Below are 144,179 nucleotides of genomic sequence, written 5' to 3'. Positions count from 1 at the left end.
TTTTGATAGAAATTTTGAGTGTCCACCACCCTGAAGAAACTCTGGCAGGACAGAGCAAAACTTAATTGGAGCAAGAGTGGATCTAAATGGTGAAGAGGATAGAATGTAGACTATGTGTTGTTAAATATATCTCCTAGCCTAGTTCCCGACATATACATGCTAGTCAATTTATATTTGTCAAATATTAATAACCTGCTTTCTAAAGGCAGAACTGTGTAAAGGATTTTTTCAGGAGGCAGCTATTTTAAGTTCCTGGAGGTCAGAGGCAGCTGTGTCTTTTCTTCTTTGTACCCTCTTGGCCATGTGTGTTCCATAGTCATTTTCCAAGACACCCAGAGGTAAATTGTTAGTGCCACAACAGAAATTAGATCTCCTTTCCCAGATTCCCATGGAATAATCCATAATGTATAAAGTGGGGGGATGCTCTCCATTTATCATTATTTATTGGAATTTCTGATAGAAAGAGAAAAGAATGCTTAGAAAGGTGAGTGTACTAGGAATTCAATGCAATAGACCCTAGAGACCAGCCGTAACAACCGCTGACTTAGATGACTGAGAACATGCATTGGAGCAGACAGACCCAGCTCACAGGGAGCTGATGTGATAAGGGTCCTGCAGGTGTTGCACTCACTGCAAATCTGCAATAACAATAATCAAAACAGCAGGAATTCCTCCCAGAACCTATAGCCAAAGTAAACAGAGAGATAGCATGTCTGAGTTTCCTTCCAGAGTGACAAAGACAAAGCCACCTGACCTGTTAAAAGGTACTTCATGTTGGATGACTCCTTTTCATTTGTCTAGCATTGATTTTACTACCTCATATATGCCTTATATCAGTCCTATGAGAGAAATATTATTATGATTACATACAGATGGGGAACTCAGGTACCTCAGCCAAGAAACCAACTTGGCCTTGGGTCACCCAAATAGTGAGTGGTGGGCCCACCTTCCAATCACAGGAATCTCTAAAGCTTGTACTCTTAAGCCCCTTGTTATACTGCCCTCAGGAGACCGGCTGGAAGAATAGGAGCAAAAGTCTCCTAAGTTGGATGTTATGGTGGGCTGCCCGTATTCCCCTGCAAGACACAGACACTCCTTCTCCCAGCTGCTGGGAATGTTGGCTGCTACTAATTCACAGCTGAGTCCTGCCTCCAAAATTTTCCTCCAAAGAAGAGAGCTGTGTAGCCCCATAACACACTACCTTCTCAGAGAGAGCTTGGATCTTGTCCTGGTAGACGTGCAGTTACAAAGCCCCAGGGTACTGCCTCAATTTGAGATACCATCCCCGTTTCAGAGATTCTCATGGAATTCTCATGAAGCCTCTGCTGTAATGCCATCTGAGTTCAACTTTACTCTTTGCATGTTTTTCTCCTGCATTCCCTAACTGGTGCTGTGCCCAAGACCATGTCCCAAAACCCTCTTAGGGACTCAACCTAAGACAGATGGATGGGGAGTGGTCCTTGGAAGCAGAACCTAAAATGATATGTTGAGTCACCCGTCGGCAGGCTGGCAATGAGTGGAGCTGCTGCTGAATAAGAGAATAAGATCGAGCTTTATACTACTTACAGAAGATACTGCTGTAATTACAACAGATTCCTTTTCTTTAAAATTTGTACTGTCTATTTTCTTCCATACTTTCACTTTTGGCCATTCTGTATGTTTGTATTCTTTAAATGTCCCTTATAAGCAGAATACAGTGGATTTATTTCTTCATCCAGTTTGACAGTCTTTGTTTTTATTAAAGTATTTGTCACATTTGAATCTAATACCATTACTGGTATGTAGTGGTTCATAGCTACCATCTAACTATCCTTATTCTGTTTTGTTCTGTATTTGTTTTTCTCTTTTACCTTCTTTTGGATTAACTGTTTCTAATTTATTTGTTTCTCCTAATAGGTGTGGTTTATATATTCTTTTATCTTTATTGTGCTAGTGAACTGTTATCTGTGATCACAGCTTGACTACTTGATTTACTAAAGACTTAGTTATGTGTTTTACCCTGTTTTTTAACCATTTCCCCAATAATGAATATTTTTTATGCTATTGTATTGGTGTGTTTCTAAATATATTTACAGCCTCATAAGCCATTACTATTATTGCTTAAAAGACAGTATTCATTTACGTTTACCTGATGTTTATCCTTTCTGATATACTTCATCCTTCTTTACCTCCAACATTCCATCTGTCATCATTTTCCTTTTGTCTGATAATTTCCCTTCATAATTTCCTGTACTGTAGGTTTATTACTGATTAATTTTCCATTTGTGTTTCTATTAAAATGTTTTTGTCTTCCCTTCTGAAGAATATTTCTACTGAGTACAGTATTCTGTGTTGGTAATTATTTTCTTGCACTTTGAAGATATTATTCCCTTGTCTTCTGCAAAGTCCATTGTCAGTTCATTGTCGTTCTTTGAAGTGACACAACTTTTTCTCTGGTTTCTCCTAAGATTTTATTTTTGTCTTTGTTTTCAATTGCTTTACTATGTGGGATTTTCTTTGTACTGATCCTGTTTGATGGTTGTACACATTAGTATCTGTGGTTTGATATCTTCTATTAATTTTGGAAAAATTTTAGCCATATCTCCTCCAAGATTTCTTCTGCGCCATCCTCTCTATTCTCTCCTCCAAGGACTCCAGTTGCAGACATTTTAACTGCATGTCATATTCATCATATGTTCTTTTCCATCCTTTTGTGTCAGTTACTTCAGTTTGGATATTTTTTCTGACCTATCTTCCAGTTCACTATTTTTTTTTCACAGTTGCATTCAGTCTCCTGTTTTTAACTAGTTTATGTTATTTTTACCCTTACTCCTAAGGGTAAAATTTTCAACTGAAAGCCTAGTTAGTTTACTGGTATACTTCCTGTTGCCCCAATTCCTGTGTTTGTCCTGCCAATGCTGTGAGACTGCTAGAGAAGCTCTGCATAGCCAGACATTAAATACTTAATTTTATTAATTTGTTTGTTTATTATGTTAAATATATTTCATTAAAAGTTACTAATTATTTTTATTTATTTTAGTTTTTAGTTTTAAGTTTACATTCAATTCTTTTTATAATCTCTACTTCTTTAGTTAAAAATGTCAACTTGTAATTGAATGTCAAATATGTTATCACAGTAATTTTAAAGATTGTGCTTCTGCTATCTTTAATATCTGTATCTCTTTTGGATATGTTCAGTTTTTTTCTTCATTTTTCATCAGCTATTTTACTTTTATGTTTCATTATTTCTTATTGAGTCTTGAAAATTATATGTAGAAATATCTAGGGGTCATTTGAAAATATAACTTATTTCTTCATCCAAATGTATTTGCTCTGCTTCTGCCAGGAATAAGTCTAAAAAACCTATCTCCTTAATCCAATCGTGAATGGAAATTATTTGAAGCTGGGGTCAGGCCTTGCAAGAGCTAGTTTATTTACTAGTTGGTTTACTGGTATACTTCCTGTTGCCCCAGTTCCAGTGTTTGTCCTGCCAATGCTGTGAGACTGTTAGAGAAGCTCTGCATAGCCTCCCAGCCTCTCAGTTACTGCTTTCAAATTGACAAGTGCATTGAGGGGAAAAGGAAAGACCAAATGTCTGACACACACCTTCCTGTTCTTCCCTTCTCTTCTTGTCTCAGTCTTGCAAGTGCTCTTTACCAAGGTAGTCCCGCAATGCCCTCGACCAGAGTTTTTGGTTCATAATTTTACAACTCTTTTGTTTGTTTTACAACTCTGTTTAATTGTTCTTCAGTTGTCCAAAGAAGCTAGATCACAATTTCTGGACACAGAATGCTATCAAATAGCATATTGCTAAAAGATAAAGAAAAAAATTGTTTGGAAGCCCCAAAATAGCAGAAAGTGTTGTCTAAGAAGACCTGAATATGTTAAGTAGGAGATAGAAAGTTAAGAAAATCACCTAAAGAGGAAGAAAAGTTTACGAGATGCAAATGAGAGTTCCTAAAAGACAAATATAAAATATTCAACCTATACATGACAGGAATTCCAAGATAAGATGAACAGAAGAAAAGGAACAGTTAAAAAGCTAAAAGCTAATCAAGAAAAGCTCTTATTCACTGAAACAAACAAACAAACAAACAAACCCTGAATCTGCAAATCAAAGATTAAAAAGTTCAGAGTCCTAGGAATAATTAATGACAAAAATATATATTTAGATGTATTCTGATGAAATTCTGAACTTAAGAGTCTGGAAAAAAAGAAAAACCTTATATGCACAAAGAGAGAAAATGTAGTTTTTTTGTAAATGGAATGGAAAGAAAGATTATTTCATGAAGTTATTACTCATTGTTTTCTTACATAAAAGACATCAAATTTTAGGTTCATTTGCATCTCTACAGTAACTAAAGCCTATATTTTTAAATTGGCTTCAAAATACATCGAAAGCTTCTTCCAATTGATACCTCTGCTTGGTATCAATTTAGTGGTTGTGGTTGAGGAGAGCTATCATCTTCTTTGTTGTCAAGTTCATTGTGGGAAACTTAGGGATAATGTCTTCATCTACCACAATCTATGATGATTTAACATTGTTCTCAATTTCCTTATCATGCTTTGTACTTTCTGTTCATGATTGTGCATCACAGATCCAGGTTCCAAACAAAGATTTTTTTTTTTTAATTTTTTTAATTTTTAAAAGGTGAATGAGGACACTTAAGTAAGACAAAGGAGGACATGCAAAATAATAAAAGGTAACAATTGAGGATATTTGTGAAAAGGGACCTCACTTTGGTTGGAAATGGCATGAAGCAAAATCATATGTTTATAAAGGAACATTGAATAAAGCACAATTTCAGCACAAATTTGAATTGATTCGACTGATAGAGCTGAGTTATGGTTGGTTGGTAATTAATTAAAGTCAGAAAAAGAAGCAATGTTCTATAAAGTGGTAAATTTTATTTAAAAAAAAACAGCTATATGGACTCCCACAGACTTAGTAAACTATCACACACCCCTGCTCCGCTGTCTGACAGGCTTGCAAAAACCATGGGGGTGAATGACATGAGCATATGTTTTTAACACCATGGCAGACCCCACCTTGATTCATCCACATAGTAACATAATACCACTTGTTTCTTGGAGTACGTAAAGTACAAAATTTTCCTTATACTCTGCATATTTTCTTTTTTCTAGGTAATCTATCTCTCTCTTTCTCTTTCTCTCTCTCACACATACACACTGCACACAGAAGATACACACAGAACTGGAATTCTGCTGATTCCCTTATAAATATATATGACAACAAAGAGTTAACAATATTTTCCCAAGTCTTCAGATAAACAGCATTCCAGTAAAACGAACCATCCTTTACTGGCTAAGATAAACGTAGGCAAGGAATACTCCAGAAGTATGTAATCCCAGTTCAGGAAATCTTGTTCTCAATAATTTTTGTTTAAAAGGCTAGGAAATAATGCTAAAAATAAAGGCTAAAGGAGAAGATGATTGAAACATCATTGTGTAGGTTGAAGAACTTAATCATTAAGAACAACAATGCTGGGGCTTCCCTGGTGGCGCAGTGGTTGAGAATCTGCCTGCCAATGCAGGGGACACGGGTTCGAGCCCCGGTCTAGGAAGATCCCACATGCCGCGGAGCAACTGGGCCCGTGAGCCACAATTACTGAGCCTGCGCGTCTGGAGCCTGTGCCCCGCAACAAGAGAGGCCGCGATAGTGAGAGGCCCGCGCACCGCGATGAAGAGTGGCCCCCGCTGGCCGCAACTAGAGAAAGCCCTCGCACAGAAACGAAGACCCAACACGGCCAAAAATAAATAAATAAAAAATAAAGGAATTCCTTTAAAAAAAAAAAAAGAACAACAATGCTGGAATGAAACTGCTTACGTTTGCATTTCAGCTTTGCAGTGAACATTCATTTTTGACATTGATCAATAGAGCGAAAGACCTTCCAATGTGGTATAAAAAGTCAAAAATAACCACTAGTACAATAAAAATAGAATGCAGACTTCCCAATTCACCAGAGGGGAAAACAAGCCAACACACTGAATCCAAATAGGAATCCGGGAAAGAAAAAAGAGAAACTGGCAAGTCTGAAGAACGCAAAAAGCATGTAAGAAGTAAAGCAGAATGAAGTTTTTTCCTCATCCTCCTCCCAACTCCTTCCACCTTCCATTCCTGATTCCTAGAAAATGCCAACTCCCTTCCTGCTTCTTGTTACATATCTCAGCAAGGAGAAAAGTCGACATTTGGTACTGCATCTAAAACTAGAGGTAGAAACCAGGGTGCTCTTAACACAATAGTGCACAGGACATATGCACTGTAATATGTCTGAGTAATAAGTCTCATTGCTTTGCAACTTCCCCTCCACGGAATCCAAAATGCAGCCACCTCCACACAATCCCAACCCTATCAAAAGTAGAAGCAGATGGGAATGAGGAACAATTCCCCTGAGGCTGAGAAGAAAATCGGGCTGGTGGTAGTTGGGAGGTGTGAAGAGAAAGCAGAGATCAGAAGAAGCAGAGGTTTTAAATTTCCTAGCAACTGTGAGAGGGGAAGCCTCACAAGGCAGCTCAAGACTTGAACCTGAAAAGTTGGATGCAAGAGATAAATAGGACCGAGAAGCCACCCCTAAATTCTACTGGGCTCTGTGTGGGCTGGAGTGTTGGCCTCAAGACAGAAGTGCATTTTTGTGCATTTTTGTGCATTTTTGCATTTTTGCACTACTCTTTGCACTCCTCTGAATCCTGTAAGCGTTTGGTCAGCTAAGAGTAAGGGTATTTAAATTCCACCCCTCCTGGCTACTGGTAAAGGCAAAAAAAATCTCAAAATTAAACAAAGGTAAGATTTTCCTGATAAATCAGGTGGGATCTTTGTGAAGAATATCTTCTTTCACTTACCTATAGGCCTCTGAAGAGAGTTTGCCTTCCTGGTAAATATGCACCCCCAATATTAGCACGTAGTACGTTCCCTGACCACTTATTCAAATGTTCAACAATTTGTTATTCAACTACACTGAGGAGGGAGTCTTCCAGTTACCAGGGAAACCAGCTTAGAGAATCCAGCTGTCTGGGGTGTTAAATGGTCTGCTATCCATCTTGAGACTCTCCTTTGGGTCAGCTTGACCTGTAGTAAATTCCTGATATTTCTTTTCTGTGTCAGTGGCAAATCCTTCACCATCAGAAGGCAGAAATAAACATGACGCCTATGCCTTGATATCTTAGTTTTCTCCACTTTCAATGCACTTCACGATGGCAGGGCAACCAATAGAAAATGTTTCTTGTATGTGATGTTGTCTATGACCCTAACAGTAAGTCTCTCCACAGAAAGCAACATGAATCACAGCTTTCAGTCCTAGGCGCAGCTACAGCTTGCTCTAGAGTTGTCAAATCAAATGTTTTTGTTTTTTTTTTTAACATCTTTATTGGAATATAATTGCTTTACAATGTTGTGTTAGTTTCTGCTGTATAACAAAGTGCATCAGCTATACGTATACATATATCCTCATATCTCTTCCCTCTTGTGTCTCCCTCCCACCCTCCCTATCCCACCTGTCTAGGTGGGCACAAAGCACTGAGCTGATCTCCCTGTGCTATGCAGCTGCTTCCTACTAGCTATCTATTTTACATTTGGTAGTGTATATATGTCAGTACTACTCTCTCACTTCGTTCCAGCTTACCATTCCCCCTCTCTGGGTCCTCAAGTCCATTCTTTACGTCTGTGTCTTTATTCCTGTCCTGCCCCTAGGTTCATCAGAACCATTTTTTTGGGGATTCCATATATATGTGTTAGCATACAGTATTTGTTTTTCTTTTTCTGACTTACTTCACTCTGTATGACAGACTCTAGGTCCATCCACCTTACTATAAATAACTCAATTTCGTTTCTTTTTATGGCTTAGTAGTATTCCATTGTATATATGTGCCACATCTTCTTTATCCATTCATCTGTGGATGGACACTTAGGTTGCTTCCATGTCCTGGCTATTGTAAATAGTGCTGCAATGAACATTGTGGTACGTGACTCTTTTTGAATTATGGTTTTCTCAGGGTATATGCCCATCAGTGGGATTGCTGGGTCATATGGTAGTCCTATTTTTAGTTCTTTAAGGAACCTCCATACTGTTCTCCATAGTGCCTGTATAAAATTACATTCCCACCAACAGTGCAAGAGGGTTCCCTTTTCTCCACACCCTCTCCAGCATTTATTGTTTGTAGATTTTTTGATGATGACCATTCTGAATGGTGTGAGGTGATACCTCATTGTAGTTTTGATTTGCATTTCTCTAATGATTAGTGATGTTAAGCATCCTTTCATGTGTTTGTTGGCAATCTGTATGTCTTCTTTGGAGAAATGTCTATTTAGGTCTTCTGCCCGTTTTTGGATTGGGTTGTTTGTTTTTTTGATATTGAGCTGCATGAGCTGCTTGTATACTTTGGAGATTAATCCTTTGTCACTTGCTTCATTTGCAAATATTTTCTCCCATTCTGATGGCTGTCCTATCATCCTCTTGATGGTTTCCTTTGCTGTGCAAAAGCTTTTAACTTTCATTAGGTCCCATTTGTTTATTTTTGTTTTGATTTCCATTTCTCTAGGAGGTGGGATGACAAAGATCTTGCTGTGATTTATGTCATAGAATGTTTTGCCTATGCTTTCTTCTAAGAGTTTTATAGTGTCTGACCTTATATTTAGGTCTTTAATCCATTTTGAGTTCATTTTTGTGTATGGTGTTAGGAAGTGTTCTAATTACATTCTTTTACATGTAGCTGTCCAGTTTTCTGAGCACCACTTATTGAAGAGGCTGTCTTTTCTCCATTGTATATTCTTGCCTCCTTTATCAAATATAAGGTGACCATAGGTATGTGGGTTTATCTCTGGGCTTTCTATCTTGTTCGATTGATCTATATTTCTCTTTTTGTGCCAGTACCATACTGTCTTGATTACTGTAGCTTTGTAGTATGGTCTGAAGGCAGGGAGCCTGATTCCTCCAGCTTCATTTTTCTTTCTCAGGTTTGCTTTGGCTATTCAGGGTCTTTGGTGTTTCCATACAAATTGTAAAACTTTTTGTTCTAGTTCTATGAAAAATGCCACTGGTAGTTTGATAAGGATTGCACTGAATCTATAGATTGCTTTGGGTAGTATAGTCATTACCACAATATTGATTTTTCCAATCCAAGAACATGATATATCTCTCCATCTGTTTGTATCATCTTTAATTTCTTTCATCAGTGTCTCATAGTTTTCTGCATACAGGTCTTTTGTCTCCTTAGGTAGGTTTATTCCTAGGTATTTTGTTCTTTTTGTTGCAGTGGTAAATGGAAGTGTTTCCTTAATTTCTCTTTTAGATTTTTCATCATTAGTGTATAGGAATGCAAGAGATTTCTGTGCATTAATTTTGTATCCCACAACTTTACCAGATTCATTGATTAGCTCTAGTAGGTTTCTGATAGCATCTTTAGGATTCTCTATGTATAGTATCATGTCATCTGCAAACAGTGACAGTTTTACTTCTTCTTTTCTGATTTGGATTCCTTTTATTTCTTTTTCTTCTCTGATTGCTGTGGTTAAAACTTATAAAACTATATTGAAAAATAGCGGTGAGAGTGGGCAACCTTGTCTTGTTCCTGATGTTAGATGAAATAGTTTCAGTTTTTCACCATTGAGAATGATGTTGGCTGTGGGTTTGTCATATATGGCCTTTATTATGTTGAGTTAGGTTCCCTCTATGCCCACTTTCTGGAGAGTTTTTATCACAAATGGGTGTTGAATCTTGTCAAAAGCTTTTTCTGCATCTACTGAGATTATCATATGGTTTTTATCCTTCAGTTTGTTAATATGGTGTATCACATTGATTGATTTGCATATATTGAAGAATCCTTGCATTCCTGGGAAAAACCCCACTTGATCATGGTGTATGATCCTTTTAATGTTCTGTTGGATTCTGTTTACTAGTAATTTGTTGAAGATTTTTGCATCTATGTTCATCAGTGATATTGGCCTGTAGTTTTCTTTCTTTGTGACATCTTTGTCTGGTTTTAATATCAGGGTGATGGTGGCCTTGTAGAATGAGTTTGGGAGTGTTCCTCCCTCTGCTATATTTTGGAAGAGTTTGAGAAGGATAGGTGTTAGCTCTTCTCTAAATGTTTGATAGAATTCACCTATGAAGCCATCTGGTCCTGGGCTTTTGTTTGTTGGAAGATTTTTAATCACAGTTTCAATTTCAGTGCTTGTGATTGGTCTGTTCATATTTTCTATTTCTTCCTGGCTCAGTCTCAGAAGGTTGTGCTTTTCTAAGAATTTGTCCATTTCTTCCAGGTTGTCCATTTTATTGGCATATAGTTGCTTGTAGTACTCTCTCATGATACTTTGTATTTCTGCAGTGTCACTTACTTCTCCTTTTTCATTTCTAATTCTGTTGAGTTGAGTCTTCTCCCTTTTTTTCTTGATGAGTCTGGCTAATGTTTTATCAATTTTGTTTATCTTCTCAAAGAACCAGCTTTTAGTTTTATTGATCTTTGCTATTGTTTCCTTCATTTATTTTTCATTTATTTCTGATCTAATCTTTATGATTTCTTTACTTCTGCTAACTTTGGGGGTTTTTTTGTTCTTGCTTCTCCAATTGCTTTAGGTGTAACTTTAAGTTTTTTATTTGTAAGTTAAGTTTCTTGAGGTAGGATTGTATTGCTATAAACTTCCCTCTTAGAATGGCTTTTGCTGCATCCCATAGGTTTTGGGTCATCGTGTTTTCATTGTCATTTGTTTCTAGGTATTTTTTGATTTCCTCTTTGATTTCTTCAGTGGTCTCTTGGTTATTTATTATCATATTGTTTAGCCTCTATGGGTTTGTATTTTTTACAGTTTTTTTCCCCTCTAACTGATATCTAGCCTCATAGTGTTCTGGTGGGAAAAGATATTTGATACAATTTCAATTTTCTTAAATTTACTGAGGCTTGATTTGTGACCCAAGATATGATCTATCCTGGAGAATGTTCCATGTGCACTTGAGAAGAAAGTGTATTCTGTTGTTTTGGGATGGAATGTCCTATAAATATCAGTTAAGTCCATCTGGTCTAATGTGTCATTTAAAGCTTGTGTTTCCTTATTTATTTTCATTTTGGATGATCTGACCATTGGTGAAAGTGGGGTGTTAAAGTTCCCTACTATGATTGTATTACTGTCAATTTCCCCTTTTATGACTGTTAGCATTTGCCTTATGTATTGAGGTGCTCCTATGTTGGATGCATAAATATTTACAATTGTCATATCTTCTTCTTGGATTGATCCCTTGATCATTATGTAGTGTCCTTCTTTGTCTCTTGTAATAGTCTCTATTTTAAAGTCTGTTTTTTCTGATATGAGAATTGCTACTCCAGCTTTCTTTTGATTTCCATTTGCATGAAATATCTTTTTCCATCCCCTCAGTTTCACTCTGTATGTGTCCCTAGGTCTGAAATGGTTCTCTTGTAGACAGCATATATACAGGTCTTGTTTTTGTATCCATTCAGCCAGTCTCTATCTTTTGGTTGGAGCATTTAATCCATTTACATTTTAGGTAATTATCAATATATATGTTCCTGGTACCATTTTCTTAATTGTTTTGTGTTTGGTTTTGTAGGTCTTTTCCTTCTCTTGTGTTTCCTGCCTAGAGAAGTTCCTTTAGCATTTGTTGTAAAGCTGGTTTGGTGGTGCTGAATTCTCTTAAATTTACTTGTCTGTAAAGGTTTTTATTTCTCCATCTAATCTAAATGAGATCCTTGCTGGGTAGAGTAATCTTGGTTGTAGGTTTTTTCCCTTTCATCACTTTAAATATGCCCTGCCACTCCCTTCTGGCTTGCAGAGTTTCTGCTGAAAGATCAGCTGTTAACCTTATGGGGATTCCCTTGTATGTTATTTGTTGATTTTCCCTTGCTGCTTTTAATATTTTTTCTTTGTATTTAATTTTTGATAGTTTGATTAATATATGTCTTGGTGTGTTCCTCCTTGGATTTATCCTGTATAGGATTTTCTACACTTCCTGGACTTGATTAACTATTTCCTTTCCTATGTTAGGGATGTTTTCAACTATAATCTCTTCAAATGTTTTCAGACCCTTTCTTTTTCTATTCTTCTTCTAAGACCCCTATAATTTGAATGTTGGTGTTTTGAATATTGTCCCAAAGGTCTCTGAGACTGTCCTCAATTCTTTTCACTCTTTTTCCTTTGTTCTGCTCTGCAGTAGTTATTTCCACTATTTTATCTTCCAGGTCACTTATCCGTTCTTCTGCCTCAGTTATTCTGCTACTGATTCCTTCTAGAGAATTTTTAATTTCATTACTGTGTTGTTCATCATTGTTTGTTTGCTCTTTAGTTCTTCTAGGTCCTTGTTAAACGTTTCTTGTATTTTCTCCATTCTACTTCCAAGATTTTAGATCATCTTTACTATCATTACTCTGAATTCTTTTTCAGGTAGACTGCCTATTTCCTCTTCATCTGTTTGGTCTGGTGGGTTTTTACCTTGCTCTTTCATCTGCTGCATTTTTCTCTCTCTTCTCATTTTGTTCAAGTTACTGTGTTTGGGGTCTCCTTTTCACAGGCTGCAGGTTCATAGTTCCCGTTGTTTTTGGTGTCTGCCTCCAGTGGTTGAGGTTGCTTCAGTGGCTTGTGTAGGCTTCCTGGTGGAGGGGACTGGTGCCTGTGTTCTGGTGGGTGGAACTGGATCTTGTCTTTCTGGTGGGCAGGCCACATCCAGTGGTGCATTTTGGGGTGTCTGTGACCTTATTATGACTTTAGGCAGCCTCTCTGCTAATGGGTGGGGTTGTGTTCCTGTCTTGCTAGTTGTTTGGCATGGGGTGTCCAGCACTGGAGCTTGGTGGCCGTTGGGTGGAGCTGGGTCTTAGTGTTGATACAGAGATCTCTTGGAGAGCTCTCGCCAACTGATATTACATGGGAGTGGGAGGTCTCTGGTGGTCCAATGTCCTGGACTCAGCTCTCCCACCTCAGAGGCTCAGGCCTGACACCCAGCCAGAGCACCACAATCCTGTCAGCCACACGGCACTCTTGTTTACAACAGATCCAGGATACTGACTGATTTGGTAGGAATTCTCACCTTCTGCTGTCGTCTGTCAGGTGTCCCAGCATCTCTTACTGCAACAGCTTTGGGGCAAGTAGTGTCCGCCAGTAAAGTTGCATCCTATCCTCATCCCAGCTGTTGGGTAGGAAGAAATTTCCCTCTACCCGTCTGGGTTCTTCTGGCTGGTCAAAATGTCTGAAATTCTCACCTTAAATACCATCTTCTACTAAAGACCCAAATGTTTTGTGAATCTATATTAGTTTTTAAAATCTATTCATCATGACTTGATATTTGGTATTCTTGTTTGGATCCTGAAATAGAAAAAGGACATTTAATAGAAAAGTTGGTAAAATCCAAACAAAGGCTAGAATTCAGTTAAGGTGAAGTACCATTAGTGATTTGACAAATGTACCATGGTAATATAAAGTATAAGATTTAGGGGAAACTGGGTGTAGGGTGTATAGGAACTCTCTGCATTATCTTTGTATTTCATTCTTCTGTAAATCTAAAATGATTCCCAATTAAAAATTTATGTTTTAAAAATCTCTTTACTGACCGAGTAACATTGCCTCCAAGAAGTAGGCAGTTGAAGCCCTGGATAGCAATTGGAGAAAACAGCTAAAATAAACACCTGCATTGTATACACCTAAAGTCTCTGCAGAAAAGAGCAGCTAGCAGCAGTGGCACCTCTTCTGAGGAAGATCAAGACTAAGTCTGAACTTAAATCTTATGTCAACATTTTATGGTATTCTGTTTTTAAGCAAATTAACTTTCTTCTAGTAATAGAGACTGTGGCAATTTTTTTATGTTCAAATATTCTTAAGGAGCAAAATCAACACAATAGTCCAGAGGGATAGAACCTATTCACCAGACCTCTATTCATGAATGAGATCTCTAACAGTCATTTAACATTTCACTCCCACTAACAGGACTCTCAGTCATGGCCAATACAACAAGAAAACCAAATCTATTTATAAAATGATAAATGTAAGTGGATTAAATTCCCTCATTCAATCACAAAAAAAAATGCTTAATTTGAGACCAAAAACAATGACAAACTAAATATATTTTATAAAGAAAAAAATACACAGAGGGATTTCTAGATGAAAATGGCATAATGAGTTCATACTTTGAAAACTCTCTCTGTTCCAGAGATATTTAAATGACAGAAGACTAATATTAAAAGAGAACACCAAACACTTAACAGTTAAACATCATGATGGACTAGAAATGGACAGGTAATAAAAATGGCCAGTGGGAACTGAATCCACAGAATGGCTGGGCTTCGGGGCCTGAAGTTGACAGTGGGAATAAAGGAAACTATAAGAGTTCCACATAAAAGCAGTGCCACACTCACTTTTTGAAACCAGAGTCTAGGTTTTGGCTGCACTGAGTCCTGAAGAAAACTTTAAAAATAATAAATAATAAAAACATAAAACAAACAAAAAGTCTTGTAGAATGCTGCCTGCGATTATAGTCCAAATTAGGGATGCAGAGGACTTAAAAGAGCATCTTGACAAGTATCTAAGGCCAACAATCTTCCTCTCTCCTACCATTCTGACTCTGTATTCAGTATTCCCAACACCATCACAGGAAACCAGCATTAAAAACACTATAAGACCTGGTTCTGGATTAGGGACAAATAGGATGAGTGAGGGCAGCAGCAAAACCACTCCTCAGATATGGGTAAAAAAGCAAGTAAGAGATAAAATCTCCCACTGAAAATGAGCATACCCTACCCCCCAAAATTGTCTTTAAAATATGTGTGATGGGCAGAATTCTAAGATTACCCTAAAGATTCCCATCCCCTGATGTACATACCCTGTGTAATTCCCTCCCCTTGATTGCCAGAAGAACCTGAGAATATTATGAATGGCACTCTAGTGATTAGGTCACATTATATGGCAAAGGTGAAGGGATTTTGTAGATGGAGTTAAGGTCCCTAATCAGCTGATTTTGAGATACCCAAAAGTAAGATTATCCTAGATGCTCCTGACCTAATTATGTGAGCTCTGTAAAAGAAGTCAGAGATGCTTTCTCCTATTGGCCTTGAGGAAGCAAGCCACCATGTGTTCTACAGCTGCAAGGAAATAAATTATGCCAACAACTGCTTGAGCTTGAGAAAAGATTCTAAGCCTCAGATGAGCCCTCATCTGGTACCCTGATCATAAGACTCATCTAATTTGTGCCTGGACTTCTGAAACATGGGAAGTGTGACAATAAATAAATGCTGTTTTAAGCCACTAAGTCTGTGGTGATTTGTCACACAGCAATAAAATACTAAGATAAATTCCAATGCCAGAAAAGGCAACCAACAAAATCAATAACTGGTACAGGAATTCACTCCAGATGAAATCCATCTCATTTTTAAAAATCTAACAAAAACTTTAAAATAAATATGTTGCAAACATCCAATGAGCTAAACAGAGGTATCACTTCAATTTTTTAAAAAAAGAAAATAAAAAGAATGAGAAGTAAACAGAAACAAAATAAAGACACGTAAATTTTAAAATTAACATGTTGGAGATATAAAACATAGCGATTGGAATGGGAAATGCAATAGAGGGGATAAACTTTATAGTGTAGAGAAATTGAGAAATAATAGGTAGGAAGACAGCATTAAGAAACTCACTAGAATGCAGAGCAGAATCAAGGAAATTTATAAAAACATGAAAGAAACCAAGATGAAAAATTATTTGTGAGTTTATAATGGAAGGTTATACTCAAAAGTCTAAAACAGTATTAATATATGGTAAGGAATATTTAACACGTAATTAAAGCATAATGAGGTCCTTGTAGTCAAGAGAAACATGAAATAATGAATCAATGTAGATGGGATTCTAACTAATATAAACATTAATCATAAACTGTAAGAATAACACATTTCTTGCAATCTGGCAGACTAACCAGAAAAAAATTCCAAATACAAAACACCTAGAAATGATGAATAAAATTTAAAGTATGAGCTCATTAGTGGCCTCCAGACAATGAGGATAAGATGCCAGACTCTGGCTTAGAATAGAGGAAGGAATATAGAGACTTAGGGAGATAATATTGGAATAAAACTGTCACATGCCTCTGCTTAGCTGCCTCCAGAAATTCCTCTTGGTAGGACCCAAAGGACACCTCCTTCACCAAGGTATTAAGAAATGCATTGGTGAGGGGAAGACCAACGTTCTCAAAAGCTTTATGGTGGCTGTTCTCTATAGGCTAGAGATGATGGTGGCAGATGCCATCATAAAATCGGGCTCCCTGCTTTCATTTCCAGATGGATAGAAACCAGGTGGCACTGTTGAATCATTAGACACTTGCTGGGTGCAATTACCATAATAAACCAATGGCGTGGGGCAGTAATCAAAGTCTTTTAACCTAAAATGATCTCTGGTGGTAGCTAATTGAGTACGAAAATCCCTAGGAATAAAATAGATGGGCAGCCATTAAAATACTGCTTGACATGTAAAAATGAAAACAAATTTTAGGCCTAGTGACAGGGACTTGTGAGTCACTGTATTGGGGATAAAAGACCACTTGTCTCGTTCTGAAACTTCAACCAGTTCTTGGACCCAGAGTCCCTTGATTAGAGGAAGACCTTGCCCATGCCATAAATGTTCACTAAAACCCTTCCTCTAAGCCTTCCCCTGAGGGACATGTGGCCATGTACCAGGGTGATTGTGCACTGTGTACTCAGACATTCAGAGGTTAACAGAACTCAGACATTCAGAGGTTAACAGATAGTACTCTGAACTGATGCTCACCCCCAGAGACCTGAAATGCCACCCCAGTCAGGCAGTCAGCGGACCTTGTGGAGGTAAGGGGATAGATGAAGTCTTGGCCTGAATCCATCTCATAGTTGATACACTGGGACTGCAGACCCATTTTGTAGTTATTTTCCTCCAAGGCTGGGGGCATCTGCACACTGGTTCTGTAACCCACAGTGTGTAAAGGCCATTATGGTAAGAAGCCCCTTTACCTTGCCCCCATCATTGAAAGCAAAACTGTATCACTGGGTATCACAGAAATTAGTGCCACCATCAAAGACATGAAAGATGCAGAGGTGATGATTCCTATCATGTCCTCTTTTTACTCCCCTATTTAGCTAGTGCAAAAGCCAGATATATGCTCAGGGATACCTATGTATTATAAAATTAATCAGCTTGTAGAACCTACCGCAGCTGCTATTCCCAATGTGGTATCATCCCTGGAGCACATCATCGCAGCCCTTGGCACCTTTTAGGCAGTCACTGACTCAGCAAACATTTATTTTCTATACCAGGTAATAGAGAAAACTAGAAGTGATTCACCCTCGCTCTTTTATCTCAGGGCTGTGTCAGCTCTTGGCTCTCAGTCTCCTTACAGTCTAGAGGGACCTTGATTGTCTTGACATTCCACAGAGCGTCACACTGGTTCATTAGGTTGATGGCAATATGCTGATTAGACCTGGTGATCGGGAAGTAGGAAAAGTAGATGCTTTTAAAAGGCACATGCCTGCCAGAGAGAGGTGACATAAAACTCATGAAAGTTCAGAGACTGGCCACATAGATAAGTTGTTAGAGGAGCCGTAGTCTGTGGCAGGTGAGGATAACCTCTGTAAAGTGAGAAAAGTTGGCTGTACTTGGCACTCCCACTGCAAAGAAAGAGGCGTAGTGCTTGGTACAACTTTTTATATTTTAGAGAGAATGAATACCATATTTGGATGTGCTGCCCCAATCCAATTACGAGGTAATGTATAAAGCTGCCAGTTTGAAGTGGGTTCCAGAGTAAGAGAAGCCTCAATGTTGGGCACAAGCTGTGGTGCAAGTGGTCCTGCCGTTTAGGCTTTATGACCCAGCAGATTCAATGATACCTAAAGTGTCTCTGGCTGACAGAGGCTCAGCAGAAGAATCACAGCACAGATCTTAGGATTTGGAAGTAAGGACATGCTGTCTTCCTCCAACAACTATCCTTCATTTGAAAAGCAGGTCTCGGCTTTTAACTGGGTCCAGCAGAGACACAGACATTATGTGACTCTGTGACCAGGACTGTCCATCATGAAATGTGACATTTGTTGTGTCAAATTATGGAGTGGGACACGTGCAGCAGCGTTCTACTCTTAAACTAAAGTGGTACACCCAAGACCAGGCTCAAGATGGTGCAGACAGCACAAGTGAATCACATGAGCTGGTAAAACAGACGCCAGGGCGCCTCTATTACTGCCTTTACGTCTCCCCCTCACCAACACCTATGAATTCATAAGCAGTGCCTTACGACTGGTTCATAGAGGAGGAAAAAGCACAGGCTTTTTTCAGAGGTAAGTCTACAAGGTTATTATGTCCCCAGCCAAGAAGAAGAGATCACTGCTTTATTACAGTCCCACTTAGGGGTGTCCCTAAATGACAGTAGGGGAGGGAAATTCTCCCACTGAGCAAAACTTCAGGCAATAATTTGTGCTCCACTTTTTGTAGAAGGAGAGGTAGATGGGTACAAATCTAAACTAATCTTTCGTTAATGGCTACTGGGTTGCCCAGCTAGTGAGGGATCTTGAGAAATGTGAAGATTGATGACAACACGAACTGAAGGAAAGGTACATGGATGGACGTGGTGGCCATGAACATGCCTTGCTCAGCTCCCCAGCTCCACAGAGCATAACTGACTGATGGCTTGAGCTCTTGCTCTTCTGGATTCACCACCACAGTCCTGCCCAGGCCACACTTCCCAAATGCTACACTAAGCCGGTGACTTTGCACAATGGCTTATGCATGCAGACCCATACCTGCAGACACAGGACCTTTTAAATGAAGTACTTTGGTTCAAGAACTCCCCATCAGCCTGGGCAAACTTTTCTGGAATTGCACTGCGGTCTGATACACTTTATACACATTGCCCCTTCCTTCTTACTCTCTTTCAGAAGTGTCAGCGTTGCATTTCCCCACTGCCTTTGCATTTCCCTTCCTTTTTTTCTTCACAGGTATTTCCCCAATAAATCTATTGCATATTGTGGGGGGCTGTATTTTAATATTTTAATATCCAAAAATATCAGGTCATAATCCTGAAATCTGTAAATGTACCTTATTTCGAAAAAGGTGTCTTTACAGCTGTGGTTAGTTGAGGATTTTGAGATGAGGAGAGTATCCTGGATTACCCAGGAGGGCCCTAAGTGCTATCACAAATGCCCTTATAAGAGAGAGGCCAAGAAAGATCTGACATAAACACAAGCAGAGGGAAAGCAACAGCAAGAGAGAGATTTGAAGCTGCTGGTAATGGAAGGTGTGCCAGCAGCCAGTGGCAGCTGGAAGAAGCTGGGGACAGATTCTCCCCCAGAGCCTCCAGAGGAAGTGTGGTTCTGCCAACAGTTTGACTTCAACCCAGGGAAACTGATTTTGGAACTTCTGGCCTCCAGAACTGCAGAAGAATAGACATGTGTTGTTTGAAACTACTCAATTTACAGTAATTTGTTAGAGCAGCCATAGAAAATTAATACATATGTCTAATTCTGTCTCGGTGCGAGCTACTAACTAATACAAATGGTACCACCCATAGTCCAAGAAAAGAGTCAATGAGTTTTGGGGGTGAGTTCAGTCACTGCCCAGCAGGCTAAGACGATGCCATACTGAGTGGTATATGGGGCATGGACAGTCCCTGGCCCAAAGCAGCCCAATTGCTAATGGTCACCCCAGATGACCTGGAAGGCATTTGGAAGATCAAGAGGAACAATACCTACAAAGACAGCAGAGATGGTTGGTTACTGATAAATTGTATTGCTTACCAGAAAGGAATCATAAGAAACTGAACGTTGCTAAAAAGCAGTTAAGGGCTAAGTGAGAGAACCATTGGCCTCTTTAATAGCTTACAAAGTGGAAAAGAAGACACAGCTGAGCAGCAAGTTGCAGCTCTGAAAGTTAAAGGTGCAGAGCTCCACAGATGATTCAATAGTCAAGGAAAGTCTGTGGTGGAAAACCAGGGGACCCTGATGCAGAGGTCCCTGTGCTGGAAGATGTAACAGAGGCTTCTTCCATGTAAAGCAACAGGTGCCCCTCTCGGAAGCTGCCCTCACTTCCTCTCCTGGTTGCCAGCCTGATGACTAGGGTTAAGTCCAAGCATAACTTGCACAGGGACAAGCCGGGCACAGCAAAGGAGGAAGGAGGCTAAACACCCGAGGGGCAGCAACACCAACGGGAGCCAGGAGAGTGCATCTGGCCTTGGACTGAGAGGGCCCTTAACCAAAGGGCCGGAATATAAGACTGGATAAAGTAGGATAGATTGATTTGGAGCACTTTCGCAGGGAATGAGATCTAACAACCTGGCAGGAACCTCAGGGAGTGGGTGCATTTGTTACCAGAATGGCTCCTGGAAGTCTGAGAAAGTGATGGCCCACGCTAACAGATGGTAAAGAATACAGGGGCTGAGAGAAGTGGTGTGCTGGAATAAATGTAAGGCTAGAATACTCATCAGAGGATTATGTTCCACTGGAAGAATGGGACATCAAGTAAAGAACTATTCAGCAAGGCCATGAGGAATGCACTGGTCTGGGCACCAGCATCCCTAGGCAGTTCTGTGGTGGACTTCTTTGCAGGGCAGGGCTGACTGGGAGAGGTGGCCACAGAGCTGGGTTTGTTACTATCTGTGGGGATGAGAGTCCAGGAGGTGGGGCTTAGCAGCAGATGCCAGGAGGCCACAATTACCTGGACAGCTGGCAAGGCCAGAGAGGCAGCCCAGGGGCTTTGACCGGCTGGCAGTTGTTAATAGAGCTTCACCCCTCTAGAGGTAAGATAGAAATAGCTCATGCAGCTCAATATCAAAAAAACAAACAATCCAATCCAAAAATGGGCAGAAGACCTAAATATACATTTCTCCAAGGAAGATATACAGATTGCCAACAAAGACATGAAAGGATACTCAACATCACTAATCATTAGAGAAATGCAAATCAAAACTACAATGAGGTATCACCTCACACCGGTCAGAATGGCCATCATCAAAAAATCTACAAACAATAAATGCTGGAGAGGGTGTGGAGAAAAGGGAACCCTCTTGCACTGTTGGTGGGAATGTAAACTGATACAGCCCACTATGGAGAACAGTATGGAAGTTCCTTAAAAAACTAAAAATAGAACTACCATATGACCCAGCAATCCCACTACTGGGCATATCTCCTGAGAAAACCATAATTCAAAAAGAGTCATGTACCACAGTGTTCATTGCAGCACTATTTACAATAGCCAGGACATGGAAGCAACCTAAGTGTTCATCGACAGATGAATGGATAAAGATGTGGCACATATATACAATGGAATATTAGTCATAAAAAGAAATGAAATTGAGTTATTCATAGTGAGGTAGATGGACTTAGAGTCTGTCATACAGAGTGAAGTAAGTCAGAAAGAGAAAAACAAATACTGTATGCTAACACATATATATGGAACACCCCCCCCCCAAAAATGGTTCTGATGAACCTAGAGGCAGGACAGGAATAAAGATGCAGACATAGAGAATGGACCTGAGGACATGGGGAGGGAGAAGGGTAAGCTGGGACGAAGTGAGAGAGTAGCATTGCCATACATACACTACCAAATGTAAAATAGATAGCTAGTGGGAAGCAGCTGCACAGCACAGGGAGATCAGCTCAGTGCTTTGTGACCACCTAGAGGGGTGGGTTAGAGAGGGTGGGAGGGAGAAGCAAGAAGGAGGGGATATGGGGATATATGTATACATATAGCTGATTCACTTTGTTATACAGCAGAAACTGGCACAACATTGTAAAGCGATTATACTCCAACAAAGATGTTAAAAATATATATATATAACTGTATTTTAATCTTGTTATTGCTTCAGTACACAGGAATTGTGTAAAGCATTACAGCAGATTATGTTTAAATTGGGTGTGCTGAAGATTAGGAAAAAGATAGTGGTTATTTTTCCTAAATAAAATACCTTTCTTCTCCTCCACAGAAACCCTTTTTTTTTTTTAAGAATAACACAATTTAATTCCAGGGTAAGGGAAGACTGTCTTAGAAAATACAGGAGCCATAAATGAAGCAGTAGAAGACTCCAACTACATAAAAAGATAGTTATTTTTATTGTAACAGCACCACAAAGAAAGTCAAAAACAAATGATCGATATGATCCAGCAATTCCACTCCTGGGCATATACCCAGGCAAAATTATAACTCAAAAAGATACATGCCCTGGTGGCCCAGTGGTTAAGAATCTGCCTGCCAATGCAGGGGACATGGGTTCAAGCCCTGGTCCAGGAAGATCCCACATGCTGCGGAGCAGCTAAGCCCGTGCACCACAACTACTGAGCCTGCGCTCTAGGCCCGTGTGCCACAACTACTGAGCCTGTGCGCCTAGAGCCCATGCTCTGCACCACAGTGAGAAGCCCATGCACCGCAACAAAGAGCAGCCCCCGCTCACCGCAACTAGAGAAAGCCCGCGTGCAGCAACAAAGACCCAACGCAGCCAAAAAAAAAAAAAAAAGATACATGCACCCCTATGTTCATAGCAGCACTATTCACAATAGCCAAGACATGGAAGCATCCTAAATGTCCATCGGCAGGTGGATGGATACAGAAGATGTGGTATATATACATACAATGGAATATTACTCAGCCATTAAAAAGAGTGAAATAATGCCATTTGCAGCAACATGGATGGACCTAGAGATCATGAAGTAAGTCAGAGAAAGACAAGTACCATATGATATCACAAATGTGGAATCTAATATGACACAAGTGAACTTATCTACAAAACAGAAAGAGACTCACAGTCATAGAGAACAGACTTGTGTTGCCAAGGGGGAAGGGGGTAGGAGATGGATGAATTGGGAGTCTGCGATTAGCAGGTGCAAACTATGATACAGAGAATGGATAAACAACAAGGTCCTACTGTATAGCACAGGGAACTGTATTCAATATCTTGTAACAAACCATAATGGAAAAGAATGTGGAAAAGAATATATATATGTATAACAGAGTCACTTTGCTGTACAGCAGAAATTAACACAACATTGTATACCAACTATACTTCAATAAAATAATACTTTTAAGGAAAAAAAAAAAAGATAGACATGCAGCCAACGATGGTGCTACTTAACCTCTACAATCAGGTAAAAAGGCAAGAACAGAAGGGCAGGAGGGTGAGTGTGGTCTCTCTAATAAAAAGTCACAGTCTTACTCACTCCCCAAATCTGCGCCAGTTTTCAGATCCAGAAAACATTAACTGAAGAGATGGGCTAGATCAGTCCCACTTTAAAGAAACTGAGGCATGGGCAAGATAAACATCTTGCCCAAGATCACACAGCTAGTGTGTCAAGGAATAAGCCCAGGAAAATAAATTTGCAAACTTCTGATAAAATGTTAATATGTGAAGGAATCAATAAAGTAGATGAATAGTCACAAAAATATGCAAAGGAATGCAAGTGACAAATACATGGAAAAATATAGTAATCGAAGGAACATAAAACAGTGTGCTATTGTATTAAACTTGATTAATAAATATTTTAAATTATAATATGCTGAGCTAAAATTCAGGAGTATATAAACTAGCACATTATTTCTGGAGGTAATTTTCAGTATATTTATAAAACACCTAAATTTGGGGAATCTTTTGACCCATAAATTATACACTTAAGAATTTATTATACATAAATCATCAGATACTTGCATAAGAGTTTATTTACAAAGACAATAATTGAGCGTAAAATATAACAGGAAAATTAGAAAAAATACCCTAATGTTAAAAAAAAGATTGGTAAAAACATGATATCATCATATAATGGAATAACATAAAGCCATTAAAATCATAATATTGAATAATATTCAAAGCCATAAAAATGTTCACAAAACATTGTTAGGTGGGAAATGGTGAATTTAAAAGAATTTTTATATTGGTGTGCAGGAGTTTTTATCCAAAGAATAAATGAAACTTTAGTAGAGATTCATATAATTGGGGGTAGCTAGATCTCAGAGATCAATACCCTCATTTTCTGATGAATCTACTGAAACCCAGAAAAGTTAATATTTTAAAGTAGATACAAAAGAAATAGACTGAGAGCAATTTTGCATCCAAAAAAATTGTGTGTGTGTGTCTATGAAAGAATTATGAGTTCGTGCCAAATGTCACTGGTGCTTATCTACCTGTGGTGCAAGTATGGGTAAATAATTATTTCATATATTAAGTTTTCTCTATATCCATTACTTTTGCAATGAACACGTAGGAAAAACCAAGAAACGTTACTTTTTAAAATTTGTTCAAAGAATTAACATGTGGTTAAAAGCCCTCTGTTCCACATGCTTCTCAAGATTTGCCTGTACATAGCTGACAGTTCTCAGGTGGCACTCATTAGCATTCACACAAATCCTTTAAGGATCAAAATTACCTTCATCTGGATGCAATCTAATTTTTTTTTAAGATCTGAAACAATAATCCCATTGCATGAGTACGGGACTAGATTATATGTACACTGATGAGTACGTGAGTAAGTCTGAATATTGGAATCAATAAAACAGAATAGCATTCATGTGGCATACTTAGCTTTATATCTAATCATTATTTTACTGCTCAATAAATAAACCTAAGTTAAAATTAGGTCACAAAAGTACTATAATTAGTATAATTTGTACTCTAGTTAGTATAAATTTTGATCCTTATGTTGTACCTATTATGAGCACAGATTTCCAGTTTTCCCCAGTGGCATTTACTGTTTAGTTCTCTTCACCATCATCATCAGTAAAATTGCCCTCACACTGACACTGTGCTGATACATTAGATAAAACAGGACCTGGAGTTCCAGCGCCACTGACTGCACCTCACACCCTAGCACTGATGTTGTATATGCTCAGATCCATCAGTGCTCTCCCAGACCCATTACCACAATCAGAAGTCTTTGCCTACCTAATAACTGGACCACCCCGACATATCCAGGATCTCCGGGCAACAGAGGGCTAAGGCCCTAGGAACTTAGGAGAATGAGGCCATGGTTTATCCAGAGTGTTATTTCAACCAATACAGGCAGATGTGGGTGGTGGGAGAAGGTCAAATGAGTAATGGCTCTGCATCTCTGGCACTTGAGAATTTAAGAACTGAGACCTCAGAAAAGATAGACTTGCAGTAAAGAACATGGAAGACAGAGGCTAGCCCAGGGAACTTACTTCTAATCTAAGGCATTCTAAAAGACTACAGTGGTTTTACCTTCAGGGTCAGTCTTAAGGCCAATTTAATTCAGAGATAAAGAGGGCACTTGCCAAAAAATATTTCTAACCATTCATGCCTAAAATTATTTTACATGCACAAAGAAAGTCTTTATTCCCCAATGAGAGAAACACAGTAAAATACTAATACCAGGAAGAGTTCATCTGAAGATTAAGTGGATATTGTATACAGATTAAGAAAATTCTAAGGCTGGAACTGAGAGATCAATTACAGCAATGTTTTCATTTTATGATGAGCCCACTGAAACCCAGAAAGCTATATTACACAGCGTATAAGTAGATTGTGTGATAATTTTCTAAATCCCAAAACACTAGAACCAGAAGTAAGCTTGAAACTTTAAAGAGATTTTTCTAGGGCAAAAATAATAAATGTAAATTTTCTGTACTGATATGCTAATTTAATTGAACCTGTAACCCTGCAAATGTCATTGAAAAACAAGGGTTTAGATAACTATAAAATGATAGACCCCCCAGTAGATTATTAGGGAAATTTGGTGCTATTTGAGATTGATATTATGATGTATTCTAAAGACCTCTGGACAAGAGTTAAAAGATGTGGGTTCTCTTCCTATTCCACTAACCCACTGTTATGGTCCTTGACAAACAAGATAATGGACCTTTTAGGAGCTCCTCCAGTCCCTTGAGTGTAAGATAGACGGCTTGATCTGCAAAGCCAAATTCCACACAATTCTATAAAAATCACATTTTCAGTAAATTTCTTGAGGGCTCAGTCTACAAATACTTCATTGTCTACGCCTTTGATCTTACCCACTAAGAACATCTTATGATTCTTACATAAACAACAACAACAAAAAACCAGATCATTCAATCAATAGATCAATACTATTACCTTTATCAAAATTGTCTGAGATCTCATATAGCAGACTCTAAAATGATGCATACTGTAAATCTCTGATACCAACTTAGTAAATACTATAGTGATAAAATTCTAATAAAAAATGATGAAATGTCCCACAAGAAAGAGACAGCAGCAAAGATACAATAACCACTTATCCCCACGAATGATGAGCTTATAAATTACAGACCTGGCCTGGTAATGCCTATGAAAATTTTCATAACTAAAGATTAAAAATCAAGATTTTTAAAAAATTCCTTTTGTAATTATAATCGACCAGAAAGGCTTCTAATCAACACTGACTTCAAGCAAGATTCTGCATGCTGGCTCTTTAAATACCTAGTCAATCAAAACATTTTTTTAATAAATCACAACTTCTGCTTAAATTTTATAATCATATCAGGACTTATAAGATGAGTTTTAATTCTTCCCTTGAACCTCCATGACAAAATTCTTTAAAAATGGTTTTCAGAGACTTGACATTGCCAAATTTGCACTGTCCCTTCCTCACCCTCTCTCTAACAGTCAAGGAGGCTCATAGTAAACTGGGTGGTGCCATGCATATTAGACCGATACCTCCCGCTCCAGAAACAAGGACACACAAACGGTAGCCTCTGACCCACAGGTTAAGCTGGGCCTAATATGAAAGAAATTTTTTCTAAGAATATTGGAAAGAAAAATGTCTAATCTTATACCAGTTATTCAAAGAGTAAGCATTATTCATTAAAATACTTAACTATCTGGAAAAAATAATAACTGAAGTATTCCTAAAGGTTTTTTTTTTTTTTTTAAATGAATCATTTTAAGTTTAAAGAAAGTGAATGGAATTCTCTCTTTCTTGTTAATTTATCCGGCAATATTAGAGTCTCAAGAGCATTGATTTCCATCAAACACCTGTTCTTCCTGAAAGCTGGTACATTCCCACACATTTATCAAGAAATTGTTCCAGTTTCTCAGCTTTCCTCATTTACAGTTTCAGGGCAAGATCCTGACAGCGGTTTCTGCACATAAGTCTACCTGACTTCAGAGGGAGTCCTGCACACAACTCGGCAGTGCAAAATGACCCCAGCTTAGCAGACCATGCCCCTCTTACATAATTTATAGTTTCCAGTTCCCAACTTTTTATTTCCTAAATCAGTTGCTCAGCTCTTTTGAGATTTCTCCCTATATTCTCTAATATTTTAAAACATAAAGTTCAAAAATGATTTTTAGTTTAATATTGATTTAATATATCTTTAATACACAGTCATTATGGCCTCAGGTGCCTAGAAGTTCCAACCACTTACTGGCACTGACTTTCCAAAAGAAAAATTATAAATTATAATAGTCTCAAGATTAATTCAGTTTATCGCAATAGAATTAATAAGAGCAAGTAGTTGTATACTTTTATTCTGTTGCCGACAGGAGTAAGTATGATTTGTTCTTTTCACAGGAATTTGTCATTTGGGAGGAGTGCTGCTTCAAGTAACAAAATATGCGAATTAAAGTGGCTTGAACATTAAGGATAGTTTAGTAATTCACTCATCAAGACTTTTTGAAGTAGAAGTTTTAGAGTTGGTTACTTTAGCTGCTCAAAAATATCAGGACTCCGGTTGGCTTCCCTGCTACTTTGTTGGCTCTCCCCTCATGGTCACAAAATGACTGCAGCACCTGCAAGCCTCTTGCTCTCAGACTACACCTCCCAAGGCATGAAAGAAGAGTGTGGGCTTCAGTTTATGGTTTATTCCCTGGAGGTAGGGGGCATGAGTGGAACTCCACCTTTATCTGCTCACATTTCAATCACATCCCTGAAGAAAATCAGGATTTTGTTTGCAATGAAGTGGAGTTGGTAGTGTCTACAGCTGGAACTCCTTGCTCACCCACAACAGAAGCCATGTTTATCAGGTATTTTGTGTGACTACTCTTGGGGTCGTCACATATGTCCAGAAAGTTCCCAACAAATATGCACAGTATGTATGTGTAGGGCGGTGATGCCCAGGCCCTCAACATCCTTTTGCTCCAATCAAGAACCCCATTTTTAAATAAGGCACCATAGTCAGATATATTGAGATGACTTATGGAATACCTCAAAAACGGCTTGTTATCTTCACTTTATCATTAAACCTACCACTAGTACGTATTTTACTTAACTATGCATCCACTCACATGAACGCCAATGGTATAGACTTTGAAAAATATTCAATATGCTTGCAGTGAGTGCCTTTTATGGTATGTGAATGATACCTTAATAAAGCTGTACCACCACCACCCCCTCCAATAAAAGGTAATGGAGCTTCTGCATTGGTGCTCTCTCTCGGAATATTTGCCCTTGGAACCAGCTATGATGTTGTGAGGAAAACCCAGGACTGATGTAAAGGGTACATATAGATGTTCCAACCAAAACCCCACTAGACCCTCAGCTGACAGCTAGCATCACCTGCCAGACAGGAGAGTGAACAAGCTTCTAGATGATTCCAGCTTCCACTGAGGCTCCAGATATCATGGAGCAGAGACAAGTCATCCCTCTTGTGCCCTATCTGAATTGCTGACCCACAGAAACCATGAGAGATAATAAGTGATGATTGTTGCTTTAGGCCACATAGTTTTGAAGTCATTTGTTACACCAATAGATAACTGACACTAATGAAATCACAACACAGATTTAAAATGAAATGTAAAATGAAAAGGTCTCTGGAGTAGTAAGTATACAATTGGGGAATGAACTTACTTCTCACAATAAATCCACGAAAATTCAGGGAGTCAAGAAGGGCTTACGGCTGTGATACGCTGAATGGGTGGGCACGAGCTACAGTCAATAAACTAAGTGACTTTGTTAGAGAGAATGGGAAGGTAGCCATGGGTGTAGACTGGTTAGACAAATCTCCCAGTTTGGGAGCCCCACTCTGTCACAGTTAGCTATGTAGCCTTGGACAAGAAACCTCTATGAGTCTGTTTTCTTATATGAAAACTAGGTGTTTGGGAAGATTAAACGAGATGATGCATATTAAATACTTAGCCTACGGCCTGACCCGGAGTCAAAACAAAAAGGATCTAAAATACAGGAATGGAAGAAGAAAGTTGACTATTATTCTTCCATTTCAGTTATGCATGTTTGCAGTCTGAGAAGCTCATCAGTAAGCCAGCAGGTTAATAAGCAGCTTCAAGCAGCCGTGGCCTGCTACTGATGACCAGAGAGCACATCAGGAATCGGATTCATCTGATATGGACATCTTCGGTTGCACTTCCCTGAATGACTTGAGATGTAAACAAAAAGGGAGGTTGACCTCTGGTAAGAAACAAGCACGCGTTTGGAACTGTGCATTCTCACTGTGTCATTCTGCTACTTTAAGGGCATCAGCAAAGAATGCCATCTGAGGACACTTATAAAATAAAGAACATCTTTCTAAGATTTAATGTAGAGTCTTATCTGTATCTTACCTGTCTTGCTGTCCCTAGCGCCTTATGTGATTCCTAGATCACAAGAGGCACGCAATAAATGTATGCTGAGCTGAATTTAAGTACCAGGTCAGAAAGTAGTCTCAGAACCTTCAGAAGAATACTCTACAGACCATTGAGGATAAAGAAGTGATGTTTCTCCCCTAAGCCCAATAAAGCCACACTATACCTGCTGCTGTACTTTTCTCACTCCCTCCGGGCCTTTTCCAGCTAAGACTACACAGCTTAGCAATGGTAAATAAGTACAAAATCTCTGCAGCACGATGGTCGAGTTCAAATCCTAGCTCTACCACTTTTCTATCTGTGTTACCTTGGGCCAGGTCACTTACCCTCTCTGCGCCTTAGTACTTCATTTGCAAATGGAGAATAGCAGTGCCTACCTGTTAGGGTTATTGTGAGGAATAAATCCATAAGCATTTGTAAAGTAAATAGATTGAAGCAATCACATGAGAAGCAGCCAATAAATGACAGTTGTAATGACAGGCATCCAATCTGTTATTGTCCAAGGCATGCAGCCCAGGCAAGGTCCTAATTCCCCTCCCCTTTGCCAAACTGGTTGAGAAGCCACACAGATGTGACAACAGAGAATGTTCTTTGCACTCACACAATCTGAGAAGGATGACTGGAGAGGATTTTCTTTCCACCAGAGGTCTAGCCAGTGTGGATGCTGAATCACACTGACGGTCCTTGGAAAGCCCAGCTGTGAACAAAAACACAGTCTTGTTTTATTTTGTGAGCATTTTCCTGCCAGTTTGGTTTTGATTAATGCCAAATACGTCCTGAATATTCAACAAGCCCTTGATTTTTTGTCAGCAAATTATTCTGTCTTACCATCTTCCCCCAAATCATCACTAGCCACACTGAGGAACACCTCATTTTATGTATTTTTAAATAATGTATTATAAAGGCTTGAAATGCTGCCACCTAGAGACAAGTATTTCATAAAATTTACGAAGGCAGTGATGGTGAAAGACCACTAAAATAGAACTTGGACATGCATTCTAAGTATTATTTTAAAATTCTATAAAGTAAATTGGTTATTTACCTACTTTGTGTAAAATAAATAGGATCAAACAAAAAAAGGGAAAGTAATTCAAAGGAGAAATAAATAGCATCCTTCATACTTAATATTTTTAAGCCAGTTTTCTATCACAGGCAATGTGCTAGAATAATCCTTCACTCAGAACACAATAGGAATGAACAGGAGTGAGAACATCTTGCTTTTTAGCCTACCACCCATGCCTAGGGGTCGAAGTACCACCTGCTGTACCCTGATAAACCATATACTTCCTCAGGAAAGCACAGACCAGATGGTGTATGCATGGGGTAGTTCCTAGAGCCTTAGCATCTCTCTCGTGTCTCTCTCTGTGCACACACCTTTGGGTAAACTACTTTTAGTGTTCAAGGGTTGACATTACAAATGTCATGAGGATCAGAAATTTTTTAATTTGTTATTTCCATCCCACAAGAAAGAATGTTTACTAATACTATCCATTATACAAAGAGGAAAAACTCCAACCATAAATATATCAAAGTTTTCTACATTTTCCATTACTATGTGACCAGCGCCTCCTGTCCAGCCTTCAAATCTCTCTTGCTGACGTGTCGCTTTTGGAAACTATTAATGTTTTTGATTCTTGTTAAGCGAACTTTATTTTTTCATTGTTTTCACCATTAATCCTTCCCTATATTCTGGTCCACTTTGTATTCATCTACAAACTCCAGAAGTAGAATCATTCCATATGTGCGATTGCCCCACCTACAATGAGAATAGAATAAAATAGTCATGGAAATATCAGAGATATTTTTAGGTCATTTGGTAGAAAAGTGTTACATTTAGGAAAAATATTTTAAAAATTTAACTCTCAAGCAATATTTTAGCTACAGTCCAACATGTAGTTGGAAATCTGAAAGGGATGAAAGTCCGCATGCCTATCATTAGACTCTGGCAACCCAGTTTCCCAATTATCCCCAAGAAGTGGTATGATCACTACAGCTCCCCCCATTTAGTGGCTGAACTCTCATATAGTATATAGTGCATTCAGAGATGAGATAAAAACTTGGATCTCTATGTTCACAACACGATATGATTTGATTATATGTGTCAAAATTCAACCACAAAAAATTATAGATTTCAATTAGGAACAGGCATCACAGTAAGATAATACTGTATCACATTTGTTCTGGAAGGCTGGATCAAGAACAAGAAAAACATAGGTGATGAAAACTTTCTCTATTTTTTTCTCCCTATATTATCATGGTTTTGCTCTGCTACAGTCAAACTCGGGACTATTCCATTCTTTTGAAGAAAATGCAAATCAGGTTCTAGTTTTGCAAACTCCATACTGAATTGAGTATTTGAAGCAATTTTATGGTATCTTTTATGTAGTGCTGTTGAATGCCTTTTGTTAATATTCTACTTCAAATAGGTAGACAATATATATGAGGAAAGGATTCATAAGCTATGTGAAGTTGCAAAAAAGGGAAAATATAAGGAAGCACAGCAATGTATTCCTGAGATCAAACACCCAGACACACACACACACACACACACACACACACACAAATGTAAGTGAAAATAATCAGAAATAGAGAGTCATGGCAAAGTAGGACATCTCTAAACCATTGAGAGATGCAGATAAAAGTCAACATGTGAATACTTGCTTACTCACCCCTCACATTTATAAGTGGAAAGCTTCCATTTCATAGAAATTAAAATTTATTCATGTGAAATCTCAGAACAAGAAGAGGATGGAGGACAGAATAAAACTTTTTCCATCTCTGAATGGCTACTCTCTCCACTCTCCTTAAAAGTTAGTTGAGAATTAGAATTTATCTATGGTGGGAATGGCCTGGCCAAAGGATATGTCCAGATTCTAATAAGCAGGATACTTTTTGCAGGAGAATTTTCCCTAATTTCTTTTAATGGTTCTTCTAAAGCTATATTGTATTTAAGAGCAGAAAATAGTTCAAAAGCTATACCTTAAAAATTACTAAACTTTGTTTGCATATAAAATTACCTTGACGCATACAATGATTCATTCGTTTAAAGGTCAGTAATTCTGACCATCTACGAGGTATCCAAACTGTATTCGATTTGTAGAATTCTGGATAATATTGAATGATCTCTTCATTCCCCAAATCCTAATAACTCATGTGATTCAAAACAATATATAAATGCTAAAAATGAAAAGAAATCAGATTTCAATGGTTTCCTAGCATTTTCATCCATAACGGTACAATAAATCATATCCAGCCTAATGATTACCAAATTTTTCCATAAAATGATCTAACATGTAGTGTCATTTTATCATCAAATTGCAAAGTCCTATCCATACTGCTCCCAGGACCTCCTTTGATAGAGCTTCCTTGAAATACCAGGGAGACGTAAGCAAGGCCGAGCAGAATTCACAGGAAATTTCATTGACTAAGATGGCCACTAGCATCATGGGAGCAGATGATACAATATCACAAGAAAAGCTCAAAAGAAAAAATTTTTCTCTAAAGTTTTTTTTACATTAACATATCTTCTCAAATTCTCTCCCAGTTTAGCCCCTAATCCCACTTCCAGCATTTCATAATAAATAAAGCCATTATCAAGAAAAGTCAAAGAAAACAGTTTTAGATATTTTTTTGAGTTCCTTCTGATGTGCTTATCTGGCGGTGTACCATATCGCCAATTAGCTCTATAAAGTTTCCAGATTCATGCAGGTGTTCTAGATATTTTGGTACCTGAGTTTCATAAATCTTTCACAGCAAATAAATAAACATAAAAATGTACCCCCACTTTATCACAAAGAAGGTTGAAATGAGCCCAAAGTCAAAATGAAATGCAGAATGAAAGACTTTATGAGGCATTATTAATTCACTTTTATTAACAAAAAATTAAGTTTTTATAGATAGCTTCTATCCCCCATGAACAAAGGAGAGCTAATAAAGACACACCAATGACATACTTTTAAATTCTGAGCCCCTTCTCCTAGGGACCCAGTGCAGTTCATCCAAAATGAGTTCTAGGCTACTAGAAGCTACAACTATACAATTACTGACAGTTCATAACTAAGGTCACATAAATTTTCTTGACCGAAAATTCACAGATACTCAACAATGTGTAATATTCTCCTTGAAACAGTTCCATAATTAATAATATTAGCATTTCTTTATCTGCTTTTTAAAGGTAGCCTATAGTAAACGTACTTATTCTTTTCTCACATATAACTTTGCCTTATTCAAATCCTTCTCTGACTATACTAAAGGCAAAATAAGAGGAATCTTCTCCTCTCCAATCCTCGCAACTCTTCAGGATCAGATTAGTTTTCATGAACTATGTCTGCCATGTTATTTTTCTCCTCAACCACATCCGGTGGCTTCCTGGTAAAAGCTGAAGCAACCTAACCTGCCTTCCGTGCCTTCCATAGGTTTTACCCAACCTGCCTTTCCTCTCTTAGACCCTGGTGCATGGCCACTCAAAGCCTCCCTTCTACATGGGCTTGTCTGTCCTTTGTTTTCAAGCACAATGTGTTGATTCACTATGGCACAGCATTGTTCCCCAATTCTCTTCACTTGGAATGAGTTCTCATCCTTTTCTCTACCAGTCCGAACCCTACCCATGATTTCAGGTTCAGGGAAAGTCATACGTTCTCTCTGAAGTTCTCCCTAATCAGCCCATCTCACAGTTGTCTATACTTCCTAGGGACTTGTATTGCATTTATTGTCTTTGCTCACCAGTTAATATTTATCATATTCCTTGTATTTTTAATTAACTACTTGAATATTTATATATCTCTCCACACATATTTGACTTTAATAAGGATAGAGACACTCTTTTAATATTGCTTTTGAGTTTAATTGTTCTTCCCCAGTGTACTGCACATAGCAGGTGTTCAACGAATTCTTAATTCATTCAAAATAAACTCAAAGAGCAGCACAAGGGATTCATGCTATGTATAAAGCATTTCTTTCCAGAGAAACCTGCTAAGCATTGCTCCAAGTTGCCAAGAGGAATATTATCCCCTGGGTGTCATTAAAAATAGGTACACACTATTTTGTACTGGATGATATAAAGGAAGGGAATAACTCAAGAAAGAAATAACCAGGGGTGTATTGGCCCCAGTTCTCCTGTTTCATTATTCTTTAGCTATTTCAGTGCCTTCCAGGCTGTAAACACCCAAAAGAAAGATAATTTAGTACCTGGATGTGTGCTTTCATTTTCAGTGTGCAGGGAATGAAGTAAACCAGTAACAATAGTGAGTTCTACTTGTAGTTCTAAAGTTAGGCCTGACAAGTGAAAGTTCTAACATATACAACACAGCAATATCACATTATATCAGATAGTTTTCACGCTATACACCTTCTACTGAGCAATGGTAGGTAGCACCTACTACCAGTGCCTTTCTCTCTTTCATCCTTTTAATTCCATCTCTACTGTCATCAATTCTGCCTTTTGATTGGTCTGCTAGGCCATTTAAATTTAATGCAATTATTGATATGGTTGATTGAAGTATACCACCTTACTTGGTTTCTATTTTTTTTTGCTTCTCTGTTCCTCCTTTCCTGCCTTTCTTGGGAGGAAGGAGGGGTTAATCAAATAATTTTTAGTATTTTATTTTAATTTGTATATTGACTTTTTAGCTAGACCTATCTATTTGTATTATTTGGTTGTGGTTATCCTAGGGATTAATTTATCACAGTCTACTTAGACTTAATAGTGTGTTAATTAATGTAAAATTAGGAATCTTGTAGGTATAAAATTCCATTTAACTGTCTCTTATTTTTGTGCTATTTTTTATTATATTCAGCTTGTATTATAAATGTTTTACAAACCTCAGTCAGTTATCTTGTAAAGGAAATAAAGGAAGAAAAAAGTCATCTTTTATATTTATGTATATATTTGCCATTCCCTGTCCTCTTCTTCCTTATAGTAGATTCAGTTTTCATCAGGTGTTATTTCCCTCTGGCCTAAAGGACATTCTTTAGTATTTCTTGAAAGCACAGGCCTGATGATAACTAATCCTCTCAGCTTTCATTTACCTGAAAACATCTATATTTTGCCCTCATTTCTGAAGAATATTTTCACTGAATATAGAATCATAGATTGGTGGTTCTATTGTTTTTAATTTCAATACTTTAAAGATGCCATTCTATTGTCTTCAGTCCTCCAATGTTTCTGCTGAGAAGGCAGCTACCATTCAGATCATTGTTCTTGTATATATAAAGTGTCTTATTTCTCTGACCACTTCCAAAATTTAAACTTATGTTTGCTTTCCAAAACTTTGACTATGATGTGCCTAAAGTGTGGTTCTCTTTATATTTATCCTGTTTAGAGTATTCTGAGCTTCCTGGATCTGTAAATTGATGTTTTTCACTTAATTTGGGCCATTATTTCTTCAAACTTGTTTCTTCCCCATTCTATGTCTTCTCTTTTTCTGGAATTCAAATTAGACATATATTAGATCAATGGATGTTATCCCAGAGGCCACTGAAGCTGTGCTATTTTTTCCCAGTCTTTGTTTTCCTTCTATTCTTCAGATTGGATAATTTTTATTGTCTTGTCCTCTAGTTACTGACTTTCTTCTGCTTCATCCAATTTCCTGTTAAGCCAGCTCAGTGATTTTTTTTCATTTCAGAAACTGTACTTTTCAATTCTAAAATTTCTTGTTTTGTATAGATTTTCTTTCTTTACTGAGATTTCTCATCTCTTCACTCTTTATAACCATCATTTCCCTTAGGTCATTTAAAATGTTTATAAAATCAAGTTTAAAGTCGTTGTATGCTAATTTTCACATCTGATTCATTTGCTTTCCCCCACCTCCTTTATTGTAAGTCACATTCTTCTGCTTCTTTGCACATCTAGAATTTTTTATTTTATATCAGGCATTGTGTTCCAGTGTAGAAATGCTATAATCTATTCTCTTCCCCAGAAGACCATTGATTTTTCTTGTGGAAGTGAGTTAAATTACTAGATGATCACCTAGAACTTGTGGAGGCTTGGTGTTAGGCTTTGATAGGGTAGGGAGGTGCAAAACCCTGGGGGTTCACCAAACTCCCTAATTTGAAAGAACTCAAACTCCAAACTCTGTCTTTTCTGCTTTGAGAAGAATCTAACATCTCTATTCACTTTTTCATCCTTTCAGCTACTACTTTCTAGTGGATTTCTTGGAGTCTCCCCCATGATTGCATAGTCCAGAAGTCACCCAAGTATTTGAAGAGAATTCTTCATATTTTTGTGTCTCCTTCTCTAGGAATTCCTCCTTTACAGTGTGTCCTCCTAAATTTTCTGTCACTCTGGCATCCTTGAACACCAACCTTTCATTTCTCAAGCCAATAAGATTCTGGCTTTCTGCTTAAGTCTAGATGTTCTATATTATGCAGTGATTTGTGTAAAAAAAAGGGAGGTCATATAAATGTGAATCTCATCTGTGCATATGGGTGTCTTCTTTTAAGGGCTAAATCCTCTCTAAGTTCTGTCTGTTTCTGGTTACTACAATGCCTTCAAATTATATACACACAAACATACACACACATATGTATTACAATTGTTATCTGTGGAAAGGTCAGTCCAGTTATCTGCAATAACTGAGATTACTCTTCTAACACCCTTGTATGGCTTCTCATTACACCTAGAATTGTACCCAGAATTCCAAATGTGACCTTTAATAACTTACGTAATCTGTCCCTGTCTGCTTCTTTCATGCCATCTTACCTGCTCTCTTATTTGCTCATTAGGTTTTGGTCGCACCTGAAATCCTTGAACTTAGCAAACAACATACCTGCTCGGGGATTTCAGACATGATTTTCCCACTACTAGATCAGTGTCTCTCTTACTCCTTATATGGATAATCGCACTTAACCTTCAAGTTTTCACCCACGTGTCACTGCCATAAAGACAGTAGAGCTGATTCCATAAATTATGTTAGTTGAGTACTACATTATGAAGGATGAAAGCCTAGTACCTTTCTCCTTATTGGCTTAGAGAAAACTGGCAATCCAGATTCAATCCACCACCGCTACCACTACCACCATACCTTAAAAGCAGAGGATCGCAGGATTCCTTTCTTGGGTGACCATGCCTAGGGTAAAGACCTAACAGATCCCTCATCACTAGCACTCCACTGTAAAACTGCCCAGTTGGATCACGCTACAGAGAAGCCCACCGGTTGATAGTCCAACCTACACATATGCAGAGAGAGCTTCCTGTCAGTTTTAGTGTCTCACTCTGAAATGTGAGTAGTCAGTCAGGGACGACCAGACTGTTGAGGAAAAATCCAGGATAAAGGGCAGAGAACAAGACAATCTGCAAAAAGGAACGTGCAGAAACCAGAAATGCTAGAGAAAAACCAGCGACTGTCATACAGAGTGAAGTAAGTCAGAAAGAGAAAAACAAATATCGTATATTAACACATATATGTGGAATCTGAAAAAATTGGTATAGACAATCTTATCTACAAAGCAGAAATAGAGCCACAGTTGTAGAGAACAAACGTATGGATACCAAAGGGGAAGGGGGGTGGGATGAATTGGGAGATTGGGATTGACATATATACACTACTATGTATAATACAGATAACTAATGAGAACCTGTTGTATAGCACAGGGAACTCTACTCAATGCTCTGTGGTGACGTAAATGGGAAGGAAATCCAAAAAAGAGGGGACATATGTATATGTATAGCTGATTCGCTTTGTTGTACAGTAGAAATTAACACAACATTGTAAAGCATCTATACTCCAATAAAAGTTACCAGAATTTAAAAAAATTTTTTTAAAACCTCTCATTAATGTCCTCAGAACTAAGCTTTGCTTCTGTAACAGAATATAATAGGAAATTTCAACTGAGGCACAAAGATGAGGTGAACACTGGATACTAAAATGAGTTAAGGGATAATATCCAGTAGAACTTAAGTGTGTCAAAGTGGTGTGGTCGAGAATTAGATACTAATTATTCTAAAACTCACATGGAGAGGATTAATGGGTTATCGGTGGGGTTGGAAAGAGAATTTGGGGAGAGAGTTGCTGAGATGCTGTGAACCTAGGGGAAGACAGAGGATCTTCAATAGAAGCACCTAGAGGGCTTGATGTGTGCCCAGAGTTAGGGGAACCCAAAGGACTGATGACTGACTCCTGCCCAGGGACTCTGAAGGGCAAGAGGAGGAAAGGTGCTACTGCTTTACAGTTTGCTTTCATAAGGATGCATGTCTATTTCCTGTGGGCAGATGTGGCCACAGATGAAAAGGAACAAGCTTGGGAGTTGTCATAGATCCTGTCCAAAACTGTCATCTAATAGGGGAAACAGGCCTCAGCAGATGAGAAATTGGAGGTAGACAGTTACACTCCTGGTGGCTGACTGCTTTATTCAAGGGTGTGACTGCTTGAATAGAGTACATTATTCTAAGCCAAGAGAGAGTCATACCAAGGAGCTTGGTCTCTAAAGAATTCACTAAACTGTTCATGAGGGGGGAAAAAATCCAGCATTAAATCACTTCTAGGCCCACATGAAGTCATCTTTGGATAGAACTAGTAGTGAAATGATTGCCCAGTTGTACAAAGAATACAGCCAAGGTGTTGGTGGAATTCATGTTGATACGAATACATGCCATTCTTCCTTTTTATATAAGTTTCTCCAAAGGATAATTAAAGTTACTTTATTAGAAAGGATAGGAGACCAAACATTCATATTGCATTTCCTATATTCCAGGTACTTTCTATAAACTCCATATTAATTCATTTGGCCTTCTCAACAACCTTATTAAAAAGATGATGTTATTATCACCATTTTACAAATGAAGAATCTGAAGCCCAGGAAGGTTAAGTATTACTAAAGTCACATAGCTGCTAAGTGGCATAGCCAGGGTTTAAGAACCTTAGTCTGGCTCCATAGCCTGTGCTCTTAATCAATATATTTTACAGTTAGCTCTCTCATTCTAGATGAATAGATTATTTTCTGCACATTCCTGATTATAACACACACTAATAACACTATTCTGACATATTTTCAACTTGACTTTAAGATAGTAAACTCAGCCACTTAAGAGAGTAAATTTCTATTGTTTTCAGTTGTCTTTATATTCATTATCTTTCTTAGAAATGAAGAAAAAGAAATCTACACTACTCAAGGACTACTGCTATCATGGGAATAGCCTCTGGGTTTCAGAATCACCAGCTCCCTTATGTTGAATTAAACCAATAAGTAGATTGCTAGTTTGATTAAAAGGTTCTTGGTAGAGACAAAATGTAGGTCAATGCATCGTAATTTAGAGTTAAGTTTGATAAGGGCTGTGTTTTAAACATGTTAGACACATTAAAAATAAGCCTGGCTTAAGAATCTAATAAAAGGATATCAATTTTCTGCTTGGAGGTCAGTATTTTGAATATGGTTGAGTTTGTTTTTAATCCAAGTAGTTGCCAATATTCTCAGTTATAAACTTCACAGTTTAGGTCATTCAAGACAGAGTTGACAGACCTCAGGGAAAAAAAGGTGAAATATTTTCCGTTTCAATTCTCTCTAAAAAGCGACACTGTTAGCATCACAACTGAGTTTTTTTCAGGTCTCTCAGGATATATCACACATCTGGTTCACTGGAAAGATCTAGATTCCCTGATAACCCTAATTAATTTTCACTCATTCATTCAACAAATATTTCTTACACTGCTCCTGTGTGGTAGGCATATGCTGGGCACTGGAAATCCAAAATTGAATAAGATAAATAGTCTCTATCCTCATGGAGCTTGATAGTGAATTTCTCACAGTTATCTAGATTTACATATTCCATACACCATTTGTAGGTTGAAAAAGTAGATAATCAGGCACGTAGGAATGCTACACAAAATACAGTAAGTAGCCTCTGGATGAGGACCCGAGGGGATTTCCTATAAAATAAAGCATATGGGCTTTATGACGTGAAGTTTAAACATCGGGCTGCTTATTTTTCTTTCTCTTCAGATGCTCTATTTTTATGGTATCCTGCTATCATCTTGTAAGAAGCAGTCAGTTTGTCACATTTATAAACAAAAATTTTACTTCCTTTAACCGTATTTTCAGTGAGTGTGCTTCTGTTGACTTTTGGTTACCCGCCACTAGGTGCTTCCTTTTCCTAAGGCAGAAGCTGAAGCAGGGCACAGACGACTGAAGCAGCATGTTGTCGAGGGATTAGCATGTAACAATTGGGTGGTTTGGAAATAGCAGCTTCCTTGAGCTTCCTAGCTTGAGTCAAAATAACGAGTCCAAGAGATTTGGGGTGAGAAGTTTCTTGGCCCTGATAATACTTTAGTCAGGCTTAAAATATACCTCATTCTAATTAATTCTCACTGTCCTTCAAAACAAACATCACAATATCATTAAATAGCAAAAAGAAAATATTGGCAACCAATGAAATCCTTAGTACCAAAACTGAATGTAGCAACTAAGCTAAACAAGGCTCTGTATTACCTAATGTTCTTCATAAACTCCCCCTGAGGGGTGCTAAGCAGTTAGCAGCCTCCAGAGAAGACTTGCTTGCCAAAGAGTGGTGTGAGATGCCAAGAGCACTGGAATCACATCAACTCCTTGCTTCCTTTGACTCTGGGCACTTCCCAAACTGAACTCTCTCACCACACCATTATTGCAGATGCTCCTCTTCTTATAATCTCTGGATTTCACAATTTTTTAAAACTGTGTCAGACCTTGTTTACTTTTTCAACTCATTTTATCTTTTACTGTTTCAGATTCCCCCTCATGTCTCCTTATTTTCTGTTATTTCAGGATCTCCTGAACCAAAGTATTTTTTTTTTTTTTTCATGTGGGCTGCTGGGAATGAAGTCAGCAAGGATGTCTCATCCATACTTAATTTTCTCCATAGCAGGTACTATAGTGCAGCAGCAATTTTGGACAGAAATATGGTAGGGCTTTTGTTGCAGCTGCCATACTAGTTACTGGAAGATCAATAAATGATTAGAACACCTAACACAATGAATGCTTCCAGTGGGGTTGAAATGAAGATACTGGAAACCACTTAAAATTCATACACGCACTTATTCTTTGGCTCTCAAGATTTCAAACTTAACATGCATAGTACCTAACCACTTCCTGAATACATTGTTTGAAAGAGGTTTAAGACCGATTTTTTTTTTCCTTATGTTTTGCTAAACATATTTAGAGAAAGAGAAAAAAACAATTTAAATTTATTGGCAATCAATTTAATCAGGTAAGAAGTAAAGAAATTCAATTATAGTTCATTTGTCCAGTATTTGTCCATGTAAGAAAATTTTCTTGATAGCTTATGTTTACTCTTTCTAGCATAAACACTTTTAAATTTATAATCATTTCACCTTCAACCAACGATTTCAAACTTCCTATACACAATTTCCTTCTTTCTTAAAATCTGAACATTGAATAGAATTTAATCTTTTTCTTGATGCAAGAATTCTCGTTACTCATTTGCCCTTGCTCTAAATGTGCCTTCAGTTGTAATTGTGGTTTTTACAGCTTCTCCACGTTTCCATGGCTGACAGAAAATGCCACAACCTCACAAAATGAATATAGTTCAAATTTCCATGTCCACACTCAGGCTGTCAACACTGGTCAGCAGCCTTACTCTTTTTCTTGTTCATCTCTCTTTCAGGCAGAATCTAAACTTTTACCTATGTCCACAAGCTTCCAATTCCACTACCCACTTTCACCTCCTTCATCTTCCTATTACTTGAGAAAATTGAACCATGAATCTGTCAAGGACTAGTCCATTCCTAACTCAACATTTTAACATCAGCTTCCCTTCCTCAGGGGATGAATGGGCCCTCTCCCTTCAGCCTCTGCTCTCCATCTCTCTTCGGGTGTACTGGCAGGATTTCCATCAAGTACTTCCCCTGACTCTTCCATCTTAAATCTGTTTTTCCTCTTGACCTAGAAATATATTTAGTCTATTCCATCTTAAAAAAAAGAAAACAGGGCTTCCCTGGTGGCGCAGTGGTTGAGAGTCTGCCTGCCAATGCAGGGGACACGGGTTCGAGCCCTGGTCTGGGAAGATCCCACATGCCACGGAGCAGCTAGGCCCGTGAGCCACAACTACTGAGCCTGCGCGTCTGGAGCCTGTGCTCCGCAACAAGAGAGGCCGCGATAGTGAGAGGCCCGCGCACCGCGATGAAGAGTGGCCCCTGCTTGCCACAACTAGAGAAGGCCCTAGCACAGAAACGAAGACCCAACACAACCAAAAATAAATAATAAATAAACAAAGTAAACAATGTGTTTAAAAAAAATACATTAAAAAAAAAAAGAAAACAAAACAAAGCAAAACAAAAACTCCCATCGATGCTGTACCATGTTTCAAACTCCACTGTTGTTCATACTGACTCTCATTCATGATGACTTGTTTCTTGAGCATTTTATAATTTTGAATTTTGAGCTCAGTTAATCTAAGTCTATGGAAATAATGAGGGAATCTGAGTTAAGTCCAGATCTTTCTAGAGAGTAATTTTATTTGCTTCTGTCAGATACCCATGGCCACATTATTTTAATTTCTAGAATTGGGATCATATAAATCCAACTACTGATTCCACTTGAAGTCATGGTTATATTTAGGAATTCTTAAGAAACAAATTCTTTTTGCCCTACCTAGAGCCAGAGCCAAGGACAAACAAGTGACCTTGGCATGTATCTTTGTTGGTAGGAAGACATTATTTTCCTAGCTTGTCTTTTCACTGAGCAAATATCCCTTTGAAGGAACTGGCTATAGGAATCACTTAGCATAGGTACAAGGTATTGGGCCATGAAAACACAAGTCTCTTTGAATCAGAAAATACCTGCATGCAGCACAAACCTGGTATTGGCTTACCATGCCAGATTCCTGCTTTTTCTTTATTTTTGAACAATGAGGAGTGCCCTTGTGAGCTTTAAAAAGCTATTGCATTATAACCAGCACATGTGGAGTAGGTGATCTAGCCCTCCATATTGCTGAAGTGAAAATCCCCAGGTTTTTCTAGCAATAAAGATGGGAGTTCTGTCTGTCAAGGTAATATCAGACTGAATCATTGTAATTAAGGGGAGCTCCAAAATACCAAGTTTTATATATCTACAGAACAAAACAAGTGCATTATAACTTATTTGCTGGTAGAAAGCAAAAAATTAGTCCAAGTTTCCTCACCTTTTTATTAACAGAACAGGTAAAAATAAACATCTACATTGCACAGCTAACCATGGAAATTATATTTAACATAATTTCCATTTCAAAAAGGTGGAGAAAATTAAGCCTTAGAAATTTAAGCAAACTGCCTAAGGTCACACAACAATTAATGGTTGAATCTAGTATTTAAATCCAGAACTCCCTTTTTTAAAAAACCACAGTAAACAACCGGATTCTACCCTCCAAGAACTTCTAATAATGTAATTATTGAGTAGACACTACAAAATAACTATCTTTAGAATAAAAATAAAAGATGTATAAAAGGAATCTAAGACATACCAAAGGAAGGAGACTTTGTAGAAAAGGACAGAATATTTTTTAAAGAATAAAATCGAACTTATAAGTGAAAAACCTAGAAATTGCTTATGATTTTCATTTCCAGTAATTGTGACCAAAGTAAATCAGGTCAACCTTCATGCTAATAACTATTAAAGCTGGTAAAAACAAAATTTTTTTTTATTAAATCTACTTGATTCCATTTGAGGATGAAAGAGGCAGGGATTAATTAAAAGAGCAAGATCTAGGGGATGAAATAAAAAAAAGAAGAGCTCTGTATTTGGGGCCACTTTTCCTTTATGTACATGCTCATACCGGAAGAGACATCTGGGAGAATCAGGAACTTAGCAGGATTTTGAACAGATCATTGTGCGAAGGGAACAAAAATTGGAGTTCACTGCCTGCCTAAGACAGGGGTAGTGATAAACACCTCAGACATTGGTTTGGAACCACAAAGAAATATACCCTACAAATGAGGGTCTATCATAAAAAGACAGGCTTTTTATAAGAACTGAAGCCCAGATAAGAATCACCTCAAACTTTTATTAAATTAAAATGATCTGGAATTTCTAGCTATCTACCAGAAGAAAATATAAATCCTCTCTGGTGGGAAAATAACACCATATACCCCTAAATTATCTCTATTACTTTATGTTAAATGTGATGTTTACTTTAAAAAATAAACAAGGTACAGGGAAACCAGACAATATGATCACAACCAAGGGAAAAATAGATAATAGAAACAATCAGAGAATCCAAATAATAGAGTTATTAGAAATAGATTTGAATATTTTCAAGGCAGTAAAATATAAGATTTAAAACACTGGCAGACAACTAAAAATTGTACAAAAGATAGAATCAAATGAAAATTCTAAATCTGAAAAAGTATAATGACCCAATATTAATAACTCAATATATAGGTTCATAGTAAATTAGTCATAGATGTAAAAAGGATAAGTCACCTGGAACATAGGTCAGAAAATAATGTACAGAATAAGGTACAGATAAACAAAAGGAAGGAAAAATAGAGAAAATTACACAGGAGATTCATAGGGGATGCTGAGAAAAGTTTGAACAGATGTATAATTGCCAGCTCAGAAGAGTGAAAAATATGGCTGAAAAATAGTTGAAGGGAGTATGGCTATGGAATTTTCAAAGCTGGCAAAAGAGATCAAGCCACAGATTCAGGTAGCATTAGGAAAACTAGAAGAGATAAATACAAAGAAAGGTACAGGTAGGCACATCATAGTGAAATCAATGAAAAAGGAAGAAAAATAACAAAATCATAAAATCAGTTATAGGCAAGGCAAAGAGACTAGCTTGATGGGATCCATAATAAGACTCATCATTGCCTTTCCAATAAAAGTAATGGAAGCCAGAGACAATGAATTGTATTTTCAAGTGCCAAAAGAAAATAACTGTTAACCTAAAATTCTATAATCAGTGAAAATGTCTTTGAGGCATTAGGATCTTCACTGACTAAAACAAGAGAATCTGTTGTGAGTAGACCCACTGATGCTGTTAAATAGATTCCACTAATGGAAATAGGAAAGGAATAATGGTTACCTCTAGGTAGGAAGAAGATCATAGTGATTGGGACTGGGCATGAGAGGCTTCTGGGTGCTGGTAAATTTTATTTATTGACCTAGGTGGTGGTTACAGGTATGTTTACTTTGTAATGATTCATTGAGATTTATCCTTATGATCTGTGCATTTTATGCAGGTAAGTTAAACAGAGAGGATTAATGAACTCAGTGTAGATTTGAATAAACTACCAAAAGAGCAGCATAAGGAAATAAAGAGAAGGGTACAATGAAGGAGAAGTTTAGAGACACAGAGGCTAGAACATCCAGGTGAAGTTACAAAAGAAGAGAATTGAGAGATGAGAGAAGTCAGAAGCCTCTCTATCGTGCTGCAAGAAAATAACTGTCAACCTAGAATTGTAGACCATGATAACTTAGCCACCAAATACGAGAGAAATAAAGACATTTGTATTCCTTCATTCACACATTGTTTTTCAACAACTGTTATTGAGCACTTACACTGCCTAGATACAGAGACATAGTATTAATGAAGACAATAAAGCTCCCACTCTCAGAGTTCTGAGATCAGAATTCTGAAATGAAGCTCATGGGGCAAAAATAAGGGTGTCAGCCGGTGTGGTTCCTTCTAAATTCTCCAGGGGAATCTGTTTCTTGCCCCTCTGGCTTTTAGAGTCTACCAGCATTGATTGGCTTATGGCCACATCACTCCCTTGCTCAGCCATCACATTGCTTTCTCTCTGACTCCTACTGTGTCCCTTTTCTATGGACCCTTGTGATTCTATCAGGCCCACCCAGATAATCAAGAATAGACTCCCCATCTCAATATCCTTAACTTAATCACACCTGCCAAGTCCTTTTTGTCATATATGGTAACACTCACAGGTTCTGACAATTAGGATGTGAACATATTCAGGGGGTCACTGTTCAGCCTACCACAATATGTATGCATTTTATTGGATTTTACTTCAGAGTAAAATTGTTGAGGAATGAGATGTTTATTACATTCAGTGTTTGTGGACAATGCCAAACAGTGTTTTTAAATTGTTACTTCCACCGGCAGTGTTTCACATACTCATGAACACTTGATAATGTCAATCTTCTTAGTTTTAGCTATTCTGGTGGGTCTATATTGTTATTTCATTATTTTAGTTTTCACTACATTTATTTTTCATATACATTTCCCTAATAAGTAATGAGGTTGAGCACATTTCATGTTTAATGGTCATTTAGATATTCTCTTTTTTGAAGTGTCTATTAAGTCTTTTGCTCACGTTCCAATTGCGTTGTAATATTTTCCTTATTGATTTGTAGAAGTTCTTTATATTTTTGCATACAAATCCTTTTCAGACATATACATTGAAAATACATTCTCCTAGTCTGTGTCGTGCTTTTTCATGGTATCTTTTGATGAAAGTTCTTAATTTTAATGTATTTTGATTTGTCACTTTTTTCCCTTGTGGTTAAGACCTTGGGGGGTAATGTATAAAGAATTTGCCTATTTCAAAGACGTGTAACCATTATTTGATGTTTTCTCTTACAAACCAACATGTTTAAAGGATTTCTCTGGCTGCTATGTAGTCTTAGATAAGATGTAACGATTACGAGATTGCTAGTATAAACTCCATTACTCAAAGATATCGGTGCCAAAGTCTCAGTAATTCTCCCAAATTTACTTTGTGGACTCAGTGACTGCTGAAATTCTCGCTACCACGTCCACATTACAGACATTAAAATGCAGGAAGAGGCAAGAGAAACGTGTTCTTCCCAAATTTATCAGCTTCAAAGAGCTTCTCCCAAAGCTTCCCCCAAGACAGCTCTGGCATCTCCTCACCCCCTTCATTTGCAATAAATGTGAGGAATAGAAATTTTTTAATCTAGTTACTTTGTCACTCTAATATAGTTAGGATATAATCTTTAACAAAAGAGGAGAGAACGGATCTTTGGGAAATAATTAGCAATATTTACTGAGAGGGGAAGAGTAGAAGCAGGAAAGAAAAGGTTAAACCTTGGACTAATTTGGAGAAATAAAAATAGTGGAATAGAGTTTAAAAATCATATAGGTGGAAAAATTAGAGTTTTCTAAGGTCCTTATATTATTCAAGAGGAGAGCAGATAAAGGTTGTTAGAGCAAAAATAAGGGAGAAACTTACTTTGCCAGGGATGAAAAAGAAGGGAAAGTGTATTTCAGAAAGGTAAACTGTCATGTGCAAATACGCAGAGCCCTGCAGGAATCCTGCAGGTTTTGAGAAAGCTAACAATTTGGCATTTGCCTGGAACCCAGCCTTCCTGAAGGGTGCTGAGGAAGATTAGGCTGCAGCTGGGGCAAGCATTTGGGGATAGATTGTGTAGGGTTATTTCAGGAGATTTTTACGAGTCTATACTTCATTTCTTTGACCAATGAAGAGCCATTAAATGTTTTAAAAAGCTCAAGTGGCATGACAAACTATGCTTTTAATACAATTATGTTTTAAATATAAATATGTTGTAGAAATGTAAACTGAAATCAACAAAACAGTTCAGTAACTATTGTAAAAATCAAGTATAAGGTGACAATTTAATACTTCACCTTAAGACACTGTGCTATGTATATCTGTTTAGTACAAAAATAAATGACTTTGTCCCTGGACTCAGGTAATTTATAAGACAGGTTGCTGGTGGTTGTAGAGAGAATTGAAAGGAAGTGAAAGATATCAGAGATCAGAGGCAAAGAACTTTCCGGGTTCATGAAGTGCCAGAAAATGCTTCTAGTGGTTGGTTTTCCTGCACCTGCATTCCCCCACCCCAATACCCACGCACATACAGTGTCCCTTTCCATTGTTTGGCTTGTGTGTTGTTGAATAAATGTCACCAGGAAGAGAAAACACTTTTGGGTTTAGAATATTATTTCATGCTGTATGTTTAAACTAGAGCATTTCTTATTTGTTCAAGATGGCAGCATATTGAATTTCTGAAAGCCCATAAATAACTAATAATACTTTACAGACTTCTAAACATGTTTCTTTTTCATATTGTTTTTCTCTACCAAATTACCCAAAAGAAAGCTATCATAGACAGAATTAAAATGTGTGAAGCCCCCATATGGTTATTGTGGCTTTTCATGGTATAGCTATAGTGTTGAATCTCAGTTCTGCCTCTAGCGTTAGAATCAGTTTCAAGTAGAACTACTGAATCTTTTTCTCTCCCGTATCCCTATCTATTCTAGTGTGTTTCGTTTGCTTGAAAGATGAACGTCTCATATTGCAAGGAGCACAGATGTGCCTCTCTTTCTCAGCTATAATGATGAAAAGCTCCAATAAGCAATTATTTCGTGAATGGGTTTCACAGAATGCCAACTCATGCTGCAGAACTAATTCATCCTTCTGTTAACAACAAACATTCACCCAAATGTTCCCCCACCTGCCACAATATGTATGATAACAAATACAAGATTTTAGAAAAACAACGTATTTACCAAGTTCTAAAGCAGTGTTCAATCATAGTAATATTATGGATTTTTATGGGGAAAAATCATTAGATTTTAACATATTGCAGTATATCACAATCTAGAACATTGTACTGTTAACAGTATTTCAAAGAAGCAATCTTGTTACGAAAGTTCTTTCAACTTCAGGAAAAGCAGTTGGAAATTTCTAGCGTAACTTATAAAACATACACACCTTGAGGAGTTGGGTATTTCATTACTGACCCTTTGTTTCCTCTCTGGTGTTTTATTTATAACTGAAGACTTGAAGAAGCAAATTAAGAAGCTTTACTGTTGGTATTAAAAGGTTTTTTTTGAAAGGAAACATCAACACTTTCCATAATATTTGGGGTTCAGTCTAAACTCTGGGTTTTCCACCTAATAAGCAAATCAGAAAAGTTCTTGAGGCTCATTATTTACCAAATGGACAGTCTCTAATTACTTCAACTACTGCATCACCACCACCTCCAAGATAATCAGTGTATAACCGTCCTTACGTTTGTATCTCAGGTCTAAAAGGAAGAAATGTTCCCTCTGATCTCCAGCTTAGTCCCTCTTTGGTTTCCTGTGGCTGCTGTAACAAATCACCACAAACTTGAACAACAGAAGTCTATTCTCTCCCTGACTCTTCCAGCTTCTGGGAGCTCCAGGTGTCCCCAGGCTGCAGGCTGCATCACTTTACGTTCTGCTCTTCTGTGTGTCTGTCTTGAAATTCTCTCTGCCCGTCTCTCACAAGGATACATGTGATTATGTTTAGGGCCTACCCAGGGAATCCAAGATAAACGTCTCCTCTCAAGAGCCTTAACTTTATCACATCTTTCGTCATATAATGTTCACAGATTCCAGGGAATTGACACGGATATCTTTTTCAACCGACCACACCGTCTACCTGTGGTTTTATCCCATACTTTCCTGCCTCTGCTGAGATTTTCCCCCTCTGATTCCCACCCTTCCCCTTGCCTCCTCCTCCCTCCCCCTCGTATCTTTGATTCCTTGCCTTCCATGGTTTCTTCCCTTCATCATATAATCTCAACGTATTAGTCTTTTAGGGATGCCATAACAAAGTACCACAGATTGGGTGACTTAAATAACAGAAATTTATTTTCTCACGATTCTGGAAGCTAAAAGTCTAAGATCAAGGTGTTGTTAGGATCGATTTTTTTGAGACCTCTCTCCTTGGCTTATAGATGGCCATCTTCTCTCTCTCCTCACATGGTCTTCACTCTGTATATTTGTCTCCTAATTTCCTCTCCTTATAAGGACGCCAGTCATATTGGATTAAGGACCACCCTAATGACTTCATTCTAATGTAATAACCTCTTTAAAGACCCTGTCTCCAAATACAGTCGTATTCCAAGGTGCTGGGAGTTAGGACTTCAACCTATAAATTTGGGGAGAGCAAGATTCAGCCCATAGCACAAACCATTCTTTCCCATTCTGGAAAACAACAACAATGGCAACAACAAAAACTTCCCTTCTAAAGAACCATTCCCTCAAAGTTCCATCTGTATCAGACATTTACTTCCCATCAAATACCCGGTGCTCCTCCACATTTCTTGGCCCTCTTGCTGTAAGTCAGAGCCTTGGGACTAATTTTCAGTAGGCAGTATGCAGTTCTAATGGACCAGTAGGGGCTTGTACTATGAAAATGTGAATATAAAAAGGAAAAGTAATTTCCTTTTAGAGTCACAGTCTCATAAGACTGGCAACAAATGGATTATAATGTTCGTTTCACAAAAAGCGTTTTCTGTGATATTCTCAGTTGCATTTTGTTCTCATGCTGTCAGCATTCATCAATAGATGCTATAAGAAATAGCTTTATGAAGTCCATTATGACATTTCTGTAGGAAAATTATTTAGTACATCTCCAAAAACCTTTGCTTCCCCAGAGAAGCCCTTTTTACCTTTGTCAATGATAATCTTGTAATTAACATATTTGTTTGTTTGGTTTTGGTTTTTTGTTTTTTGTTTTGCTTAAAGTCATATTTGGGATACAAGTTATACAATTAGAATGTAAGCTCAATGAGGGTAACAACTTGGGCTGTCTTAGTCATTCACTCATCCCCTATGCCTAATACCGGTGCTCAATAAGCATTTTTTAAATAAATGAACGAGCAGCTTTAAAGGGTTATATGGCCTGACTATCTGCATTGTCATTTTTTTCTCCAGATCTTGACTTTCTACTTTTACTTGTATTTCCCTACATCTGATTATTTTTTATTTATCCTTATTGAAATAATTATTTCTGTATCAATAATTTTGGAGTGTACTTTCTCTAAATTATGAATGCACATACTGCAAAAGTTATGAAAATATCTTCAATAAACATTTAATTGAATGAATTATCTCAGTTGATCTATATTGTTTCCACAGGCTTGATACTTTTTGAATGGTAAAAATGACAGGGACAGCCCTACCAAGAGATTTTCTGCACTCATTTTACATCAAGTCAGCAGTCATCACAGAATGTGTTAAGGCAACAGATCTGAAAATATAAGTCAAGAACCTCTGGTGTCCCCAGAATTTTTCGGGGGCGGGGGGGCAGTCTGTGAGGTCAAAACTATTTTCAAAAAAATACTAAGACATTATTTGTCTTTTTTGCACTTATTTTATCATGAGTGTATGGTGAAGTTTTCCAGAGACTGCATAATGTGTGATAGCATAACAAATTGAATTAAGAAGCTAGCTACCTTCTATTTAGCCTGTTAAAAAGAAACCAAAATGGAGGGCACAGTTTGAATATACCTGTAGGCCAAACACAGATAGTCATGTAACCAAAATTTAAAGATGTCTCAATTTCCCTATAACGCTGACTCTGACCTTAAACAAAACTTAAGCTTTCCTCATATCAGCATCACCTCATAGTTTCCTAGCCAATCAAGTGAACATATACACAAACAAGTCAGATAATAAAATGCTATTACCCTAAAAAGAATGTAACTTTCTAGTTACTGATCACTATAAGAAACAATGTACTTCCTCATTCATGCTTTATAAATTTTATTTATAAACTTTTATTTACAAATTTTATAAAGTTTATTTAAATTTTATGAACTGAGCTATAACTGCTGAAAGCCAACATTTTACCACTCTTAGTTTTGAAGTCTCCCTGTTCATGAATAATTTGTTTCTCGATCAATAAAATATTTATATCAAGTAAAGTTCTCTGAATTTTCTTTTGGCAAGCCAAATGTTAAAAAGATTTACAAAAACATGAAACAATGCCACTCTTCTCACTAATTTTTTTGATCTAGAAGACCAGATAATTTTACCACAAATATGTATGTTAACAGGCATATACTGCAGTCATTTTCAATAATTATTTTATTTCTGTTTTAATTTTTAACATGGTAAATATTGTTATATAGAACCCACATACAAAGCTCTTTGGGAGATCCTCAAAGTGTTTAAGACCACAAAATTTTCCTGAGACTAAAAAGTGAGAACCTCTAGGTTATTAGAAGGAGCTCCTTCCTCTATGTAGTAGGAAAACAAAACCAAAAACAAATGTTTTCTCTTTCATCCTCCTTTGGGCAGCTAGTCCCAAGGAACACCTATGATGTCACAATTGGCACCATCTTAGAACACACACACACACACACACACACACACACACACGCTCAATAGAATGAGAAGAATCTGACTGATGGCTACACAGATAGACAATATACAGATCTAGAGATGTAGCCCCAAAGTTTGTTTTCTCTTTTCACTTGCATCTGACATTTACTCCAAGTCCAAACCAGAATTACCTTCCCTCAGTTCCCAGCTCCTGAGAAATTAGGATCTCTATCTGATTTTCCTAGCACAATTCCCCAATCAGAGAGATTTCTGACATACTCAATCGGTGACCCTTACATTTCTGATGCCACTGCCCACAGATCTTTTTACATGAGGTTATTTCTCAGAAGTATGGCCTTGCTCTGGAATGACAAATATATTTCATAGCAAGTGCCAACTCTGATATATTGTCAGCGGTTGGCTGGAACATTGTTTGAGAAGAAATCTGAGGCATTTCCAGGCTTAGCAAGACAAATGCCATCATTGATTAGTGGTCTGCCCTGGGTGCTAGAAGGAAGTGTTAGCTTGTGTGCTGTGTATTTGCTGACCCTATAAAATTGATTAGAATCACTGTTGTCAAGCAAATGTAGAGCAAGACAATAAATGTTTAGTCCATGTAAAAATTATGCAGAAATATAGTTACTATGGTAAGTAATAACAGATATCAGCAATATCTCCCTCATAAACAAACTCGATCTGCTTAAAATATAAGCATATATTTTAAGATTCAGAGAAACAAATTCAATTAAAAGAGCATAAGAATTGCCTTAAAGGTTTGCATTCACATAGCCTGTATATCTATATATCTGAAGACATTTTTACCTTTCACATGAACTAGGATAGATGCCAATTACCCTTGATTTTGGCACTTTAGGAGCTTGGCCAGAACTTACTTTCAGAAACAATCTCCTCGGAATGGAATTTAGGAAGGTGAATTTTAGGGATGCCAGCTGTGGCTCTTGACAACTTCCAGATGTTGTCACTGCTGCCACTATAGTGTGGCATCTGCTGCAAGTCCTATTTCTTTACAACATGTCATCTTCTTGGTGTAATTAATAATTAACGCATGGAGAAAGAAGAAGAGAAGGAAGAAATTGAGAGAGGAGAAGAAGCAAGAGAGAAAGAAGAAAGAAAACAGAGAAAGACAAATACTGTATGGTGTCACTTATATGTGGAACCTAAAAAACAAAAAAAAAATTTTTTAACTCATAGATACAGATACCAAACAGATCAGTAGTTGCCAGAGGTGAAGTGTTGGGAGTGGGTGAAATGGGTGAAAGTGGTCAAAAGAAGAAAAAAAAAGAAGGAGGAGAAGGAGAAGAAGGAAAGGAGGAGAAGAAGAATGACACAGTTGTTCCTGGAGTTTGAGCCAGTCTAACTTTTCCCTTGCTTGACAGGAAGCACAGATACTATGTATTTCTTTAAAATGTGTTCCTATGACTATTAACTCTACCTACCACTGCCTTAGCACTGATACAAGCTGGCAATATATCCCTTTAAATCATACTTTGTTGGTGAAACAGAAGAATTTACAGCTCCTTTGAGAGCAAAGCCCAAGCACTGACAAGAGAACTAATTTGTTCCTTTGCGAATTTGCCTTTTTGTCATTTTGCCTGGGAGTTACACTGTGGAGAAGTGTACGCTGGAAAGAAAGTGATGCCTGGAGCTAATAAATCTGGCTCTAAATACAGTATTGTGAAGGAATTGGGGGAAAAAAGCAAAACCAGAAAAGAGTAATATAGTATTTGTTCCCTTGGAAACAAAAGAATACTTAGTGCTTTTGGAATAAATATATATATTTGCAGCACAATTTTCACAGAAGTGTGGCTCTAAAATGAAATTCTGCCAATATAATCACAAATGACACTAGTGAGGCATAAATAGGGGGCATAAATATACAGAGAATTTTATAGTTTACAAAATATTGACATGCATTTGACTCCATAAGTCAGACTACAAAGATTATGTACCAAAGATAAAGTGATGGGAACCAGAATCGATGCTGGTTATTGCTTTACTGATGAAGGCAAAAGGTCAGAATGAGCAGAAACTTGCTCCCTCACCTCTCAACAAAACCTACAAATAACAAAAGGGAGTTTAAAACCTCATTTTGGAATAATAAGGAAAAGAAAAATATACGAAAGCATGACATATTCTAAGATAAATCATTAAATAAATGGCTTTGCAGGACTTAAATTTTAAAAAATGATGATCAGTAGAAAACAGTACGAGTTCCTTAAGAGTAAATCTGGAAAAATTTACTCCTTCTAAGATTAATAAACTTGAATTATGAAATTCTATAAACAAAGTGGCATTCCATGATCTTCCCCTTAAACAAAAGAAGTATGGCATTTAAGGCAATCATACCCAAAGGCATATGTTAACTCTCTTTTATAAAATAAATGAACCACACTGTTAGATGTTCCTAAAGTCCCCTCTGACTCTAAAATTTTAGAATCTAGGGTCCTATTGTATGAGTGTCACCAGTCATCACAGGTATATGTCCTTGATTCTCTCTTAATCAATTTTTTTATTAAGTTGAATAAAGACTTAATCATATTTATCAAATTTATAGATGACAAGTGATGGCAGAAATAACAATGTTGAATGACACAGATAATTGTTGAAATAGCCTTAACCATTTAGAACAATTTGTTCTTCTTGGTATCCCCAGGGCATACTACAAAGCCTGGCATATAGTAGACCTCAAACACTATTTGTTGAAAGAATTAATGAATGAATGGGTCAAAAATAACAAGGCGAAAGTTATCAAATAAAATTAATTTGTTCAGGTACAGAATAGACTAAACCTGGTTTGACAGCAATTTAGATGAATACCAGTCAGATACAGTTCATTACCAGCTCAATTTAAGCCAAGAGTCCAATTAACAGAAGTATAATATCTAGGGAAATTAATCTCACTGTCATCACTCTAGTCAGACTATGTGTAAAATACTAAATTCCTTCTGGGCATCACTTTCTAAAGTTGACATTGGCAAACTAGAATTTAACAAGAGAGGGTAGCCAGGATATTCAGAAGTCTGGAAATCTCGTCATGAGATATAATTGAAGTATCTGAGATGTTTAACTTGGAAAAAGAAAACAGGAGGAACATGCTTTGAATATCTGGAGAGTTGTCATGGGAAAGATATATTAGAGTCATCCTGTGAATCACCCAAGGAAAGAATATGGAAGCTACAGAAAAACAGATCTTGCTTTAGTATAAGGAAGGAATTTCTAACAGATCTGTCCCAAACTGAATTACTCTACCCTGCAAAGAAGGGAACACTTCATCACTTCAAATGTTCAAGCAAAAAGTACATAATCTACCAGAGACTCACAAATTATTACCGTGGATGGATATTAGCATGGATGATCTGAAGAGCCTTTCCTGCCCTGATATCCTCTGATTCTGTGACCCCTGAGTGATTTGCTGCCTACCTCTTCAACATTATCACAATCTCTCTTTTCATTGACTTATCTTCTTTTCATTTAATATCTGATAAGTTCTCTTTGTTCTTTCTCCCATCATTCTCATTTGCTTATGAAGTAGTCCTACAATCTGACTTCGATTGCAAGCACTGAAGGGAAAAAAAGTGGCCTCTGAAAAGTCACAACCTCTTTACCTTAAAAGCCAACAGGGTTGCATTTATTTACATTCCCTTTGATCATGCAGAGGTATTGTTAACTGTTCGATCCCCTATGCCTTCTCGCTTCCCTTATTTCTATCTCTTCAATTTCATCTTCTTGCTTACTGACCTTTTCTCTCTTCTTCCACCCATGAATCACAGTAGTTTCCTAAGGCATTGATGCTTTCTATGTACAAGATTATACTGCCATTTTTGATGATGAGGTTAAGGTAACTGTTATATCCCTAACTACAATAAGATAATGTCAGCTATGTAATTAACACTGTCTATGTCTTTGTAATTTCTCTACAACAACAAATAATGAATACTGACTTGCTTGAAAGTACCCGTTTTGCAGTTGTTTAGCTTTATTTTGCTGGTTAAGTTGGAGAAAGTTTATCTTGGAGGAATTTTACAGGATCACAGCTCATATCAAATCAGTGAAACCATCAATCCACATTACAGATATTAGAATATTTCATTAGCCTTTGAAATTAAGATGACTCTAAGGATGGTGTCACAATCATGTACCTAGTGTAGCTGAGAAAACCTTGAATCCTTCCCACATAATGTACACGTCAAAATCCGACTTAAGTTTGTAGACACAAATTGTTAGAAAATATTCTAGAAAATTGAAGCTCTATGTTTCAAGTCTACACAAAGATTGTTCTTAAAAGGAATCTCTCATCTCTTATTCAGTAGCCACTAGTGCCTACCCTTATTCTATCAGGTAATGTATCAGATGTTGGCTAACACTGAAATAGTCCCTATTCAAATTTTTATACCCCATTCAAAATAACTGAAACTGTAGTTGGGATATATGGTTGCTAGGTGGAGGTGGTTGCTTTGAGTCTCATGAGCTCAGAGTCTGAACAAATCTGTGCCCTTATCAAAGGTCTAAACCAGAGCTGTCCAACAGAACTTTTGGTGAAGATAAAATTGGTTTTCTATACTGTCCCATAAGATAGCCATGAGCCACATGTGGCTATTGAGTGGCTTTTGTGACTAAAGAACTGACATTAAATGATACATATATTTTTAAGACTTTATTTTTTAGAGTAGTTTTAGCTTCACAGCAAAACTGTGAGGAAGGTGCAGAAAGTTCCCATATACCCCGTTCCCCCACATACGTACAGCCTCTCCATTATCAACATCCCCCACCAGAGGGGTACATTTGTTACAACTGATACACTTACATTAACACGTCAGAATCACCCAAAGTCCATAGTTACATAATGGCTCACTCTTGGTGTTGTACATTCTACTGATGTGAACAAATGTATAATGACAAGTATCCATCATTATAGTATCATACAGAGCATTCTCACTGCCCTAAAAAGCCTCTGTGTTTCACCTATTCATCCCTCTTCCCTCCCCAAACACTGGTAACCACTGATCTTTTTACTGCCTTCATAGTTTTGCTTTTTCCATAATGTCATGTAGTTGGAATCATACAGTATGTAAACTTGTCAGATTGACTTCTTTCACTTAGTAATATGCGTTTGTTTTCTCCATGTCTTTTCATGACTTGATAACTCATTTCATTTTGGTGCTGAATAATATTCCATTGTCTGGATTTACCACAGTTCATTTATCCATTCACCCTTTGAAAGAAATCTTAGTTGCTTCCAAGTTTGGGCAATTATGAATAAAGATGCTATAAACATCTGTCTGCAGGTTTTATGTGGACATAATTTTTCAGCTCCTTTGGGTAAATACCAAGGAGTGTGATTGCTGAATCATGTTAAGAGTATGTTTAGTTTTGTAAGAAAGTGACAAACTGTCTCCAAGACAGCTGTACCAATTTGCATTCCCATCAAGGAATGAGGATTCCTGTTGCTCCACATCCTAGCCAGCATTTGGTGTTGTCAGCATTCCAGATTTTGGCCATACTGATAGGTGTGTAGTGGTATCTTGCTGTTTAAATTTACATTTCTTTGATGACATATGATATGAAGCAACTTTTCATATGCTGCTTTGCCATCTGTATATCTACTTTGGTGAGGTGTCTGTTAAGGTCTTTGGCCCATTTTTCTACCTGCTTGTTTATTTTCTTATTGTTGAATGTTAAGACTTCTTTCTATCTTTTGGAAAATAGTCTTTTATCATATGTGTCTTTTGCAAATATTTACTCCCATCCTGTGGCTTGCCTTCTGTTTTCTTGACATGGACTTTTGCAGAGCAGTTTTTAATTTTAATGAAGTCCAGCTTATCAATTATTTATTTTATGCATTGTGCCTTTGGTGTTTTATGTAAAAAGTTATTGACATGACAGAAGTCATCTAAATTGTCTCCTGTTATCTCCTAGGAGTTTTATAGTTGCATTCTACATTTAGGTCTGTGATCCATTTTCAGTTAATTTTTATGAAGAGTGTAAGGTCTATGTCTAGATTCCTTTTTTTTGCATGTGAATGTCTAGTTGTTCCAGTACTATTTGTTGAAAAGACTATATTTGCTCCATTGTATTACATTTTGTTCCTTTGTGGAAGATTAGCTGACTATACTTACGTCGGTTTATTTCTGGGATCTCTATTCTGTTTCATTGATCTGTTTGTCTATTCTTTCACCAATACCACACTGTCTTGATTACTGTAGCTTTGTAATAAGTCTTAAATTCAGGTAGTGTCAGTCCTTCAAATTTGTTCTTCTCCTTCAATACCATGTTGACTATTCTGGGTCTTTTGACTCTCCATATAAACTTCAGAAACAGCTTGTTGATACCCACAAGGTTACTTGCTGGGATTTTGATTGGGATTGCATTGCATCTATAGATCAAGTTGGGAAGAATTGACATCTTGATGATATTGAGTGTTCCTATCCATGAATATGGACTATCTCTCCCTTTATTTAGTTCTTCTTTGATTTCATTCATTAGAGTTTGTAGTTTTCCTCACGTAGATCTTATACATATTTTGTTAGATTTATACCTAAGTATTTCATTTGGGCGCTTGCTAATGAAAACGATATTGTGTTTTCAATTTCAAGTTCCACTTGTTCATTGCTGGTATAATCTTAATTTTAATTAACTTAAATTTAAATAGCTTCATCTGTCTGGTGGCTATCCTTTTAGTCAGCACAAGCCGTCTCTACAAAGTACAATCATGAATTCTTCCTTTTTTAGGAATTATTCCCTTTTTAGGAATAAATGTAAATGTTACTACTGTACCAAAATGTAGTGCTGCACCAAAACATTTACACTGACTTACTCATTTAACATTTATGGAATATACCAGGCACTATGTACCAGTTGTCAGCCTAAATGCTAAAGAGCATTTAGGAGCTCACTGAAGAGCTCAGACTACTGAGAGATGTAGTGAGTAAAAATTACAGTATAATTTTGCTTGCTGCTAGAGACATCTGAATAGAGAATTGTGGGGACACAGCATATGAAACAATTGCAGGAATTTAAAAAGTTTCATTGAAGAGTTTTACTTAAGCTGGGACATCATGGAAGAATAAGTTAAAAAATAAATGTGGGTAGAGGAGAGTGAAGAAGAGGACATGCATTCCAGAAAAGACATGAAGTCCTGAAAAGGCTTGGTGTATCTAGGACACAGTGTGCTACTCCACATGTGGTATGCAGCCGCAGAGGATGCTGCTGGAAAGTAGACTCCATGCTGATCGTGAGTCTTACATGATGAGTAAGAAGTCTGGATATCAAGTAGTCACATAGTACATTATACTTCTATTGTTATAAATTTCATACTTTATATTAAATGGCTTTTTAAAAATCTGCTTCCTTAGATTTTCAAGTTGTTTATGGCAAGATCACGTCTGCCTTATCCACCACTGTACTCCATGGCATCTGATAATCAATAAGTATTTGTTACATGAATGAATGAATGTTTCTGCTTGTCCTGAAACTTGATGCCCTTTGGGACCACATCACCTACTCTATTCCAAGTTACCTCTTTAACGTCCGGTGTTCCACCTCTCAGTTTGCAACCACATTGCCCAACAGTTTGCCTGTTTGGTGGCAGTACTTAGTGACAGGTTTTATTACTGTTTTCTGCATTTTACATAAAGCTGGGAACTTTACTAGACAAGAACATTTGTGGCACTGGCTTTGAGTGACCCAGAATGAGATACTGAGATGGGAAAGTAACTGAAATAACTCCCCTTCACCAACTCTATAGGGCATATAGTTAAAAGGAATTATATATGTATAGTATATACATTTTTTAAAAATGAAGAGTAGGTATAAAAGTAAAACGGATCAAGAAAGGTACTCCAGAGTAACTATCTACTTTTTACTGATTTCAATGTAGGGGAAAGCAAAACAAACGTGCTCCTTGTTTCTTCCATTCCATCCAGAGCCATTTAGCCATCCATATACATTTACTACCTTATGTTTATATTTCTTCATTATTTGATGGAGCTAATCCTCCCAGTAAGAGAAATCGGAAAGGCTCTAGATTACATGAAAGCAGTTCCCAACATTTATGGTACCCAAATTATTCATATTTGTGCAAAAAAAGAGTAATTATCCAACAGGTTCAAAGCTTTGAGCCCAAGTAAAAATAAGCATGATTCCCTATACAAACGGGATTGCCCTTCATTAATAGCTAGAGAAGAGGGGATGCTAACTGCAGGCCCGGGCACATCTCCTCCCCGCCCCCACCCCCCTCCGCCCCCGTCCCAAAAATAAACCAAAGGGAGGGCAGAAAACAAAAAGAAGAGTAGTTAATTTGATTATCACTGCTCCAAAACATTAGGGATAATGCAAACAAAGACCGAAAGTAACACTTTATTAACTTGGCTTTCCTGCAACCCATCCGCGGCCGGGCAGACACCTCGCAGCCCAGCTCTCAGCAGTCCCCGCCGGGCTCCCATAGCCGAGGACAAACCTCCCGCGCGGGGTGGGCGGGGCTGCGGCTCTTCGGGCCCCGCCCACGCCTGCGCCGGCCGCACGCGTTTCGTAGCTGCGTCGGGGAGGAGTCTCTTGTCCCTTTGCGCGGCCCGTTCCGCCTCGGCTCCCGTGGCTTTTCGGCTGACGTGTCTGCTGTTGGTCGGCTGCTTGGCGAGTAGGGCCGAGATGGCGGACGCTTGGGAAGAGATTAGGCGGTTGGCGGCTGACTTCCAGCGGGCGCAGTTCGCAGAGGCCACGCAGAGGTGCCTGACCCTCCCTCTCCATTATGGAGTCCAAAATAGCCCCTGGGCGGCCACGCCAAGACCTGAGGCCGCAAACCCCAGGCCTTGGACCCCGGATCTTCCCAGCCGCTGTCAGCGTTCCCGCCCCCTCCCCCTCTCCCAGAGCCTAGATTGCGGCTGCCAGTATAATTCTCGGCGGGGGGAGACCGAGAACATCCCCCCACCCTTTAAGCCCCAGCCAGGTGCAGGCGCGGCCTCCCCCCACGACAGCTGGGGCTGGTGACTTGGAGCTGTCTTAAGAACGTCCCTCTGACCCTTACTTAACCGTCAGCAAGTCATTGTCTGTTATACACTGCCTGACTTAGAGCTTGAAAGGAGACGCTAACCCCGAAGTACAGTACTTTGCAAATACTATGTTGACTCCTTAAACATTTTGCCTTTTTATTCTCCAGAACAGGTGTGCTAGGCCAGAGCCAGGGTCTCATCTGTCATTTTTAGGGACTCCGGACACTGATATTTCCTACAAACCCACTAACCTTTGTGGGGGAGGGGGTGTCCTGAGAAGCACCCTAACTCTGCTTTTTACCATTACCGAGCACGTAAAAAGCTAGTAGAACCCTTTTTTATCTATTGACTCTTCCTTGTCTTGTTCCTTCTGGGGCTGAAGACTTTAATCCCTTGATGCTGTGTTTTGTATCAGTGCGAGCAAACTAGGACGCTTAACGTGTTTTCCTATCTCCTGCCTACAGATGAGTTGTATGAATGAGGCAATAATGCATTCAATAAAAGAAAATTTTGGGTTTTTTTTTTAACTGAAGCTAAAGTGAAAATTGAAATAAAAGTAGGGCAGTTTTTTCTCTTATGTAAATTACATGTCCTCATTTTTCAGATTTGAAGATTAGAAGCAGGCCTAGAAGAGAGAGCAAACTTGAAATCTGTAATAGAAAGATTTGTAACAATGAACTACATGATTTAAGTTCATGTAAACCTGTTTACTCCCTAGAACTTTTTTTAATTTATTGAATTAGTATTATACTAATAAAAGATACAGATTTTGTAATATAGAACCTAATGACTACCCAAACCTTTTTAAAAGCCCATTTTCATACGTTTTCTTAATCATATTATGCCCTGAATGTATCAAATGCATTTTTAAAACTTAACTTTTGTTTCCCTCAGGTTGTCAGAGCGGAATTGCATTGAGATTGTGAATAAATTGATAGCTCAGAAACAGCTGGAAGTAGTTCACACGCTTGATGGGAAGGAATATATTACTCCAGCCCAAATTAGTAAAGAAATGAGAGATGAGCTACATGTTCGAGGTGGTAAGTAATTCCTTAGTTTTTTTCTTCTGGTTCTTTGGAAGGGGGGAAAAAACCCTTAAAACTATACATCATAAGTGATTTAGAGGTTATAAGACACCCTTCCAATTGTTAATATGGTAATCAGCCTTAATGTTCTTAATAGGTTTAGGTAAACATGATCGTATAATTTAAATGAAGTCAAATATTGTCACTTTAAAAATAGCGTTTTTTATTATTTTGGGTTATGTGTTCTGTATGTGAATTAATCAGCTGTTTCTTTTCACAGTTCATGAATTTATTGGGTGACTCGGGTGGATACTTAGCTGCCTGTTATCAGGTGATAATTATGAAGAGGGAATAGAGATTTTAAATTATAGAGTGTTGAAAATCAAGGTTGTACTACCATGCTCTTTTTTAAACTTTAAGTATTTGCAAATTAGGAAACAGTTTGATGTGCTACATCTGTTTGTAGGAAATGCTATTACAAGCATACAAAAAAGTTTTTGTTTCCTTTGTCTTTTTGAAATTTGAACAAATTACTGAGCAAATTTGAACACTATTTGATTAGATTAGATGCATCTGTGAAAACAACTCATTAGATGTCATTAGATATACCCTTGGTGTTTGTTTTTTATCTTCCTGCATAGTCCTAATAAAATATTAGCTATAATTTGGAATACTTAACAGATATTCTTTAGCTAATAAGTGGTAACCTACCAGTTTCAAATAATTGAAAAAGGTTTACCTGAATTTAGTTGTCTGTATCTCTTTGGTCACAGTAGATAAAATCGCAAAGGGAGATAAATAACCCCCGTATATCTGGCCAACCCGTGTATCAGCTGATTCTCTAATTGGCCTGATATGACAAATGGAACTTTGAAAATAAACTATTGTCTGTACCTTAAGTCATGAAAATTTATTCAGCTAATGGTTTGCATTTGAAGACATTAATTACTGCAGCCCTGTGTCCTTTGTAGAAGGAGGACCTTGACGGTCCAAAACATAAATCTTTGGAATTTACAGTTTTTGGCTGGTATGTACTTAACACATAATGTAAAATAAATGAATGTCTTTTCTTTAAAGGTCGAGTAAACATTGTTGATCTGCAACAGGTAAATTTCAACTTTATAATAGTTTTTACTTTGATTCCTCAAGTGTTTTTTATATCATTAATTTTTTCAGTGCCCTAAGTATTCACTTGGTACTGGTATCGTGTTTTGTGTTTGTGAAGAAATAATTACATAACCCTCACTGACAAATATTGAATCAGTTTAATAAGTTTTTCTTTCTCAGTTGACTTGCTTGTTCTTTATTCTTTACGAAATAAACTCATAGTTGTCATTTTATGTAATTACAAAATTTATGTAATTTTGGGAGAAAAATCACCAGTTTCATGTTTATTTGTTTTTAATATATGGAAGTAAAAGAAATGTAGAAGACATTTTTAGAAAATACAGGTGTACATGTCATCAGTAAGGTACACTACAGTATATACAAGAAACTGGCAAATTTTGTGTGAAATGGTACAACTTCTTTTTTTTTTAATTTTTATTTTATACTGGAGTATAGTTGATTTATAGTTCTTTTTCAGATTCTTTTCCTGTACAGGTTATTACAGAATATTGAGTACCATTCCCTGTGCTATACAGTAGGTCCTTGTTGATTATCTATGTATAGTAATGTGTATATGTTAATCCCAAACTCCTAATTTATCCCTCCTCCTGACCTTTCCCCTTTGGTAACCATAAGTTTGTTTTCAAAGGCTCTGAGTCTGTTTCTGTTTTGTAAATAACTTCATTTGTATCTTTTTTTTTTTTTAGATTCCTCATATAAGTGATATCATATGATAATTGACTTTCTCTGTCTGACATACTCCACTTAATGTGATAATCTCTAGGTCCGTCCATGTTGCTGCAGATGGCATTATTTCATTCTTTTTTATGGCTGAGTACTATTCCATTGTATATATGTAGCACATCTTTATCCATTCCTCTGTTGATGGACATTTAGGTTGCTTCCAACCTAACTGGAAGCAATTTACCTATTGTAAATAGTGCTGCAATGAACATTGCCGTGCATGTATCTTTTTGAAGTATAGTATTCTCCGGGTGTATGCCTAGGAGTGGGATTGCTGGATCATATGGCAACTCTATTTTTAGTTTTTTAAGGAACCTCCGTACGGTTCTCCATAGTGGTTGTACCAATATACATTCCCACCAACAGTGTAGGAGGGTTCCCTTTTCTCCATAGCCTCTCCAGCATATATTGTTTGTAGACTTTTTGATGATGGCCATTCTGACCAGTGTTAGGTGACACCTGATTGTAGTTTTGATTTGCATTCTCTAATAATTAGTGATGTTGAGCATATTTTCATGTTGTTTTGGCCATCTGTATGTTGATGGAGAAATGTCTGTTTAGATCTTCTGCCCATTTTTTGATTGGGTTGTTTTTTTGATATTGAGTTACATGAGCTGTTTGTATATTTTGGAGATTAATCCCTTCTCACCCACTTCATTTGCAAATATTTTCTCCCATTCTGTGGATTGCCTTTTCGTTTTGTTTATGGTTTCCTTTGCTGTGCAAAACTTTTAAGTTTAGTTAGGTGCCATATGTTTATTTTTGTTTTTATTTTCATTACTCTAGGAGGTGGCTCCATAAAGATATTGCTGGGAGGGAGACACAAGAGGGAGGGGATATGGGGATATGTGTATATATATAGCTGATTCACTTTGTTATACAGCAGAAACTAACACAACATTGTAAAGCAATTATACTCCAATAAAGATGTTAAAAAAAAAATTGCTGCGATTTATGTCAGAGTGTTCTGCCTATGTTTTCCTCTAAGAGTTTTATAGTATCCAGTCTTACATTGAGGTCTTTAATCCATTTTGTGTTTATTTTTGTGTATGATGTTAGAGAGTGTTCTAATTTCATTCTTTTACATGTAGCTGTCCAGTTTTCCCAGCACCACTTACTGAAGAGACAGTCTTTTCTCCATTGTGTATTCTTGCCTCCTTTGTCATAAATGAATTGACCATAAGTATGTGGGTTTATTTCTGGGCTTTCTGTCCTATTCCGTTGATCTATATTTGTTTCTGTGCCAGTGCCATACTGTTTTTTTTTTTTTTTAATCAGTCATCAGTTTTATACACATCACTGTATACATGTCAATCCCAATCGCCCAATTCAGCACACCACCATTCCCACCCCACCGCAGTTTTCCCCCCTTGGTGTCCATACGTTTCTTCTCTACATCTGTGTCTCAACTTCTGCCCTGCAAACCGGTTCATCTGTACCATTTTTCTAGGTTCCAAATACATGCGTTAATATACGACATTTGTTTTTCTCTTTCTGACTTACTTCACTCTGTATGACAGTGTCTAGATCCATCCACGTCTCAACAAATGACTCATTTTCGTTCCTTTTTATGGCTGAGTAATATTCCGTTGTATATATGTACCACAACTTCTTTATCCATTCGTCTGTCAATGGGCATTTAGGTTGCTTCCATGACCTGGCTATTGTAAATAGTGCTGCAGTGCACATTGGGGTGCATGTGTATTTTTGAATTACGGTTTTCTCTGGGTATATGCCCAGTAGTGGGATTGCTGGGTCATATGGTAATTCTATTTTTAGTTTTTTAAGGAACCTCCATATTGTTCTCCATAGTGGCTGTATCAATTTACATTCCCACCAACAGTGCAAGAGGGTTCCCTTTTCTCCACACCCTCTCCAGCATTTGTTGTTTGTAGATTTTCTGATGATGCCCATTCTAACTGGTGTGAGGTGATACCTCATGGTACTTTTGATTTGCATTTCTCTAATAATTAGTGATGTTGAGCATCTTTTCATGTGCTTCATGGCCATCTGTATGTCTTCTTTGGAGAAATGTCTATTTAGGTCTTCTGCCCATTTTTGGATTGGGTTGTTTGTTTCTTTAATATTGAGCTGCATGAGCTGTTTATATATTTTGGAGATTAATCCTTTGTCCGTTGATTCGTTTGCAAATATTTTCTCCCATTCTGAGGGTTGTCTTTTCGTCTTGTTTATGGTTTCCTTTGCTGTGCAAATGCTTTGAAGTTTCATTAGGTCCCATTTGTTTATTTTTGTTTTTATTTCCATTACTCTAGGAGGTGGATCAAAAAAGATCTTGCTGAGATTGATGTCAAAGAGTGTTCTTCCTACGTTTTCCTCTAAGAGTTTTATAGTGTCCAGTCTTACATTTAGGTCTCGAATCCATTTTGAGTTTATTTTTGTGTATGGTGTTAGGGAGTGTTCTAATTTCATTCTTTTACATGTAGCTGTCCAGTTTTCCCAGCACCATTTATTGAAGAGACTGTCTTTTCTCCATTGTATATCTTTGCCTCCTTTGTCATAGATTAGTTGACCATAGGTGTGTGGGTTTATCTCTGGGCTTTCTGTCTTGTTCCATTGATCTATGTTTCTGTTTTTGTGCCAGTACCATATTCTCTTGATTACTGTAGCTTTGTAGTATATAGTCTGTAGTCAGGGAGTCTGATTCCTCCAGCTCCGTTTTTTTCCCTCAAGACTGCTTTGGCTATTCGGGGTGTTTTGTGTCTCCATACAAATTTTAAGGTGATTTTTTCTAGTTCCGTAAAAAATGCCATTGGTAATTTGATAGGGATTGCATTGAATCTGTAGATTGCTTTGGGTAGTGTAGTCATTTTCACAATATTGATTCTTCCAATCCAAGAACATGGTATATCTCTCCATCTATTGGTATCATCTTTAATTTCTTTCATCAGTGTCTTATAGTTTTCTGCATACAGGTCTTTTGTCTCCCTAGGTAGGTTTATTCCTAGGTATTTTATTTTTTGTTGCAATGGTAAATGGGAGTGTTTCCATAATTTCTCTTTCAGATTGTTCATCATTAGTGTATGGGAATGCAAGTGATTTCTGTGCATTAATTTTGTATCCTGCAACTTTACCAGATTCATTGATTAGCTCTAGTAGTTTTCTGGTGGCATTTTTAGGATTCTCTATGTATAGTATCATGTCATCTGCAAACAGTGACAGTTTTACTTCTTCTTTTCCAATTTGTATTCCTTTTATTTCTTTTTCTTCTCTGATTGCTGTGGCTAGAACTTCCAAAACTATGTTGAATAATAGTGGTGAGAGTGGACATCCTTGTCTCGTTCCTGATCTTAGAGGAAATGCTTTCAGTTTTTCACTGTTGAGAATGATGTTTGCTGTGGGTTTGTCGTATATGGCCTTTATTATGTTGAGGTAGGTTCCCTCTATGCCCACTTTCTGGAGAGTTTTTTTCATAAATGGGTGTTGACTTTTGTCAAAGGCTTTTTCTGCATTTATTGAGATGATCATATGGTTTTTATTCTTCAGTTTGTTAATATGGTGTATCACATTGATTGATTTGCGTATATTGAAGAATCCTTGCATCCCTGGGATAAATCCCACTTGATCGTGGTGTATGATCCTTTTAATGTGTTGTTGGATTCTGTTTGCTAGTATTTTGTTGAGGATTTTTGCATCTATATTCATCAGTGATATTGGTCTGTAATTCTCTTTTTTTGTAGTATCTTTGTCTGGTTTTGGTATCAGGGTGATGGTGGCCTCATAGAATGAGTTTGGGAGTGTTCCTTCCTCTGCAATTTTTTGGAAGAGTTTGAGAAGGATGGGTGTTAGCTCTTCTCTAAATGTTTGATAGAATTCACCTGTGAAGCCATCTGGTCCTGGACATTTGTTTGTTGGAAGATTTTTAATCACAGTTTCAATTTCATTACTTGTGATTGGTCTGTTCATATTTTCTGTTTCTTCCTGGTTCAGTCTTGGAAGGTTATACCTTTCTAAAAATTTGTCCATTTCTTCCAGGTTGTCCATTTTATTGGCATAAAGTTGCTTGTAGTAGTCTCTTAGGATGCTTTGTATTTCTGCGGTGTCTTGTAACTTCTCCTTTTTCACTTCTAATTTTATTGATTTGAGTCCTCTCCCTCTTTTTCTTGATGAGTCTGGCTAATGGCTTATCAATTTTGTTTATCTTCTCAGAGAACCAGCTTTTAGTTTTATTGATCTTTGCTATTGTTTTCTTTGTTTCTGTTTCATTTTTTTCCGCTCTGATCTTTATGATTTCTTTCCTTCTGCTAACTTTGGATTTTGTTTGTTCTTCTTTCTCTAGTTTCTTTAGGTGTAAGGTTGGATTGTTTACTTGAGATTTTTCTTGTTTCTTGAGGTAGGCTTGTATAACTATAAACTTCCCTCTTAGAACTGCTTTTGCTGCATCCCATAGGTTTTGGATCGTCGTGTTTTCATTGTCATTTGTCTCTATGTATTTTTTGATTTCCTCTTTGATTTCTTCAGTGATCTCTTGGTTATTTAGTAACGTATTGTTTAGCCTCCATGTGTTTGTGTTTTTTACGTTTTTTTCCCTGTAATTCATTTCTAATCTCATAGCGTTGTGGTCAGAAAAGATGCTTGATATGATTTCAATTTTCTTAAATTTACTGAGGCTTGATTTGTGACCCAAGGTGTGATCTATCCTGGAGAATGTTCCGTGCACACTTGAGAAGAAAGTGTAATCTGCTGTTTTTGGATGGAATGTCCTATAAATATCAATTAAGTTTATCTGGTCTGTTGTGTCATTTAAAGCTTCTGTTTCCTTATTTGTTTCCATTTTGGATGATCTGTCCATTGGTGTAAGTGAGGTGTTAAAAGTCCCCCACTATTATTGGGTTACTGTCGATTTCCTCTTTTATAGCTGTTAGCTGTTGCCTTATGTATTGAGGTTCTCCTATGTTGGGTGCATATATATTTATAATTGTTATATCTTCTTCTTGGATTGATCCCTTGATCATTATGTAGTGTCCTTCCTTGTTTCTTGAAACATTCTTTATTTTAAAGTCTATTTTATCTGATATGAGTATAGCTACTCCAGCTTTCTTTTGATTTCCATTTGCATGGAATATCTTTTTCCATCCCCTCACTTTCAGTCTGTATGTGTCCCTAGGTCTGAAGTGGGTCTCTTGTAGACAGCATATATATGGGTCTTGTTTTTGTATCCATTCAGCAAGCCTGTGTCTTTTGGTTGGAGCATTTAATCCATTCACGTTTATGGTAATTACCGATATGTATGTTCCTATGACCATTTTCTTAATTGTTTTGGGTTTGTTTTTGTAGGTCCTTTTCTTCTCTTGTGTTTCCCACTTAGAGAATTTCCTTTAGCATTTGTTGTAGAGCTTGGTGGTGCTGAATTCTCTTAGCTTTTGCTTGTCTGTAAAGCTTTTGATTTCTCCATCAAATCTAAATGAGATCCTTGCCGGGTAGAGTAATCTTGGTTGTAGGTTCTTCCCTTTCATCACTTTAAGTATATCATGCCACTCCCTTCTGGCTTGCAGAGTTTCTGCTGAGAAATCAGCTGTTAACCTTATGGGAGTTCCCTTGTATGTTATTTGTCATTTTTCCCTTGCTGCTTTCAATAATTTTTCTTTGTCTTTAATTTTTGCCACTTTGATTACTATGTGTCTCGGCATGTTTCTTCCTGGGTTTATCCTGTATGGGACTCTCTGCGCTTCCTGGAATTGGGTGGCTATTTCCTTTCCCATGTTAGGGAAGTTTTTGACTATAATCTCTTCAGATATTTTCTCGGGTCCTTTCTCTCTCTCTCCTCCTTCTGCGACCCCTATAATGCGAATGTTGTTGCGTTTAATGTTGTCCCAGAAGTCTCTTAGGCTGTCTTCATTTCTTTTCGTTCTTTTTTCTTTAGTCTGTTCCCGCAGCAGTGAATTCCACCGTTCTGTCTTCCAGGTCACTTATCCGTTCTTCTGCCTCAGTTATTCTGCTATTGATTCCTTCTAGTGTATTTTTCATTTCAGTTATTGTATTGTTCATCTCTGTTTGTTTGTTCTTTAATTCTTCTAGGTCTTTGTTAAACATTTCTTGCGTCTTCTCCATCTTTGCCTCCATTCTTATTCCAAGGTCCTGGATCATCTTCACTATCATTATTCTGAATTCTTTTTCTGGAAGGTTGCCTATCTCCACTTCATTTAGTTGTTTTTCTGGGGTTTTATCTTGTTCCTTCATCTGGTATATAGCCCTCTGCCTTTTCATCTTGTCTATCTTTCTGTGAATGTGGTTTTTGTTCTACAGGCTGCAGGATTGTAGTTTTTCTTGCTTCTGCTGTCTACCCTCTGGTGGTTGAGGCTATCTAAGAGGCTTGATGGGAGGCTCTGTTGGTGGGTAGAGCTGACTGTTGCTGTGGTGGTCAGAGCTCAGTAAAACTTTAATCCACTTGACTGTTGATGGGTGGGGCTGGGTTCCCTCCCTGTTGGTTGTTTTGCCTGAGGCAACCCAACACTGGAGCCTACCTGGGCTCTATGGTTGGGCTAATGACAGACTCTGGGAGGGCTCATGCCAAGGAGTACTTCCCAGAACTTCTGCTGCCATTGTCCTTGTCCCCATGGTGAAACAGAGCCACCCCTGCCTCTGCAGGAGACCTTCCAACACTAGCAGGTAGGTCTGGTTCAGTCTCCCCTGGGGTCACTCGTCCTTCCCCTGGGTCCCAATGCACACACTGTTTTGTGTGTGCCCTCCAAGAGTGGGGTCTCTGTTTCCCCCAGTCCTGTCGAAGTCCTGCAATCAATTCCCACAAGGCTTCAAAGTCTGATTCTCTATGAATTCCTCCTCCCGTTACCGGACCCCCAGGTTGGGAAGCCTGACGTGGGGCTCAGAACCTTCACTCCAGTGGGTGGACTTCTGTGGTATAAGTGTTCGCCAGTCTGTGAGTCACCCACCCACCAGTTATGGGATTTGATTTTACTCTGATTGCGCCCCTCCTATCGTCTCATTGTGGCTTCTCCTTTGTCTTTGGATGTGGGGTATCTTTTTTGGTGAGTTCCAGTGTCTTCCTGTCGATGATTGTCCAGCAGCTAGTTGTGATTCTGGTGTTCTCGCAAGAGGGAGTGAGAGCACATCCTTCTACTCCGCCATCTTGGTTCCTCTCTCGCCATACAGTTTTGATGACTGTAACCTGTAGTGTAGTCTGAAGTCAGGGAGCCTGATTCCTCCAGCTCTGTTTTTCTTTCTCTGGATTGCTTTGGCTGTTCGGAGTCTTTTGTATTTCCATACAAATTGTAAAACTTTTTGTTCTAGTTTTGTGAAAAATGCCATTGGTAATTTGATAGGAATTGCATTGAATTTGTAGATTGCCTTGGGTAGTATAGTCATTTTGATGATACTGATTCTTCCAATCCAAGAGCATGATATATATTTCCATCTGTTTGCGTCATCTTTGATTTCTTTCATCAGTATCTTACAGTTTTCAGAGTACGGGTCTTTTGCCTCCTTAGGTAGGTTTATTCCTAGGTACTTTGTTCTTTTTGATGCAGTGGTAAATGGGATTGTATCCTTAATTTTTCGTTCTGATCTTTCGTTGTCAGTGTATAGAAAAACAAGAGATTTCTGTATGTTAATTTTGTATCCTGCGACTTTACCAATGTCCTTGATGAGTTTTACTTATCTGGTAGCATCTTTAGGATTTTCTGTGTATAGTGTCATGTCATCAGTGAACAGTGACAGTTTTACTTCCTTTCCAATTTGGATTCCTTTTATTTCTTTTTTTTTCTCTGATGGCCATGGCTAGGACTTCCAAAACTGTGTTGAATAGAAGTGGCAAGAGTGGACACCCTTATCTTGTTTCTGATCTCAGAGGAAATGCTTTCAGCTTTTCCCCATTGAGTATGATGCTAGCTGTAGGTTTGTCATATATATGGCCTTTATTATGTTGAGGTGTGTTCCCTCTATGCCCAACTTTCTGGAGAGTTTTTATCATAAATGGGTGTTGAATTTTTTCAGAAACTTTTTCTGTATCTATTGAGATTATCATATGGTTTTTATTCTTCAGTTTTGAGATGTGGTGTATCACACTGATTGATTTGCGCATATTTAAAAATTCTTGCATCCCTGGGATAAATCCCACTTGATTGTGGTGTATGATCCTTCTAATGTGTTGTTGGATTCGTTTGCTAGTATTTTGTTGAGGACTTTTGTGTCTATGTTCGTCAATGATATTGGCCTGTAATTTTCTTTTTTTGTGATATCTTTGTTTGGTTTTGGTATCAGGGTGAAGGTGGCCTCACAGAATGAGTTTGGGAGTGTTCCTTCCTCTGCAGTTTTTTGGAAGAGTTTCAAAAGGATAGGTGTTGACTCTTCTCTAAATGTTTGATAGAATTTGCCTGTGAAGCCATCTGGTCCTGGACTTCTGTTTGTTGGAAGTTTTTTAATCACAGTTTCAACTTCAGTACTTGTGAGTGGTCTGTTCATATTTTCTGCTTCTTCCTTGTTCAGTCTTGAAAGATTGTACCTTTCCAAAAATTTGTCCATTTCTTCTATGTTGTCCATTTTTTTGACATATAGTTGCTTGTAGTAGTCTCTCACGATCCTTCGTATTTCTGTGATGTCTGTTGTAACTTCTCCTTTTTCATTTCTAATTTTATTGATTTGAGCCTTCTCCCTTTTTTTCTTGATGAGTCTAGCTAAAGGCTTATTAATTTTGTTTATCTTTTCAAAGAACCAGGTTTTAGTTTCATTGTTCTTTGCTATTGTTTTCTTCGTCTCTATTTCATTTATTTCTGCTTTGATCTTTATGATTTCTTTCCTTCTACTATAGGTTTTGTTTGTCCTTTTTCTAGTTGCTTTAGGTGTAAGGTTAGGCTGTTTATTTGAGATTTTTCTTGTTTCCTGAGGTAAGAATGTATTGCTATAAACTTCCCTCTTAGAACTGCCCTTGCAGTGTCCCATAGGTTTTGGATTGTTGTGTTTTCATTTTCATTTGTCTCTAGGTATTTTTTGATTTCCTCTTTGATTTCTTCAGTGATCCATTGGTTGTTTAGTAACATATTGTTTAGCCTCTATGTGTTTTTGTTTATTATAGGTTTTTTCCTGTAATTGATTTCTAATCTCATAGCATTGTGGTTGGAAAAGATGCGTGATATGATTTCGGTTTTCTTCAATTTACTGAGGCTTGATTTGTTGCCCACGATGTGATCTATCCTGGAGAATGTTCCGTGTGCACTTGAGAAGAAAGTGTAATCTGCTGCTTTTGGGTGGCATGTCCTATAGATATCAATTAAGTCCATCGGCTCTAATGTGTCATTTAAGGCCTGTGTTTCCTTATTGATTTTCTGTCTGGATAATCTGTCCATTTATGTAAGTGGGGTGTTAAAGTCCCCCACTTTCATTGTGTTACTGTTGATTTCTCCTTTTATGTCTGTTAGCATTTGCCTTTTATGTTGAGGTGCTCTTGTGTTGTGTGCATATATATTTATAATTGTTGTATTTTCTTTTTAGATTAATCCTGTGATCATTATGTAGTGTCCTTCTGTGTCTCTTATAACAGTCTTTATTTTAAAGTCTCTTTTGTCTCATATGAGTATTGCTACTCCAGCTCTCTTTTGATTTCCATTTGCATGGCATACCTTTTTCCATCCCCTCACTTTCAGTCTCTATGTGTCCGTAGCTCTGAAGTGGGTCTCTTGTAGACAGCATATATATGGGTCTTGTTTTTGTACTCATTCAACCAATCTTTTGGTTGGATCATTTAATCCATTCACATTTAAGGTAATTATTGATATGTATGTTCTTATTGCCATTTTGTTAATTGTTTTGGATTTATTTTTGTAGGTCTTTTTTCTTCCCTTCCTCTTTTGTTCTCTTGTGATTTGATGACCATCTTTAGTGTTGTATTTGGATTGCTTTCTCTTTTTTGAGTGTGTATCATAGATTTTTGGTTTGCTGTTACCATGAGGTTTTGATACAGCTGTGTTTATATATACAAGATTGTTTTAAGTTGCTGGTGTTTTCATTTCAAATGCATTTCCAATGTCCTGCATTTGTACTCTCTTTTTCTCAAGATTGCTGGTTTTGATATCATATTTGTGTGTGGATGATTTCCTGCCTTTACTGTATGTTTGCCTTTGCTGGTGAGCTTTTCCATTCTTAGTTTTCTTGTTTCTAGTTCTGGATTTCTCTTTCCACCTAGAGAAGTTCCTTTAGCATTGTTTGCAAAGCTGGTCTGGTGAATTCGCTTAGCTTTTGCTTGTCTGTAAAGCTTGATTTCTCCATCGAATCTGAATGAGAGCCTTGCTGGGTAGAGTATTCCTGCTTGTAGTATTTTTCCCTTTCATCACTTTAAATATATTGTGGTACTCCCTTCTGTCTTGCATAGTTTCTGCTGAAAAATCAGCTGATATCCTTATGGGGATTCCCTTGTATGTTATTTGTTTCTTTTCCCTTGTTTCTTTTAATATTTTCTCTTTGTCTTTGATTTTTGTCAGTTTGATAAGTATGTGTCTTGGTTTGTTCCTCCTTGGGTTTATCCTGTAAGGAACTCTGTGCTTCCTGGTCTTGAGTGAGTGTTTCCTTTCTCGTGTTAGGGAAGTTTTTGGCTGTTACCGCTTCAAATATTTTCTCATGCCCTTTCTCTCTCTCCTCCTTCTGGGACCCCTATAATGTGAATGTTGGCACATTTAACGTTGTCCCAGAGGTGTCTTAGGTTGTCCTCATTTCTTTTCATTCTTTTTTCTTTATTCTGTTCCGCGGCAGTGATTTCCACCAGTCTATCTTCCAGCTCACTTATGTGTTCTTCTGCCTCATTTATTCTGCTGTTGATTCCTTCTAGTGTATTCTTCATCACAGTTATTGTATTGTTCATCTCTGTTTGTTCTTTAAATCTTCTAGCTCTTGTTTAACATTTCTTGTATCTTCTCAGTCTGTGCCTTCATTCTTTTTCCGAGATCTTGGATCATCTTTGCTATCATTATTCTGAATTCTTTTTCAGGCAGATTGCCCATTTCCACTTCACTTAGTTGTCCTTCTGGGGCTTTATCTTATTCCTTTATCTGGAACATATTTCTCTGCCATGTCATTTTATTTAACTTTCTGTGTTTGAGGTTTCCATTCCACAGGCTTCAGGATTGTAGTTCTCCTTGCTTCTGGTGTTTGCCTCCTGGTGGGTGAGGTTGGTTCAGGGGCTTGTGTAGTCTTCCTGGTGGGAGGGACTGGGTCCTGCCCCCTGGTGGGTGGAGCTGGGTCCTGCCCCTCTGCTGGACAGGGCCATGTCAAGGGGTGTGTCTAGAGGTGGTTGTGGGCTCAGGACAACGTTAGGTAGCCTTTCTGTTGATGGATGGGGTGTGGTCCCACCCTGTTGGTTGTTTGGCCTGAGGTGTCCCAACACTGGAGCCTGCAGGCTGTTGGGTGGGGCCAGATCTTGGTGCCAAAATGGCAACCTCCAAAGAACTCACGCCGAGGAGTATTCCCTGGGGCCTCTGCCACCAGTGTCCTTGCCCCCGCAGTGGGCCACAGCAGACCCCCACCTTCCTAGGAGACACTCCAGGACCCTCAGGTAGGTCTGGCCCAGGCTACTGTGGAGTCACTGCTTTGCTCTGGGTCCCAGTGCATATGAAACCTTGTGTGTGCCTTCCAAGTGTGGAGTCTCTATTTCCTCTAGTCCTGTGGAGCTCCTGCACGCAAGCCCACTGGCCTTCAAAGCCAAATGCTCTGGGGGCTCTTCCTCCCGATGCCAGACCCCTAGGCTGGGAAGCCTGACGTGGTGATCAGAACTCTCACTTCTGTGGGAGAAACTCTGTAACAGAGGATCCAGTTTGTGGATTATCCACCTGGCGGGTACGGGGTTTGATTATATTGAGAAAGCGCCCCTCCTGTCATCTCCTTGTGGCTCCTTCTTTGTCTTTGGATGTGGAATATCCTTTTTGATAGGTTCCAGTCTTTTTTGTTGATAGTCGTTCAGCAGTTAGTTGTGATTTTGGTGTTTTCTTGAGAGGAGGTGAGTTCACGTCCTTCAGCTCCACCACCTTGTTTCCCTGCCTTCCAAAAATGAGCAGAACTGATGTCGTTAGGTTAGAGGACCTTGGTCCTTGTCTTCTTTGGAGAAAGAATTCCACTGTAAAGCAGGCACAGAATTTATCGGAAGCACAGTATGTGCAAAGAGAAGAAAGAAGCAATTTATTTAGAGCAAAGCAGAAATACATGCCCAGAGAAGAGTGTGGACGTTCTCCCTGATGAGGAGCACACCAGAGAGGTGATTTAAATCACTTATATGGAGGCAGTTTTTCCGGGCCTTTTTTTTCCTTTGGTCAGTCATCTCGCTTCGTTTCCCACCTCTGACCAGACCCAGGGCCCTTCCTGATAATGCGTGTGCACCTTTTTGCCAAGGTGGATTCCAGCACAGAGGCCTATGGAAGATTGACAGCACCTTTTATGGGGTAGCGCCCCTTCCTTTTTGACCCCCAAGGAGTCTTTCTGCACATGTGCAGTCAGGGAGCTTTCCTTGACCTCAGGAGTGATAGATGCAGTCATCTTATCTATTTACTTCAGCAGAGCTCAGCTCCTGCCATTAACTTTGTCCTTGAAGTGTCTAGGGCATACAAACCTCCAATTACTCTGCCTGACAAACTCTAGCTGTTCAGCCCAGGGGCCTGTCTACCTTCTACCTCAAATCCCCCCGAGAGACGTGAACCCCAAGAAATCGTTATTGGGAGGATGAACAGCAACAGTCTTTCCTCTATAGATTCTTCAGGCTGGCAAGGGGCTCATAGACCCTACCTAGTTGGGGTCATGGAGCCCTCACCAGGTCTCATTAAGGGGCCCCAGGGTGACTTCTGTTATTATTCTGGCAAGATCCGTTTCAAGGGATGGCTGGAATCTCTGGATCACCGTCATATTGTCTGGGAAACTGTTGCATTCCTAGAGAGAACAAACTGAACAAGTAGGTTAAAAGAAGGCAAGGGCCAAAGATCAGTAAAAGAATTATTGTAACCAGAGGCCCAAGCAGGAGTAAGAACCAGGTTACATTTGGTAACAGTTTTGATACTGGTCCAGATAGAGTCAGTGCTTGGTTTATCCTGTTCAAAGAATGGAACCATTTGGCCTGGTCATATATTTTTGATGTCCTTTTCTATTAACCCAGTGTGATTGTTGTAGGTGTTACAGCCCCAGTTAGAAGCAGTTGGAGGATTGACAACCTGCACATTAATAGACAAAACAGATCTCATTTTTTTTTCCCAGGAGAATAAGCCTGAGACCCAATATGGACCTGGTGCTTCGGGGAGACTTGTAGCCAGGTAGCCAGTTGTCTAGTTTTATCTAAGTAGGTTTTAACCTTTGATGTGGTATTAACACATAAATAACGGGAGCTATTGGTCACTACACATGCCCCTTCTTTCTGTTAATGTATGATCTAAAGCAATTTTATTATTTAAAAATGTAGTAGTTACAAAAGGAGACCTTGAAAATGTAAGGTTGTAGCTACCAGCTGTCAGCTGGTATTGTCCTGAGAACGGCTGGTGGCGTCAAGTCATAAGCTCATAAAACTTAAGTTCTCAGCAATACAAGGTCTTTTCTGAAATCACACCCGTAGTGTCAGCTAGTATTACCTTGCATGGCTGAACCACAGCTCCTTCGTTTTGACTTTTAATTGTAATTTTTCCCTTAATAGCCAAAGCAGATGTCACCGTTAATGATTTTAGTGTTTTTCTAGGTATGAGAAGAGGCAAGAATTTGGGATCAAAAAAATCCTTACCTGAAAATATCTTAACTATCTGAAGGCCTGTTCTGTCACTTTTTCCCAGAGCACAGAGTGCCTCATTTCTGATTTCCATCCCGAACTCTTTTCATGGGATGTTGAAGGTCAGCAGCTGAAGCAGCTCATGATTTAATCCTTGTAGAGGTAGATGGCGAGTGCCAGTTTCCAGTTGGCAGGGCCCTTTATAATCATAAATTTGAACATGGTTTGGGCGGCATTTTATGACCATTTTGTCCCATGGCGCTAGGAATGTTCATTCCCAGGTCTGGTGAAGATTTTGCTGACAGGTCACTCACTGTGCTATTTATTACTGGACCAGGCCTTGTTATCAGTAGCCAAAAGTCTCTGGACCACCTGTCTTACTAGTCTCTTATGACCCAGGAAAATATTCCCTCTTGTTGCTTCCTCCCATATCTAGAGTTACACTGTTAACAGTCATTGATTTCATATGAGACTATATATCATCATTTTATCAGAGATCAGCACACATTTGGTAATGTAAGAAATAACAATTTTGTAAAACAGGCAATAAAAAATAATATAGCTAGCAGTATTAGTAAGGTCAGAAGTAAGGGTTTAAGTCAAGAACTTACATTAGGTGCAGCCTAGTGTATCCCCAAGTTGTCTGTCTTAGTCTGTTTTGTACCACTTATCTTTAAGGGAAATTATATACATTGGCATTGTCCATAAGACATTCAGCTTAATTTCCTAATGTTACTAGTCTGGTTATCCTTAGTATGGTCTAATTGTTCCTTTAAACTTAAATGATCATAGCCTGGTGTTAATCTCCAGGTTGTAGATCATGGAGTATGTGATCTTTATCCAAAGGTTGATTATGAAGTTAGGCTTCAGAAAGAAACTTAGAATGTCCCTTTAATAATTTAATTAAATTTTGTAACAATATAATGTTAACAGTGAGGAACTATCTGGGAAGTGAGTCTTAGTAGACACAGGCCTTAATTAACAAAACGAGAATTTAATATTTAGTGAAACAATCCTTTTTCTAAAATTGCCCTCATTTCCACCAAACACAGCCAAGAACAATTTGTTTTCAAAATAAGTTTGGTCCGTTGACCACATAGGCTCCTCCATACTGACTCTGGTGTAACTCCTCAGAAGGAGTCTCAGACTAAATTCCCAAAAGGCCTCTCAAGGCCAAGAAAGCCATGCCAAAGGCCAGCCATCAGATTTTGCTTAGGTAGATTTCTGTCTTCTAGAGGTCCCTAAAATATTTTGAGATTCCTGTACATGTCAGGAGGCAGTCTTTTTTATTTACCTGATAAGGCTGTTCATAACCCAAGGGTCTCCAATTTCTGGAGGGACCAGGCAAAGAGGAAAATGTTTTAATTTTATCCTCAGGTGTAAATTACCAAATTGTCGTAAGCCATAAGTAGCTTGAGGAGAAGGGCTTTTCTGTATCTGAAAAACAAAGATTAGAAGTCGGTAATATGTCAAAGTCATAAAAATTAATCATATTTACCAGTTCATTTAATCCCATGTAATTAATTTTTGTTCTGTTTGAGTCCACTTTTTCCATTAGTTTTGTTGACCTTGCCTGATGATTGAACATGATAGTTACAGTGATAATTTCAAGAAGTTTGTGTTAAGGCTTGTATGATTTGTCCGGTGAAGTGGGTGCCTCGATCACTGGAGGTTGAAGAAAGTATACCCCAAGTGGAAAACACATTCTTTAACCATTTCCTTTTCATTGTGAGGGCATCAGCCCTGCAGCCAGGGAAGGCTTTAACCCATCAAGTAGAAATGGAGTTTGCCAGGGAGCTGGGAAAAGCCAGGTGGCCACCTTGGATTTCCCATAGCCCTGACTGTTTAATTTACAGCTATTGTTTACCCATTTTAAATTCCCTGATTTAGGAATAGACCATTGCCATGTTACAAGGACATCAGGATGGCAGAGTCTGACAGTCAGGGGTTAATCTTTGTAGAAGCAGAGTGAACTTTATCTACATGTGTCATGATCTTTACAGATTCTGTCGTTGTTACCTTTTATTTGACAATGTTCCTCCTGTAATTTAATCTGTCAAATAATCCCAGTTAGTGTAATATTTTTCTGAGATGCCTCAGGGGCCCTCTGAAGTGCCTTGAAGTTAGCTGGAGGTCAGAAGAACTTTAATTAGAATTTGACACTTGGGAAGTTTGTTAAAAAATATCAAAAAGTTTTAAAACACTTAGTCAAATAGAATCATAGATCATTGTGAAATAATACTTACTTACTCAACCAAAGTAACAAAAGATTTCAAAAGCAAATACAAGTCACCTAAAGGCAAAGAAATTCACACAGTCTGTTATCAAAAGCAGCATTCCAAGAAAACTTTGTTCTCTTAACAGAGAGAGAACTAAGTCCAGTCTTCATATCTTCTATCACTGACAACATATATTCTACTTGCTTCACACATTGAAATGCTTTCCTTATCATTTTAGTAGTTTTAATTACGTATTATACTTGTTAATCCTTAAAAACCTTAACCTCTAGTGAAAACCAAGAAGAAAGCAATTGTGAACTGTTTGTTGTATTGGCATTTCCTGATTAGCAAACTTAATATATTCCATAACCTCTAAAAACATGCGTTTTCCCAAAGCACAATTTCTTTTCTCAATGTAGTGCAAGGCATGTGTCTAATAAACCCAAACATCTTTAGTTTCCCTCTTGCGAGAAGACAAAAGTAGGTGAATTTAGATTTGTTCAGCAATCAATATTCCAGTATTTTATCTTAAAAATGATTTAGACGTTTAATGACTTTTTATCATTTGACTTGATTTAGCAAAACTAAAGTTTCAAGGTACCAAAAATCTGGAAAAACTAGAACATAATTATTCCCACAGTGTTTACTCAAAAGCTTTTATCCCATACTAAGTTAATTCTCTTGTTGACAAATGTTGTAACAGATACAGTGTGAACTTAATGACTTTCAGTAAACCTAGGTACAACAAAGGTATTATACTTAATATTGATGACTCTAAAGACATGTCTGTATTAATAAACTTAAACTAACTTTAATATCAGATACCAGTTCAATACTGAATATCTCCCAGATCATGTGAACCTGAAATTTGTTTAGCTTAGTTTCTCTTGTATATAGAATTGTTTGATTTGTAAGCACTTACTTTTCTTTCAGCCAATTAAATAGAGTTCATTTACGAATTAGCCTCAGCAATATTATCCACAGACAGAGACACATACTGAGATATACATAAATCCAGACAGACAGAGATCTCACAGTTTCTGCTTGAGGTTTAAAATGCCTCTTTGCTTTTTTTTCCCCTTGGCTTGAAGTTCTACTAATTAACCCAAGGCTGAAGTCTCAGGCAAAGTGGGCTGTGTTTGTCTCTCAAGGACATGAGAAGAGTTAACTTCAGGCTTTCTACTAGGCATATTTTTGTTCTCTCAGGGTCAGAATTCTGAAAAAAAGTATTTTAACAAGCTAGCTTTCTCTAATTGCATATGCAGAAAGAACCAGTTTTGCAATTTCAAAAGGGTTTTATCCTAACCAGTTTTTTCTGGAGTCTAAAGAGTATTGTGGCCACACAGTGTCAAAAAAAACCCATCTTTTTCTGTATTCATAGTTTCATAGCTAGAATTTAGACCAAAGAGTGCTCAAATTGGCCCTAATGACAGAGGCAGACTGGCTGATACATTGTTGTCCCAGGGATACCTTCCATGGTGTTTATGACTAAAAGTGGACAGAAAGAACAAAAAAAACTTAGTGCCCTGGGAGCGTTTCTGAGGGGTGCTTTTTTTGGTTTAGAAGGAGATCCTCCCATGTTGAATAACCTGCAGCCAAGAACAGTGCTCCTAGAAATGAAGTCCAGCATCCTGGAAACATTACTAGGAGGCACCTGGAGGAGATTCAGAGTGTCCTCTGAATGTCTTTCGATCTTAATGCTGACGGGCTTTGGAGCATCCTCTACTCCCCCACTGATTTCTAACCAGACATCTCTGGTCAACTTTGGTTCCTTGCACAGGGTGCCCTCCCTTCTTACCTGGGGTGGACATTTGAACCAGTGCAGAGCGGTTGCCGGTTTTTCCTTAAGCTTTATAGACATCAGATCTCCCCTATGTCCTGTAACAAGATTTCCTACTGGGATGTACTCCTCGGGATTGAGCATTTGTAAAATTTATGACATGATCTGCTGGGAATTGGCCAGCCCAATAGGCTGTCCATAGCAGTGTAAGGGCTGCCAAAGCTTGAGGGGTGGGGTGGGGGTCTGAGAGGTAAAAGGAGGAACTCTTGGAAGAATTGGAGTTGGGAAACATAATTGTTTCCAAAGTCATATGCCCTGGTGTTTTTTTGTAACAAAGATAAGACCTCACGGAGCCTGTGCACTCAGCCTGACAAAGACAGCGTTGGCAGTTTAGAAATAAAGAGCAAAAGATCTTCTCCCAGGAGGGTGTGAAAGTATGTAGTGAAAAACAGACCCTTATGTGCAAGAAAAGTAGGAAAGAAAGGTGCAGGCCAAAGGAGAAAGTAAGGAAGATAGTGCAAGCAGAGGTCTCTAGCCATAGTTGAGCAAGACCTGCCAGTTACCTTGGAAGCAATCCAAGTCATGGCACCAGATGACGTCGGCAGGTGAGAGGACCTTGGTCCTTGTCTTCTTGGGAGAAAGAATTCCACAAAGAGACATTGTAAAGCAGGCACAAGATTTATTGGAAGCACAGTATGTGCAAAGAGAACAAAGAACCAGTTTATTTAGAGCAAAGCAAAAATACACACCCAGAGAAGAGTGCAGGCATCCTCCCTGATGAGGAGCACACCAGAGAGGTGATTTAAATCACTTATATGGAGGCAGTTTTTCCAGGTGTTTGTTTTTCTCTGGCCAGTCATCTTGCTTCGTTTCCAACCTCTGACCTGACCCAGGACGCTTCTCCATATGCATGTGCATCTTTTTGCCAAGATGGATTCCAGCGCAGCAGCCTATGGGACATTGACAGCACCTATTATGGGGTAGCGCCCCTCCCTTTTTGACCCCCGAGGAGTCTTTCTGCACATGTGCAGTCAGGGAGGTCTCCTTGACCTCAGGAGTGATAGATGTGGTCATCTTATCTCTTTATTCTGGCAGAGCTCAGCTCCTGCCATTAGCTTTGTCCTTGAAGTGTCTAGGGAACACAAAGCTCCAATTTACTCTGCCTGACAAACTCTAGCTGTTCAGCCCAGGGGCCCATCTACCTCCTACCTCAGAACCACCAGCCAGGATCTGCCGAGAAGCCTTGTTCACGAAGCCGACGGCAGGTTTGGCTGACATCTTAGCAAGCCTGAGGACCACAGCAGGGGCTGAGATGCATGGGCCAGCTTGATCCCCTGAATTCTGGCCTGCAAAGCCTCTCCTGAGCGAGAGAGCCAGGGCTGGGTTGATCCTTGGGCCAAGTGGCTGCCTGTGGGGCGGCAGTCTGGCGACTGCTCCGAGGCAATGGGCGGTTTGGGTCACAGACTCACCACCTCACTGCGTGATCTCTGGCGGGTTGAGACCTGCCTGTTGTGCCCCACCAGACTCCCCGGGCTCCAGGAGGGACTCTGGAGGAGAAAAGACCCCCTGAAATGGTGTAACTTCTTAATATGAACTTTCTTAGCAAGTGAAAATGTACTTGTTCGGAAGTGAAAGTAAATAAGCAACAAGCCTCTAATTTTTTATTTGAGACTTTTTATAATATTTCAAATCAATTTGAAATTCACCTAAGGGTAAATAAGTTTTTTTTTTTAAGTTCTAAATATGTAATTTCAAACTTAAACAGTATGAACTTATCACTAATAGAATTTGTACTTATTTTCCAGGCGATTAATGTGGATCTGACTCATATTGAAAACAGAATTGGTGACATTGTTAAATCAGAAAAACATGTTCAGCTGGTGTTGGGACAACTGATAGATGAGTAAGTACGATATTTAAGAACACTTTTTTGTTTTCTTTTTTTTTTGTAAGTAAATTTATACCTAAATTTAGAACAGTTGTGGCCATTTCAGCATTTTGTTTAGAACTCTTCTAGTGCTGATTTTCATTGTAAGGATCATTGTACTTAAAAAGTAAGTGCTTAATTGTGTGGAGTACTTGGAAATAATATAAACTTTTATTTTTTTCTAGTGTTTTAAAGCGACACAAAACATAATTTTTATCATCTTTCCTGTATGAGTTTAACTCTGAAAGCAGAATTGTTCCAAAAATATTAAGGAAAATGATTGCAGAATTTTAATTGTTGAAAACAATTTCAGCATTTATTATTTGATTAACCTTACATTTAGTTACATTGGTAAGAAAATAATTTTCAGAATATGCGTAATGAATGGTGTTTACCTAAACATACCATATTCATTACTTTTGGGGCATACCTTATTGCAACAGGAATTAAACATAATAGACAGAGGAAAATTATTATTCCTAATTGGGTTTTTCCTTTTTTTTTTTTTTTTAACTATTAGGAACTATTTGGATCGGTTAGCAGAAGAGGTAAATGATAAATTACAGGAAAGCGGTCAGGTAACCATATCCGAACTGTGTAAAACCTATGATCTTCCTGGAAACTTTCTGACACAGGTATTTTTTTCTTAATACTCTAATATGTCTTTTCAGATAAATAAAAGAATTTTAATGGGAGGGAAGAAACTAGACCTTCTTACCATTAATTGATTTTTTGCAAGTGTTTGACTACTGATGTTCTAGCAGTATATTTGGGGAATACTTAAACATTGATGGCTCTGATGAGATTGTTTAGAAGTGATTGTAATCTTCCTGAACCCAGAGACACCCTAAACTTAAGTAGACTTAAGTTCTAGGCCTGCTTTGATGCAGTAGCAGGTGTACCATAAGCGTATAGGTTTATTTAATGTTCTGATAACAGCTGTACAGAAACTTTAACCATGGTATCATCAGTTCTGATTGCCTAGTTATATTTTAAGAAATAACTGATGAAGACTATAATTTAGAAGGGGTGCTACTGGCATCTTGTGTGGTAAAGGTCAAGGCTGATGCTAAACATCCTGCAGTGCACAGAACATCCCTTCCCAACAAAGAATTTTCTTGCCCAAAATGTAAGTAGTACCAACATCATTTGATGTCACCTTTTTTCCTCCTCTAAACTGTCAGTGTGACAGGAAGAAGAACCAAGGAATCACTTATATTCTCTTAATTTTTGGTACTTGTGTCAATACTCAAATCAGATATCTTGATTTATAGTGTAATAACAATGCTACCTGAAAATAGAGGCTAGTTCCCTGTTTGTTGTTTCTTTTTTCTTAAAGTGGTTTGACATTTTAGAATTATAGAAGTCCATTTGGTACAGTGGAAAGTGCATGGGCTTTGGAGTTAAACAGACCTTGATTTGAATTCTGTCTATGCCACTGCTTAGTTACTCAGTGTCAGGAAAATTATTTCATGTCTTTTGTGCTTCCAGTTACGTATCTGAAAATGGGAATAATTGTCTCTTTCATAGATCTCAATGAGGTTATATTCATGATATATCTACTGAAATGGCTGGCACAGTGGAAGTACTCAATAAATGATGGTTTTGTTTTGTATTTACTGCAACAAATAAGGGAAAAGCCAAATCTCTTTATACTTTAACTTACCAAACCATAATTGCATGAGATTAATTTATAATACAACCGATTTACTCACTCATTTTAGCTGAGTGATTTCTCCTAATTGCATCTAAAATACCATTTAGGGCATAGATCTGTTTTACAAAGCATTTCAGGAGCCTAAGCTCCTGAGCAAATGCATGTAAATCACAGAAGATAAAATTGGCAAATATATGTAAATCACAGAAGGTAAAAAAAAAAATTTTTAGACACTTTTAAATAGAAGTATCAGAACAGATTCAAATGATTTCTTATAAAATTGTGCTACTGATACATTTTAGAAATATATATAGTTTCTTAATATTTTTCAGTTTTAATTTTTCTCAGTATCACAGGCAGTATTCTAAAAGCTCATTAAGAAGTTGTTTGGAAAGCATTTTTCTGTACCATAAAAGTACCAGCCAAGCTGACTTGAGTAGATTTAACTTGTCCTGGGAAGGCAAATATGTCCAGGCTTATTTTATATGTACCTGATCCCAGTCATAGTGTAGCTGTGGAAAAATACTCTCTTGAGATTACCAAGAAATCAGGTTGTCTGTCAGTATAGATTTCTGGACACAGTTTGTTAATATTTGCATCACAGAAGATAACTGTTCAGGTCTTATGTTTCCCTAGGTCGCAGAATCTTGGAATAACATTTATTTCTCTCTGTTAGTGTTAGAGGCTCCATATAGGATCCTCTCCAAGACCCATGTATATGTCTTGGCTGTCTATGTGTCAGACTACCTATAACTAGAAAATTGGTTAATCTCTTTTATTTTACCATAGAAATAGGCCTTATTTTAGCAAGTAGTTGAGCCTTTTAACATTCAGCTATTTGATTCATTCAATTCTTGTCTCTGCCATAAGATTATGAAGTTTCCTAGATCCTAAGTCTTCATTTTACCTTATATATCTTGTTAATTCATGCTTGCTGAAATTATTCAATCATATGATTAATACAGCATCAGCATGCAACATGACTCTAGTAAGACTGTACAAATGTAAATGTGTAATTTTGTTCTTTCAAATTAATAAGAATTTTCATCCATCTTTACCCTCAGGCACTAACTCAGCGACTAGGTAGAATTATTAACGGACACATTGATCTTGATAACAGAGGAGTAATATTTACTGAAGCTTTTGTAGCTAGACATAAAGCACGCATCCGTGGGTTGTTCAGTGCTATTACCCGGTAAGCATATTTTAAATTATGTATATTTTTACATTTGTTTGATTATTGTTTGCTTTTTTTTTTTTTAAAGCAGAATCTCATTCAGGACCCTAGTTTGTTAAATAGACAGAGGGCAGCTTCTGTGAAATAGGAATGGGGATTCCAGAGCCCTAGAATGTAGCCACACTCTCTCCAACCCACATCTCCTTTACTCGCCTACCTTCACCATCGTTATGACCCCAGATGTACTTCTGCAGAACACCCAGATCATATATAAAGTCACCCTGGGATCGTGGAAAGAGTATGCAGTCAGAAGTCCTTGGGTCATAGCCCTATCACATAGTAACCTTGTGACCCTGAGTAGATAAGTCAGTCACACCTAATAAGTTCTTTGGGCCGCAGACGGGACTGGATGACTTTAGAACTTTTTTTTTTTTTTTTTACTAAATAACATTCTAGAATTCTAATGAATAACAATTTTACTTTCAAAATCACTTGAACTTAATGTTTGGGGCCTGTGTAACAAACTCCAGTGTGGAATTAAGAAAACCTACATTCTCAATTCTCTTTTCTCCTGTGTCATTTAGTTTATCTCAGTGGTTTTTGGGTCCCACCAGCATTTAAATGTCCAGATTTCTCCATTTTAAAACAATCAAACCTCTCTCAACCCCATATTCCACTCCCTTTACCATCTTGTTTATTCCTTAACTTAAAGTGAACCTTCTCGAATTGATGTCTACAGTTACTGTCTCAGTTTTCTTACCTTCAGTAACTTCTCAACTCACCCATCTGGCTTCTACAACTTACATAGCAATGATGTCAGTATCATTAAATCTAATGGGTATTTCCTGTCCTTGTTTTACTTTATAGCACCATTTAACCCCAATTACGGCTTCCTTCTTGAAATGTTCCCATCTCTTTCTTTTTTTTTTTTTTTTTAACACTATACTTTCCTGGTTTCTTTTTATGTCTTTTGGCGGTACCTTATTAGGCTGTACCTTTTCTGGCTCTTCCTCCTTTCACGAGCCTTGAAAGTTTTGTTTCAGGCCATCTTTTCTTCTCAGTCCTGTACTGTCTGCCTAGGTGCTTTTACCTTTCTTCTAAGTTTCAGACTCATACTATCTGTACAGCATCTCTTTTGAAGTGTTTTGTTACAAGTGCCTCAAATTCAGCATATTTAAACTAACTCACTACTGTCCCACTTTCCACCTCTTCTGAATTTATTCTTCCACTGGTGTTTCCATTACCAGTAAATATCATCATCAGGTTGGTTTTGCCAGAAAACTGGGAGTCCTCCTTTATGCCATCCTTCCTCTTACCTCCCTTTCCATAACACAACATCTTTTGAATTCATATTTTAAATATTTACGTAATCTTTACTTCTCTGACATCACCATTCTTACCACTTCAGTCCATTTTTTACCTAGACTGTTTCAGGAGGTTTCTAACAAGTCCCCCTTCTTCTACTCTTATTACCTTTCAGGACATTTTTTCGTGGCAGCCACAGTGATTTCTTTTTGTCATTCAACAAATCAAAAGCACGCATTGAACACCTAATACATTCAGGGCCCTGGTGGAACAAAAGACTAAAAGGATAGAAGAGAGAGCTTGCAATCTAATGCAACAGTTTTCTTTCTTTCTTCCTTTTTTTATCTCACACTTACAGAAAAGTTGCAAGAGAACCTTTTTTTTTTAAATTCTGTCCCATTTGAGAGAAAGTGGCTGACATGATGTCCCATAATCACACTTTAGTCTGTATTTCCTACAAACAAGGGCAATTGCGTCCTATAGAACTACAATACCATGATCCATTACTACCATCCAGTCCTTGGATCCCATTCATGTTTTACCAGTTGTCCCAATAATATTCTTTATACAAAAAGGATCCAGTTCAGAATCACATAGTGCATTTAATTGTCATGTCTCCTTAGTCACTTTCAATCTGGAACACTTACCCTTACTTTCATGACCTTGACACTTGAAGATCACAGGCCAGTTATTTCGTAGAATATTCAATCTTTCCTTTCTGCTACTTTGTCATACTTATATTCAGGTTATGCATCTTTGGCAGGAATATCACAAAAGTGATTATATGTTCTTGTCATTGAACCCTATCAGGTGGCATACAATTCAGATTTTTCCAGTTACTGATGAGGTGCATTGTGACTTCTTAATAAGGAGATATCTGCTAGGCTTCTCATAAAGATTCTTGTTTCCCTTTATAATTAAGTATTTATGGGGAGGGCAGTTTGAGATCATGTGAGTTACCCTGTTTTTCATCAAATTTTCAGTTTATTCATTTATTAAATCACTGTGGACTTACAGTTTTCTATATTATTCATTGGATTATAATCTATTGTTACCATTATTTAGATTTTCAAATTGGCTCTGATTTAGCTAGTGGAAGGCCCTTCAAGCTGGCTTCTGTGTCCTTTTGACAGGTCCCCATCATTCTTCCAACACTTCTTTTCTTTCTGGCACAACAAGAAGTTACAGGCTCAGTTCATACTTTACCTGTTCCAACCTTGGAATCAGCCATTCCTCCAAGGAGCCCTGGTTCCTTTTAGTAGAGTATAGTATTTAGAAACCAAGATCTGGACACTAGATTGTTTATTGCTGTTTGGCTGTTCCTGCTCCCAAGCCCTCTCAGCAGACAAGCTAAGGTATACACGTTACACAATTATATACACCCCCCCTATATATCTATATTTTTGTATCGTTGTGTATCAGGAACCGTGAGTTCACACTGATACCTCCAACACTCTAAGTCTTGTTCTAGTTTTCTCCTTTTCCATAATTGTAACTCCCTTCTCTGTCCATGAGAAACCTAGCTCCCATTATCCTTAATGTATTTACTTATTTGATTAATTCCCCTTTATGTGACTGATCTCCCATTTGCTGCTACAGCTCTCTTCCCTATATGGATGTCTTCTTTACATAGGCTCTGACAGCTTCCACCAGATCACCCTTCTAACACAAGAACAGTAGTTTTTTCCAGGAGAGGAACTGAGTAGCTGAGTGATAGGAAAGGAGGGGGACTCCGTTTTGTAACTTTTTTGTACCCTGAACATTTATCACTTAGTCAAAAAAACAAAAAAAAAAACAGTGTATTTTTCCTATTAACAAATATTTATCCTTTTTCTTTGACCAGTTATTGTGGTGAGTGTAGTTATCATCTGGTTCAGCAAATAATATTTTCCTGACTCATAGTAGCCCTGAGTTTCTCTGTATGGAGGTATTATCAAACCATGAGAGCAAAAACAAATTTTGAGCCACAAAAGATGTTGCTAGGCTGTGTGGCTTCTAGATAGTTCCATTTAAGGTAATGTATCTTCATATTTGCCTCTTAAATACAAGGAACCAACTCACTTTTCTGTTCTAACTTCAGAGAGAAGACCTGCATCTCTGATTAAAAAGGGTTTATGTTTATTGTTACTATAGGTAGCCAGAAAGAAGAGCAGGAAGTAATTAGTGAGAAGAATGAGGTATATAGGTATACTAAGCTACATTGTATTCCAGATTGAAATAATTCAATAGCTAAGTTTCATTGTACAATAAAAGCTAGAAATTTTGTGCAATCCAGTTAAACTTTTATTGAACACCCATAGTAAGTTATGCACCCAGCAATTTTAAGATAAAGTTCTTCAAGGAGCCCTCCACATTTTTGTAGGAATGTGTTCAGGTAGAAAGGAACAGAAAACAAAAAACATGAGAAGGTTGTAATAAGATAAACAGAGGAGAGCAAACTTCATGTAATTGGACCTAATTGGTTCGGGGGGGCTCTAAATAATTCAACTGAAAATTTTAGGTAAAATAATTTAATATAAACCAAATTGATCTATATAAGAATTTGGTAAAAGTAATAGTTTAGTCAAAAATCCCCAAACACAGCGGTTTTAAATATTAATTCATATTTTGACAACTGTTTCTGCTCTCCCAGGTTTGTCATAGGGAAAATTTATAACATTTTAAATAATCAACAAGAGAGAATCAAGTAGTTGGAATAACTTAAAAGTCTTTTAGTTATATGCATAAGAATAAAAACACAGACTAAACCTAAACCAGAGAACTTGTATAATTGGCTTAAAATGAATAGGGAAGAAAAAAATTGGAGTCAGAAAAAAGTCTAGATCTTTTTTTTTCAATTGTTTCCTTTACTTAAAAGAAATTATAATTATTATAAAAGAAAAGCATTCACAGGGATCTATCCAAAAGAAATGAAAACACATCTCTGCACAAAGGCATGAAACAAATCTTCATAGCAGCATTATTCATAATAGCCCCAAACTGGAAATAATCCAGGTGTCCATCAGCTGATAAATGGATACAAACAACAAAATATAGTATATCCGTACACCAGAATGCTATTCAGCAATAAAAAGGAGTGAATACTGATCCGTGCTTTATTATGCATGAACCTCAAAGACATGCTAAGTAAAAGAAGCCGGACACAAGAGACCACATACTGATTCCATTTATAAGAAATCTCTAGAAAAGCACATTTGTAGAGGCAGAAAGCAGATCAGTGGTTCTGTAGGTCTACGGGTGGCAACAGGAATTAACTGCAAACATCTAGGAAGGAACTTTTTGGGTGATGGAAACCTTCTAAAACTGGATTGTGGTGTTGGTTGCTCAGCCCTATTAATTTATTGAGATCGTTGAATTGTATACTTAGAATTGGTTAGATTTATATGTAAATTTTGTATGTCTCATTAAAGCTGTTCAAAAAAAAAAAAAGAAATGTATAATCATTACAGAAAATACTGATAAGCAAAAGAGAGAAATTAAAGTGGATTTCTCCCAGTCATACACCCTAACTGGAATACAGCATTCCAGTTTCCTTTCAGTATGTACATGATCTCATTTTTCTTCAGAAATGGAATCATATAACATTCACTGACTTCCCAGGTGAGGAGAGCCTCGCAGACAGAAAGAATAGAATGAACAAGAAATTAACATACAATAAAGGACAAGACAGATAGTCAAGAGTCACCAAATTTGAGGTGAAATTTTGGTGGGAAAGTAAATTGATCCCAGAATGGGAAGACAGATCAATTACCTGGTATTTCAATAGCATAATTCTGCTTAAGGATGTAAAATTTGGTGCAGTTTTTTTTTTTTTTTTTTTTTTTTTAGTTGATTTACAATGTTGTGTTGGTTTCTGGTGTTCAGCAAGCAATTCAGTTATACATATATATGTGTATATATATTTTTCTTCATGTTCTTTTCCATTATACTTTATTACAGGATACTGAATATAATTCCCTGTGCTATACAGTAGGACCTTCTTGTTTATCTATTTTATATATAGTAGTTTGTATCTCCTAATCCCAAACTTCTGATTTATCCCTCCCCCACCCCTTTTCCCCTTTGACAACCATAAGTTTGTTTTCTATGTCTGAGTCTGTTTCTGTTTTGTAAATAAGATCATTTGTATCATAGTTTAGATTCCATATGTAAGTGATGTCATATGGCATTTTCTCTGACTTCACTTTGTATGATAATCTCTAGGTCCATCCATGTTGCTGCAAATGGCAACATTTAATTCTTTTTTATGGCTGAGTAATATTCTATTGTGTGTGTGTGTGTATATATCACATCTTCTTTATCCATTCATCTGTTGATGGACACTTAGGTTGCTTTCACGTCTTGGCTATTATTAATAGTGCTGCTATGAACATTGGGGTGCATGTATCTTTTCGAATTAGAGTTTTTGTCTTTTCTGGATGTATGCCCAGGAGTGAGATAGCTGGATCAAAAGGTAGCTCTATTTTTAGTTTTTTAGGGAGCCTCCATACTGTTTTCCACAGTGGCTGCACCAATTTACATTCCCACCAACAGTGTAGGAGGGTTCCCTTTTCTCCACACCCTTTCCAGCATTTATTATTTGTAGACTTTTTGATGATGGCTATTCTGACCCATGTGAGGTGATACCTCATTGTAGTTTTGATTTGCATTTCTCTAATTAGTGATGTTGAGCATCTTTTCATGTGCCTATTGGCCATCTTTATGTCTTCTTTGGAGAAATGTCTATTTAGGTCTTCTGCCCATTTTTGATTGGGTTGTTTGGTGTTTTGTTTTGTTTTATATTGAGCTATATAAACTATATTTTGGAAATAACTCCTTGTTGGTCACATTGTTTGCAGATATTTTCTCCCAGTACGTAGGTTGTCTTTTCATTTTGTTTATGGTTTTGTTTGCTGTGCCAAAGCTTATCAGTTTGATTTGGTCCCATTTGGTTATTTTTGTTTTTGTTTCTGTTGCCTTGGGAGGCTGATCTAAGAAAACATTGCTACAATTTATGTCAGAGAATGTTTTGCCAATGTTCTCTTCTAGCTGTTTTACAATGTCATGTCTTACATTTAAATCTTTAAGCCATTTTTGAGTTTATTTTTGTGTATGGTGTGAGGGAGTGTTCTAACTTCATTGATTTACATGTGGCTGTCCAGCTTTCCCAGCACCACTTGCTGACGAGACTGTCTTTTCTCCATTGTATGTTCTTGCCTCCTTTGTCGAAGATTAATTGACCGTGGGGGTGTGTGCGTTTATTTCTGGGCTCTCTGTGTTTTCTGTTATTGTTGTTTTTGGCTGTGTGGCTTACAGGATCTTAGTTCCCTGACTGAGGATTGAACCTGCGCCCTTGGCAGTGAAAGCACAGAGTCCTAACCACTGGACCACCAGGGAATTCCCTGGGCTGTCTTTTCTGTTGCATTGATCCATGTGTCTGTTTGTGTGCCAATACCATGCTGTTTTGATTACTGTGGCTTCGTAGTATTGTCTGAAGTCAAGGAGGGTTATGCCTCCTGCTTTGTTCTTTTTCCTCAGGATTGCTTTGGCAATTCTGGGTCTTTTATAGTCCCATATAAATTTTAGGATTATTTGTTCTAGTTCTGTGGAAAATGTCATGGGTAATTTGATAGGGATTCCATTAAACCTGTAGATTGCTTTGGGTAGTATTAATATTTTAACAATATTAATTCTTCTGATCCAAAAGCATGAGATATCTTTCCATTTCTTTGAATCATCTTCATTTTCCTTTGTTAATGTTTTGTAGTTCTTAGCATATAAGTCTTTCACCTCCTTGATGACGTTTATTCCTAAGTATTTCTTTTTTTGATGCAGTTTTTAAAGGGAATTTTTTTTACTTTCCCTTTCTGATATTTCATTGTTAGTATAAAGAAATGCAACAGATTTCTGTATGTTAATCTGGTATCCTGCTACCTTGCTGAATTCATTTATCAGTTCTAGTAGTTTTTGTGTGGCGTCTTTAGGATTTTCCGTATATGGTATTATGTCACCTGCTTATAATGATAATTTTACCTCTTCCCTTCCAGTTTGTGTACCTTTTATTGCTTTTTATTGTCTGATTGCTGTGGCTAGGACTTCTGATACTGTGTTGAACAGAAGTGGTGACAGTGGGCATCCTTGTTGTAAATTTCAGCGCGAAGGCTTTCAACTTTTCACCGTTGAGTATTATGTTGGCTGTGGGCTTGTCATAAATAGCTTTTATTATGTTGAGATATGTTCCCTCTGTACCCACTTTGGGAAGAGTTGTTATCATGAGTGGATGTTGAATTTTGTCAAATGCTTTTTCTGCAGCTATCAAGATGATCATGTGGTTTTTGTCTGTTCTTTTGTTTATGTGGTGTATCACATTGATAGATTTGCTATGTTGAACTATCCTTGTGAACTTGGGATGAATCCCACTTGGTCGTGGTGTATGATCTTTTTTATGTGTTGTTGGATTCGGTTTGCTAATGTTTTGTTGAGATTTTCTGCATCTATATTCGTCAGAGATACTGGCCTGTAATTTTCTTTTTTGGTGGTGTCTTTGTTTGGTTTTGGTATCAGGATGATGGTGACTTCATAGAATGTCTTTGGGAGTGTTCCCTCCTCTTCAGTCTTTTGGAAGAGTTTGAAAAGGATCAGTATAAGTTCTTTGTATGGTTGGTCGAATTAATTCCCCAGTGCAGCCATCCCGTCCTGGACTTTTGTTTGCAGGGAGTTTTTTTATTACAGATTCTGTTTCACTTCTAGTGATCATTCTGTTCAAATTAATCTGTTTCTTAATTCAGTTTTGGAGGACTGTATGTTTCTAGAAACTTGTCCATTTCTTCTAGGTTGTCCAATTTGATGGCATATAATTGTTCATAGTATTCTCTTACGGTTTTTGTATTTCTGTGGTATCAGTTGTTATTTCTCCTCTTTCATTTCTTATTTTATTTAGTTCTCTCTTTTCTTCTTGGTGAGCCTGGCCAGAGGTCTGTAGGTTTTGTTTACCCTTTGAAAGAACCAGGTCTTGATTTTATTGATTTCTTTTTTTGTTTTTAATTGCAGTATAGATTTACAAGGGTGTGTTTCAGGTGTACAGCAAAGTGATTCAGTTACGTGTATGTATATGTATATGTGTGTGTATATATATATTCTTTTTCAGATTCTTTTCCCTTATAGATTATTACAAAATATTGAGTATAGTTCCCTGTGCTATACAGTATGTCCTTGTTGTTTATTATTGATATTTTATGTATAGTAGTATGTATATGTTAATTCCAAGTTCCTCATTTATCCCTCCCTCCTACCTTTCCCCTTTGGCAACTATAAGTTTGTTTTCTATGCCTGTGGGTCTATTTCTGTTTTGTAAATAAGTTTATTTGTATCTTTTTTTTTTTTTTTAGATTCCACATATAAGCAATAGCGTATGATATTTGTCTTTTTTTGGCTTATTTCACTTAGTATGATAATTTCTAGTTCCATCCATGTTGCTGCAAATGGCATTATTTCATTTTTCTTATGGCTGAGTAATATCCCATTGTGTGTGTGGGGGGGTGTGTGTGTGTATCTGTCACATCTTCTTTATCCATTCATCTGTCAGTGGACATTTAGGTTGCTTCCATGTCTTGTGTATTGTAAATAGTGCTGCAATGAACATTGGGATGCATGTATCTTTTTGAATTATAGTTTTGTCCAGTTATATGCCCAGGAGTGGGATTACAGGATCATATGGTAGCTCTAGTTTTAGTTTTTTTAAGGAACCTCCATACTGTTCTCCATAGTGCCTGTACAGATTTACATTCTCACCAACAGTGTAGGAGGGTTCCTTTTTCTCCATACCCTCTCCAGCATTTATTGTTTGTAGACGTTTTTGATGATAGTCATTCTGACTGGTGTCAGGTGATACCTCATGGTAGTTTTGATTTGCATTTCTCTAATAATTGGCATTGTTGAGCATTTTTTTCATCTGTATTGACCATCTGTATGTCTTTGGAGAAGTGTCTGTTTAGATCTTCTACCTGCTTTTTGATTGGGTTGTTTCTGTTTTTTTTAATCTCTTTTATTTATTCCCTCTCTGATCTTCATTATTTCCTTTCTTCTGCTGACATTAGGTTTTGTTTTTTCTTCTGATTCTTTTAGGCAGTAGGTTAGGTTGTTTATTTGAGATTTTTCTTATTTTTTGAGGAAGGCCTGTATTGCTGTGAACTTCTCTCTAGGGACTGCTTTTGCTGCATGCCATAGATTTTGTATGGTTGTGTTTTCATTGTCAGTTGTCTCAAGGTATTTTTAAATTTCCTCTTTGATTTCATCTTGACCCATTGTTTTTTTTAGTAGCATGTTGTTTAGTCTCCATGTAATCGGTTTTTTTCTTGTTTTTCTTTCTGTGGTTGATTTCTAGTTTCATGCTGTTGTGGTCAGAAAAGATACTTGAAATAATTTCTCTCCTCTTCAGTTTGTTGAGGCTTGTTTTGTGTTTTTGTATGTGGTCAGTCCTAGAGAATGTTCCATGTGCACTTGAAAACAGTGTGTATTCTGGTTTTTTGGGATGTAATGCCCTGAAAATACCAATTAAGTCTAACTATTCTAATGTGTCATTTAGAATCTCTGTTGCATTATTGATTTTCTGTCTGGAAGATCTATCCATTGATGTGAGTCTGGTGTTAAAGTCTCCTACTATTGTATTCCCATCAATTTCTCCCTTTATGTCTGTTAGTATTTGTTTTATGTATTCAGATGCTCCTATATTGGGTGCATATATGTTAACAAGTGCAATATCCTCTCCTTGTATTGATCCTTTTATCATTATTCAGTGCCCTTGTTTATCTTTTTTTTATGGTCTTAGTTTCAAAGTCTGTTTTCTCTGATATGAGTATTGCTACCCCCGCCTTCTTGTCACTTCCATTTGCATGATACATCTTTTTCCATCCCTTCACTTTCAATCTCTGTGTGTCATTTGCCCTAAGGTGGGTCTTTTGTAGACAGCATGTTGTAGGCTCTTGTTTTTTTATCCAATCTGCCACTCTTTGACTTTTGATTGGAGCATTTAGTCTGTTGACACTTAAGGTAATTATTGATAGATATGTATTTGTTGCCATTTAAAAACTTGTTTTCCAGTTGATTTTGTATTTCTTATTCCCTTGTTTTTCTTTTTGTCTTTCCTATTGTGGTTTGATGGTTTTCTTTTGTATTATGCTTTTGTTCTCTTCTTTTTGGTTTTTGTGAATCTGTTGTATGTTTTTGATTTGTGATTACGCTGTTTTTTCAAGTATGTTAACCCATTCCTGTATCTACTTGCTACAAACTGGTAGTCATATAGGCTCAAACACATTCTAAAAAAAAAAAATCTGTATTTTCTTACTCTTCTCCCCCGTATTTTTTGATTTTGATGTCCTCTTTTGCACCTTCATGTTTATCCTTTTGCTGTTCATTGTAGTTATTATCGCTTTCACAATAATTTTTTTTAAGTCTGTGTACTGGCTTATTTAAGTGATTTACTTCCCAGTTGTGATTTTTTTTTTTTCTTTCCTACAGATTCTTGCTTCTTTTCTATTGAGAGAAGACCTTTCAATATTTCTTTTAGGATAGGTTTAGTATTGCTGTATTCTTTCAGTTTTTGCTTGTCTGAGACATTCTTTCTCTCTCCTAAATGATAATCTTGCTAGGTAGAGTTTCCTAAGTTGTAGGTTTTTCCCTTTCAGGACATGGAATATATCTTGTCACTCCCTTCTGGCCTGAAACCTTTTTGTAGAGAAATCAGCTGATAGGCTTAAGTAGGTTCCCTTTGTAACTAATTCTTTGTTTTCTCTTGCTGCCTAGAAACCTCTCTTTATCTTTAACTTTTGTCATTTTAATTATAATATGTCCTGTTGTGGGTTTGTTTGGGTTCATCCTTTTGGGACCTTCTCTGCTTCCCATACCTGGATATCTGTTTCCTTCCTTAGGTTTGGGAAGTTTTCAGCCATAATTTCTTCCAATATGTTTTCGATCCCCTTTTCTCTTTCTTCTCCCTCTGGGATCCCTATGATGTGTAGATTGGCACACTTTATATTATCCCATAGGTCTCATATATTGCTTTCTTTTTTTTTCATTTGTCTTTCTGTCTGCTGTTCTTATTGGGCAATTTCCATTATTCTTTCTTCCAGATCATTTATTCATTCTTCTGCATCATTCAGTTTGCTATTTATTGCCTTTAGCTCAGCTTTCATCTCAGCAAATGAGTTTTCTAATTTTTCTTGGTTCCTCTTTATAGTTAGTAACTAGTTCCTTGTTACAGTGACCTGCATTTCTATTGATAGCCTTTCTTAATTCCTTCAGTAGTTTTATTACCTCCTTTTTGAACTCAGGGTCTAGTAGACTGGAGAGGTGTTTTATTTTTTGTTCTTTCAGGGGAATTCTCTTGATCTTTTAATTGCATTTGGCTCCTCTGCTTCTTCATTTTATTTATATTTCTCTTACTGTAAGAGTTTAGGAGAAACAGTTATCTACTGTGGTCTTGGAGGGCTGTTTTTATGTCGGAGCATCCCCGTGTACCCTGCATGAATCTAATATTTTTGGTGTGAGAGCTGTTTTAGTATGGGGCCCTGCCATGTCTTTTCTCAGTATGTGCTGGCCGTTATCCCACTGATGGAGGTGTGACTGGTGTTGTGGTGACCAGAGCCTGCAATGGATATTGAGCAGGGCGTCCTCTTTGCTCTGTGTTTGTCACAGCCCTGTTGGGGACAGGGTCTGCTCACCAGTTGTTGGAGTAGAAGCCCCCAGATACATTTCTAAGCTACTACAGCGTGAGGCAAGACTGGAGTGCTCCCGCTGGGAGAAAAGCCACTGCCTATTCCTCCACAGGAGCTGTTTGCCAGGAGGGCACCTGTGGTGTTGCCTGTCACTCGTGCAGTCTCACAAAGTATGCTCTTGTTGGCACTGCCTCTGGCCCCTCCTCAATCATGGGAATGCAGGCAGTCGACCTGGGTGACCCTCGGGCGCTGTGCTCACAAAACCAGCAGCGCAGATCCACTGAAGTCAGGCACCTGAACTGTCATGGTCGCACACCTGGACCCGCCCTGGGAGCTACAGAATCAGCCCAGACCCCAGCTCCACCTCTACATATGCATGCCCACAAAGCTTGCAGCTGCTAATGCCAGACTTGCCCCAGCCACAGGATCACCAGTAATCTGCTTGGATGTCCCACAGGTGCTGAGCTTACAAAGCTGCCAGCAGTGGCATAAATCCGCGGATTGATCAGCTGCTGGGACACAGCTCAGATTTCAGCCCCACCTCCAAGTGTGGGCAGCACTCCCGGGCTTGCATGCTCCCAGAGCTCATAGAGGCAGAGCCACACCTGCTGTGAGCACGCAGAGATTGAGGCTGCTCTGGTGGGGCCTTGCCCCTCCCTTTGCTTGAGAGTCACCCCATTAACAGTGGGGCTTCTATGGCAGACCCAGGCTCAGTCCTGTGTACACCTCCTGTTGCAGCCCAAAGCATACTCCACCCGCTTCAGGCTGTCTCTGCACAGCGAATCCCAGTCCTCTCCCCAGGTCTGTCCCCTGAAGCCCAAGTTTCAGCACCTAGCCCCCATGCCCACTAGCAGACATGCGTCTGGCTGGGGAGTGCAGCAAGGTGGTCAGGCCCGTCCATGCCAGCCTCTCTGTTCTGCCTGTGGCAGGCTGGTCGCTGCATTCTCCGCTGAGCCTCTGAAGCTCTCTTGCTGGCCCGGCTGATCTTCCAGTCAGTGAAGGGAGTTCCCAATGTGAGAGAACCTTCCTTCTTTCATAGGTACCTCCCAGGGACGTAGATCCTGTCCCAATTCCTTTTTTTTTTCTTTTTCCTACCCAGTTAAATGGTGATCTTTCTTGCAACTTTGGTTGTATGAGATCTGCCAGCATTCAGTAGGTATTCTGTGAGAATTATTGCACATGTAGATGTATTTTTGATACACTTACGGGAGGAGGTGAGCTCCATGTCCTATCCTGCCGTCTTGATCTATGGTGCAATTTTGCCTTCATTTTTTTCTTCTAAATTAATTTGTTTTTCATAAACTAATCATCCTAGTTTTTTTAATTCATACGTATGTGTAACTCTATGATGAGTAAAATGTTTTTTGATTTTTTTTTTCTTTCCATAAAGGCCTACAGCAGTGAATTCTTTGATTTCAAAATATGGGTTTCAGGAGCAGCTTCTTTACTGTGAGTTTGCTTTAAATGATATATCACTTAATTAGCTGTTGAATAGACTAAATGTAAAACTTAACTAATTTTAATGTTTTTACCTCTTTTAATCTTAAAACTTATGTAATTAAAGTATATCTAGGGGGCTTCCCTGGTGGCACAGTGGTTGAGAATCTGCCTGCCAATGCAGGGGACACGGGTTCGATCCCTGGGCTGGGAAGATCCCACGTGCCACGGAGCAACTGAGCCCCATGTGCTAAAACTACTGAGCTTGGGCTCTAGAGCCCGTGAGCCGCAACTACTGAAGCCCGCGTGCCTAGAGCCCGTGCTCTGCAACAAGAGAAGCCACTGCAATGAGAAGCCTGCGCACCACAATGAAGAGTAGCCCCCACTCGTGGCAACTAGAGAAACCCCGCGTGCAGCAACAAAGACCTGACACGGCCAAAAATAAATAAATAAATAAATAAATTTATTTTAAAAAATATATTTCTGGTTGAGAAGTTTCTCTATACCAATTTTCATATACGTGTCTTGTTATACCCACCAAACATTTAGTGTTGGGTACCTCAAGAGGAGTGGAATAAAAAAAAAATGTGTGTGTATAAAATACTCTGCTATGCATATGCATATAGAGATTTAAAATTCGGGGATTAAGAATAATTTTTACTTTGTTTCTTACAGATTTTTACTACATTTTCTTATGAAAGTAGTGTTTGGCTAATAAAATTTTTACGAAAGGCTTATAGCATTAAAAATAAATTCTTAGCATTCAAACAGTACAGTAATAGCTTCAAAATAATTTTGGTCCATTGACTATTTTGTGTTTTTGTGAAACTCTTATGAGATTTCGAAGGTTTTTTTATAAAGCTTGGCTGAAGTAATTTTTAAAAGCAGTGACTTAATCTTTCAACTCAGGTATCTGTGCAAATATAAAATTAAAATGAATAATGGAAAAGAAATTTAAATACAGAACCAAAAATTAATTTTTGTTCATTGTATTTTTCAGAATATGGAGTTTAAATTTAAATTTTTTTAGGACAAATTTAAAATTAAAATGTGACGTATTTCTGAACTTCCATAATCAGAGTTGGTGAAATTTCATTATAATGTAAAGTTCTTCAAGTAATAACTGATAAATTGATAACTTTCGTCTGAATTTAGCTTGGATTTGTGTTGTACAGTCACACAAAATTTAAAATTATGTGCTTCAGTCAATTGTGAAATCTAGACCTTTCTGATGTACTCTGATTTACTCAGCATTGGAATTCTGAAATTCCTATGTAAACTAATTTTTATTTCTGTTAAAAGCTAACTTTCCTGAATCATTCTTTGTGCCAGACATCTTTTGACTGTTCTTGTTGGTTCACTTAGGAATAACTCCGTCCTATCTGCTTTGTCTCTTTTTAGGGGATTTTGATATTTAAAACAACAAACTGTGTAGCCGAATGTTATGGTTTAAATAAAAATCATAAATTTGGTGTTAATGGCAGCACTAGTAGGTGGCAGAGTTGAGGTTTGGACTTAGGCTATCTGGGTCCATATCCATCCTCCTTAACCATGGCATTATATTTCTGTTATAGGTAGGATTAAAATGTGTTCCTTCAATTTAAACAGTGGAAATGTAATAATTTATACAGATATTCATGGCTTTATTTCACACTGTTGATTCTAATAGGATCCAGGTGTCTTGATTTTTCTAAATATGAGGAAATTGAACTTGGTAACACTAGTGATTGTGTATTATCTATTCTCAGAGTGTGTAATTGTCTACTTTTAATCATGAGATAAATATTGGCATGTTTTTTCCAAAATTAGACTAAAAAATTCAACATTAATATTAATTAGTTTTTATTACAGTTCAGCATCTTTAGCTAGTTGCCAAAATTTCCTGAATTTACGACCTGAGTATTCTCATAAATGGCAGGAAAGTTTTGTCTAAAATATAATGTCTTTATTTAGTATGAAATTTAAATTTTAAATTGCTTTTTTAAAGGGTAAGAATAACTAAATTGTGAAATTTTAAAGTGTTTTACTTTTTGAGATTTTTTACCTGCTCTGATTTATTTCTGTTTGTTTGCTTTTCTTTTAAGCTGTTCTTGAGGAACTTGTTAATAGTGGACGCTTACGAGGCACTGTGGTTGGTGGGAGACAGGATAAAGCGGTGTTTGTCCCTGACATTTACTCCAGAACACAAAGTACTTGGGTGGATTCTTTTCTCAGGCAGAATGGCTATCTGGGTAACTTTTTTTCTTTTTAACTAAAAATCATTTCTAATATTAAACACATTCTTAGAAAGGGTGTAGCCCTGGGAGTACACTTGTACTTTACTGTTGGCCAGCAGACTATAATGGTTCCCTTTGAGTATAAAAGTAGTCATCACACTGTAGGTTTTTGTGGGTCATGTAACTGAGTTTAATTCCATAGTTATTGAACAGTTGTAATGTAGAAAGGCCAGAAGCCGGTATTGATTGTTACCAGCCTTCTAGTAATGTGATACTATATATAAGATACTTCAAGTTCTTTTTAATCCATAGAAAGTAATTATATTTATTATATCTTGTAACTTATGAAGTTGCCTGGTTTTTTAGTTACATAATCCTAGAAATATTTTATTGCTGTCAGTTTTACAGTGTTCATTTTTATTAGTTATCCAGTACTTCAGAAACATAGAAGTTATTCTAAATTTTGTTTCTGAGGTTCCATCATTTGGATAAAGTAGATTGATTGAATTTAATCATTAAAACAAGTAGCATATATATATATAAAACTCAGTTTGATCAATTTCATAACCCAAGTCAAACTATGTAAGGGATCAGTTACCTATAAATAAGTATACCTATAAGTCATTAGTGTTCAGTTTAAATGTGTGCTAGAATGAATACTGGTTTGGCTCATGTTTTCTTGACTTTCTACAATGTGCCTTCTCAGTTTCTTCAGCCAAGGACTTGGATTAGAATTTTGTTGTAATTAATTTCCTTAAATATTATTATTTGAGGACAGAGAGAGGATGGTAGATATCTCTAATAACTTTAATGGCTGCAAATTTAAGTCTTAAATTTTTTACTTTTATATGCTAAATCTTTTACTAGTGTAAATTAGACTAGAGAATTGCTTTGTCCTCAGTTGTCTAATGAAAGATTTTTAAAATTCCATTCCTTTAGTTAACTATAATCAAAATTCCAGTTTTTGTTTCTCTACTTAAATCATTACATTCCGTTATCCTCATTTCTACTTTTATTGCTCTTTAGTCCTCATGTTTCCCTTTGACCCCTCAATTGGAGAGTAAGAGACAAAGCTGAATTAATGCAGTACTTGAACCAATTTTTCTACAAATATGTTTAGTAATAAAAATTTGGGAAGGTAACATAACCAGGGAATAGGCTATGGTACACTTCTATGTTTTATTCTTAAAAAACTCTATTAGAATACAGTGCATTCACAAAGAATAGATTTTGGTAGAACTTAACTTTTTCTGAGATTTCTAAAAGGTGTGAATGATGATTCTATTCCAACCTCGTGATGTATTTCTAGAATTTGATGCTTTGTCCAGACTTGGAATCCCAGATGCTGTGAGCTACATAAAGAAAAGATATAAGACTACACAACTCTTGTTTTTGAAAGCAGCTTGTGTTGGTCAAGGACTTGTGGATCAGGTGGAAGCATCAGTAGAGGAAGCCATCAGCTCTGGAACATGGGTTGATATTGCAGTATGTTTTATCTTTTTCTTCTTAATTTTCCTTTAAACCAGTGACAACTGATACTTCACTAGTATATGGCCATTTTAAGAATTAGGATGTAGCTTTCAGGAAGGATACTTTCATGGTTGGCGGGGGGAGGAGGGGTTTTAATGAAAATGTTCATTTCAGATAGTAGAAAGAACTAAGAAGAAATGTATTTTGGAGGCAAAGTTAACCAGGACTTGAAGTTGGAATGTTTGTGAGTTTATGAGAGGAACTCAGTGTGACTTGTAGGTTTGGGGCCTGATCAACTGAATGGAGAGTGGTTCCATTAATTGAGATGGGGGAGCAATGGGGAAGAGAAGATGGGAGCTGGGAGTCTGGGGGCAGGAGGCACAAACCACGTTGTTTTGAACAGGACATGTTAAAATACAAGATGCCTGTTAGGTTATATGAGTGGGGGGAGGTTAGGGAAGCAATAGGATATGTGATTTCAGAGTTCGGAGTGAGGATAAAGGTAGAAATACGATTTGGGAGGTTATCAGCATATAGATGGTTTTGAAACCATTGGACTTAATGAGATCACTTAGGGAGAGAATACATATAACAAATGGTTTATCTGTATTATATTGCATTTATGCTTTGTTTTCATTTTGTTTGTAATTCTAGCCTCTGCTACCCAGTTCCTTATCAGTGGAAGATGCTGCAATATTGCTTCAACATGTGATGAGAGCACTCAGCAAACAGGCTTTAGCTGTAGTCTTTAGCGATACTATTGTAGTCAGTGAAAAATTTATAAATGATTGTACAGAACTGTTCAGTGACCTGATGCACCAAAAAGCTGAAAAGGTATGCCAGATTTCCTTTCACCTACTAATTTTAACAGTACTTTCACATTAGAATCATCTGATGACTTTTGAAAAATGAGGTAAGCAGTATACCCAAAACTGAACACTGTGTTTCATACATTATTTTCCTTCAATGCATCATTCCTTTTTATTTCCTCTCCTGGATTTGTTTTTCTCCTTCTCCATTCCCGTCACAACATAGAAGTTAGAACTTAGGAAGCTGCTTTTATAAATTGAAATCTTACAAATGAAATTATATATTTCACACTTAAGTCACCTGAGGGTATTGGTCCAACATTAAAATCCATATAAATGATACCTGTGGATTATATGCGTAAATGTATAGTATATTTATCAATCAGTACACATTATATTTACTGAATCTAGCAGAGCCTCATAATTTGACCTATTTGGGATATACCAACGGGATAACTTACTGAGGAAAGAAATTGTTACTATTAAAATTGAGTAGTTCCTCAGAGCAACGGCTATGGAAGTGTTTAGAAGCAGAGATCATGCCAGGTCTGCTTTAATGACTGTTCAATTCATGCTTCTAGTTAGCAGCACCCTCATTATAAAGCCTGCTCACAAAATAGGTAGAAAAAGCCCATTTATATCTCAGACTGTTAATAAATTCATGAGGGCTTATTAAATATATAAATAATTTGTATTTATCTATATTCCTTTGAAGCTCCTTAATAGTCTTAAAAATGATATAACTTTTCTACATTTGGCCTGCAAAGCAGCAGAGAGGAGTAAAAAGTACACAGGATTGATATCAGTAAACCTGAGTTCTAATTTCAACTTGTTTATTACTCCGTTTGCCTTTGACAAATAGACTTCCAGTTTCCTCATCGTCAGAGAAAAGGATGGTGATGCCCAGTCTCACAAGGATAAATATAAATTAAGGAGCAATGTAAATAAAATGTTTAGTACATGTTAGCTACCAGTTACTAAATGACAACGTTATTATTTTCATTTGAGACCCTTTACTAAAATAAAAATTTAACATAATCATTGATTTTTTTTTTTTTCTTTCCTTGTGCTCCTCCCTCCAACCACAAAAATAAATTCAGGAAAAGAAAGTGATTTTTTGTTTGAACTGTCAACATTCTTAACATTTCTTTGCAAAACTGAAAAGGAAGTATTTTTAACGTGAAAATGTATGTTTGTCACTACAGATTTAGAACCCTTTCCCATGATAAAGAATCAGTTTCTGAAGTTGGAAATAGTTCATTGTTCCTAACATTAATTTATAAAAAGCAAAGATCAAGAATGAGTCCAGAGGGGGAAAAAGTTCACACGCCTAAGTATGCAACTCATATGTGATCATTATGGTGGGGTGGGGATGGAGATTTCATTATCTTTCTAGTAATCTCAGATATCCAAGTGGCACTGGACCTTGGGAGTCTTAAAAAGAGAGGTAGCAAGGGTCATCCGTTAAGCAGTGCTAAAATTAGCCAATAACAATTGAAGAAGATTGCATCTGATGCTGTGTGATCAGCTGTTCAGTGATAGGATAGGATTTCTCATTAGCTGGTAATAAATACAAAAAGTCAAGAACAGCAAGGGAGGAGACTTATTTGGGGCATGGAGAAACAATCTCAGAGTGGCAGCTGAGACAAAGCTCTATAGTTCTTAGCAATGAAACCAAACAAGAACAGTTAGGATATGAGTATATAAACAACTTTTATTTTATGCTTTTTGTAATGTTATATATTTTTGCCTACAAAAAATAAGCATGTTTTATTTCAGGAAATGAAAAATAATCCTGTCCATTTAATCACTGAAGAAGGTCTGAAACAAGTCTCCATTTTAGAAAGCGTTAATACAAGTAAAAAGGATAAAAAAGATGAACGAAGGAGGAAAGCAACAGGTAACATTATTAACAAGATTCAAGATGAGTTTATTTGTTGCAGTGAACTTTGCACTTATCAGACCTTTTGAAAGGCCTTTTATTTGGTTGATTCACCTTTAACTGTTAATATTAACCAAATCTTTTGCTAGTGAATTAACTTTTGATTATGAAAATGAAAATGTTGGTGATTACTTACTGTGTTTCATTTTGTGAGAACTAAGCTAATTTCATGATCTCCTGTTCTCATTCTTTATGTTCCTGCCCCAGTAGCTTTTTTTTTCTTTCTTGATTCTCAGATTTTGCAAGTCTGTGTTCACCTCAAGGCCTTCGCACAAGCTGTTCCCTCCCGAGCTTCAAGTAACTGTTTCCTTCTTGTCATTAAGAGCTCACCTTTAAATGTCAGTTCCTCACAGAGGCCTCCCTAACCACCCAGAATAGTATACACACACCGTCACTCTCCATCGGATTATCCTCCCAGTTTTTTTTACAGCACTTTTATCACTGTGATGTCTTTTATCGTTTGGCAGTCTGCTCCATCTCGTTTATTGTTCTTCCCTAGTACTCAGAGCACTCCTTGGAATAGTTTAAGTGCTCCATAAATATTTATTGAGTGAATGAATTTCCCAAGGACATTTTTGTTTAATTCTTTTAATTTAGAGTCACTGGAAATTATCCTAGGTAGCACTGGCATACTAGTAACTTGCATTTGGAAATTAACATGTATATTCCATACTTTTTATAGTAGGAATAATTTTATTAGTGCTGTATCAGGGTTAAAGAAATTAGATATTCAACATATTTCATTACTAAATACAGCTATATTAAACCCATGTTATAAAAACTTTATTTGCTGTGGGAATTCACTATATCTTTGAGATTCTTTCCTCTTCAAAAACCTTTTTCTACAAAATCTTTCAATAATATTTTGAAATTTCTCTGCTCTAGGAAAACTACATAGTAAACTACTGCAATAAATCATAATAATATTCATAACCATGCATATTGTGTTATTTTAAGATATAATTATAAATCCACCTTAATTAATTGATTGCACTTATGTCAGTATAACCAGTCTGTTTTATATCCTTACAAAAATTCAGGTTCATCTGGTGTTTTGTTCTGACAGTGCTGTTGTTTTATAATAGTTTAATTACAGTTCATGGAATAATGTCAAACAACGTCTTTCCCATAAGAAACTTATTACCAAATGTAAAAGATACGTTCACTTTAAACTTGTGCTTTTGGAAGTTGTGTTTTTCTATCATGAAAGCAATAGAACTTATAGAATATGATGAAGTCTAAGGGAATTCTTCTTAGAGTTTAGAAAAAGATCTTTGTTTATATAAATCATTTTATTGAAAAAATGAATCTTTTATGAAGAAATGTATTTTCAATATTTTTCAGTGTTACAGTTCCATTACTAAAGTATCCTATTTTGTTGAATATTTTAAATGTAAATATATAATAGAGAAATACCTCAGTAACAATTTTACTTTTATTTACAGTGTTTTAGTTTGTTTCATAGTTTGTATTGTTTTAGTCTTCATTTAGCCAGTAGGTGATTGATAACTGTATTTTTCTACTTAATCAATTTAATATTTATGGTCAACATTTTTTTTTAATTTTTTATTTATTATTTATTTATTATTTTTATTTTTGGCTGCATCGGGTCTTCGTTTCTGTGCGAGGGCTTTCTCCAGTTGCGGCAAGTGGGGGCCGCTCTTCATCACGGTGCACGGGCCTCTCACTGTCGCGGCCTCTCTTGTTGCGGAGCACAGGCTCCAGACGCTCAGGCTCAGTAGTTGTGGCTCACGGGCCCAGTTGCTCCGCGGCATGTGGGATCTTCCCAGACCAGGGCTCGAACCCGTGTCCCCTGCATTGGCAGGCAGATTCTCAACCACTGCGCCACCAGGGAAGCCCCTATGGTCAACATTTACTGAGCCCCTGTTATGTGTCAAGCATTGCCTTAACCTCAAGTATGCAGACGTTAGTGAGATGTTCTCCCTACTGTCAAGAAGTTATCTTCGGGCTTCCCTGGTGGCGCAGTGGTTGGGAGTCTGCCTGCCGGTGCGGGGGGCACGGGTTCGGGCCCTGGTCTGGGGGGATCCCGCATGCCGCGGAGCGGCTGGGCCCGTGGGCCGCGGCTGCTGGGCCTGCGCGTCTGGAGCCTGTGCTTCGCGGCGGGAGAGGCCCGCGCACCGCGATGAGGGGTGGCCCCCGCTTGCCGCAACTGGGGAGGGCCCTCGCGCGGAGGCGAAGGACCTGGCACAGCCATAAATAAATAAATAAATTTTTTTTTTAAATTCTTAAAAAAAAAAAAAAAAAAAGAAGTTATCTTCTTGGGTGGTGGGAGAGTCAGGATGTCTCCTGTAAACCTGGGGAATAATCTTTCAGTCAAAAAGACAAAACCAAATTTGTGAGGTACTGTAGTTGGGGATGTTAATGAGGCTGTGGTAACAGAGATAAGCAAATTAGGGCACTTTTGAAGAAGGTAGAAGAGGAGGTAAAGGAATGGGTTCGGCCAGGAAAAAGTCAATCAAAGCTGCAGAAAATAGATGTCATTAGAGAAAGAGGAAGAGACTGCATTTAGAGCAGGCGGGTTATCTAAGTGAGTTGCTCAAATTCAAGAGATTTCGTATCTTACTTATTAATTTTTACTGATTGAGTTTATAAAACTTGTTTTAATAAAGAAACTACAACCTTAAAAAGTGGCTGAAAGGTCAGTTATTTGGCTTTATTTTTCTACTGTAAAGTTAAGTACAACAATACATTGTCATTATTTCTAAGAACAGTATTTAGTTAGGTAATACTAACTAATGTCGTTTTCCACCAGAGGGCAGTGGAAGTGTGAGAGGAGGAGGTGGCGGCAATGCCAGAGAGTACAGAATTAAAAAAATCAAGAAGAGAGGGCGAAAAGATGACAACAGTGATGATGAGTCATCTCACACAGGTGTGTAGCTTATTTCACTCTTCCTTTGTTTGTGCATGATTTTTTTTTTAACATTTTCTTAAGATGCATACACTTAGGTGTCTGTGCTTAAAGAAGTCCTTGCTTTGCAGAGTTTCAGTGAGCACAGATTTCACAGTTAGTTAAATAACACCAGAGTCCCAACAACACAGTTCATATTTCAGTTACCAGGGTGTATTAACTGTGAGTAATTGCCTGAAGTACAAACTTTGTTGCTGGCTCCTTAGTCTACAGATCGGCACGTAAATAACAGATGTGCATCATGATCTGTGACAGTCACATCACTCATTTCCAAGCTTTTCAGAGGCTGATCACTGTGCAGCTCTTATTCACTTTATGCATAGAAAACACAGCATGTAGTTGTGGTGACTTCTTGTCCCCCGGTGATAAATCCATGTGACGTTTTACAAAAACGGATAATCAAAGGGGGGAATTGGCCAACAAAGATAAATGTGCAGCAAAGGAAAAGTCGTAACCCTGGAAATAAAATATGAATCAAGAATAAATGGAGTTGTAAAAGAAATGCCTGACCATGGGAATGTTGGCATTGCCTCTGTTCAAGAGACTCTAGCTGCGCAGTCAGAGAGACTTGGTAAAGGCGGAAATAAGGGAAATGGTTGTGACGAAAAGGATAAAAACGTCTTAGAGGATGTGAAGTTGGCAAAAAGCTTCACATTAAAGGAATTCTCAGAGATGTTGCACAGTGCTGAAAGGGCAAAGGATAAAATGTTGGAAGCTGATCCAGAGTTTAATAAGGAATATGACAACTTGCCCAGGCATAGAAAAGATGCTTCCTCTGTATTTTAAGTTACTGGATGAGAAGGCAAGCCCTGTTCATACTATTCTTGATGAGTGTTTTACAGAGAAATAAAACACTTCCATTCTCAGTGTTTCTGATGTGCTAAATTACAGTGTACTAAACTGGAACTATTAGTGTTATTTTTCATTTCCCTATACATTTATAACCAACAGTAAGAGCTTTGAATGTTTGCACAAACACTTTTAAAAGGTTACAGAACAATCGTAAATTTTCCCATTGTTTATTAAGAACACTCTGCAGTTTTGGCTTGCACAGATTGTTATGGTCTCCCAACTTCCATGCAAAAGAAATTAGAATATTTTATGAATAGTGAATCTCTACAAAGTTAAGTAGAAAACATTAATTTCATTAATTTCATGCATGTTTAATTTTTATGGTAACACCTAATTGGTTGGTTGCTTCTGTCTAAGCAGGAGAATTAAGTATATGCATCTTTCTTTGTCTAGACTTGTTAGTGTTTGGTATGGTTAAGTTAGCAAGAGACATCTTTGCTTTTCTAAATAAAATTATGATTTTTTTTAATATGTTTCTGTTTTTAAAAAATTAATGAAACTATGATACCTCCCCTCCTCATTTTCCCCACCAAAAAAAAAAAACAAAACTTGAAATGATGATGATTTGACGTTTTCTTTTACCTCTTCCACAGAATTTATTATGTATGGGCTTGGGAGATATAAGGGTCAAGTGACAAGGCTTCAGATGTTAATGTGCTGCTACCTATAACAGAACAATTGCTTAAGATCTGTCTAAAGTAGTCTAAGATAGGTAACAATGGCTACTGTTCTCAACATACATAAAGCAGTATTAATTAAAGGAAAAGTATCTTAGAAACTATGAGCTCTACCCTTATTTTAATTAGCATTAAGACTATTCTGTGTGAGTTTTACTTTTTCATTAATAAATGGATTTTCCTATTTTCCCAGATGTAACAAGGAGTGGGAGTGAAGTAGCATTTAAGAAAATACTTCTCTAAAATCTGTAGCCCTAAGTAATTGTTAAATGAGGCACGTGATACTCTTTTTGTGTATAGTATAAGAGAGGAGCTATAAAAGAGTAAAACCCTTTCCCCTATAAAAAAAGGTAATTTCAGTGCTTTTGAAAAAGGGTTCTGCTGTAATCTCAGAAATGGAGGATGCAGTTAGGTTCTCAGCTAAAATATACAGTCAACTCTATGTGAAAGATTACTAGAAGGAAATACAATTTAATAACTGGTAAAATGCATGCAGGAAGCAGACGGAGAAATCAGATACTATTTGTTGTGAGATCAGGAATGAATAGCAGATCTCAGAAAAAAAGGATAGTGCTTTTCCATCTATTCTAAAGCTATGATAAGTAGTTGTACTTAGATCTTGATGCATAGTGAAAATTGATTTTTGAGCTATTCTATTTTTATTTTTAAGGTTTTACTTACAGAGTCAATAACCTAATTTAGCTGGGAATAATCACTTTTTTATAGTTTTACAATTAGTAATGGAAATATTGTTAGCTTTCTTTGCAACTCATACTTTTCCAAGTAAGTGAGTAGGCATGACATTTCCACAGTTAACAATTATTTCCATTACATACAAATTTTCCTTGGTATAGAATTATTTTTGTGAGAGCAAAAATAAATTATGGGTGTAAAATTTTAAGTTGTTTTTTCTTCCATGCCTTTCCAAAATAGACAGTTTTTAGCTTAATTCTACTGGAGTTGTGGTTCACTTGATCATAAAGACCTTTCCTGAAAAGCTTGTGTAAATTATAAGGATGATTGGATTTTTATTAAATATTTATTTTTATAAAGAAGGACATTCCGCTCAGTATCCATTGTTCAACAGAGAAAAATTATCCTTTCCTAAAAGATTTTTTTTTTATCCACTTGTTGTTTTGATTTCCAACTATTTGCATCATCCAAGTTAGTTTGGGAGGAAAAAATCGTCTTTATTATTTTTTGATTGACTTGTAGAAAAGTTAGAAAATTATTACTCAAAAGAAATGCCACTATATATCCTATTTTAACAGTGTTTTCATTGGTTATTGCTATTGGACATTGGCGATTTTGGTGACAGAAACTAACAATGGAGACTTTAATGGTAGGCAATAAATGAATTACCATCATCCTATTAAATATATTAATGGAACCTTATTTGCTTGTAGGTTGCTTATTTTTGTTGTTTTTTCCTATGGCTCATTTTTATTACAGGAAAGAAGAAGCCAGAGATCGCTTTTATGTTCCAGGATGAGATTGAAGATTTTTTAAGAAAACATTTACAAGATGCCCCTGAGGAGTTTATTTCTGAACTTGCTGAGTATTTAATAAAGCAAGTATAAGAACATATGTTTTGTTTTATAATAGAAATTCAGTGAGTTAGTTAGTTATTACTTAAAATTTTCAGCAAGATCATAGAAAACATATAATTTAGGTGTTTTCTTTTCAAACCTTAAAATTTAACCTAGTCACCAAATTCCAGATTTTGTTTGCTTACAGAAACAGTTCAACAAACACTTAAGTGCTTTGGGCAAGGCAGTGTCGGAAATACAGGGCAGGAGTGTGGAGGTGGTCTCCTTCACTCGTCTTACAGTTCTAATTGGGAGAAAAACACCAGCACTGAACACTGGCTGGTCTCTAACAAACACTGCATGAAAGTACATCTAAAATGAAGAAAAGAGTATCTTCTATTTGACAGAGATTAAACAGTGCACTTTTAGGGAGAAAATAAAGTAACACACTGCCCTCAAAGAGAATAAAATAGACAGCACTACCTGATAAGTGAGCCAGGCTAAATTTATTTTTATACAGAAATAAAAGAAATTGTGTATAACTTGACTACTGCTAACTAACATGGTTTTCCCCCAAGTTAGTCTCTATGTGTAAGCTTCTCTAAATGCAATCCAGGAGCCTAGTGCATCTAAATTTTTGAATTAGAAGAACAGCTTTTGTAGTGAGATTTTTAAAAAACTTAAGTGAACATTCTTGTGCATGAGTACATTACATAATTACATTTTTCATATATAAAAAGATGAAAGTTACTATTAATCATTTGCCATAACTTTTTAAAATAATCTGAGTTGGGCATAAAAAGATTTTTTAAAAATACATAGCTTTTATAGTACGTTAGAAATTGAGAATTTGTTATCATTCCTGAGGATGGGAAACAAATGTATAGGCTACTGTTCTCCAAGTTAACTTTTAAAAGCTGCTCTGAATTGAATTTGAACTGAAGCTTTTGTTACTGTGTTTCTTATTGTCTTTCATGCAGTAACTTTTAGTACTTTAAAACAGAGAAAAATAATTCATTGAAGTTACAATTTCTGGAATTTGAGGGGAAATTCTTATTAACTATTCTCCAAATTAATCCTGTTTAAAAAAATAGGGATCTTTTTTAAAGCCTTATTTGCATAGAAGCAAAATTTCTTATCTACATAAACCCAGTACACTTTAATAAACTAAATATATTTATCTCATGCACAGACCTCTAAATAAAACTTATCTCGAAGTGGTACGTTCAGTATTCGTGTCTTCAACTTCTTCTGCCTCTGGAACTGGCAGGAAGCACACGATCAAGGACTTGCAAGAAGAGGTTTCAAACCTTTATAATAATATTCGATTATTTGAAAAAGGGATGAAGTTCTTTACAGGTATTATACTTAACACTTTTTTCATTGATTCTCATAATTGTCCTTGGACATTCATTTTAATGAAGCGCTTTTATTCTCCAGATGATACCCAGGCTGCTCTTACGAAGCACTTGCTGAAGACAGTGTGTACTGATGTCACTAATCTCATTTTCAACTTCTTAGCTTCGGAATTAATGATGGCAGTAGACAATCCTGCAACCATTACAAGTGAAGTAAGTTAGTGATTTTCTTGCCACTCTTGATGTGTTTTGCTTTGAAATCCAAGCATGTTTTATTTTCTCACATCTAAAAGGAAAATAAAAGGAGTTTTTAGGAAGAAATCTGTCAGATTTTTAGTTCTAGTTTAGTACAATATATATACAGTTGCTACTAGGATTGGTAATATAACCAGTCTATTAACAGTAATAATAAAAGTAAGGAAATACTAGTCATTGTGTCTGGGAATGCCTGTAATAAATATAGCACGTGTGCTTGGCCTTCTACTTCCTATTATTGTACAGAAAGCAACAGGAAAACGTTGTATTATCTCTGAAAAAAAGTAAATAAATAAGCTGAGTAGCCTACAGAATCTTTTTTTAAGCTCATCAGATGACTCAGATTGGATTTAATTTCACTAGGTAGCCTTGCAAAGAGTGAGGGTCACTATTCAAAGAGGTGTACGATGGAGAGACGGGACAAATGAACTGGCTTACTTTAGGCAGATCTTCAGGGAGAAGAGGTGTCCATCATAGAAGCTGGAAGTAAAGCAGCTGAAATTTTAACAAATTCTTAAAGGTCTAGGCTAGCATCACAGTTTACAATCCCAGGAAGCACCCAGAACAAGGAAAAAAAAAAAGGTAATGATGCTTAGTTACTTTGGAATCAGCTATTTTATTTTTTCCTGATTATTGTTACGTCACATCCCTTTTTCCTGCTGAGTTGCAAGTCCCTTATCAGTGTTCTGACTTTGCAGTCATTTTCATTTCATGACACCATCTCATTTATTTAGACTAATTCCAGTTCATTTTCTTAAATTCTAATCTCAAATTCAAAGCTCATCTCTTCCCTTCTTGCAATGTTAGGTGGAGCTATGGCTCCCAGTTGCCTACATGAGGAAAGGTATGGCCTATCCCTAGGACTCCTCCTCCTCTTCTTCCTCACCCTAGATCTACTTAAGGTTGGAGATTGAGGAAGAATGAAAGAGACAACAGTGCCTTCATAAGACTGACTGCATATCACTGGCATTGATCTAGGTCAAACCAAATCAGTCTAATGCTTGTGACTTCTCGTGATGTGTCTTTGTTGCATAGGTGGGATAGGTTGTTTTGTGGGGATGTTTTTAGTATCATGTGACTCCTTCTCATAGCAAGGACTCCCCCTAAACCTCCAGATAAAGGTCCATTTATCTCTCCCTCCTACCCTGGCAAGGTACTGTTCCCCTCCCATTCTTCGCCTTGAGCAGTGATTCTCAACTGCTTGGCTAGTTCCATGTACCTGCCTGCATGCCAGCCTCTGCTGTGGGAAGTACCTGGGGTCATTCCCATGCCCTTTAAGGGCCACAGGAGGATTGCTGTAGCATGGGGTAGGAGTCAATAGGTTGGTCCGATCTTCTAAGACATACTGTAATTTTCACGGCCTGCTGGCCAAGCCATTCCAATAAGGCCTCCTCCAGAAATTTTGCACTAGAAGGAGCCCTAAGACTCTGGTCAAGAATGCCACCAAACTTCACAAAGCACAGCTGTGTGGAGAGGGGTGCTGAAAAGGTCCCACACACCAGACAGTATAACAGGCATCCATCCTTCTGTGCTTCAGGTCCCCTCACTTACAGGCATCCTGGACCTTCATGGCCTTCTGGATCTTTATGAGTGGGGCCCCCTCACTTGGCCTTAGAGAAAAACACTCTTCCCACCACAATAGAAAAAAGAGGGAGCAGCCTCTTACCCCAAATTCTCTTTTTCTTGCACGATGAATGTTGTGTATGGGCTCATTCACTCATGCGCTCCCTGTCTCTCATTCTTCTTCTTATACTGCTGGAGCAGATGGGAGGAGTAGGGGCTGCATCTAGCGTCTTTGACTGACTGTTGACTAGCATTCTGATTTTAGAGTGTTTTAGCATATTTTTATCCCTAGTTTGTGGTCTAAAATTTAAGAACAAAGATAAATTTCACTCAGCATTCTGTTACAATAGTAAATACTCATTTTTTGTTTTGCTTTGTTTAAACTTATATCCAGCACATGTCAAAGACACCATTCCAAAGGAATTTCTTTTGCCCTATAGGTAAGAAAAAAAATTCTAAGTAAATTATCAGAAGAAACTAAAGTAGCTCTCACAAAACTCCATAGCTCTCTGAATGAAAAGGTAAGTGAAGTTTTATTCTATTTAGATATTTGGGCTAGAATTTGTGATCTTTGAGTAGACAGAATAACTGAAAACTAAATCTAAACCTATTATCCTGCACTCAGACACCTCTTTGGCAGTTGAAGGAAGAGACCAAGCTGGGGGCATTTTACCCTCTAGTCCTAAATCACAGTTTCAAACTTCATGACAAAATGACCTTTTTAAAAATTGTATCCAGGGTGTAAAATTATAAAACGGTATTAAACGACTGCTTTTCTTTAGGCAACCTGTTTTATAAAAGTAAATCATGGTATTAAATACCTTTTCAGAGCATAGAAGACTTTCTTTCTTGTCTGGATTCTGCAGCAGAAGCTTGTGATATTATGGTGAAAAGGGGAGACAAAAAAAGGGAAAGGTAACATTGAATTAATGTCTGAAATTTCGTATCTGAAATTAGAGTCTATCTGAATCTTGCATAGAGAACTGTTGTGTCTAAATGGCTGTAGACCTTCAGTCATAGTCAGTCTTCATATCCTTAGGTGTCTCTCTCTGACCCAATAGAATAAGGTAGCAGAGTTGTTAATCCCATAGTTGATCAAGCCTGGGAACTTCTTATTAGCTTTAAGACCTTTATAGGAAAGCTTATTTAATCCAGTGCACATCTGTTTGATCCCCAACAATTCAAAATAAAAAGCATACTTTTGAGTATCCCTGCTACATATATATATATATATATATGTTTTTCTGTCATTTTCTAGCATATTAGTTTGTCCATGCCTGTTTAGGATTATGTGTGTCCGTATCCCCTAAAAGGTCCTTTAAAATTTTCATGGAACTAGATTAATTAAACTAGAGATGCTAAAAATGAAAACAGAAGAGAAGAACTGAAGTTGGTGAGAACTTGTTAAAATATGATAATGTATTTATGTTATTTTATTTTTGTTTAGGCAGATACTGTTCCAGCATCGACAAGCACTGGCTGAACAGCTAAAAGTCACAGAAGACCCTGCTCTTATTCTGCATCTCACATCGGTTCTGTTGTTTCAGTTCTCAACCCACAGCATGCTCCATGCACCTGGAAGATGTGTCCCGCAGATCATTGCTTTTCTGAATACTAAAATTCCAGAGGTATTACATTTTCAGTGCACTTGAAACTTTTGTAGCTTTTAGATTCTGAATATTTTGAATGGATAGATGTGAATCATTGTGAACACTAAGACAACAAAACATATTAACATCATCTTCCTGCTTCCAAGAATGGAAACAGTGAATAAGGAGGTTGGTTTTTAAAACTCAGCATAGCTCAGGAATCTTTTAGGATCCTGTAAGATCCATGGTAAGGAATATTCTGAATCTGGAAATTAAGCTTTTGGAAGAGAAATAATAATGTTCAGTCTTCCATTTCAGTTTATGCAGGTTTAACCTGTCCTTTAAGGACCAGCTCAAAAAGTCTTATCCTGCACAAATTCATCTGAGAAACTCTTCAGCTAAAGGTAAATTGGCTTCTTTGAACTTCCATATCACTTTGACTGTGTCTTTGGTGATAGAAGCTAGCTCAGTCAACTTACATTAAAATGATCTGTGTTCATGTTTTATCTCCCCCGAACTGTAAATTCCTTGAGAGCAAGGACCTTGCTAGGTTCAGCTTTCTAATTCTATATGGCCAGTAATTTGTAAAGATGAAAACCGTCAATGTATTGGGTTGGCCAAAAAGTTCCTTTGGTTTTTTCCATAAGATGGCTCCAGTAGCAGTCAGTTGTCTTTAACTTTATCTGAAACAGTTTGTTAGATCGTATTATGACAGCTGTCATATCAGTGTGCTGTTAAAAAGAAAACATCAAAATTGGTGAATTTTTGTGTAGCCATTTTAATATTGAAGATGGGAGAAAAAAAGCAACATTTTCAGCATATTATGCTTTATTATTTCAAGAAAGGTAAAAACACAACCGAAACACACAAAAAGATTTGTGCAGTGTATGGAGAAGGTGCTGTGCCTGATTGAACGTGTCAAAAGTGGTTTGTGAAGTTTTGTGCTGGGGATTTCTCGCTGGACAATGCTCCACAGTCGGTAGACCAGTTGAAGTTGATAGCAATCAAATCGAGACATTAATTGAGAACAATCAACATTATACCATGCAGGAGATAGCCGACATACTCAAAATATCCAAATTAAGCGTTTTTCATCATTTGCACCAGCTTGGTTATGTTCATCGCTTTGATGTTTGGGTTCCACGTTAAGTTAAGCGAAAAAAACCTTCTTGACAGTATTTCCGCACATGATTCTCTACTGAACTGTTAACGAAAATGTTCCAATTTTAAAAATTATGATGAGCAATGAAAAGTGGATACTGTACAATAATGTGGAACGGAAGAGATCATGGAGCAAGCGAAATGAACCACCATCAACCACACCAAAGGCAGGTCTTCATCCAAAGAAAGTGATGTTGTGTATATGGTGGGATTGGAAGGGAGTCCTCTATTATGAGCTTTTTCCAGAAAACCAAATGACTAATTCCAACAAGTACTCCTAAAGAGACCAACTGAAAGCAGCACTAGATGAAAAGCATCCGGAATTAGTCAACGGAAAACACATAACCTTCCATCAGGATGACGCAAGACTGCATGTTTCTTTGATGACCAGGCAAAAACTATTACAGCTTGGCCGGGAAGTTCTGATTCATCCGCTGTATTCACCAGACATCACACCTTCGGACTTCCATTTATTTCAGTCTTCACAAAATTCTCTTAATGGAAAAAACTTCAGTTCCCTGGAAGACTGTAAAAGGCACCTGGAACATTTCTGTGCTCAAAAAGAAACAAAATTTTGGGGAAGGTGGAATTATGAAGCTGCCTGAAAAATGGCAGAAAGCAGTGGAACAAAACAATGAATATGTTGTTGAATAAAGTTCCTGGTGAAAACGAAAAATGTCTCTCGTTTTTACTTTAAAAACTGAAGGAACCTTTTGGCCAACCCAATACTTTGTTCCACAGAAAATTAAATCATGTTTGTTAACTTTTCTCCTCTTTTCACAGGTTCAACATACTCTTTTAGTAAAGTATCAAGGTTTGGTTATAAAGCATTTAGTCAGTCAAAGTAAGAAGACTGGGCAGGGAGAAGATCCCTTGAGTGATGAATTAGACAAAGAACAAGAAGATATCATCAGTATGACTCGTAAAGAGCTTCAAGAACTTTCTTCATCCATTAAAGACCTTGTTGTCAAATCCAGGAAATCATCAGTGACAGAAGAGTAATGATTTTAATTTACTTAATGTTGTCATATAGTAAACATTTTTCCCCAAAGTTAAAGGTGAGTGGTTACAAAAAAAAATACACATTTCACAGTTCGGAATCCCCCACCCAATAGCACTTCCCACACTCACAATTGAGTTAAAACAGTAGTGTTGTATTCATTGTAAATCTTATAAAGATGTGAATTTTTGTAAATTGGGTTCTCTGTGGAAGATTTCTTTTTCACATTATTCTAAAAATTATACATTTCAGGTTTATTTTCTTTCTAGATGCTGAATGAAGGATAAATTTTCTGCTATCTTTTATCTCTAGAAAAGGACTCAGTTGTTTTATTGGATTTCAAGTGACATGTGTAAATTTTACACATATTAAGCAGAAACTTAAAATGCAGTCTTTTTTTTTTTTGGTGTTGAAAATAGTGTATTTTACTTTAATAGAGAATGGTTCAAACCTAAAATACAGAAACTTGCAAAATATTTTTTTATTACTAAGCCCTCGCTCTTATTTCTGGCAGATAGAGGGCCTCTCATCTCCCCCACAAGAGTGAACTTTTATGTGGCTGGGAGCTTCAGGGATGTGTTTACAGGTGCAGAAGAAGAACACCCGAGGAGCCCATGCACTGCTGTGCTCTATTCTAAAGTAAGATGCTAACAAGAGTGAGAGAAAAAATATAATTTACTACTGATAGGTGTAAGTCGCATTTTAACATTGTAATAACTAAAAATTTAATATAGTTTTCTTTAACCCAGTTTGCATTTCTGAATTTCATTTTTTATATTAATAGTTACCATCACCTAATACTTTGTTGTAGGGGATCTATAAGTGCATTTAAATCATTAGAACTTTTTTTTTCAAAATAGAAACAAACGCTTATTAAAAAATAGGTGTTCTTGTTCTGTAAAGATTAGTAGTAGTTAAAAGACTAAAATAGTTCCTTGGAGTAATCATTTCAATCAGATGAGTTTCAGGCAACAATTTATTGTATATAAAAGAGGAACTTATTTAAAATATAATCGTAAATTAAATCTCAAATATTTTTAAAAAATACTATTTTATATAATACCTTACATGGCATTTAAAACTATTTTTGAAAATGTTTGAATACAAAGATTGGTCTACCTCTACACTAATTCTAGACAAAGTATTAAGTATTAATATTGATTGCAAAAAATATAATTTGCTAAGCAAAGTTGATTGATAGGAATGTAACAAACTAAAAAATATTTTCCATTGCTAATTTTCTATTAATGTATTTTCATAAGGGCAAAGGAAGAAAAATGACAAATCCTCTGTGAACACAAATTCCAGTTAGTTTGTTGATTCAGCTTCCAAAATACTGAACACCCAACCTGATTTTTTATTCAGTCTTTAAGGACCTTACCATTTATGTTTCAAGAGATACCAAAGTAATCCACACTTGAGTCAAACTAGATCATAGACAATGAAGCAAATAAAAGCATTATGACTTTCTTAATTTGTGAAAATAAAAATAGAAGAGACAATGAAGCAAATAAAATATTCTGTCTTATTTTGTTTGCATTAAATCTTTTTCATTTATCAAAATGGTTATTTTTCCACAGTAAATAAGAGCAGTTTTTATTTTTTTGTAAATAAAATTATTTAGCTGATTTCCTATTATAAATCTAATTTCATTAATAAAAGTTGTTCCATGTTTATCTACTATGATCTTAATGGGCAGATTTAAGAATGTTATTTAAAATAAAGTCTGTTGTTTCTGTTAAATTTTATGTACTTTGAAGCTTGTTATTTTAATTACTAGGATTAATTGATACATATATGTATTTACATTTTTAAATTCTACTCTGAACATTTTTAAAGGATTTTGTTATATTTTTCTTACACAAAAATAATTCCATAGTCCTCTTTCATTCCTTGAAAGTTTGCCATTTCGGGAACCATTTCACCTCAGTAAATCACTTTCAGTTAGCTAGTTTTCAGCAAATGTGTAGCTAAACTCTCATCTGCTACTTTCTACTGTTGCAGATAATGGTAGAGATATTTGAATAATGTGCTCAGGTATTCACATTCATGTGTTCCATCTCCAGACCATGTGTTTTTGAATAGTCAAAGGAAACTCACTTCTGACCATCAGATTCAGTGAAGAGTGGTACATCTTACCAAAATTAGTATATTTTCCAAAAAGACCTTAATGCTAAATTAGAACAATAAATGTAGAAATTGCTTAACCTGAATGTAGAATCATCTTGAACTTTTTGGAGAATGTATTGATACTTTAGTCAGACCATGAAGCACCAAGGATGAGGTCAAAGTGCAACAGTGAGCTGAAGAAGAGTGTGTGAAGAAACGGTTCATTCCTTCCTCAGGAAGGCCACTTGACCCATGGCCAAATGGGATTTTTTTTCTATCAAGAGCTAACTTATGTGAGTTGGATAGGGGGTGGGGACGATGGAAGGTTTGCTTTCTTTCTTTGACTAATACCAATGAAGTCTTTGACCCAGTGTACATGGGAGATGAAAGAAAAACACATTTATAAGCTCTGGGATGTACATTTTCCACAGAACCTAGGTGCACTACTGTTAAAATGATCTACAGACTCACTCAAGTTGCTCCACTTTGAAGGCCACACCAAGCCAACAGGAGAATAAATAGAACCCAGGACTCCACAGCAATCAGAGAAGAAAAAAAATCCAAATTGGAAAGGAAGAAGTAAAACTGTCACTGTTTGTTTGCAGATGACATGATATTATAATACATAGAAAATCCTAAAGATGCTACCAGAAAACTACTAGAACTCATCAATGAATTCGGTAAAGTTGCAGGATACAAAACTAATATGCAGAAATCCATTACATTTCTAACAATGAAATACCAGAAAGAAGTTAAGGAAACAATCCCATTTACCATTGCATTAAAAAGAATAATATACCTAGGAATAAACTTACCTGCAAAAGACCTGTGCTCTGAAAACTAAGACACTGATGAAAGAAATTGAAGCCCACACAAACAAACAGATGGAAAGAGATACCGTGTTCTTGGATTAGAAGAATCAATATTGTTAAAATGACCATCCTACCCAAGGCATTTTACAGATTCAGTGTAATCCCTATCAAATTACCAATGGCATTTTTCACAGAACTGGAACAAAAAAATTTTTAATTTGTACAGAAACACAAAAGACCTCAAATAGCCAAAATAATCTTGGGAAAGAAGAACAGAGCTGGAGGAATCATGCTCCCCAACTTCAGACTATACTATAAAGGTACAGTAATCAGAAAAGTACGGTATTGGCACAAAAACAGACACATAGATCAGTGGAACAGGATAGAGAGCCCAGAAATAAACCCACATGTTTATAGTCAATTAATCTACAACAAAGGAGACAAAATTATACAACAGAGAGATGACAGTCTCTTCAATAAGTGGTGTTGGGAAAACTGGACAGCTACATGTGAAAGAATGAAATTAGAATGTTCTCGAACAGCATACACAAAAATAGACTCAAAATGGATTAAAGACCTAAACATAAGACTGGATACTATAAAACTTACAGAGGAAAACAGGCAGAACACTCTGACGTAAATTACAACAATATATTTTTGGATCTGTCTCCTAGAGTAATGGAAACAAAGGCAAAAATTTTTTAATGGGACCTAATTAAACTTAAAAGCTTTTGCACAGCAAAGGAAACCATAAACAAAATGAAAAGACAGCCTGCTGAATGGAAGAAAATATTTGCAAACAATGCTACAGACAAGGGATTAATTTCCAAAATACACAGCTTATACAGCTCAATATCAAAAAACAACCCAATAAAAAAAAAATGAGCAGAAGATCTAAATAGGCATTTCTCCAAAGAAGACATACAGATAGCCAACAGGTACATGAAAAGACGTTCAACATCACTATTAGAGAAATGCAAATCAAAACTACAACGAGTTATCACCTCACACTGGTCAGAGTGGCCAGCATCAAAAAGTCTACAAGTAATAAATGCTGGAAAGGGTGTGGAGAAAAGGGAACCCTCCTACACTGTTGGTGGGAATGTAAATCGGTGCAGCCACTATGGAGAACAGTATGGAGGTTTCTTTAAAAACTGAAAATAGAGTTGCCATATGATCCAGCAATCCAACTCCTGGGCATATATCCTGAAAAGGTGAAAACTAATTCAAAAGGATACATGCATCCCAGTGTTCATAGCAGCACTGTTTACAATAACCAAGACATAGAAGAAACCTAAATGTCCATCAACAGATGAATGGATAAAAAAAATGTGGTGTATATATATGCAACACACTACTCAGCCACTAAAAAGCATGAAATACCATTTGCAGCAACATGGATGGACCTAGAGATTACCATACAGATAATCAGAGAGACATATAATTAATTATTGCTTATGTGGAATCTAAAAAATTATATAAATGAACTTATTTACAAAACAGAAATAGACTCACAGACATAGAAAACAAACTTATGGTTACTATCAGAGGGGATAGCAGGGGGTAGCGGGGAGATAAGTTACTTTGGGAAAAACATATACACACTACTATGCATAAAATAGGTAACAAGGACCTACTATATAGCACAGGGAACTATATTCAATATCTTGTAATAACCTATAATAGAAAAGAATCTGAAAAAAGTATTTTATATATATATATATTTTATATATATATATGTAATTTACATACATATATAATTTTCTAGTTGATTTACCATGACTTAGTAAATCAACTATAAAATTAATTAATTTAGAAAAATAGAACACAGGACAGACCTCTTCCAAACCACCTAAGAAAGCCTGACTTTTGGGCCTTCAGAAACTGTTTATTCCATTTACATCACACACAAAAAGAGAAGGAACAACTACTTTCAACAGGTTATTATAAAATTTTTATAAGTTCCCAGTGTTGTGTTTTATCTGTTTTACCAGGCTTGTCTCTATTTGCACCTCTGTTCCTCTTCAGTGATTAGTAGTAAGACCTAACCTGGATGTGTGTTTGAAGAGCAGGAAGGAAGGGATTGCATTGGGGTGTGATGGAAAAGAGGACATGGTGAATTTAAATCCTTGGCTCAATAATCTCCTGCATCCTGTAAGACAGCTAAGTACAAAGAATATGAATGAAAATCTTAAAAATGTGCTTTGCTTTCAAGGAGATGGCAAGAATCAACAGTTATAGTTCCATACAGTGTTTTGAGAGAAGCAAGCAGAAGATATTATGGGAGAAGAAAGTCAAACTGTCTTGCACTGCAGGGAAGGGAGCTGAACAGGCTGCGGGTGACCCCCTGAACAGAGTCCTGAAGGAAAAGTAGGGCTAGCCTGGTATGGGCATTTCTGGGCAGAGAAAAGGAGATTCTGGAGTACTAAGATAAATTAATATGCAGTGAGACATTTGAGAATCCCTAAAGTATGAAAATAAGAAAAATGGTTTGGGGAAGTAGTGTAAGATGAAGCTAGAGAGGTCAGAGGGGGATCACAAAATGCCTTACATGCTAAACGGAAAAGTATAGCCATCCTCCGAAAAACAAGGGGTTGCTTTTAAAGATTAACCAGGGACGTGAGGTGATTAGATTTGTCTTCTAGAAAGATCATCCATTCTGAAAGGCAGTTTGACAGTTTACCAAAATCCTTTAAAATGTATACATTATTTGTTTTGCATTTCTCTAATGATCAGTGATGTTGCACATCCTTTCACATGTTTGTTGGCAATCTGTATATCTTCTTTGGAGAAATGTCTATTTAGGTCTTCTGCCCATTTTTGGATTGGGTTGTTTTTTTGATATTGAGCTGCATGAGCTGCTTGTATATTTTGGAGATTAATCCTTTGTCAGTTGCTTCGTTTGCAAATATTTTCTCCCATTCTGAGGGTTGTCTTTTCGTCTTGTTTATGGTTTCCTTTGCCGTGCAAAGGCTTTTAAGTTTCATTAGGTCCCATTTGTTTATTTTTGTTTTTATTTTCATTTCTCTAGGAGGTGGGTCAAAAAGGATCTTGCTGTGATGTATGTCATAGAGTGTTCTACCTATGTTTTCCTCTAAGAGTTTTATAGTGTCTGGCCTTACATTTAGGTCTTTAATCCATTTTGAGTTTATTTTTGTGTATGGTGTTAGGAAGTGTCCTAATTTCATTCTTTTACATGTAGCTGCCCAGTTTTCCCAGCTCCACTTATTGAAGAGGCTGTCTTTTCTCCACTGTATATTCTTGCTGCCTCTATCAAAGATAAGGTGACCATATGTGTGTGGGTATATCTCTGGGTTTTCTATCCTGTTCCATTGATCTATATTTCTGTTTTTGTGCCAGTACCATACTGTCCTGATTACTGTAGCTTTGTAGTATAGTCTGAAGTCAGGGAGCCTGATTCCTCCAGCTCAATTTTTCTTTCTCAAGATTGCTTTGGCTATTCGGGGTCTTTTGTGTTTCCGTACAAATTGTGAAATTTTTTATTCTGGTTCTGTGAAAAATGCCATTGGTAGTTTGATAGGGATTGCATTGAATCTGTAGATTGCTTTGGGTAGTATAGTCATTGCAAATCTAAACTACAATGAGGTATCACCTCACACCAGTCAGAATGGCATCATCAAAAAATCTACAAACAATAAATGCTGGAGAGGATGTGGAGAAAAGGGAACCCTCTTGCACTGTTGGTGGGAATGAAAACTGATACAGCCACTATGGAGAACAGTATGAAGGTTCCTTAAAAAACTAAAAATAGAACTACCATATGACCCAGCAATCCCACTACTGGGCATATACCCTGAAAAAAACATAATTCAAAAAGAGACATGTACCACAATGTTCATTGCAGCACTATTTACAACAGTCAGGACATAGAACCAACCTAAATGTCCATCAACAGATGAATGGATAAAGATGTGGCACATATATACAATGGAATATTACTCAGCCATAAAAAGAAACGAAATTGAGTTATTTGTCGTGAGGTGGATGGACCTAGAGTCTGTCATACAGAGTGAAGTAAGTCAGAAAGAGAAAAACAAATACCGTATGCTAACACATATATATGGAAGCTAAAAAAAAAAAAAAAAAAAAAAAACGTTCTGAAGAACCTAGGGGCAGGACAGGAATAAAGATGCAGATGTAGAGAATGGACTTGAGGACATGGGGAGGGGGAAGGGTAAGCTGAGACGAAGTGAGAGAGTGGCATGGACATATCTACACTACCAAATGTAAAATGGATGGCTAGTGGGAAGCAGCTGCATAGCACAGGGAGATCAGCTCAGTGCTTTGTGACCACCTAGAGGGGTGGGTTAGGGAGGGTGGGAGGGAGACACAAGGGAGGGGATATGGGGATGTATGTATACATATAGCTGATTCACTTTGTTATACAGCAGAAAGTAACACAACATTGTAAAGCAGTTATACTCCAATAAAGATGTTTTTTAAAAAGGCATATACTAAAAAAAAAAAAAAAAATTTTGATTGTATGTTATCATGATGAAAATTAGCAAAATATATTAATATATATTCTTTGCAACTACATAAAGCTCTCCATCCCTGCAGAGAGAAAAAAAGAAGTATACATTATTTGTGAAATCAATGTCTCCCCTTCGGAGAAGTAAAATGTGGACTTAAAAATGTGTATAAATATTTTTCCCAGCCTCTGATAGAAGAGGAACATAGATAATGTGTCTTTCAAGGAAAGGAGGCAATCTTCTTGGCTCTGAAATATTTTTGTTTATTCACATGCTAGTCTGCTGAAGAAAAACCCTTTCTCTGACTAGTCAAGCTAATACTAAACTAGTCAAGTTAAAATTTCCACAGATTTTCTCTTGTGTTTCTTGTTATTCAATGTAAAGAAGAGAAAAAGCACTTTATCAAATTGTTTTCCTACTAAACTTGTCTTTACTCACCTAAAATGCAGCCTTAAACTTCATTATATAGACTTACAGGTTGGATAATTCCTTGAAGGCATGAAACACAGTACAGAATATATAGTTGTTTAAATAGTGTCTAGTAAATGTAAATGAACTTAAAGTGAGTGTTCTATATTTTTCTCCTTTCCTCTTTCCCACCTAAATCGAAGTCCTGTGATTCATACCTTATAAATGCTCAGGCTAAGTTTTGGTGTTGAAGAAAACAGATCAGAGAGAGAGAGAGAGAAAAAAAAGAGGAAGCACTGTTCCATCACATATTTCATTATATTGCAGCCATTATTCACAGCCACTTTAAAAATATTTAATTGATTTGGAAAATCATTCACAGTATATTAAGTAAAATAGATATACCATATGCAATGTGATCTTGGTTTTCTAATTAAGTATATTTAACTATAGCTGTGTAAACATTTGCATGAAAACATTTACATAAACATTTCCTTGTATAGCTATATGTATGCATAATAATATTTGGGTGATGTTTTGAGTTCTGACTGTCTCTTGGATTGCAAGTCATTTTAAACTTTATTTTTTTCATTCTTATTCCAGACTTTCTGCAAGAAGCATGTATAAGTCAATAAACTGATATCTTTAAATAAATATTGTTTTATAGTGATATAATGATAGAAGGGGACCAGACTGAGACAGATGTCAGTTGTTTTATGACTGATGACAATAATCCAAGTGAGAAATGTGAGGACCAGAAAGCAGGGATAATGACAAATTTGAGAGATATTTAACAAAGTAAAACCAACAGAAGTTGGGGTTGGGCATGAATGATGGGGATGGTGGAGAATAAATGAGAAAAGTGAGGAGTCCAAGGTATGATGGGTTGGATGATTGTGCCATGCCCTGAGATAGGAAATACAGCGGACTATCTGTACAGTGGGGAGTCGGGAGGAGATGAAGGTGTTTTGGGGACTGCTGAGTTTGAGATGCCTGGGGACCTCTAGACAAAGACAGCTAGTAGACAACAGGATACAGGTCTGGCACCTTAGAGAGTGATATCAGTTGAGAATACAGGTTAAGGAGTCATAATATATCATTAACTGTTTTCATAAGGAAGCCCACGGAGAGCGTACAGAGAAGCATTCTGAACTGAGGATGAAGCTCTAGGGAAGGGTGAGGTGAATAAAGGGAGAGGAGGCTGAAGGTGCTAAGCCCAAGGAGAAAATCAGGAGAGTGTGACTTAGTGAAACCAAGGGAAGAGAATTTCAAAAAGAAATGGAGGGCTTCCCTGGTGGCGCAGTGGTTGAGAATCCGCCTGCCCAATGCAGGGGACACGGGTTCGAGCCCTGGTCTGGGAAGATCCCACATGCCGCCGAGCAACTAGGCCCGTGAGCCACAACTACTGAGCCTGCGCGTCTGGAGCCTGTGCTCCGCAACAAGAGAGGCCGCGATAGTGAGAGGCCCGCGCACCGCGATGAAGAGTGGCCCCCGCTGGCCGCAACTAGAGAAAGCCCTCGCACGGAAACGAAGACCCAACACAGCCATAAATAAATAAATTAAATAAATAAATAAATAAATAAATTTTTAAAATGTATGTTAAAAAAAAAAAAAAGAAATGGACATGGCAGAGACGAGAAATTTCAGGTAGGATTAAAGACTATTCTTTGGGGTGTTAAGGTCTTTATTGGGCTTAACGAAGCTTTTCTTGGGTGGAGTAGTTTGAGAAGGGAGCAGGAGGATCACAGGTTGGGTAAGTGAATGTAGATTACCCTCTCAGGAAGCATAGGGTTAATAAAGAGGGTAATAGTTCCATAGCCAGATGGGGACATAGGCGATTTTATACCTCCTCAACTCCACTTCCTCACCTATAAAAGGAGAAAAATAATGCCTGTCTAGCCATGGTGTCATGAGGATTAAAATCTATTACTAACAATATTTTATGTTAGATTGACTGTTTTATAATAGATTGATTCAGTGAAAGGACATAAGAACAATTTGTTGCTGCTAATCACCATGTTTTCATTTTCATCATACCTTCATCATCAAAGTCGGGTGAATAACAAAGCACAGAGTTGATTGGCTTTATAGTTCCCTAGTTCAAGTTTTTTGATTGTATGTAACTGAGTTTGACCTCAGAAAATATTAACATATCATTCCTTTGGCACTTAGAACAAGGACAGTTCAAGTTTGGTCTGAGCATAAATGGAGTTAAGGCGGAACATTTCCTCCCTCACCCACCTTTACGAACTGAAGAAATGGCCTCAGATGGAGAGTTTAAGAGCAAATGTCACTTGCTTTATGGATCAGTTTGACCCACTGAGAATTCCTGTTGTGGATTAGTTCAATATTCAAACATTTCTTTAGATCCAACTCATGAAATATCTAGCCACTTTTCAAGTTTTGACTTAAGATTTCAAAAGACTATCTGAGTCTGTGCTTAAATGAAGTCATACAGCTGTGGACGTGACATAACAATTGTTGCCAGCTCATAGGGAAATAGGCAACAGCAGGGAATGCCAGGTCCACAGTACTGGGCAGGAAGCAGGCAACTACTTTGAGTTATCCTAGTCAAATCCAAGGCTCAAAGTTCGCAAATTTCCCAGGAAGGCAATGATAGAAGCCACAAACCACGGTTCATCTCTCAAGCTACCAAAAACGCTACAGGTGAGAACATGGGACCACATCTCTTTCCAGATACTTCAAAAGAAAAGCTCTATAGTTCAGCCATTTCTAACCTATAAGAAGGGTTCTGATAGTCACTGAAATAACAAAACAAAAAACAGGAAATACATCATCCGTTATAGAAATTTTTTAATTTAAATATGCCCTCAATTTAGCCTAGGCAGTGGGAATTTCTTGAGTGTATGTGAGTGTCTGTATGTGCACTTTATATTTTAAACTTTCTGGAGATTATCCAGACATTTCAGATACTAATTCTGGCAGGATTTCCCTTTAAGGACGTCCTGCAGAGAATTTGTTACTCATAATTTTAAGTAAAAATTGACAAGGAGTGCTTTTTCAGCCCAGTAGGAGTCAGCTATGTACATGTCACAAGACTTGGAGGAAACTCACACACCCTCCTATTGTCTTCCACAAAGTTTAAAAAGCTGCAACTGGGAGGGACCCTCAGATAGTTTTGGTGGCCCATTCTATTCCCCTTGGAGTTGACATATGAATGTGTTGGAGGGAAAAGTAAGTCATCATATATTCTCCTTTCATACTGTTTAAATCACTGGAAGAAGCAGCTTTAAGAAAAAGTAAGTTTTGTTTTCTTTTCCTTAATATTTTCTTTGTGTTTTTAATGTGGTTTTTATTGGCTTCTTTTATTTTTTTTTAAGTACAAGAGATTCTTATAAACTTTCTAGTGACTGCTTAAAAGAAACTTTGTAGCGATTTGTTTTTACTTAGCAAGTAAGTATATATCTAGAAGTTTCTTAGAAACTTTTTAAACATTTGAGCCAACAGTTATCAAATTTTATATGCTGAGCTTTTCAGATTTCTCATTTCTGTGCCATGTGTATTAAGGCAACATTGTAGCCAGATAACTTTTGAGTTGCCTCCTGAGTTCTGAAAATTGTCTTTATAATTGGAGGTATAACTTCATTGTATTTATAAAAAAGGAATGACTCCATACTGGAGTTTTATTTGGCTTAATTTATTTGGATGACTGACTTTATCACTAAGGATATTTTATGGCTGGATTTGCATATCCAGAGCACAATTTAAAGTCATTTACAGATTTTAAGTGAGTTAGTGAGATTCCTGCTATTTAAAAAAACAAACAAACAAATCTGCCTATTTTTCACAAGCAGGAATAAAGACAATTCCTAATCTTAGGCTTTCTAAGATTGAATTAAAATGTCTGTGTTTCTGACCCACACAGGTATTTAGTACACTGAATGAATCTAAAGCATTGCTTCTTGAAACTGGGATAGCGTTACATAAGCAGAATTATGCTTCCCATATCTGTTTATGCTTTTTCCCTCACTATTTTAATCAGACCCTTTTTGGTGTCTGTCATGCATTCGAAAACCAAATGCAGCTCCTCAGCTTGTCAATTTTCGTTTTGGAAATGTAGGAACTAAAAACAATCATTAATAAAACGTGTAATTCTTATAAATAAAATGTAAGAAATTCCTCAAGTCATTTTAGCCCTCATTTCACATTCACAATACTATCGTGTATAAATTCCAGCATGTTTATTAGTAACGTATATGGATTAAAATTTAACACAAATATTGCAAATATATGTATCACACAAGATATTTCTTAACATATTTATGATATGTGCCTAAAGCCATAATCCAAATTGCTTGGTGGGGAAGGTAAACTCTGATGTCTGTTTTCTATACTTGTTCTATTTATTCCCATGTGTTATTATTAGTTGCCAATTCTGGGACTGTTCTACCTAAACAAGAGCAGCAGATTTGTGCTTTAATGTAACATTACCTCAGGGACAAGTCTACCTCTTATTTTTATTATACTTGCCAACAACATTCTGAGTAAAGCTGGATTAATTTGGGTTCCTTAAGCAAGCCTAGTAACTTTCTACTATAATATTGAAAATAAAATTTTATCTAGAACGTGTTGGAGAAGTTTTGATTTGTTTTTTTCACATTTTCAATCTAGGAAACATGATCTCTTTAGAATTGAAAACCAAATACTTGGGTTCACATGGAAAGTTCTGAGTCAGATGTCAGCTAAACAACCGTACATATTTCCATGTTCTTGTAATTATCTTTTTCCTCTCTGATTGTCATTTTTCTTGGTTACCTTATTATACCCTGGAAGGAGCTGTGAAAAGAAGGAGGGGAAGGAGGAGGTAGAGGACTCCTTCCTGCCATAACACCTTGAGTCCCTCCAAAATGATCAGCTTGAGCATTATCTATCTCCACATTAGACCACTTTGGGATCACAGATTCCCTTAAGAATCTGATAGAATCAATGGACCCTCTTCTCATTAAAAAAAAAAAAAAAGCCCATTGTAAATAGATTTTTCCTTGACATTTCTGGGGTTGATAGACTCTTGAAACCTGTCCTTGAGTATTCTTGAGGGGTCCTGATTATGAACCACTATTCTCCATAAAACCACAGACTTCAGCTTCAGACAAACCCTGGGGTTGGTGGGTTTACCAAACCTTTAAAAGGCTTACGGTGGAAGTATGTCTAAACTGTCTCTCTCTCAACTGTCCTCACCTGAGGATAGGTAAGGTTAAGGTAAGAATTTTAGCTGAAGATGACATTTAAGGGTTAACTTTCAAAGCAGATACATAGTTAATTCGTAGCCATACTTGTTCTGGGCAATGTGTCCACTGAAATAAAAGTAGAAGATTCAAGTATCAGAACAGTTCCTTTCGTGGAGAGTAAGGCTTAGAATGGAAGGGTGATAGGATTAAGCCTCTAAAGACCCCAGAATGTGGAACAGGTGACTGCAGTGGGACCTTCCTGTTTCTCTGGCCGTTCTCCCCAATCCCCATACCGGCCTATTGGTAGATTGGAACATGAAAGGGAAGATCTAAACTAGTGCCCGTTATCTCATACCCTCTGCTTCAGGGATCACAATCTTTATTCTTTCCTTCTTTATTGGCTCCTCCTATCAACATTTAAACATGTTCAAAATTCCCCATCTTGAAAAGCTCCTTCATTACTGAGCTCCTCCACTTACCTCACTCTTCGGCTTCATAGCTCAATCTCGTGAAAGTATTGTCTACACCTTGTAAAGAATCTCCACTTTCTTAGCTCCCACTTCTCAATCAACTGCAGTCTGGCTTTGGTCCTTATCAGTTTCCCCCACCTCTCACTGAGGTGACTGATCACTAGTGTGCATTGCTAAGTCCAGCAGACATTTCTCATTATCTTCTTAGTACCTCAGAAGCATTTTACCTTATTCACCACTTTCCCCATCTTGAAACACTCTTTACACAGTGAGTCCATGGTATCCAACTCCTGGTTTTCCTCCCACCTCTAAGACCACTATTCTCAGTCTGTTTCACAGATTCCTCTTCCTCTTCCCTACATCCTAGATTCCCTTTCTCTTTCTGAGCTAAATGTCATTACTTCAATTACAATCTATTCTACATGACTGAGTCCAAAATCTTTATATCCAGCTAAGATATCTTTTCTGAGCTACAAACCTATATGTCCAATTATCTGCTGAATACAGGATTGCCCAGAGCAGGCTTGGACCCCAGTGAATACAATGCGGGAAGGGAATGGGCCTGAAGGGCAAGCCAGGTAAAATTTTTGACATAGAATTTCAAAATGTTCAAGTAATGTATGTGGTTTCCCTGCCCTCTCTCTTTGGACCTGGCTGAACAGCTCTACTTGGCTTTCCCACAGTCCTCTCAAATCTCATTTTAATCTAAAAGTAAATTCATCATTCCCCTCTCCTACTTTCCACCCTACTTCCCCCAAGTATTCTCATACAGAAAATGACATCATGATACAACCAGTTGCTCAAGCCAGAAACGAGGTGAACTAACTCCACCTCTCCCTCAACTTATATACCCAAAGAATCTCCAAATTCTGTCCATGCTACCTCATACATTCACCAGCTTCTCTCCTTTGTCACTGCCATCACCCTATTCAGGCTGCCATCTTCTTTTACTTGGTGAACAGTGGCCCTTTCATGGGTCTCCATGCCGCCAGAATTGCCCTCTTCTGCTGCATTCTCCATACTGAAGCCACTGAAACTATTGGTCTAAAACCAGATTTGATTTTTGTCAATCTCTTACTTCAAACCTTTTCCTGACTTTCCACTGACCTTAGGATAATGTCCAGATTCCTTCCCAAAGTAAAGAGAAGCAGTAGAGTTTAGTGGGTTATAGCAGATGTCCCCAAACTTTGAAGTGCTCAGGAACCACCTCTGGGTCTTTGTTAAAATGTAGATTCTGGTTCTGTAGGTCTGGGTTGGTGCCTGAGTTTTTGCATTTCTAACAAGCGCCCAGGTGATGCTGATAATACTGGTTCATGGACCACACTTTTCATGCTAGATTGGCTGGAGCTCAAGTCTCAGCTATATTACTCACTAGATCTGGGAACTCAGAGGAGTCAGCCTCTGTGTCTGTCATTTTCCTTGTATATGAAATGGAGATCATGATGGTATAACTTTTTCTTAGGTTTCTTAGGTTTGAAATGAGGAATCAATGTGTTATATTAAAATTACAACAGTGTCTGGCATAGAAAAAGTGTTAAGTGCAAGTTGTTATTATTACTAGTTAAGACCCTGAATAATTTAGCCTCTACATTCTTCTCCCAAACAGTTTTTACTATGGCACTGATGTGCGCACACAGGTGCATGCGCGTGCACACGCGCGCGCGCGCGCGCGCACACACACACACACACACACATTCTGCTGCTCAGTCATATCAAATGACCTTCAGCAGATTAAGAACTGAGCAAATGCCTCTTTTCTGCCAGGCCTCCATGGGCAACAACCAGTTGCTCAAGCCAGAAACTGGAGGTGAACTAACTCCACCTCTCCCTCAATTTATATACCCAAAGAAGAGCTCTCTGCATACAGACCTAACTCACCCTAGTCACCCTCAGGTGCTCCCTTCTCTGGAAAGAACTTACAGACCACCCTCCACCCAAATCTGTTTGGTGCCACTTCTGCATATCCTCATACTACCAATGTGCCCTCTTGGGCTCACATTATAAACTCATTTATTTATCTGTATCTCCTACAAGACTGTATGCTCTTTTAGAGAAGGGACTGTGGCAATTACCGCTGAATTTCTAGCATCCCACACTGTTGCAGGCTTCAGATGATCAGTAAGAATGAATGCATTTTATATACACATTTCTAAAGGCCCGTAAAATGAGACATGGAGTCAGGGAACAGAAAGATTTAAGATCTGGTTGGAGCAAAGGGAAATATTGGATATAATAGAAAGAGCTTCTCTCCAACTGCTGCCTCTGGGTTGGATTGTTAACCCACTGGAAAGGAAAAAAAATTTTTAATTCATTAAATAAATATGCAAGGCTAGATAGTCAGTGCAAGAATAACAGAGGAGAGAGTCAAAACTTTGAAGTCTGGTCCATGTTGAGTCTTCCGTGAACTCGGGCATATTAGTTTGCCTCACTACTTTAAAGATGGAATAAAAACACCCATCTTGTAGAATTCTGTTTTAGAGTAATGCTACCAGTAGGCATTTTTGCTTTTATCTCTTCTCAAATTCTGCTCATACAATTCTGTTGCTACTAGACCTTAAACCCATCTTACTTGATTGTTGGCAAAGCTTTGAGATTTTCCTTTGCTTATTCATTTTGCCAGAGCAGTATCATCAATGGACCCTGAGTTTTATTTTTCAGTAGATCATTTTGATGTATCAGATTCTCCCCTTTTATTATTTAAGAATACGATTTGGGTTTTATTTTCAATTTAATTTTAATGATAGTACATGCTGAAGATGGTGGGGAAATGGGCTTCTGGGGTTCTTGTCTTCCAGCTTGATTCTGTCCTTTTTAATGATCCTTTATATTTAATGATCCTTACTGTTCATAAGACAATTTAAGTAAAATATCATAATCATGTAATTCCTAATACTTTTAAAAAGACTATTAATAGTTGTCCTGGTCAAGGTATCAAACTATTTATCATTTTTTTGACAGGGCCAAAAAGTCATACATACAGGTAATTCATTCATTCATGTATTCACTCATTCATTCACCAAGTAGATCAAGTCAGTATAGTATCTACAGAAACATTGGTCAAGCTGTTCAATTTTGCTTATATCATGAATCCCTGCACTGTGCTGATGACCATTTCATGCGTGAACAAGGAGATGCCTATCATAAAGTTTGACCAAAGGTTTCTCAGTATAGAACTAAAAATGCTTTGATGTTATGTAAAATTTTTTCTTCCCATAAAATTCAGCACTTCTTTAACAGATTCATGGGTATAATTTGCATCCAGGAAAAAAAAAAAAAAAGCATCTGACACCAAGCTGTCATGCCACCTAAAGGAAGTAAGATTTAAAAATGATTTCTGGTCTTGTAATTACATTCATTCTATTAATTTGTTCCCTTGAACATTTCTGCAGTTATACTATTACAGAAGATTCTAATCTTTGAGAGTTTTTTTTTTTTTAAACTGAATGACTGCACTCGAATTTTGTTCAATACTTTTCCTTATTTTCAGTGATACATTATGCATTGTACAGTTTAGAAAGTAATGAACAGTAAAAATCTTTTTTAAAAATCTATAAATTTAATCAAGCATATTTTCTTCTAAATTTGTTTCCTACTCTTCAAACGTATTTATGTGGTTGAGATCACACTGATTATTTAATTCCTACTTTTTTTTTCACTTAAAGCAATATCAGGAGCATTTTGCCACGTCATTAAGTACTTTTCCAAACACCATGTTAATGATTTCAAGTATTATTTTTAAAGTCATTTAGTAAATAATTTTATATGCTTTTAAGCAGTGTGCAGAAGTCCTCTTCAAACCCTAGTTAAGTGTAATTTAACAAACACGAACAAAATATGACCAAAAACCACAAAATGTATTTTATGTTTTCTGTAGAGTCAGACAGTAAATATTTTAAGTTTCAAAACTAAGCAACTCTGCCATAATAGTTCAAAAGTAGCCACGGACTGAGGCTGTGTTCCAGTAAAACTTTATAGATACTGAAACTTGAATGTCATATAATTTCAGGTGTCAAAAAAAATGTATCCTTCTTTTGATTTTTTTTTTTGATCATTTAAAAATGTAAAAGTTATGTTTAGGTCTCAAGCCATGCAAACACAGGTTGTGGCTAGATTTTGGTTCTTGGGATGTAGTTGGCAACCTCCACTCTACAGCCTGGTTCCAAGAACCCTGGCTTCATCAGGTCTGAGAAAGTTCTGTGAACGCAGGAATATGAATATATTTTTAAGAAGAGGTAAAGAGCTTTCATTAGGTGCTAAAAAATTCTTAACCTAAAAATGTTTAAGAATGACTGTTCTAGATAATATACACGAAAGCACTTTGTAAACCATAAATTATTATTAGAATACCTATTGGTACTTCACTTATGATATTTTTCACTTAGGCACCAAATGATCTGAAAAAATTGATGAATAAAAATAAATATATGCCATTATCAGAATTCCACCTGAAAAACTGATACTCAAAATCCAAAAATCTTATAAACTGTAACCTAAAGAGGAACTAGATAACAAGTTAAATTACCAAACACATTTAAAACAGAATTAATGGTTATTCTGATGAAGGTAATTAGAATATTTATTATTTTGTTTGGTTTTTGACTGAGCCAAGAACTTAGAAATAATGCTATTCATTTCTTCACTTTGTTTCTGTTAAGTTTGAAACTACAAACCTAGCATAATTAGAGAATCCTAATTTACCATCCTGGTTAATAAAAACTGGTATATATATTACTCTCTCTTTTATTCCCTCCTGCCACATACACATACGCACGCAGTACAGCAAAAGGACTTAGGAATAAAGCCACCTTTATTGTAATATATGTGTGGATTTGAAAGTCCCACTTAATCATGAGCCTCTTCTTTCAGAGTTCTAATTCAATTGTGAAATAGACACAAGTGTCATATATGAATCCATTTATTATCAATGTTATTATTGTTAAGGCTGGGTTGGAAAACAAAGCTTTTCCCTGAGACTGCCCCTCCCATCCTGAATTGAACTTATTTGCAGTGGGGTAGAGAACTCTAACCCAGTGCCCCCCTCATGGGGCTGGGCGGCTATAGTGGGCTCCCTCCAGGAAGGAGGGCAGAGTTTATGCCTGTGCACTGGCAAATCCCACCGGAAGGAGGGAAAGGGAAGTGAGTGGCACTTGAGCAGACCCCTTTGCCCAGTTGCTTCTCAATTAAGTCGCTCCCCAGGTAGAACAGAATCAGTGAGCCAAGGGACCAACATTTTACCCCCAACACTTTCAAAAGAGAGAAATTCCTTTAAATGACCAGTATAGAAACCTGAGGGAAATGAGAGGTTCTCTTATATGATTTTTAATTCAAAAAACTATTCCTGCTTTTTTGTATAAATGTAAGTATAATTTTAGTTTAGTATAAATTTAAGTCATCAATGTAAACTGTTAAAATGCCAAGTAAGAGAGACTTCTAGTTGACAGCATACATCCCAGACCTGTGTTTAAGGGTATGGTCTTCAGGTGGCCAAGAAGAGAAGAGTGGGCAAATATATATTCATAGCAATGTGTAGTTGAGTTTTGAAAGCTCTGACATGTAAAAGTATCTCATTTTGTAAGTGACCTTTTGCCTATCCAGGTATGCATGAAATGCCACCCTCCAGGTGTGGTCCCTCAAGCAGGTCTAGCAATGCTCTCTGCCTGGTCCACACTCCCAGTGTGCTGCTTCCCCACATCCACAACTGTGTGGATTCCCCACTGCTCTTCTCCATCTTTTCTTAGAGACTAGCTTTTATTCCAACTTCAAGCTACAGCTCTAGAAGTGTTAACTGACATTTTCTAGAAATTTCCTGAAATTTCCAGGGCACCCTGTGCCTACGTCCAAGCATTTCCAGCTGCCCTCTCTCCTTTCTCCCCTCACTCCCTCTCATCCACAATATTTAGTGAGTGCCCAGCACATGCTGATAATACGCTAGACACCAGTTAGTTTGGTGGTAACATAGCATTTGTCCCGCCTGAAGCTTACTGTTGAGCGGGAAAGACGATTAACTAGGGCTACAGTGCACAGTGTGTGCTGAAGTATGGAGAGCCAGGGCCCTGATCTGGTAAGACTGATGGAGTAGAGTAATTATTTGTGAGCCTCTCTCCCATGCCAGAGTGGAGGCTTTTCACAGAGAGAGACCTGGTTTTACCTTCACTGCCAAGCACTGTTTTGGCACTCAAGAGCTCTTTGTGAAACCTACGGAAGTAACGTTCACTGTGTTCAAAGAGCTGTTTGATATTGTTGGGTTTAAAACTGATAGAACCAGGCCAAGGAAGATGCCAGATTTTGAAAGGTCTGAAATGCTAAAGAGCTTGGACCAGGAATAGGTCACTGAAAGTAGTGTGATTTAAAGACAGTCATTTAAAGACTCTGAGTCAGCATCTATTTATAAAATGGGAGGGGAGTAGCTGCTTGGCTCTAAACAGCCAAAAAAGAAGCTAAAAAAAAGAAGCTTGTTAAAATTCACTTTGATTAGCACTGTGGGTATTTCCTTTTAAGTATTCACAAAAATTAATTTGGAAGGTATATTCCATTTTTCCTAATTTTTCTAGAAAGAAATACTAGCTCTAAAAATATCCTCTTTGGAATTTAGTTTCTATCCCTGTAAAATGAGGAGCTAAAACTGATCTATCTTTTTTAGTTCTTATGTTCTATAGTCAAGAACAAGTGATTCAAAGGGAAATAAGTTTAGCCTTTTGATTTGTGTTAAGATTTCATTTAATTTTTAAAATAAGCCATTTGGTACAAAATTCAAAGGGTACAAAAGGCTATATACAAGTGGAAAGTAAATCTCACTACCTTCCCTGTCTCTTCATCACTGTTTTTGTGGTTTCTTCAAGAGTGACTAGGTATTTTTAAGTTAAAATGTCAGTTAATGAGAAGGTAAGTTTGGTTTTGATCAGTACCAAATGTTACAGCAGTATTAGGGTAACAAATTATATATAGTCTTAAAATTTTCTGTCTACCATTACTTTAATTCCTATATATTCTCAGCAAGGTTTATTTTTGTATAACTCATAATTGTTTTTAAGGTATTTTGATATGTATTATCTAATTTGCTCTAAAGCACCATCTATGGGTATGATTTACAATATTCTACCTTATAAGGCAGAATATAAATGTCATGTTTTCTGCCATATACATATTTAGATGCTGTCAAAATGCCAAATAGGATGCTGATAATGGAGTAGTTTTATAAACTGTTACTATGACCTGTCCCCACAAAAATCATGAAAATGATCAACTGAGAGTTAATTTGGAGAATGATTGGAAATTGTATGCATATGAAAAGGGGCACTTATGCCTTATGGCTAGCCCTCAGTGGCAGGCTGCTGGGATTGCCACCCCCATCCCCGGGCTGTGAAGGGCTAGGGAGAGCTCCTGCTACAGGCTCATAGGAGTCTAAAGGCTGCAGTGACTACTATTGTTGAAAACAGAATAAAAAGTTCCAAAGAGACACCAACACCACATCGGTATCCACTTATTAAACTGCTGGTAGACTTGAAAGACATAAGACATTTGTTATCCTCTGACTTGCCTTACAAGTTCAGAGGAAAAGAGAGAGTATCTGGTGCCTCATCCCTATAAATCAAGAGAAGAATGTTTACCTAGCATGCTTAGTCACTAGGGAATCATAATGATGCCTCCCAACAGAAAATTCAAAACTGGAGGTGCTTCAGCTTATTTTCTTGGTCTTTAGCCATCACCACGTTCAATAAAGTAGAAATCTTTTAAAAATTACCTAAGTTTTATCTGCAACATTTTAAAAGATCACCCAGTAAGTGTTGGGCACTTCCAGGCTCCATTTGGAGTACAGAAATGAGTAAGATACGGTGCTCTCAGTGAGCTTATATTATGGTCATAAGGAATACAACAAGCCCCCTTCCAAAATTTATAAAAGAAGTAAGAATTATCTAAGAGAAACACAAAGGGCCTTCATTGAACATACCATAATACAACTCATAAATGTAACTCATATACTTTATATATACCTTATAATACAAACTCATATACCCTAAAATTCAAAAATGTCTGCAGCTTTAGAACTTTTTGACAGACTCTGTTTCGGAAGGCCCAGAAATGAGCTCTTCTTTCATCATTGTGTTTTATGAATTTGAAGAAGGTCATAAACCAACAGAATCTATAATACGCATTAATGCCAGGATACATGAAAGCCAATATATTATATGGTCAGACTTGTCTTATTCTCAGGAAAGAATTAAGTGATTGATTATGAAATCTTATTTCGTGCTCTTAGTTAAACGACTGAACATTCTTCCCAATTCGTTTAACTGGAGTTGTCATTTTTAAGCCATTTTTCGATTTAGAAAACTACTTTATAGGCTCTATTAGATAAAGAATACATCTATCATTTTATATTGGCCACCTTCCAAATAAAGCACGTTCTTCATTTCATTGGACAGTTTCTAATACTATCTTTCATCAGAATAGAAATGGTTTATTTCTCATATTTAAAAACATATTTATTGGAAAGAAAATCATGGAAAGTATTTTTTGCTTGGTTCTTCTGTGTTCTAAGGAGCACGTACTTTTAGGTTTTCAAGATTACATGGGGTTAAGATGCATTGACAACTGTGGTGATTGGAGCACTTGGCTCAGCTCCTCTAAATTCCTGGGTCCATGGTTATTACCCTAATCTGCTCTCAGGCACTGTGTAAACTGAATATGTTTGCCATCTTCTTAAGGTGAATTAATTAGAGTTCTCTCATCACTAATTATGGAAGGAAATTAGAGTTTATTTTAAAACACCCAGCAAGGGACTTCCCTGGTGGCACAGTGGTTGGGAGTCCACCTGCCAATGCAGGGGACATGGGTTCAATCCCTGGTCTGGGAGGATCCCACATGCTGTGGTGCAACTAAGCCCGTGCACCACAACTACTGAGCCTGTGCTCTAGAGCCTGCAAGCCACAACTACTGAGCCCGCGTGCCGCAACTACTGAAGCCCACGCGCCTAGAGCCCATGCTCCTCAACAAGAGAAGCCACCGCAATGAGAAGCCTGCGCACCGCAAGCAAGAGTGGCCCCTGCTCGCCACAGCTAGAGAAAGCCTGCGAGCAGCAATGAAGACCCAAAGTGGCCAAAAAAACAAACAAACAAAAAAACCACCCAGGAAAATAAAATAGCTGTCTTGGTTTTACAGTGATCCAGTCACAGTGTCTTTATAACACATGACATTGAACTCAAAAACCAAAGGAAAAAAAGGTACAAAAGATATTGCATTTCCTGTCTGATGAAGTACATTCCACTAGACCATAGCAAAATTTTCATGTGATCTTGTGAACTCAAATACCTGGCCCTGTGAGGGTGATTCATATGACTAGCATGTGTTAGAGATTCAGTCCTTCCACAGGAGACTTAGTTTCTACAATGGTAGATCACAGTTCTTGCTAAATATGCTTGCATTTGTCAATAGATGCAAGAGGAAGCAGGTAGAAACAGTGTTAAACAGATGAATCAGTGAGCTCCCTCCCCACTGCTGAGAAAACAGCTACTAGGGCTCAGATACTGATAGTAGTTAATAAGCATGATGAAGGTGATCTTCAAATAGAAAGGAAAACCAATGAAACAAAGCAAAACAAAACAGAACAAAAAAACTGACACAACTACTACATTTAGTATTCCATAGAGTACTTGCTGAATTTTTCAAAAAGCTTAGAGATGAGTGGAGGGAATACTCTCTGATACTTATATTAGATCTGCAGTGATATTTAGATTAGAATCCATCTCCAGAAAATGAGGTTGATTTGGGGGATTCATATGCAGGAAACATCCTGTCCCTACCATGTGCTGACTCTGTGCTAAATACATTTAGATAAATCACCTCTTTTAGTTCAGTCCTTGTGTATACCAAACCCCAGCACTACATGAGAACTCAAGACTTTGAGGAGATCCTGAGGCAACCTAGGAACTTGTATTTGCTCTTCCAGAACACCTTTTACAGAAATAATAGCAAGGCTACAGGGAGTAGAAGGAATGACAGCTTATACCTATTGAAATGATAGTGGTTCCTTTGGGATAAAAACTGAGGCAAGCCTAATGAAGGGTTTAAAAGCAGGAAGTTGGTATCTGGATAGACAGAGATCTAGATAATCCAGTTGCACCTTAAAAGGTGGTATTCTTTATGTCTTAAAATTTTTCTTATATCTCAGTGAGGAAAAAAAATCAAAGATGGTATTAAACCTATATATTTTTTGAGAGTCCCACTTTTTTATTTTGTAAAGAATATAATGTTTGATAAAATGTGGTTATACTTATATATTACCATGAACTACAATGTACCTGTTTCAGTAATCACTGTCATAATTACATGATTCTGAACGTAATCCCTCCAAGAAAATCATACAAAGCACATTTTTCCTTTGTTAGTATCCACAGAACAAATTAACCAGATGGAAAGCTCTCGTCAGCTGTTTTGTTTCACGGGAGAGCAGTGCCATCAGGTCTCAGGAGAATTCTCATTTGACCTCTCTACACAAGACATTCAGCTTCCAACAAACTGGGCTTGTGAATATGTCCCTAGAGACTAAAATCAAGCATTCCACCACAATTCTATGATGCTCGTTTTAGGTTATTTTGGATTGATGGCCTGAAGTTATGGCTTTAGTTATTTTTAAAATTGTTTAGTTTTCAAAAGTAGTGTTTGAGGGGTCTAGAAAATAGCCTCCATCTTCAAAATGGGAACTACACTTATAATTACACTTTCCATCAAGTCAAGTACACCTACAGCCAACTCACTCATGACTTTTCCATTCTAATCTCACTTGATCTGTGGGTGTTTCCATTCTAATCTCACTTGATCTGTGGGTGGGATCATAAGCAGCTAATAATGTTCTCATTTCATAGTTAAGGAAAGTAAGTGCCAGAAAGATTAAATGGTTTCCATAGCAGTAGTTTCCATGCTCGTGCTTAAGCAACTAGTGCAAAAATCTATAGCCTCTGCTTCCCAACCCAATATTTTTCTCAGTATGTTTGTTACGTCTTGGGTTATAAGCAGAAAACAGATACGGAAGTACACACAGGTCTGTTCAACTCCACCCTCAGAACTAGGAAAAGAAAGAAAGGAAAAAACTAAGAGTAGAACTTTACTAGTTATTCCAACTCCAT

General features: G+C 37.3%; 1 protein-coding gene across 1 annotated transcript; it reads left to right on the top strand.

Annotated features, from left to right (window-relative positions):
• The first annotated feature begins 61,046 nt into the window (after positions 1-61,046).
• UFL1 (UFM1 specific ligase 1) lies at positions 61,047-121,103 on the top strand. The gene is made up of 19 exons (XM_068551438.1): positions 61,047-61,196; positions 62,355-62,500; positions 63,563-63,591; positions 83,837-83,934; positions 84,479-84,593; positions 86,680-86,810; positions 100,179-100,237; positions 102,310-102,456; positions 103,751-103,926; positions 104,566-104,745; positions 106,500-106,620; positions 109,436-109,552; positions 112,573-112,690; positions 113,842-114,008; positions 114,090-114,220; positions 116,266-116,346; positions 116,655-116,740; positions 117,273-117,453; positions 119,359-121,103. The coding sequence occupies exons 1-19, from the start codon at positions 61,120-61,122 to the stop codon at positions 119,575-119,577; spliced, it is 2,379 nt and encodes a 792-aa protein (XP_068407539.1). The 5' UTR covers positions 61,047-61,119; the 3' UTR covers positions 119,578-121,103.
• Positions 121,104-144,179: the final 23,076 nt, after the last annotated feature.

This window comes from Eschrichtius robustus, chromosome 9 (genome assembly GCF_028021215.1).
Source record: "Eschrichtius robustus isolate mEscRob2 chromosome 9, mEscRob2.pri, whole genome shotgun sequence".
Classification (NCBI taxonomy): domain Eukaryota; kingdom Metazoa; phylum Chordata; class Mammalia; order Artiodactyla; family Eschrichtiidae; genus Eschrichtius; species Eschrichtius robustus.
This window is presented reverse-complemented; position numbering and strand designations above follow the sequence as displayed.

Excerpts from the sequence above, each read along its gene's own strand:
- UFL1 (XM_068551438.1), top strand. The coding sequence starts at position 61,120 with ATGGCGGACGCTTGGGAAGAGATTAGGCGGTTGGCGGCTGACTTCCAG. Across the intron at positions 62,501-63,562 it reads TGAGCTACATGTTCGAGGTG|GTCGAGTAAACATTGTTGAT; the intron begins GTAAGTAATTCC and ends TTTTCTTTAAAG. Across the intron at positions 114,009-114,089 it reads AGGGATGAAGTTCTTTACAG|ATGATACCCAGGCTGCTCTT; the intron begins GTATTATACTTA and ends TTTATTCTCCAG.